We start from the raw sequence: 144,179 nt of genomic DNA, 5'->3' as shown, positions 1-144,179 counted from the left end.
TATGATTTTCTTTAATATACGATATACTCTCCTCCTTAATTTTCTATTTATTTTCCATTAAAATTCACAGGAAATATATTCCCCTTGGCAATCAGAACGAACGACGCTTGGGTATCCAAGCGGTTAAACGATGGAAAAGTTGCGCGATTTTTTATTTTCTAATGCAAAGATATTCGGGGACTTGCCACTTATCTCGGACTTATCGATGCCATATAATTAGCTCGTAATTCCAGATGGACAATAATAATAATAATAATTGTTCGGGCACTCGGTGGAAGGCTTCTAATTTCTAATGCCTTGAAATTAGCACGTCTCAGCATCGTGATGTATTATTTCGCGCGGAAGGCTTTGCTCGAACCATTGCAAGATCAACGAGGTCGTCGGTACTCAACTCGCGCTGAGAACAAAATAAGCACCGCAACTTTAAGGCATAAAGGATAAAAGGCATAGAGCCGCGACTCCGTAATTGCAAAGTGACAATTCTCGAGTACCGCGAGGACTCGCGACTCCAATCGCCGGAACCCAAACTGATGCACCAGGTATATCCGCAGGGAATTAGTGGACGCCGAGTGCTACAAACAAGCCTACGACTTCATATGCCAGGCACTGCAACCCGCGTGTCTCAACCTCGCTGGCGACGATGAGGACGCCCTGAGTCCACCTTGCCGCGGCTTCTGCAAGGAATTTTGGGCAGGATGTGGTAGCCGCCTCTCGGAGCGCCTTCGCGCCATTCTCGACTGTTCCAAATTTCCTGAATATGCTGACCTTGGCAGCTGCAAATCCAAACCGGGTAAGATCTCCCAGCTCTCCCTCTTCTTTTCTCTCTCTCTCTCTCTCTCTCTCTCTCTCTCTCTCTCTCTCTCTCTGTGTCGTGTCGGTTGTACCGAGTGCATGCATGCGTGCATAAGCCGAAGGGTGAGGGTGGGCTTGAATGTGTAGACGAGTAGTGGCACGGAAAATCCCCAAGGCAATTAAGGTATTTGGAATCTCTGAACTTTTTTCCTTTTTTCCTACGAGTGAGATATGCTAATACAGTTTTTGCTCGCTTATTTTGCCGCAATTAAGGCTTTTGCAGAGGATTTAAAATCTCTTGAGCATACAGACGCGCGCACACATGTGAACGGGGGCGCGTGCGCATGTGTGGGGACGTTAAAGTTGCTTTAAAACTCGGAATGATTATAAATCACATGCATATTTTGTAAAAACTTTTCACTTTGCTTCTCAAAGAGAATAATTAAATATTTCGTTCTGTTCTTTCTTTGACATTTTTTTTTTCGCGTTGGAAACTTATCGCGCCATGGAAAATTCCTGTCTAAAGTTTTTCCCAAGCGTTCGCTTTGCACGGTTCTTGTGTTCTCCAAAATTAATAATCTCCAAGCGCATGCGAGGGCATTCCCTTAAACTTATATCCGCGAAAAAAAGAATTGTTTGCCACAAAGGATTGTCAGTTATACAATTACTCTATCATTATAATAATAATTAAAATTTTTAAATCATAATTGAAACGAACGATTTACTATAAATTATTTTATATAGTTTCACCAGATGAATTATAAAAATTTAGTACAGATGAATATAATGAATAATGAATTTGGTGATAAATTTAACAACGCAATGAAGAAATCACTAGTGTAGGATAATAATTTAAGGATAATAATATAAATCCTGAATAAATAGACTTTCCGATCCTCTCATCTGAATCACATTAAGTTAATCAGAATTTAACAGAATTTAAATTTGCATTAACACATGTATTGCTTGATGGTTTATTTAATTTTATTAAGAGAGTTTATGATGATTATCTTCATTGCTAATAATAATTACGAAAAAGTTTTTTCATCCCCAACCAACCGAGTACGCGAAATTCTACAATAAAATCAAATGGCATTTCAAAAATGAAAATGAACATGCTTCGTGACAAAATATAAAATTAAATTGAATTTTTCAATAGTCCATGTTACTCAAGCTCGAAAAGGATGCAAAATAAACAATAGAAAAATATATAGAAGGCAAAATTTAGACTGTCGATGGTAAGCGAGTTAATGATAAATTTTATAATAATATTCATAAAATCTTAATAATAATGTACATATCCATTAGAAAGTATTTTAAAATAAACATTTGATTAATGTTGGAAGTGTCTATGCTAATATAAATGTAACTGGAACTTATTTTTTATTGAATTGTATTCGATATTATACATACATGTTGCAAGTTATATATAGTTAAGTGAAATAAGTTTTTATAAAAACTATGTAAATTAATTTGAAGATACTCGATTTGTTGTTCTTTGCTTTATTTTTTTAATAATTCATAGCAAATATTTCGCCTATTATACGTACACAGTGTTATTTATCTTGTATCATGATCATTAAATAATACCCATTTGAATTTGATATAGTAAATGTCATTTGAAACGCTAATTAATCTCAACTTTTCAAATAAATATCAATCCTTTCTTCCTCGTCATCATCGCATTCTTCTTTATTCTAATGGCATTTAAAAGGCATCCCACTGTAATTTTCATAGCACTTTTTTACGTATTAGCGAGTGGTTGTTTATTTTATTGCTTCGTCAGCAATTGCGCCCGAGTGATAATGTTCTAAAATAAATTATCATTTGTCACAAGCATACAATATTTTATACGATCGGAGGATAATTAAAATTAATAGCAAAGTCTGATTAACTGCAAGGAGAGCAATCGAGAAAGTAGTCGCTTCGGCCGAATAAGCTCGAATAAAGTCTGCAACATATGACTCGCGTATTCCGAAGCTTCGGTAGCTTTGCGGGGTTTTTTAAAAAAAAAAAAAAAAAAAAAAAAAAAAAAAAAAAAAAAAAAAAAGAAAAAAAAAAAAAAAAAAAGAACCAAAACAAAAAATTAGTCGTAGTAGACGACGCATAATAAAAACAGAGCCTCGAAAAAGATTAAGATTGGAGAGACTCTTAAAGCGCCGCAGCTGCTCGAATAAAAGTATTTGGTGGTGGATGGGTGACGGAGCAGCGACGGAGCAGCGCCGGAGCAGCGACGGAGCAGCGACGCGCCAAGCTCGCAAATTCCTTGCGGATTAGGGGATGAAAGAGGCCCCGAGCTTCGTGGTTACGTCTAATGCCGCCTGTTCGCAGGCTGCATCCGTGAGCTCCAGACGAAGGCCCTGTCGTCACGCATCTGCGACGGCGTGATCGATTGCCCGGACTTCTCGGACGAGAGGGACTGCGCTTACTGCCGCGAGGGCCACGTGCACTGCGGAATCGGCACCACATGCATACCCCGCTCGAGTCGCTGCGACGGCAAAATCGATTGTCCCAACGCCAGCGACGAGAAGGACTGCCGTGAGTATCTTTTCTCCACCATCACTTTTCGCCACTCGCTTCATCGACTCCTACGGCGATCCAATGCCCCGCCTACCTCGCGACCCTAGCACTCGCGAATCCGAGACGCGAGCTGGAAGATGCGCATCGCCCAAATCCATGCTTTCTTCTCTTTTAGAATATTATTGGCTGGAATACGATTCGCGCATTCCACGCTCTCGGCAATTGATTGATATCTGCGTTAGGCGGTTAATAGTTTGAAAACTAGTAAAGCTAAAACCGTGTAGAAATCAATATTTCTCTGCATATAAGAACATATTAATTAGCTTGGCCCGCTTGAAACACCATTTATTGTAATATCGATTCACAGATTATCCGCCAAGGAGACAAAAGAATCTTATTCCTTTCCGTCGATGATAAATCTAGTTAACGATAAAAAATCTGGCATCGAATATCGAAAATCAGTTTTCTCCCATAACACTGTGAAATCAATTTCCCAAGTTTTTCCGCTCTCCTACGCTTCTTTTCTCGCTCCACTTGGAATTATCCGTAAAATATAATAATAATCCATAGTTATTTTAATGACAACTCATGTTCCGAGGACGACTAAATTTTCCTGATATCCAAGCGCGTGCAACAATGTAGCCGTGATTACTTAGTTTTTACTCGAGGCAAAATGGCAACGTTTCATTCTGCAAACAAGAAATTTGTATCGCACCAATTATTCAAGAAAATTAATCGATATAACGATATAACATTGACTCATTATCATTCGCGTATGAAATCTTCGAAGATCCAATGCTCCGATCTCCAATCACCGATATTCAACGACATTTCGTTATACGTTTCTTGTAAATCAATTAAATTATTAGCACACGAAATTGACCGGCGCATACAACTGCCAATTAACCATATTCATCTGAAAATGCAAAATTATTATAAAGTGAAATGCATATTATAAAGCATTGGATTTCGTTCCTTTCCTCCTCCTCCTCCTCCTCCTCCTCGCCCCTTCCCCATCCATTCTCCCTTTCAAGCGATAATAAAAAATTCTAAGTTATTATTAGCCCTAAGGTATTTATTAGAGGGTGAGGACTATGTCGCAAAGTCGATATTTCGATATTGAATTTCCATTAGAATGTAGTGAGCCTTGTTGCACTGAAAATGCCGAGACAAATTAAATGGAAAAATCTTGATACGATGCGAGTGAGAAATTGACAGACAAGCGTGTTACTTTTATCCCCAAGTATAATTGCCATTACCCCTACCTAAAGTAAAAGCTACGACAGCACCAAAGCAAATCCATATGGTAATAGCTTTCTAGATGCTGGCGCATGCTGAGCATGCCAAGATCGTTGCTCGGTCCTTGTCCACCCGGGCTTAAGCAATGCCATTGTTAAAAATCAGTAAACGAGTGCTTTGGTATAAATGAGGAGCCAAGTGGCACGGAAAAGCTCGCCGGCTCGGTCTAAGCGTATTATTTGCATGTCCGCAGTTTCGCTGGCCCCGAGTCTAAAGTTCCTGAAGCTCCAGCCGTCGGATAGCGCACATCCCTCGCGCTACACCGACGAGGGCTACGTCGTGTTCAACGAGAAGGGCACCGTCGGCAAAATCTGCACGGACAACTTGAACAACACTCTCCCGGACACGGAAATGCAATCCGTCCTCCAGTCGACCGCCCAGTCGCTCTGCAGCCTCATGACCTTCGAGTGAGTTGTTCCCTAACCTCGAACTGGCTATTGTTTTTTTTTTCTTCTGCTTCCCCCCCCCCTCCCTCCATCCCTCCCGTCTTTTTGCACTCCCTCTGTTTTTACTTTTTATGCCGGTAATCGACTGCGTGTGGAGGGCGAGGGGATAAGAACGAGCCTCGTAGTCTTCTAATCGGGGTCCTTCGGTAGATAGCTTCGGCCGCGCTGTCTCGTATTCCGAGCCTTAACCTTTCTAGGCTGCCTCAGCCTTTTTCTCCGACATACGCTTTGAATTGAAATTAGACTGGAGCAAGTGTAACTCGCCGCGCTTCTTCCACGTCTCTAATTAATAACAACAACAACGATGTTAAGCCTTAGTTTTTATTTACTTTTTTATTTCTTTTTTTTTTTTTTTTAACAACGAGAAAAGCTAATGACTGTACACTTTACGCGATAGTGCTCTATTCAAATGCTCTCTGACTTTACAGCAATGGGCATTTCATTATTATGATGCAACAATCGATATCATTTGAAATTTGAAACCGAACGTGAGGGAGAGTTTGCTTGGTTTTCTTTTCTTTTTAAGGAGCCGAACATACTATAACTCCAGCTCGAAATTGCGTTCAAAGTTATCCAAAAAATGAGCCTACGGGAAGGGCAACGATAATACGTGGTCGGTTGGGATCTCGTGCAAGAAATATCGATTTTTAAGGTAAATTTCTTGACGTTTGCAACCTAATGCAAATTGTTGCGCCTTAATGATCCGAAAATGCTATTAAACTATAAATTTCCAAATCTTTTAATTTAGTTGATGTATTGTAATTATATAGGCTCGCAGTCCGTAAGTGTACTCAACTAGTCATAAAAAAAAAACTTTTCTTTAATTTATTGCACTTTACGGAGTTTGAGAATTAAATGATAAACGTTTATAGTATACTTTTGTACAAACCACTTGTTAATGCAAGTTTAATTAGGTAATGATTAGCCGCGAATGAAATTTCAGTTTAACAATTGATATCAATGCAACGGAAAAAACCAATTACACACACACGCACACACACACACACACACACATATATATATATATATACTATTTTATCGTATTATTATAATAAAATGTCATTGTAATGAGGTTTTTGAATGACTTTCGCAAAGTATATAGCTGAGCCGTGGCTAACAATCAATAGTCAATGTGTGGCATGTGAATTGATACGATTTACACGTCAACGTGAACACATTTGCTCACGAATATTCATTATTTAAAAATAATTTTTCACATTTTTAATTTAATAACAAGCAAAGGGGCAGAGTTAATTTTTCATTGAATGATTATGATGATTAACAATAAAAAAAAAAAAAAAAAAAAAATTGGGCCCACAATAAACAATAAATGGCTATTTGATAATGAATGGCAAATTGAATATAATTCAAAAATGGAAAAACTTCTCCAACAATCCTGACCAATAATGTGTTAATTATTAGATGATATAAATGAATATGCCTCGAGTAGACTTCGAAAAAACTTATAACATATATAATGCAAGCGAATTCACTCTCTTGACAAGAAGAAAGTGCAAATAATTTCAATTTTGGGTAATTGCCGGCAAATTCGCGCGCTTATTGTCTACATCGCGTGGAGCGTAAGTTAAATCTGAAAAAAAAAATGACCCTCGTAGACTACACGTATTCCAATAATCAGCCTTGCAACACAAACAAACTCAATCACCGATTTGTTAAATATATTTTGCAGAGGCGTCAAGTCGGTCGAAGTGCGAACTGACGAAGAGGATGGCGTGCCATACGTCCTCATGCAGGATCCCACTGCAGCAGAAATAACGTTCGTCAGGGCGCCCTGCCCAAGCAAACAAGTCATGTACGTCCGCTGCACCGATCTAGGTAACTCAAGCACTGACAAATTTTAAATTGCACTCATTAAATGAATAATCCTGTCCTTGATGAGACGTCACTTAATTGCGACGATTCTTGCCATATGGAAATGTCTGGCCTTGGTGCGTACGGAAGCAATTAATTTACTCGCCCTGGTCAAATGCTGGTCTCACTCGGTTCTACGGTGACGCTTTGATGACGATCCGATGTCAAAATCATGATTTCGATTAGTTTCGGACGAGTCAAACGATAAATGGGTATATCAAGTCGGATTCGCCGTTACGTCGAGAGCTTTTTCTACCGATTTAGAATTTGGCCGAAGCCAGGCATATCCACCAAGCTACTCCTAATAAACTCTGGACCAAAGATTTTTCAATTTTATGACAATGATCTCTGCTATTCTAAATCGCTTAAACTATCGATGACCTCCTCTTGACAAACTTGACAAACACATCAAGCCGAATCATCGACAGGTTACCTGCCAATGCTTAATTTAATTGCCTATTAGATTGAAGGGATTACTGGAGTTATTGGGATTATCGGGGATGGCATATCTCGTGAAATTAACGCAAAGAAAGCTTAATTTCAATACGAAATGGCAGAATTCCGCTCGAACATTAGCAGGCAATAAATTTAGTTTGTGGGTGCATTCATCGAGGATTTATCATTGCCCCGAAGCTGTTCCGCTTTGGACTTGATAAAAGCGGCTAAACTATGGGCTGTAGGTGGGCCAGCCCCGACGTCGCGCTCGCGTAATGTCACCAGCTTCCCCTTACCCATATACCCCCGACCATACAGGCATAGCATTAATAATGTACAGGGCCGTGTGGTGTCAACCGTCCCAAAACGTAAATGCCCTTTAAGAGGAGAGAATCGTCCATCCAGCTCATTCGCCTATTTACGGGTCGTTTATTCATGCCACTATCCTGTACGTTCACAGCATGCGGCATCCAGGGGATCCGTAGCAAGAGCAGCCCCGGAGCGAGTAAGAGCCTGGGTAAAATCTCCGGGCCGGGCGACTGGCCCTGGCACGTGGCCCTCCTCAAAGAGGACAACCACGTATGCGACGCGACGCTCGTTGCCTCCGCCTGGCTCCTCACCACCGCCTCCTGCTTTCAAGGGTGAGTCCAACCGCTGCTTAGTGGCACCTCGCACACCTCTCGCCCCGAGTCCTTTTAACCACCGCGTTCAATGCGCTGGAATTCCGTGGCTCATTGTCAGAGCACGAGAAGACCATTGTCCCGTAATCAACGTGCCCTTTTACACTAAAGCTTTTACACTTGGTTTTTCACAGTCTCTAGTGATTCGCCAAAATTTCCAATAAGCGGGCGTTTTAGTGCCCCGACATATAAAATATCTTTATACTCGGAAAACATTGCAAGTACGTTTTAACGCTAACGATAGACAAGTCGCGCCTTGCCAATTTGAATCGCACTGTGCATTTAATATGCGCAAGACCGTGTTTGGGTGAGCGAATTACGGCAATTCTAATATAACTAGGCTGTAAATTATTTTGAGCGACGATCACTTTGTACGACGATGTGCTCGGTTTATGCAAATGGCAAACCCCAGTCAGGTGATTATTAATTTCGGACTCGGCCATTCGACATGCTAATTTACAATATCGTGCGATTATTTCCACGTATAAATGCTTATTTCATTGGTTTAAGTAGCTGGGGCTTTGCGCTGCAATGAAAGTGCCGCGATTGGAGTTGAGTGTAAACTGTTGCAGGAGCCGCGGTATCGATTGTAAAAGCACGGCCGCCATTAGAAAGTACGTGAACAACGTGGGGAATACGAGGGTAGAGCAAGAGATTTACAAATTATTCATAATCGAAAAGCCATGCCACTCTAAAGGCATCTTTTGAGGCGGTAATTTTCAAAAGAGCCGCGAGAAATCTCGTTTTAGGAAAACTTGGTGCGGTGTTGTGTGGTGAGTCGTGGCGATTGGGGAGGAGATGGAAGGGAGACGATTTCTGTTGGTCTATAAGTGAAGGTGGTTCCTTTGAACCCTTGTTACTTGCTGGAGCAAAATATACGGGAAAATGCCGGTGAAGATACGAGGGAATAAAAAGGCTCGAAACAATTTGCTAGTTTGACGATGATGATCAAGCCATTTATCAGCTATCGCGGTCCAAATTTTTTCTGTATCAGCCCATCGAGTCGCAATGACTATAATCATCCATATTCTCAAATGACTACAGACCCTTACATTTGAGCAGATTATAAGATTGATACACGATCCTATATTACGTCTTAAAGTTTTATAAAAGGTGGGAAAAAAAAAAAAAAAAAAAAAAAATAGGGAAAAAAATGATTAATTTATTCGAGAAAATAGCTAATTTTTCTAACTATCAGCGGCACTAGTTTTTCAAATTATTCTCATTTTACACGAAATTATGTTAATATGAATGTACTTTACGCTCTCAGTTCTGATAAAGAAAGTTTGTAGATCATTTGCATATCGAAAAAGCAATTAGATATATTCATAAAATACGCAATTGAAAGCTGTACAATAATTGTTGAAACGTATATCACTCAAATGAAAATCATTATTAAAAACCATTATTGGAAGACCTTTAATCACGATTGTCGATTGAACAACGTGTCGGGAGAAGAAATGTGCAAAAAGGAAAAAAAAGAGAGAGAGAAGCACAAAATTTTACGTTAAAAATAATGGCATTTGGATAAACATTGAATCAATGACACGTGAAAGGTCAACTTTATGAAAAACAAAACAACAGCAAATATAAGAAAAATAATAATAATTATAATGGTTTTCATTACTTGTTGGCCAAAATCAGAGACTGAATGATTAAAGAATCATCATTTCGTTATCCCGTGTATTCGAAAGCAGAATTCTCGAGTTCGAGTATGATGTCCGTGACATAACTTAGCATTGTCATTATACTCTCGTAATTGATTGTCTGTCGGGTAAAATGAGTATTATTTAGAGGGTAAATAAAATAAATATCGTGCTGGCTAGGCAGTTTAAATTTAAAAAGAAAAAAAAACGCTCGAAGCCATAGTGTAATTTTCTTTAATTTTTTTGTTATTTTTTGTTATTTTTGTTTTTTGTTTTTATTTAACGTATTATGAAACTAACTGTATATGTAAGATTGATATCTTAATGTAAGATCGATGTATGAAAGCTGACGGACAAGCAATATTACGTTCGCACTCGACTGGACATAATTAATTACGAGCAAGCAAATGGATCGTTATCTCCTCTATTCCTTTCTACGGCTGATTATTAATAAAATAACATAATCTCCCTTCCAAATACTTTCCAATATTTCAATTACAATTAAACCAATCGGCGTTACATAACGTACTTATCTGCATTTAACGAGAACGGGCCCTTCTGTCTCGAGAATTAAACATTCGAATAGTCCGCCGATCCGTCGATATCACCTCTAATCGAATAAAACAGCCTGTTTATATTATAACTGATTACGCTGACAATTTACATACATTATAGTAAAAATACACGCATATAAATGCACATATAAAATATTCAAATATTGCAAGTTATGTAATTGCATAAAGTTCTTATTAAAGGTTTTCGAATGGCCTTATCGATAGGCGAGGTAGAATTTGAAAAGTTGGGAGAATATTATTGATTCCTATGAGACTAACTCTTACAAGAAATAAGTTACGAATGAAAGTCTTTAATAAATTTCTCAAATCCTTGTCCCAGTGTAAAGAACACAATCTAAGATCAAAATAAGTAAGTATGTGCCGGCTAGTGCTTATAGAACTCCTCTACAAACAGCACAAACAAACAAACTCGCGCTCACGCACGCTTGTATAACTACGTATATGTTATCGATTACGGAAGTAGCGAATTCGCAAATTGCGAGGGAGCAAGAGCCCTGAGTGTCCTTGCGTCTAGCGAGCGAGCTATTTAAGCCCTTAGTGATCGATGCTCGCGTGCCGTTTACGGGTCGTTTATCGCAAAGGATCGTTTTTGCGAAGGTTAGATGATGAGATGATTGTGAATGCGCAGGCAGCCGAAGGCCGAGTGGTCGGCGAGGCTGGGCGCCGTCAGGCTGAGCAGCAGCTCACCTTGGGAACAGGAGCGCTGGATAGTGGGGATGGTGAAGTCGCCTGTCGAGGGTAGCAGTCTCGTGCTTCTGAAGATGGACCGTCCGATCACGGCCTTCTCGGACTTTGTGCGACCGGTTTGCCTGCCGTCCGGGGGCCCCGCGAGCAACGACACCCACTGCAATACCCTTGGCTGGGCCAAAAACCGTAAGTAGAGTACCGCCGAGTGGGGAGTTGGTGCCCGAGGTCTTGATGCAACGCCCGGAGTCGTAATGGTGCGAGGAGTCGCGTCTGATGGTGAAACTAAGATTGTAATGCCGGTAGTTAAGGGGAGGAAAATCTCAGTTTGGATAGAATGTACTTGGAGGCTTGGGATGATTTTGCTCGGGAATTGAGGCATATTCGTGGAATTTTCCGTGGGTAATTTTGCCTCGAGTGTTGGTCGGTATTTGTGCGATTTTTCATTGTGCGCTTGGGCGGTCGGAAATATTTGGAATAGCGAGCCACGGATTTTTCCAAAAGCTGGGATTAAGCGTCGTAAGTAAGCGGGTAAGGAACTAATTATATTACGAAATAGATTCGAGAGAATTTTTCGCACTCGAATTCAAACTTGTGTACAAAAAGTTTTCGCGAGTTTATTTTCTTTATGTCTCGTATATTATTCGTATATTCGCACGTTGCACGACTGGTTGGGGGGCGGGAGGAGGGGGGAGGGAGTTGTTTAAATTAAGAGTAATCTTGGATTTGCATTAACTAAAAGTTTTACATGGCTTGAATTTTTCAATGTGCAAAAAAAAAATATATATATATATATATATATTATAAAGAAAACTTAATATAAAGTTATGATTAGTTTTTGAAAAATACTGCGGAAGGAATGATTTTATTAGCCTAAGAGACAAAATTGTATCGAATTTAATAAAAGAAAAAAGAAAAAATGAGTTTATTACTATTTTTCATGCTGCAATTCAGATTCAAAATTAAGATATTTTTAATTTACTGAAGTATTTTTAAATATAATTCTTTCTCCTTACAACTATATACATACTACAAAAAGTCTCTTTTACACACTCCATTTTTCTAATTTCATTAAAAAATTTCATATTAATGGATATTTCATGAACAAAAATTCTCGTTTCTTTTATTTATTTATTTTGTTATTATTTTGTCCATTATTGTGTTGATTCTTTTTTTTTTTTTTTGAAAAAAAAAAAAAAAAAAAAAAAAAAATAAATAAAGTAACGCTATAAATGAAAATCCCTTGAATTTTTCTCTACATAATTCTCATACGTAAAGTTAGTCATTTCTTTATTAATTTATTCATTTTTTTTTTATTGATAATTGCTTAAAAATAATTGAATTACTTTAAACCTGCATTTTGACTATTTCTTGTATCTTTCGTATTTCGTTGCCTTGTTGTGCCTTTCTTCTTTTATTTTTAATCTGTCAATACAATAAATTTCCATAGTTCTTTAAACATGCACTCGAGTAAAATATGTTTTTCGAGTTGAAAATATGTATCGAGTAAAATAGATTGTTTATAAAGCCAAACGCAAATGCATTAGAGGAAATTAACCGATTATTTTATTTTTTTTTCCTTTTTTTCTCTCTTTTATATATATATATATATATATATATATATATATATATATATATTTCTGAAATTTGAATACACATAAATAATATTCTACGAAGTTTCGCGTAAAGTTATATAATATTTATAACTGATATATATATATATATATAATGTACATCTTTTCTTTTTTTTTCCTATTCACAGGTGATTTATTACAAAGAGTTCAGTTAAGGTACAATGCAATGGAAAAATGTGAAAATGTTAGTATAGCTTCGGTAAACAGCGTTTGCACTGAAGCTGTTTATCCAACCGACGATTGTACAGTGAGTATCGAATTAATTATTTTCTAGTTTCAAAATCAAATAGATAATTAATTTGTGTGATTCTCTCATTTATACCTGTAATTTTTAATTACTTATCGACTTTGTAGAAATTTTGACCAATGCACAGCGCGTACAACAATATCAGCATTGCGCATAAGTAAACGTCTCGGAACTTATAATTACCGTTATTACTCCAAATAGAGAAAATCCTTTAAATAATAATACCTCGTCGAATTTTGTACGCCCGTTTATTACTAGCAGATTTTTGTAAAGCGTTGATTTTTGTCGCCGCTACTTTTTATAATTTCATGTCTTTCAAGTACCGCCGTCACTTGTTGACGAAACACACGTAAACAGTTTATATGAGAAATGGTACTACTATGTAGTTAAAGACGTATAAACTAATATTACACCGAAAGGCGTCCAATGAATTCCTAACGGCATAGAAAAACATTAAAAAACCAATCTTGTTTCTATGCAAATTCGTATGGACTGGAGCTGAGTGAATGGCATTTGCTACGCAATATAAACTGTATACAGTGTGCGCATACTGTTTTTGAACTATTTTTGCAAATCGAGCGCTTATTCAAATTCAAAAATATATGATTTGTGATGTTGGTTCCGTCCCCGTTCCCCATCCAGTATCCATTATCTATCGTATTTTTTCTTTTTTGCAAATTATCACTATGGACAATGATATTAACGGTTAGATATCGAGTATTATTATTACCACGACGAACGGTCATTCTGATAAATGAAGAAACGAAATCTAAATAGTTGCATCTTGCTCTTACACGTGTTATTTAACTTTGGTACTTTAAGAAATGAAATATTCCAATGCGGTCGTCGTGTACACGAGATTTTATCGAGACACAATACCGTCGCCAATGACTATAGCGATCGTTGCTATGCGATCGCAATTACCGCCAGACGCAATGCCTTTGAAGATGGTAGTATTGTCCGCGTAAAACTTGGTATCTCATGAATTGCATGCACTAGAGATTCGGTTGAGTGAGTTACGTCGGTTTTATTTTAAAGAGCGGAAATTTATACGGTAAAGTTCTCGTAGCTTGCAATGGCCCCAAGAAATGTTGTAAAACTTTCTTGTTTATCCAATTATAATTTAATAAGAAATAGGAAATTTATTTTTTTTTGTTTTTTTTAACTTTGCTCTATATAGTATTTATTTAAAAAAAAAAAAAAAAAAAAAAAACGAAAAAGAATAATAAAAAAAAATATCACGTTCTATATATACTTTGATTGCCAGAATTTCGATAAATTGATTAATTTTAACTATTTAATACTTAATTTATTAATGATATTGTACTACATTCATAAGCATTGATAAGTAAAAATTGTAGCAAAACTTTATTAACGAAGCATATAGTGACTTGCCTTAACAATTATTTGGATAGATTGTTAATTGTCCAACAGGCTGTAGAAATCGATAAATGGCACGAGCTTTTCGACTATACATTACGTGCGTCACAGAAAATAAAAAATTGCACAACATTATTTTATGGTCTATGATAGTAACGATTATCCTAAAATATCCATACAGAGTACCAAGATATTAAATCAAAATTAAAAAAGTAATCACAAAAATTTTCTCTATAGGTAAATAATATAAATTGGCATTATTATAATTGATATTATAATTATAAACTCAGACGAACAAAGTTTCCATTGATAATCAAAACTTGTAACAAAAAAAAAAAAAAAAAAAAAAAAAAAAAAACGAATCTCACCATCTTAAAAACTAAATTGAGTATTCTTTTGTTTGTTCCAATTCAATTAAAACATTATACGTAGCGCCGTAAATGATATAAAAGAAATAAAATCTGTAAAATGGAAACTTATCAAAATCATCTATATTAAAGATTCTCAATTTATAAATTTATAACAATTATAACTATTATACTTTCCATACTTTTACTTCTTTCCTCCTATATTATTTCAATAAAGTCTAGTTATTTTACAAATGCAATAACAACTGTTTAGCAACGTACAAAACTATATATAATTATTGCTTAAAGGTTTATTTACTGAAGAATTATTTTAGCGATAAAATGCGAATATTGAATATTTTCGACTATCGTTGCAATAAGCTTCTAAATTCTTTATGTATTTCAATTTTATGTCACGTATATAGATAAATCGTTAACGATAAACTTTACGTCCATCTTTTTATGAACTTGAAAACTACCTCTTATTCCATTTTGACGCATATAGATTTTTCATTAACAGTATTTATTTCAAAATAAGAGCATTTTATATAAATAAATGGAAATTGCGATAAATATTAAATACATTTTATTAAAGTATATCCAATGATGAATCGTAGTGAAAAAACAAAAAAAGAAGAAGAAAACTTCGATTATACTTGTAATATTCTATTAAAATAACAATGGAATCAAAGTATTGTCATTTTGTCCAGTATTATAAAATTTAAAGTACGAGTAAAAATGATTTTCTAAATAAAAAAAGATAATGGTTGTATTATTAATCATTAACTTAATTAAACGCTATTATATATATACATATATATATATATATACACACACACACACACACACACACACACACACACACACACTTTTTTATTCAACTTGAAAGAATTTCTATAAATTAAATATGTAAAGACAGGCATAATCGATAAATTTCATTAAAAGATTCACGAGCTTTTGATTAACAGCTGGAAGTTTGGAATAACATGTAATGAAAGTATTGCAAATTAATTACTCATAAAGTATCTCATTAACTTTGTACGTGATAAATGTTAGCATATCGAATTCTATTAGCCGTCTTTTAAACGTATTTAACAATTACATGTATTATTTTATAATTTCATCGTAATGTTTTTTGCAATTGGTAAAAGCAAATCAGATCTTTAAACGTTTATAAAAATCGCGTTATTAGGTCGTGTGAAAAAAACTATTTTTTGAGAAATCTTTATCTCTGAAAGCCGTGGTGCAGTATTTTTTTAATTTGCCATTATTTAGTAGGCATCGCGAATTTTACGCTAGTAATTGAAAAATACTTTTTAAATTTATTTTAAAAAATCCAAGAAAATTCAACATAAAAAAAAAACTATAATAATTTCCTACCATACAATTTAATAAAAAAATTTTTAATGTTCGTGCTATAAGACTGCGGAAGGATGCATAATAACGACAAAAGAGATAATAACAAAAAAAAAAAAAAAAAAGTTCAAGCAAAAGTGAAACGTATTTTTGAAATCGGAACGTGAAAAGCAATAGAAAAATATATATTAAAAATATTTGATAATCATTCAAAATGTGTCAACTTTACATAGAATATTCTTTAGTAAAAAGAAAACTCCAAGCTAACTTGAAATATAAATGTCTTATATTGTGTGAAACTACTTTAAGTTAATGTTAATGAATTAACTAAAGTATTACTTGTTTTAGCATATGGAAAATTTTTTAAGAATAAGGCTTTCAAGCTAAATTTATTTGTTTTGTCGATGAATTTTCTCTTTACTCGATAAGTTCTCATAATTAAAGTAGTATGGCGAGCTATTAAAGACATGAGAAAGATGTACGGCACGTTGTAGACTGGAAATTCCCAACCACAAAATTTAGTGCACAACGCTCGTCAATACACACTTACAATTGAGAGAGAAACGAACTTCTTGCCGTATAATAAAACAATTCGAAATGTGGTAATAGTTTTTATAGTATTTAATTGCATTAAGCATCACAGTTGTAAAAGAGTACGGGAAGTACGGTGAAGAGAAAGCAAAATGTAAATAAAATAAATAATGCGTAAGTTCATTGCTTAAAATATAAATATTACGTAATTAGCGGATTGATAATTTGGGAGCTTTGATTGAATTATGCTTAAGTCATTTTGTCTTGTTATGAACTTTCACTTTTTACTGACGTTCTTACGTTAACATCAAGGCTTTTCCACACTGGTGACTGGGCTCACATTTGGCTTCGAGCGAATTTTCTCGTATTAAGACTTTTGAATTAAGAAAGTTACAAAATTAGTTGATACTCTTTCTATTCTCTCGTATATCGCGAATAAGTTGCTCAGTGGGATTTCATACACAAATGGATGCAGATTCGGTAGCGTAAGTTAGAAACTTTCAAACAAAAGTCAGAGCACCGGCACAATGATTTAAAATATAAGAATGAACATTATTATTAGATTAGATTAAAGTTTGACATTATTGAACATTAGCTGTTATCTAAATTAACTTTTCAAATTAAATCTACGGCCTCTCTCTCTCTCTCTCTCTCTCTCTCTCTCTCTATGTGTGTGTGTGTGTGTGTGCGCGCGCGCGCGCTCGCCCCTGCGTATACAAAGTATATATCAAACCGTTCTCCAAATTGAATGCTTTATACGTTTTGTGGAAATCTATGTATTGTAAGGAGAAGCTACATAAACTATACAAAGACAGTGTTAAAAATGAATTTCGAAGGACTCGTCGTATAGATGGATATACGTTATATTCAGGAAATTATACGAAAGTGTATTCCATTAATGTTGTCTCTAGTCCATTCGTTTTAATTAATTCAATTGATGTTTTCCACATTATTAAGATAAAATTTCATCAACAAAATATTCAAATTTCATTGAACTGCTCTTCTCATCATACTTGTAAATTTACTTTTCCTTTAATATACCAGCAATTCATTTTTAGAAATAAAAGTGATATTTGTCAATTTCAATTCAAAACAAAACTTATTCTCCTTACCGAAGCTTATGCTTTATTCATCGATAGAAAGTTTGTATTATTCTATCGTCACACAACGAAGACACAAATATTACATAAGATATTTTTTTCAATATTCAAAGTTTGTTTTGTATAAATATATGTATTAACAACAGATGTATCGGTAATTGTAAAAAATATCATGAAATTTTAAACATGAGAAACGAATATATAGATATACATTTATTTATTTATTTATTTAAAATGAAAATAACGCGATTCAATGTAGATAATTGAAACGTTAAATTAAAATTAATATTTCTATTAATTACCATATCTGAAGCTTAACTAAAATACGCAGAGTACAAGGATAAAATGCACAGTACGATAGAAATGTAAAAAATATAATAATAAATTTTTATATAAATTCTGTGAAATTATCTGTTAGTTATAACAATATTTAAATAAATCTACATTGAATATAATGCCAATTGCTTAGTAGTTTGCTTATCACAATTCCGATAACCGAACTGATAATAAAACCTGCAAAAGCATACATTAGTAAAAATATGTGAAAGTAATTCTTTAAAACTCTTAGGCTATAAAAAAAAAAATTAAACAAAAAACAGCATGAAATTAAATTTTATTATTAAATTTAAATGCAGTATATTATTAATTACAATATTATATTGTTCTTACCTAAAAATTTATCTTGTAAAAAGATAATGAAAGTTATTATACATCGTTTATTTTATAAAATTATTAGAAAAGTACTTATTTTATATGCTATTCTTGCTACAAGTTCTATGGTTTTTATAAATCTTTTTTATTTTTGTTTTTGTTTTTGTTTAATACATTCGCAATCAAATATACACAATTGTATAAAAAAGTTTAACAATAATTGTTTTAAAAACTTTTATACTTAATTGAATATAAATCAATATCATTTTTAAATAAAGTATTCTATTTTTTATCCACGGTAAAGTTTTTTCGGAGTAAAGTTTATTCATTGTATACTTTTTCACTCTTCCGCGTGCTGTTGTATGTTGAAAAATGCTTAATGTAAATAAATATTTCGGTATTATTAAATGAAATAGTTAACTTTTTTTTGGAAGGTCAAAGATTTAAATATTAGATGTTATTAAAATTGCTGTAACTTTTTCTCATGAAAATGAAAACAAATGAATTTTCTACGACAAATTAATCATACTATTTTAATTAAATTCATAAAATATTTAAAAGTATTCTATTTATAGATCTCGCGCACATATCTAAGTTTTTTTTTTTTTTTTTTTTTTTCTTTTTTTTTTCTTTTTTTTTTTTTTTATTTTAATCAATCTTTTGTAAAGTACTATATGATGTATATATATATATATATATATATATATTTTTTTTGTCGAGAAGATATTACTTAGGTAATTTATTTATTTATTTACTATAGAATGCATCGTATTAGCCAAGTTAATTAACGGTTACTCAGTGTATGGAAACTGAATATTGAATATTAAATTTGAAGCTTTTTGAATTTAAACTAGATAATTAATAAAAAGTGATAGCAAATAAATTTAATACACCGAAGACAAAAATCAATGTTATCGATAAAACTTTGTTGTTTAGCAGAAACTATCCTCAATGTATCAAAAGCATACATAGTTTAGATATTGCTACGTCCACTGGATAGAATGAATTTAGGGCTATCAAAGTAACGAGCAACGCTAAGATAGTTGTAGTATAAATTAAAACTCCGTTAATGAACTTGAATTGGTAAGCGAAGCTCTTATATTCATATTCGTATATTATGTCGTTTGTCGTTCAATTAGCCTTTGTAAGCGGCACGACTTATCCTATCCTGTAAATCACGCGCACAAATGTTATTTGATGCTCGTTCCTTTAAAACTGCTAATAATACTGTCGATTTAGCAAGCAAAGTATGTGAAATTTTGCCAAGCTCAGGCGGAATGTTAGAAAAAGCCAGAGGCTGGTGAATGGGCCTTGGGAATGTCGGAGTGCTTTGGAAGTTGACATGTGAGCTGCTTAATGTGTTGAACGCGGCCACAAGACAACACACACACACGGAGGCTGCTGAGAAAGATGGTCCGAGTAGTTTTTGGAGTCGCGAGATGCAGCCTCGTAGCCGGTTACTCCGGTACTGCAGACGCTATTGCGAATGCGACCGTACTGATTCCCGTTTCTGTTTCAGGAGGAGGAGGTCGCGGGCAGTCCTCTGCTCTGCCTCGAGGCTGACGGTCGTAGATGGAGTCTCGCGGGTGTCGGCAACTGGCGCATCGCCTGCTCCAAATCGGGAGCCGAGCGGCCGCGGCTCTACGACCAGGTCGCCTCCAATCTCGCCTGGATCAAGTCCACCGTCGGCTAATCGACTCGCCTGTCCACACGGATAACAATCCCTTATTATAGCGACGTCTCGATGCAGCTTGTACTCGGCGATGGTCAGGGCTTCTTCCTCCCACCGACGGCCGACGTTGCTGCTCGTTCGGTATAGGGCTACGATGGGACGGAGTGGTGGACGAGCGGTTGGATGGAGTTGGACGGCGGGGGGAGGGGGGTTGTGGTTCTGCTGGCGGCTCGGGCATACGAATCTGGTTTCCGAATCTCGTCTCTTTTGCTTTTTGCACTCGAGCTGCGGCTATTCGCGACTGCCTGCCGAAACCCATTTTATTTAAGCGAGTCGTCGAGGAGCCCAACTAACCGAAATGCAGACGGACGAACCGAACGTTTCTGACTTTACGAGTTTACGAAAATGTCGCGTGACGTAGGCGAGGTTGAATTGAAATTGGACGTGCTCTAACGATGCTTGCCTCAACGTCATGCGCCAAATAAACTTTGTTTGGACGTTCTACATTTATTCATTTGAAGCAGAGGGCCTTTAATAGTACTTGTTTAGGAATTTCCTCTCTTTTCGCGTTGATGCTTCGCGCGTACCTTTATGTATATTTTATTCTTGAATTACGCTAAGCTGCTAAATCCGCAATCTAGCACGTAAGTGAAGTAAAGTAAAGAGAATCTGTATGCGGCAGCAAACTAAATATTGTCGACAGTTTTGAGAAAAGAATTTCGAAGGAGAAAGCTGCCTTACGAAGTAAACAATGCCTTTGCCAGTCACTATAATGAATCGAGACGAATTGTGATACAAGATATTTCAATAATTCATTAAAATTTGGATGTCATAGCAACGTTATAAAAAATAATTGCATCGAACATAATGACTATTTTTACTTAATTGAAAGCACGACAATTGCTTTGATTTCACATCATTTTCCAAGCTGCTCCAACTGTTAATCCCAATTTTCATTCCGGTATTATTCTCACAAAATAATCAATTCGTACTTACGAAGGCTCAACATTTTATTTTATTTATGTCCAATTCAATATACTCGTTTATCGAATATCTGATTGAAATCGGAGCTTTTAATCAGAAATTCAATTTATACAACTTTATACATATGCCTACCCACACATATGTATATATTATATTTTCCTTTTAATGCATGAAATGCATGTAAGTTAGGTTTTCTCTAATAAATAGGTCTTTTGCCTCCGTCGTTAAGTAATTTTACTGCAATGAAACGTCGTGGGCCGGTTACTTTGCATTAAAATTATTGCAATGTATTTATTTACTTTGTAAAAATGTTCGCGCCTGATATAATAAGTAAAATGATATGTATGTTTAAGCCCATTAAATTCTAATGAGTCGTTCCATGCTCCCGATAAAATTGCCTTTGAAAATGTTTTACTTTTGCAAAAGTACTCTTGGCGCAAAATGTAAACCAACTATTTATTTTTATAAAAACGTTATAATGTAACATTTTTATTTTTTAATCATATACTCATGTATATTAAAAAGATAAAACAAGCAATTGTAGCAGACAAAAATGTAGACTATACAGAGTTATAGATTGTTCTAGATTAACAATAGCTACGAGGCATTAATATTTCAATTCATTTTCAGATTATTATCAGCAAAAAGTTTTAACTGATGAAGTAATTAAAAACGTTGATAGTGTTAAAATGTATTTGAAATTTAAATTTATATACCAGTCATCAATCTACTAAGTTTATACTCCGTCTCCGTTGAAAAAAAAAAATATATGTATATATATATATATTTATATATAAATATATATATATATATAGAGAGAGAGAGAGAGAGAGAGAGAGATAGATAGATAATATAGATAAAGTGTTCTCGGAGATAATAACCATGAAAATGGCTTGTTGTTTTTATTCCTCTAAAAGTATAACAAATTTATAAAAAAAAAAAAAAAAAAAAAAAAAAAAAAAAAAAAATAAGGTATAAAAATGTATACATAATGTATACAAAATGTATACATTTTTATATGACTATTAAAAATATTATTTTCACAAAGAGTGGATTGCATTTCAGAACTTTTAAAACTAAGAAATCTAAATATTAAATGTTGAATAATAAATATTAACGAAGATGCACGTGCATATGCAATTATTACAAGTGCGTACACAATATTGCCAATACGGCAATTTACTATGTACAAGTTAATATTGTCTGCAATGATATCAAAGTGTCGACTGTTTGTACAATTATTTTATAATTGGCTAGAATTCTATTAAAATAATAATACACTAGCAGAAAATGTATGATAAATATATGATATATATATATATATGATATATATATAAGATAAGAAAATGTATGAAATATTATTTTTTATTGTAATTTATCAAGTGATATCTTATACGAAATACATTTATAAATTATTACATCATTAGTTATAATAGACGTAACTAGTGTCATGATTCGACCTAGAAAAGTGTAAAGTAAATCTTCTTGAGTTTCTCGTTAGCCAAATACATCACCCGTCCGACTAAGGAATAGTGATATTTTTTTTTATTTTTACGATTGGTTGTTATAATAAAAATAAAAATCCTGTTGGCAAAGTGTACATTATATATGAAGTGCCTTTTATTAATTTTACATCAATAACTACGTATGCAATCAATTACTTACGTATATCACACTATTCCATCATAATAGTCTCCGCTGGACACTTTACAATTGTTTTTAATAATTACTGGTATAAATTAACCAATAAACCAGTGACGTAATTATAAATATATTTATTAATTCACATGTGATAAACACTTATGATAACTTGGTAGATTTTAATGTGCTCGACAACGTACCGAACAACATGAATTTAATACTTTAAAAGTAAAATAAATAATATAAAATAAATAAAAAATTTGTTTAAATTCAAAATCGCTGTAAAGTAAACCGTTACATGGATAGATATCAGCATGTAACGTACGTCCATAGCGGAGGCAGGGACGAGCCAATTAATGCAACCCTCCATTAACTTAAACAAGTAAATGTAAACTTATGGATAAAAAGGAAAAATCTAAAATGCTAATTAAATATTTCCTTAAATGCACATTTCGCATTATATATTACTCAGATCTATTAATTAATCTGCATTTAGAAATGAAATTAAAAAAAATAAAGAAAGAAAGAAAATGGAAGGAAAAACAGCTTTCGATAAAACCGTAAACGAGGCGACCTCTTCGTTTCGCACAAATACGTGAAAAACTTTTCCGCTGTAAAGTGTGCTTTAACCAGGATAATGTACTTTTGGAAAAACCGTAGTCTAATGCGAATTTATCTTGGCACTCCACGCTCGTCTCTACGCTGGCCATTATTTTCCCCTAAGCTGAATAAGCAACAACAAAAGCCGATTGTTTAAATATTGCTGATCGATGGTGAGTAAAGCGTATAGAATTAAACGCCGAGGATTAATCAGCATGGAAAACTCGACGCGCGTAGTTTGATTATTTGGTAAGTAAAGCGTGCGCAAGTGTTGGGTTATGAGTTTCTGCAGTTTGGCAATTTCGAAATCATCTAGGATGTAAAGTAGGGACGAAACCACGTTAACAAAAATGGAAAGCGATATTTATTATCAGAGCGGCGCTCCCTCGACGCCCCTCAGCATTCGCGAGTTAAAATGCGAAGAATAAAGTTTTGCAGGGAATTTAAATTTGGCGGCTAAAATCGATGCAGCTCCGGGAGAGAGGGCACGTCGTTAAAGGGAAAGTTTGTTTTCCTAGCAACCCGCCAAGGTAGTTTCGTTAATGTCTCATCGTTACTTTAAATAAGCCACTCGTTCATTCGTGAATATTCACTGTTCGTCTCTAACGTTGAGAACTTTGTTTTTCTTAGTGGTCTTCTTTACCGCGCTTTATCGACCGGATCCTTCGAGCTTTCTTCGCTTATTCACAACTGCAACGACGGCGTTGTCCGGTGTTGTGTTATGTACTGGAGCGTGCAAGGACGATTTTAAGGACAATTCACCGTTATATATAGAAAATGATGCCTCGATAAGCAAGCGCTGTCGAGAGTCTCCGCGTTTCGTAAAGCCATAAAAAAGAGTTGGGAGCCGAGCTCACGTGGGTGGAGGGATCGACGGGCGAATAAGACGATCCCCTCGACTAGGTCATGGCGTCATCGGGAAAGCCGACTACGTGCAAGGATGCGATAAAGCGCTGGGAGGAGTGTAACGGGGGTGCGGATGCCAGCACCGCGACGGAGGTCTGCCTCGACTTCCAATGGCTGCCGATCGAGCGGATGGACAATTCTCTGTCGGTACTCGGCAGGTGCGAGCATCTGTCGCTCTCGACCAACATGATCGAGAAGATCGCAGGTGAGGCTATTGGCCGTGGTGCTGAAATTATGCATGTTGTGTTGAATTTGAACACGTAGTGGATGTTGGTAAACGAGGCCGAATAATAATTAATGCACATGTTCGATGGATCTCAGAGTTCTCGGCTTTCAACTATATCTGATATTATTTGCAATAATCCGTACTTATTTCCACGATATTGGTTATCATGGTCATTATCAACGCTTTTAGTAAATATATAATTAATATATATATATATATATATATATATATATATATATTAGCTCGTTCTGATAATTTATATCGCTACATGTAAATACGCGTACATTAGGGATAGTTCATAGCCTTACGCTGACGATAGGATGTTACGTTTAATGAATAGGGAAATAATTTTTCTTCTATTTCTCGTAAAATACCTACAAACGACGAACTGTACAATCGAGTGCACAATAATAATTCAGGTATAACTAATTTGACAGGAGATTTTTCAGTTTGAAATTTTCGTTGACTTTACGTCCGTTGAAACGTTGAACTTCCTGCCTGTAATAATGCAACGATGAATGTCATTAGCAGGAAAATGGATTTTTCACATTGCGATTTAATTGAATCTAATTGTCTAATTTTAATTGTCTAACAAAGTTAATTATCCCTCTTTAAATTTCAGACGAAGTGAAAATTTGACTAATGGCTTTACACGTGCATATTCGCTTGTAAAAGAAAAATTTTTTTTTCTTTGTTGTTTTTTTAAACATTTACATCGTGAAAAGTTGCTGAAGTATTACGGCAAAGTGATTTATTATATAAAAGTGTGTAGAATTAGACGTAGCATAATACTTTTATATTCAATCTAATTATACAAAGTTCGTTTAGTATCGCAGATTAATTTATCCATAATACGAAAATATAAATATATTTATATAAACATGAAGAATCGATTGTTTCCAGTAATATGCTATGATAATTCGTTTGAGAAATATTTACTATTTATCAGCGAGATAATTCCTTATTATGTAGATGCTCTGATAATATCATTAATCACTTTATTGAATATTGTAAACTTTTTTTTTATATTAAAAAGAGAGATAGAGATAGATAGAGATAGAGATAGAGATAGAGAGGAAAAATTCCTAATAGCTCGTTCTCAATGATTGCTTGTATATAATTTTAAATTATAAAAGCTCGAATTTGTAAATTTAATTTCCATCCGGTTTATTAGTATATTATTAATAAAAAAAAAAAATTTTTTTTTTAAAAAATAAAAAAAAATAAAAAAAAAAATAACAAAAAATTACTCAATCTAATAACGTATTCGTTTATTTTCCATAACATAATATACAACATTAGCCGAAGAAAGTGACTAAAATCATTTTACATACAGATCCGAAGGCCATTTCTGGATTCACAATTCCATCAGTATCCCATTACGTGGTGCATCAAATTTCAATGGCATATATATAATTTCATCAAAACCATGATACATATATACTTAGACATATACCACAGTATGCAAAATTACATATGATTAAGTTCAAATAAAATATACGCGAGATATATATTACACTATTTGCACAATGTAAGAAACCGATAAAAATGAATAATGCTAAGGATAAAGTTATTTCGTATTTCATATCGGGTTGCAGGCTTATTAGTCACATATTTCAACATTTGCACTGTAAATGATAATAATGTAATAATACTGGCCCGCTTTGACTAAACTAAGCAGGCATAACTTAAAATAATTACTTTTACAGCATAAGCAATAACTGTTTCATGTATAATAATAATAATAATAATAATAATAATAATAATAATAATAATAATAAAGAATAAATAAAAAAAGAAAAGAAAATATTTACTTTGATTAATAATTTACAGTTATAAATTTTAGTTTATTAATGACGTTTATCCATTTAAAGAGTCTTATCAAATTGAAGATTTATAAATAATCGAAAAAAAGGGTGCAAGGGCTGCTTTACCAACTGCCATTTTTTCAATTGAAATGCAATGAATCATCTGCTCTGACACATAATTGCCCTTAAATCGAATAATTTTATATAAATTTAGAAATCCTTTCATACATCTATTTAAAAAAAAAAAAAAAAAAAAGGGTAATCCATTAAAATATAATACCATTATATTATACTTTATTTTTAAAATCAACTTTACACATCACGTCAAACTATATATACTTAAAAAAAAAAAAAATGACAAATTTTTTTCTCTAAAATGAATTTTATGTCATTTTAATTTTATTAATCTGTTAATAGATTATTAATTTTGTACATTGTTACCCAGCAAATTAACAAATTCTACAAGAACAAACATTAATTACAATGCAATTTAATAGTAATTATGTAAAATCCATGCTTATTACGATTTATATGTGTTTTACTTCTAAAAATGAGCAAAGCAATTAATTAGATTTTTAACGGATCCGACATAAATATTAATTTTTCATCTCATTTCATTTTTCAAAAATAGTACTACGGCGAAAGGATGTTAAAGATACATTCTTTATAAGCAGCAAAAAGTAATATATCCGTGAAATGACTTTTGTCTTTTGTAATTTTATAAAAATTCTTTTATAGAAGATCCTTATACTATTTTTGCACAATGTTACCCTATCTATAGCGAATGCTGATTGTGATTATAATAAATGTATAATCATTTTATGGATTAGAAATTTTTTCATGTTTAAAACGAATACTTATTATTTATTCTCTTCCTTACTACTATAAAAAGGATCTAATGTGATATAAAGTGAAAAAGAAAAATTATAGAATTGGACGAAAATTAATTCCCATTGAGTCGACGTTAGTAACCCGGAAATCCATTGAAATTATCGATCCAAGAATAAGACTATCTTGGCTTATATTTTACATCAAATCTATCCAAACTACTCACCTCATAGCTCACTACAATGACGTTTAATTTAACTATTATCTTCTCTCTTTGCTCTATTACATATTTCTTACTATCTCCAATCTTTCTATCAATACGATTTTATATGTTGCTTTTTATATTTTATATGCTTATTTTTATATACCCATCTATCAATAATTTCCGTGATTAAATAATCTTCGCAATATTAAGCGAACTGCAAAATTCTTTTAGCTCGTGTTAATGTAATTTCTATATTCTCAACTGTCTTCGTCTCATTTAACTTCGTTAATATTTCTTTAAATTTCTTTATTCGATGCTATCACTCTCAATATGCTCTATTATTTCTACTTTTTAACACTTCCCCCTTCCCATTTTTTTCTCCTATTGTTCTTTCAAGGACTCAATCGACCATTAATCGTACTTTTATTTCACAAATTATTTTACAATAAACGAAACACCTCTAAACGGAAAAATATGAAAATTTACAATCTTAATGATTCTTATGTCTAAATTGCACTATATTATTACCTTGATGCTTTATCAAATTATCTTCAATTTGGAAAATTTAAATTGAAAAATTTATACTTTCACTGCTTTGTTTTTTGTTTTCTTTGTTTTGTTTTGTTTTTTTTTTTTTTTTTTTTTTTTGTTTTTTTTTTGTTTTTTTTTTTATCTTTTTTAATAAAATCTGTCCATATTCTATAACGTTTCTTTCCTATTTTCTATCAAATCCAGGCCAACAATAAAAATATATATACCAATACAGCCATTTATTAATTTTTTCCTTAAATTTTTCTATAGATCTAAGGAAAAATCAATTATAATTAAAATAAGAAATGAAATAAATCGGTTAGCGAGATAGCGTCTCCTTGGTTAAAATTTGTAAAGAAATTAATCAGATTATAATCATCGTCCATTCATAATTTTCACGAATTTTAATAAGGGTATATTTACGTTAATGTACCATATTAATAATAAAAGATAATTAAATTAATTCTAAAGAGATTTAATACAGTGCAAAAGCATATCTACATTTATTTATACATTAATCAATTATTTATTAATGACAGTACGTGATGCATTTAATATAGATAATGAAGTGCAATGTAAATATTCAGCGTCCGTGTTAAACTTTTGTTATTTTCATTTTCATATGTCAAAGCTAATGGGAATTGAATTTTATTATTCAAAACTAGCTTTACGTAATGGTACATTATCGACATTTATATTAATTTAATACACACTTCTCTTCGACATAATACCGATCATATTGTTTGAAAAAATTTTTACATTCAGTTATTGGAAAACAATATCATATCATTTAAAAATAAATATTATTGATAAAATATTCCATGTAACCTTTTAACTTGCACATAACGATTTAAAGTTCAACCCGCGAGTGTCTATTAATTGAATAGATTTTGTGTACTATTTTTCATAATGTAACCTATTTAAAATTTATAATTAATCAATTTTAACTTAATTACAATTAAAACATGTAACACTTAAAATAGCTATTTTATCATATTCAAACATATATGAGAAAGATATTAAAAAAAATTATTGCAGCTCTATGATTAACATTCAACTAAAGTAACGTCATTATTTTCAATTGTCGTATTGACAAATGCACAATAAAAAGTACGATAAAGATATTGTGACTTTTTTCCTAAAGTATAGCTCTACTTTATCATAAAAGATACTTTTCATTATTGAACAATTGATCACAAGTATACTATATTAGCATTGATTTATTGTATCTTTTATTTATTATTGCAAAAATTATAATTTACTACACTTGATATATATATATATATATATTGAGAACGCTATAAAAGTATAAATAAATTTAATAAATGGGAGACATTTACATTAGATTAAGACTAAGGTTTCAATAAAAACCCTTTAGTGCATTGTATTTACTTACAGCTACTACCTTAATCGTACAATCGATGTTTATTCTAAAATATGCTTTTCTAATGAATAACCCATATTAACTAATCCACAGATTTATGAGTTTATTTACAGAAGAAAAATGATTTATTTATTAATAATAATTCGGGAATTTTCCACGCGTTAGAATTTCAGGGAACCCCCCAAGTATTAGAATCTCTGGGATAACCCCAACGGTCGTTGGACATCTGGAAAAAGTCGTTACATCCGAAAAAAGTGCACAATTGCATCCATTGCTTCTAGTGCCACAATCGTCTTCGTTGTTATCAGTACTAACTAGGCTGTCGTCTGGATATTTAAGGCAACCACGCTACGTGAAAAGGGCTCTCCCAGTGAGGAGGCCAAGGAAGAAGGGGGCTCTTACTTACTGGGGACACCATTGTGAAGAAGCTCAATCTGAGTCAGGCTACCGAAGATGGATGACGCGTCAATTCTCCTCTGCTGCATTTGAAAAATATCTTCTTCGTATAAAGAAAACGCCAGACTACGCAAAACATTCTCACTAATAAGGCGTATGCATGATTCGTTGATGATCCTTGTAAAATCAGCAACAACAATACATCACCATCAACAAGGAGCACCTCGTGTTGATAAACTATTCACCACAGGATCACTTCGAAGCAACTGCATCATTGTCATTCAATAAACCCAATCAGTAGTGTAATTGTAAATGAAGCATAATAAAACATATTTAAAAGTAGTATGCACGCACACTGTATTAATCTAAAACTCATTCACGTAAGTCCTTCCAAAGCATTCGCTAGGGCGGGCGGCAAATTATTATAAAGCTATCAAACATTTGGTGTCTTCGAGCATCTCACCATCATACATTTTCATCTCTGCGTACTACGCAACACGTGGCACTTCACCATCAAAAGGAGCATTCGGAGATTTCCGACCTCCTACCCCTCCTTGTATCAACCCACCACTAAAACACAGTAAAAAGAGGTATGCGGAGTTTTACAACCTCCCAGCGCTCTGCAGCGCAAACCAACAACAACATGGCAACCAAGGAAGGCATGGATGAAAAAGATATTAAGAAATCTAGAAAATCCATACTAGGTAGTGCCTCGTCATCACACTTACCCTTTTAGCTCGTTTTCCAGGCAAAAACTCAGTGGGACCGTATCTCATTAATGAAGTACCTGACTGAGGAGGAATGTGTTGTCATCAAAATGCGACATTTTACCAGATGAAATTTTAGATGCATTGTCATACGTCGAGGAACTGCACAAGGACTTCATCAAAGAATACACGTACTTGGAAATGACCTGGCCAGCTACGTATGGTAATCAAGACTTCCTTGTGAAGAATGTCTATGAAGAGGAATTCACACAACACTCGACCACGCGAGAAACTATCAACAACCGCCGTTAAGCCACCAAGATCAAGAGAAAAGACTCGCTAACCAAGGCACAAACAGTAAGGATCCCACTCCCAATCACACCTCCTCCCAAGATTCCAGTAAACCAAGAGGAGTGATATGAGTTTCGCAATCTCTTCAAGGAATTGGTCATAGACAACAATGACATTAGCAATGTTGAAAAGCTGTTTTACCTCCGCACCTCGGTACGGTTAATTTCTGAATTCCCACTGACAAGCGACTCCTTTGCTCCCGCTTGGGAACTACTACTAACAAACCGTCACGACAACAAACAGCAATTAGTTCAATCATATCTCATTAAGCTTTGCTCCCCTTCAACCCCAATTAAAGAGGACAGAGCTGCGTTAGAGAAACTCGTCGACAGCTCGGATGAAGCGACAAAACAGCTATTAGCACTGGGAATCGCAGAAGATTTATGGAATCATATCACAATACATCGGGTCTCTCAACACCTCGACCGCAAGACCAGAGAATTATCGTAATTGTCAATTGGCAATTTCACCTCAACTAATGGCCAATGAAAAGACCATCCTAGATCAGCAGTACATCAGTGAACAAGCGTCATTCAACCCAATCATCGGAATCATCCGCATCACATTCGTGCAAATGCTGCACTAAAAAAACATTCTAACGTGCCGAAAATTCAAGGAAATGTCGGCAGTAGAGAAACAGAATTTGACAATAGAACGCAGACTCTGTCTCAACTGCCTGACACATCACCATGTCAGCTCGTGCAAAACTCGTACAAAATGCAAGAGATGCTCTAAAGGATGAGTTCCATAGCTGCACAGCATCCACAGGATCAGTACCAAGCAACTGCATCGTTGTGATTGAACATAGTATACACACATCCAGCACATCAATAATATTATTGTAAATAAACCATATATAACGAAGTATGCACGCACACTGTATTAATCTAAAACTCATTCACGTAAGTCCTTCCAAAGCATTAGCTAGGGCGGGCAGCAAATTATTATAAAACTAGCAAACATTTTACAATTAAATTATATGTATAATACAAGATTCTAATTTAAAAATAAAATTTCACTCTCATTGTTCTTTAATTTTTGTATCATTTGACAACTTTTATATGCATTAGGAATTTACTTAAACGTGCGTATTCGTATGGGCAATTGTGTGGAGTATAATTTTTACTTTAAAGCAGTGATCGTTCAAATTCGATTTGCCGTCAAGATAAATCTTTTTACAATTATACGAGACAATTTGATGCCAATGATGACTATAAAACATATACATTATTTTAAATTTAGTTTGAATTACTATTAGTCGTTGAAAGATGATATCTAATTTAAAACTACAAGATAATTTCCGCCTTTTCCTTTGAATAAAAAAATATATTTACTGCTTGTAAGTTGAAAATTCTATAATAAGGACTAAAGCACTTTGATTAAAGCGAAGATTTCAATTCAAGTGCTCTGAAAATAACTCTATCGAAACTATAGTAAAAATCATTTCATTCTCAAAATTTAATTAAAATAAGTACTCAATGGTAATAATTACTCGCAATACCTCGTTTGGTTTGCCTTTCTCATTTCGAGATTCTAGTTAATCAAGTAAAAAATTGCGCTCAAAATGACATCCATTTTTTTTTCTTTTTAAAAGAAAGGTTAAACTTTTAATTTCACTAATGTAATATATTATTCAATTCATTCGTACTTACAATAATCAAGTTCGTCGGAAGAGAATATAACATTAGCTTTAAATTTATACATTTTATAATGTAGATGTTTGAGAGAAAAGATTTTCAGGTCAACTAGAAATTAAGATTTGTGAAATTGTAAAATATAAATTTCACATTTATAGCAATAATGATCGATTGAAAAATGCTAGATTTATTAAACATAAAAAATATATGTATATTGTTTCTTAAATGACTCGGCGACACAAAGTTGCCAAATCTTTATTTTTCCTTTTATACTTTTTCGCTTCGATCGGACTCAAAATAATGCCGAAAATAAACGTTCACTTGTACTTTCAAGGAAAAGTTGAGCAAAAGGAATCGGAGGATAAAAAAATGCAGCTTCATTTATCAAAGGTAATGGAAGAAGATACTTGAGAAGGTAGAATTTTTCTAAAAATGTAGAAAATTTCTTAGTTGAAACGGTAGTTGGGTAAAGAAAGAGCTTGTTTTGAAGTTCAACATTTTCCTAATTCGGAAAATCCCTTCGTTCGGTCCGCACTTACAAGAAATCCTAACGAACGAAAGTCGACGTCGGTAAAGAGACGAAAGTTCGTAAGACAATTTATTCAGATGTCGTTCGTAGGAACTCCTCGTAGGAAAAGTGAAAAAAAAAAAACAAGCGACTTGCTCATAAATTCCCTGGTAAACGTCAAGCCCCGACAATGTCAACCCATCAGCATCCCCTAAGCGCCCTTAAAACACTCGGTGAAAAATATCTAGTGCACACGAGAATGTCGCTTTTCTAGCAAAGGTAGGCGTGAACGCATCTCAAAACTCTAGCACGTCTTCCCGCAGGAGTCGGCAGTCTCAAGTGCCTACGAATCCTCTCCCTCGGTCGGAACCAAATCAAGAGCTTCGCCGGACTAGAGATCCTCGGCGACACCCTCGAGGAGCTTTGGATCTCCTACAACGCCATCGAGAAGATGAAGGGTGTCACCGCCCTGCGCAACCTCCGCGTCTTGTACATGTCCAACAACCTCGTGCGGGAGTGGAACGAGTTCACGAGGCTCCAGGAGCTGCCGAACCTCCAGGACCTCGTGTTTTCTGGGAACCCCATTACCGAGACACTCGAGGTACTGTACTTGAATTTATCATGACCTCGGCGCACTCGCAGAAAACTCGGGAATTGATTGTCGTAGCTTTGATGCGCTTCCGTCGATCCGCGTCCAACTAATATTTGCCTGCCGTGCCCATATATCACGGCAAATGCATCGCGAAATTATTATCATAAATTTGTTCGAAGGAGGAAAAATACGACGTCCCGTACGCTCGTTCGTTTGCTTCGTCCTTATATAATGCGCGAATTCAAGATGTAAATTGCATGAAATTGATTCTCCTTACTCAAGCAATACTAAGCTGCTTTATACACGATTTTTCCAATTTTATCCTTGAATTATAAAATATTTGTTTGAATAAGTTATTGTGATTTAGATTTTGGCTCGTGAGGGTAGTTTTTACTCTTAAAGAATTGAAACGAGAACACTCGACCAAAGTCATTTGGCTTTATAGCAATGATTTATTGATCTGAAAGATAATAATGAAGATAGCGGAAAAACCAGTTCCACGACAAGATAATAATAAATGAATTTTTGTTGCTCCTTATTCATTTATTTTATTTACATAAAAGCTTAGAATATATATATATATATATATATATTTGGAAAAGAATTCATAAAGCGAAGGAAAAATTCTTATTTCATTTTTGCGATCTCTACTTGAGAATGAAATTAATTATTAATTCAGAGTCATGGGAAATGTAACTCCGCATCGAATCAAATGAAACATAAAGTGCATAAATATTGTCATTATAGTTTATCCTCCCCCCCCCTACCCCCAACCCCCATCACCCCAACCGCCAACCCCACCCCAACCCCTTTTTTTGTTTTATCATAGTAAAAATGAAAATACTTAATTCGCTTGGAAATAATATTCACTTTTGGCCTGACGTACCGTAAGTACTTTATTATCATGCGGACTTTAATGGCAAATCGTACAAAATACCCCCCGTCTAGCTTTCACGATGACAAAGGAGTTATTATAAGATTTAATGTACTCATTCTCACGTTTAGTGACACAATAGAAGCGAATTAATGCGAACGAACTCATAGGGAGATGGAGTATCGCGACTAGGACGTTTGCAATTCAAAGTACACGTGAGGGAGAGAAAATAGATTACCATGGCGACGTCGCCCGCGCCGTTATCTACAATTTTCCAATCGAATGTATATCACAAAGGATATTGAAAGTCACTAACGCAGTCCTTTAAGGCCCGGCAATATACTTGCCCTTGCCCTATAATGACATGATAAAACGTCCCGAAATGATAATAGAAGCGATGAAATTTCGATAATCGGGGGTTGGGTTGGGTTGGGAGCACCTCGTAAAAGCCGATGGAGCCTGAAATTTTCACGCCCATTATTTAAATTTCTCATCGCATTAGCTGGAGCAGTGGCGTGTGGAGGTGACCAGACGATTGCCAAACTTAGCGAAGCTCGACGGGGAGCCCCTGGTTCATACGATCGCCGAAGAAGTCGTCCAGGCGCCGAAAAACGAGACACCGTCGTAAGTGGAACTGCGAGGATCGCCAGAGACTTTATCGCCGAGCTTCCACTGCCAATTGGCGTTCGTTGTTCTTAGCCAAGTGACATTTTGCCGACAAGACAAGAGGATGCAAATCCTAGTAGGATTTATCGCCGATGATAACTCGAGTCCTAAGCAACATTCTTTACAAGCATTCCTTTCTTTACGACATAAATTAATAAAATCTTTATGATTATACCGATCGATTATCCTTTGTTATTATAAGTTATCATATATTTTTTATTGTTTCAAAATAATTTATAAGAGTGTTAACGGTTATTATAGAAATGAAAATTAGTTTATTATGTATGTGTATATTATTCATAAGAAGCTGTTAAATGTACTCGCTATGTTGATCAATTATTGGGAAAAAGAAGGTAAATTATAATTAATTCTCGTTATATTAGCAAATCTTTTACATGCACAAAAATTTTTGTATCATTCTATGAAAAATCAATGAATTTAGCATTTTTTTATAAGAAATATTAGTATACCAAATGCAATATTATGTCACTTAGTAAAATATTATAAAAAAACAACTCAATATTAAAATAAAAACTATATATACACATATTATTTTTATCATATAGTTTTGTGTGATGTATATGATTTTTTGATAAATGCCTGAAATATTCTACAAATTCATTTGAATCTATTTCAAAGAATAACCTGAATATGATAAAACCTTATTAAAATGCATGTTTTGTAAACAATTTAATAAATTATAAGTCAATTTTCACCATTGGTTGTACTTTTTACCTAAACAGTTTATGTAGATTCCTGAAACCAAATAAAGCAATGCGAGAAAAACTTTTATTTGTATTTACACGAAAATAATAAAATATGTAAATGAAAAAATGCTCTGCTCGCTTGTTTTTATATACTAAATACAATATTATTTATTTACCGAACATTTATTAGCATTTAAACGAAATATTATGAGCGACTCTTAATGTCGATAGAATATTACTTTTTTCCATTCTTAAAGAACATAAATAAAACTTTTGTTTTTCAGTACATGGATTTAATTAAATATATCATACATAAGGTAATGAATAATTAAAATAAAAATAAAAACAAAAAAACAAAAAAAAAACTAAATATATATTGAGCGAAATTACGTATCTTTATTTAGAGAATTCAGTAGAATTATTTTATATAGGAATAGAAAAAACAAAAAAATTATATATTACTAATATTATTATATGAATTTAAATTATTCTATAGTTTAGTTAATTAGACCATTAATTTACCATACTTATATCTTTACTAATATTAATCGAAATTATACATATCGTTAAGATTTAATTTATTAGAAATTAACAATTTATTCACATAGTTACATCAATCAATGAAAATATGAAATATGTAAAATTCAGCAAATACTTTCATTTCAAATAATACTTATCAGAACAGACATTAAAGAAGAAAAATATTGAAATTTATTAATAGCGATTTAATACTAATTGTAGTATTATTATCAAAATAGAATGTTATTTGAAATTATTGCAATTATTTTGTATAGTCATTAATCTAATTGCTTCCAGTACAAATAGTGCTAAATGTTAAAAATTTGCATTTTATATTATTTTACTGTATTTACTGAAATTTATATTAACTGGAATTTAATTAATCTTTTGTATTTATATAAATAAGTAATGGTTATATAGGCAAAACGGCTTCACTGTTTAATTAACTATCGATAAAAAAAATTCATAGTATACTAATATTAATATTCTATAATATATGTTATTATATTTTGTAAATAACAGATATTTTTAGTACAAAAATAATTGAATGCCCTTGATATTATAATGCCTTTTTTCTTCAAATGACTTACAAAATAGAAAAAAATAAAAACTAATTCTTTGCCTTGACTCTTATTCATTATATTTCTATATTATTCATGTTGATTAAAAAGCCATTTAATTATCATTAGGCAATTAATTATGCTTTCATTAAATATCAAAAAGCATAGAATTAACGTACATGAAAATTTTCATGATTTTAATTATATTGAATGATTTTAAAATATGTCAAAAAAAAAGTATTTCACTAACCTCTGAATAAAATCGTAACATAATCGTGGTTAAAAGGACTAACAACAAAGCATGAAAATATTTATTAAAATTTATTAATGCATAGTGAATTAATTGTCAATCCCGTCTTCGCCATCTTCCCTTTTTGTCGCTTATTTTCAACTTCATAATTATTCCACGAAAAAAAAAATGATAAGGATGATGGAAGTATCGAGTACCGGGTGGCTTCATCCGCATGGCTTAAAGAAATTTTGCAATGCGACTAATAACTTATCTCATAACTCTTATCTGTGATATGTAATTACGACGCAAATAAGAAGAGTACAATTTTACGGAATTGTATTTCAACGTCAAAATCCTTCACTACTACGTAATGATTCGAGTCAAACAGGGTGAAATAACGGGGCACTTGTGCTCGTCGAGTACTATGTCAACGACAGATATCGAGTTGAAATGTTCTTTCGATAATGCTTATTGTACTTTATTATCATCACAACATCTTCGTGCTTTTTAAAACAAGTGAGCAAATTTTATGTATTTTATTATTTCATATATATATATATATATATATATATATATATATATATGTACACGAATTATATACAATTAATAATTTAGGAATTAGAAACGTTGACAACGTCGATAAGATACATACAACTTTAATGTATCGAAGCAAAGCAAATATTTAAATGCAATCAAATTTTTATTTATACAAGAGTGTATAATTTCTTCTTTTTTTTTTTTTGCTTTTTTATTTTTTTTATGATTAGATATTAAAATTTGTATTTTAAATAATCATTAATCTAATAAAAATCATACTATGCTAAACTTGTAATTCTTGATAAACGTTCGATATCATCTTATTTTTGAAAAATTTATAATCGCCATCTTACTTACTTATAAATAAATAATAATGTAATCCACTTTCGCTCATCAGTTTCTTTTCCCATACATTTTTTAGCATTCCTTCTAATAATAACCATTATATACTCCATTGCTATATGATGTTAATCCATCGGAAAATACAAAATTTACACAAATATTTTCTAGAAAAAACAATTTAATATCACAACCGAGGCTAAATAGACGCGTATCCTTAAAAATTAGAGCAAATCACCGTTATAATAATACATAGATTATACAGATCATTACAAAATAGAAATGATGATATAGCTCTTGATTTTTATTTTTTATCTGACTGTTCTAATAGAATTACAATTCTAATTTTACTGGTTTATGAAAAATATTTTCGTTACTTCAACATTTATCGAAATTTTGAATTTCTTCAAATTTAAATATCAAAATGTTTAAGTGCCCAATAAGCATTTCATTATGTGAACCGATAAAGCAACGAAAAAATTTACTAAAAAAAAATCTTGCGATTAAATATTTAACGACGATATAAACACATACTTAAATATTTTTTGATACATAAACATATTTACAGTTAATTTATGAAAAAATCGATAAATTATTGAAACATAATAGATTGGTGTTTGCTCTCGATTAGTTATCTTCAATTGTTAATATTAATCAAATTAAAGGACTTTAGAAAATCTTAAAATGTAGAATATTTTCTAAATAACATTGATATATTGAATAATTATAAATCCTTTGAAATATATATATATATATATATATATATTGCTTTTTTTTTTTTTTTTTTAATTTCTTTACCAAACTAAATACATTACATTGTTTCGATGAAATTATTTTCTTTCGGATACACATAAACACTCATTTTACACTGAATTTCAGATTGACAATTTTTTTATTCCCAACTCTCTTACTCGTGAAAAATCTATATAAAAACAAAGCTTTCAAGGAGTAGTTTAATGGATCTGACAGGCTTTTTGCCTTCTTCAAGATTTTTTGCAACACTGGCGTGCACCATTATATTATTCTAATAATTCGATGAAATTCTCCATATATTTTCAGTTCTTCTATATTTTCTCGGTATATTTAGTTCAAATACAATAAGTATAACTTTATTATTATTCTATTATTAACTGGACAATAAAGTTATTCCTTACATTTCATGTGTTTTATAATTCAGCGAATGATGTGAATTATTTATTACGTTGGATAATAAATATTTAATGGGCATTGGGTGGTAATTAAAAGCCTATTAAGCAATTAGATTCGCGTAAACTTTTAATGAGAACAATATGTTCAGTTGAATAGAAAATAGATCGAACTATTGCGTCATTTAACATTTTTTACGTTCTCAACGGTCAATATCTCTTATCGGTAATCATATTAAATTTAAAGTTTCTATTTTAGCAAGAAACATTTTAAATCGAGCATAAATAATTGCAAATATTTTTATTTGAATTAATCGTTCTTATATAAGCTTTTATTTTTAATATATCCTTTCTAATTGATTAATAGTATGTCATTATATGTGTTAAGAGTGCAAATTCACTGTTAATTCCATGGATGTTTAATTTTCATAAAAATTATAAAAGTACAGAACATTATGATTCATTATACTTTTAACGAAAATCACATTAACATAATAAGCGTTTTTTGTTTTATATTATTATAAGATATTTTTGTATATATTTTAAATTAAATAATATCGTTAAGTCTACGTCAATTGCAACAATATTCTGTTATTTTATATTTGAAAAAACTTTATAGAAAAAATAAAAAAATTTATATTAATACTAATAATTTATGTGAGTTTCAATGTTTCCGTTCATCAAAAATTAAATACTTATTAATTTTTACATATAAAATTATGTGTTTTTTAATTAAATGTTCCAGATATATACTATATAAGTATTTTCAGAAGTTATTGCCGAAATATATACATATATATATATATATATATATATATATATATATATATATACATATTTTTTTTTAATTATAATCCATATACCATCATTATTATGCCAATAGTTATAATTCTATAAATAAATAAATACCCAAATATCTTTAAGGGACTGCAAATTTCTTATGAAAAAATCAATATTATATATTATTATAATTAATATTAAAAATAATGCATATTCATTGTCCAAATTTAGACCGATCACGAAAGTAATTACAAATTAAATATTATTTGATGAATATGTGTACCACGTAACGAATATATTATACCCAATAATAGTCAATAATCAGCGATTAATATATAAAACGTTATTAATAAATTTATTAACAAATTTAAATCTATAAGCAAAACTATTTATGAACGATTAAAATATTGAAATTACGTATACAAAAATATGCAATTAAACATTATTACCCATTAATAACTAATCTAGCTATCAATTGAAAATAAAATTCTGATATTCCAATACTTGGATATGCTTGCAAATTGCATATAAGTATATAATATAATAATCAATAGTGACATTACAGCCAATTTATTAAAATGCTTACAAAAAAAAAAAAAAAAAAAAAAAAAATTAAAAAAAAAAAAAAAAAAAAAAAAAAAAAATTCAAATGAAATCAACGAAATCCCAGGGGCTCTACTTACACATATCGAGCAAAGCGAAAAATAAAGTATCGCGTTCAACATTAACCATAATTAAAGAGATAATATCGACGCGATAATAAGACGAACATAATTTAAATTTAAAAAAATGCCAAAAGTTATATAAATAAAGCGGTAAATCGACCGCGAGTGACGAGTAATCCCTTCACTATGGGATAAGTCGTCGTCCCGAACGTTGTCGCATTCCTACTCCAGAAGTCAGTGATTGTATGTAGCAATTTACCAAAGCACTTGCTTCCACTGACACGATTGGGATATCTCACTTGTTACACTTGCACCGTGTTTTACTTATAATTTCTACTTACGTTTAAACCACGGCATTGTCGCTTTTAATCTCATCTATATTACGAGGTCTCACTGCTCACTGCTTTACTTACAAGGTAAGACAGTTTTTTCTATTACTCTGAATTTTAAAAATGACAGCGTAACTGCGATCCCTTCGAGCTACTCCATTATTTCTAATTTAAAAACTTTTCTTGTTAATACAGTACTATATATAGAGGAGAAAAAGTATTTAATTGTTAGTATTGTTTTAAGAAAGAAAACAAAACGAAACTTATTAATCGCTACATGACTTTTGAAATTTGTTGACTATTGGAAATGAATTTATCAACGAAAACTTAATAAATAATAATATTCTTTTTATAAATTGCGAAGCACGCGTATTTACATTTTTATTAATTTATATGAACGTATAACAAACAATGTTATGAGCTTGTATATAAATAGTTTTTCTAAATTTACACAGCTTATTATAATTTTCCCTAATAAATTTAGATGATTGTTGTATTGTTTAGATGATTGTACTTAAAAATACGCCTGATAAATATTAAGATAAAAACAATTTATATAATAAAAGAAAATGATTGCCCGTAGTTCGATTAAATTTAATAGAGATTGGAATAAAAAAAAAAAAAAATCAGCAAAATATATCTTGGAACATTTTCTTTCTTAATTTTTAAACATATTACTACTCCTCGTATATTCCTACAATGATACCTAACGTATACCACTTGGTTTTTTATATTGTTTTTTGTGGAAAATTGCTTTGCTGAAAAATTAAAGCAATTCTACTTAACTGCAGTTAAAGTAAAATATATGTAATATAAAAAAAAAAAAAAGAAAAAGAAAAATTACGACTGACCAATTGTTTCAACTTTCAATGATAATATCTATTATAGCATAATTTACTTAATGTATACTTGTAAAAATAAAATTCAGACGATGCAATAATTGATGGTGGTTTGGCTCTCTATTATTTTCCAACAATTTTTTCGGATTAATATTGACGTTTTTTTTTCTTACTAAATATATAACATTGTAATGAAAGAATGAAAGAATCGTTTCATTAAATGTACTGTAAAAAAATATTATTATCATTATTTAGACTTTATTACATTTCATTGTGATAACGAACATTTATTATATAATTGATTTAAATAATTTAAGTGAGTAAATAATATTTAAATTTTTCTTATAATAAAATAAACAAAAATATTTTACTATTTTTATTTCTTCTTTTAAATATTAAATACCCGCTGGCTTTCATCTTTTCAATATTATTTACAGTTAATATTTATTTATTTAAAAGTTCTAAATTCCTTAAGCGATTTCACATAATAAAGCGCGATTCAATCCTATTGATTTAAACTTTTTAAATTTGCACTGCAAAATAGTCATTAGACATAAAACAATTTGTCGTTTTTTATCATTGACTATACACATGGCTTTATTATTTCATCGAGTATATAAGAAATGTTAATTATTTAAAATTAATAATAATGTTTGATAATTACTTGTTAAAGATACACTCTTTTAGACCGTAAAATAATTATTTAATTTACGCAACGGTCATTAAATTATCTAAATATCCCTTAATTCAGCTAATTAGTTACTATATAAAGTATTTATTTATTAATACACATATCACACACAATTCAATATACAATATACTTTATTGCTACATTAAACAATGGAAAATTGAAATAATTAATAAATTAAAAAATTGTTTTCATATGCAAGATATCAAATTATCTATAAATGCTAAATAAAACTTCGCGAATTAACTTATATATGAGTCAATCTTTCCGATATCATGTTATTATTTACTTGATCTTTAATACTCGATCAATGGCATATACTTTGTATATGTACGTTATGTCAAAACTTATGATGTCAAATCTCGGATTGTTTGTCTGATTGTTTATAAGACATTCCCTCGATGTAGAGTAAATTCATATAGTACTGTTGTATTTTTATAGTCCAAGTCGAAACTCACAGCATGTCAATATCATCAACGGAAATGTCATAAGAAAAATTTTTTTCTTGTACCTACAACTACATATATATAAACCATTCTGTATCGATATAATACTTACTCGTAAATTATAAATTCTTAAAAATACCAATTAGTTTGAAAACTTTATATTGGTTTTCTCTATAGTTATCGAGATATTGAGTCACATAGATTTTTATATTGTATCGGATAATTAAATTTCAATTCATATAAATTCATTTCCAATAATGATGTTATCGGTAAGGATTATTATCTTATAATTATCTAAGATCAAAGAAACGTACTATATCTATCAAAATACCCGGCGGTGATCGGCTCTTAAAATCGACGAGTATCATAGCACAATGATTGAAAAGACATGAGATTAATAGAAAAGATAATAACTTAAGCTACATATCATTATCGGATAATTGAATTACGCCTTAAATGCATGTCTGGCAATGTCAATTAATTGACACGAGTACCAGGGGAAAAAGAAGGCATTGGCAGAGTAGTAAGAGTTGTTCGTTCGTGTAATCGTCCAACCACAATTGAATCACATCGTGGCGTATCTGTCAAGTACTAATTACTCCCATCGAGAGTGTACTTCCGATGCAACCGTTGGTGCTCTAGCAATCGACAACCAGAGACTGACTTTTCAGTTGGCGCAACAGACCGTAAATAATCAATAAATCCACGAATATTGCCTGTCCAGAAGCTCGGCACTCAACCATACGAGCATTAATTTGTTTAACGACAATTCCAATGCCGACGGGAGGTTTAACTTTATTCTTTACTCCGACTCATTGTGATCTACAATATTAACGGGCACTTTACCGCCCAAGGATCCCACGTTTTTTGCCAATTCAAATCAAAAACTGACGATTCGAAAGCTTGTGGGGAGCAAGTGACGGGTAGAACTTTGACCTCGAGTGCTGAAGAAGCCAGACGTAATTCACCGAGTACGTGGGATAGATGCGACAAGTGCTGCGAGGGGGGAAAAGACGGTTACTCTGATATCGACCAAAGGTAATAGTATTCGTTTCAATGACACCACAATCTTGCGGTGATTTGCGTAAAGAAATCATTTCGAGTATTGTATTTTATTGTGGCAGTTTGTATATTCAGAATATCGTAATCTCCGATTTCGAATGTAATAAAAAATAAGAAAAAAATATATATATAATGAGAGAGAGAGAGAGAGAGAGAGAGAGAGAGAGAGAGAGAGAGAGAGAAACTGACCCCTGGTTATTGACTATAGTATTAGATTTAAAATATCAAAGAAGTTTAATTACAGAAAGTCGGCTGATAAAAGAGTGATATGTTTATTTTCTAGATATGCTCAATTAATAAATACAATTTATTTTGACAAATGAAATATACTTTCAATATTTAAAGTGCCTTTAAATTAAAATTACAATATAAATGCTATTGTTCGAAATATATGACGTTGTGTTTAGTGTTTTTATTCATATTTATGCAATTTAGTCATAATCACCATTTTATGAATTCATTTCAACAATTCATCGCCATTATCAGTCTATAAAAAAAAATATTGATTTAAATAATCGACTAAGAGACTTAATTGTAAATACAAAATCAAGTATTTACGTATAAATATGCATTTTTTTATTTTACTTATGAAACTGCCAACAGTAAATTTTTATAATTTAACTCTTACATAACACTATATACTTTTATAGATATTGGTCACTTATATAACTGATAAAGGTCTTTCTGATATGTTAGCATTGATACGTTAACATTAATACGTTAACCTCTTATTGATTAGCTAAAAATGAATATTATTTGTTGTATTGTAATAGTCTGAGAATTGTAAGTTTGAAAAGAAAAAGTCTTTAACATCAAATTTTAATATATTCCATAATATATTTTGAGAAATAAAATAATAATTAAGTAAAACGTTTGATTAATAAAGTTTGTCCATCTATTTCGTCTATTCATTATACGTAATTAAATTAATATTATTCTAAATACTTTTATTTATCTAATTTTCAAATATCTTATTTTATGTCTTTTAATTGCCATTATACGAAAGGATAAATAAGGAAATTTATTTACTATTTACGCGAATGTATTCTTACTGTGATATAAATTCGTTGAAAGTCAATGATCTAAAATGTAATTAAATTAAAAACTATTTAGATAAACTCTTGTATTCAGCTACAAAAGAATCATTATCAAATATTATAAAAATGGTAGGAAAAGAAATCAGACGAGAAGAAAGGAAAAAATTCTGTTCCGAAAGGCCAGTCATTTGAAAGTGTAGTAATATATACATGTGTGTGTGTGTGTGTGTGTGTGTGTGTGTGTGTGTGTGTGTCCAGTAAATCTCTTAATTTACTTTTCAATGGCTATTGTTAAAATTTTTTTATTAATATTATTAATATTACTAGTGCTGATAAAATTCACTTATATTTCTGTAATTGTCGACATATTTAACGTTTAATATTAATAATTTGTTTACTTAACTATCCCACCTATTACGATTATTGTAATCATAACAATTTTAATACGAATTCTTATTATCTATAACAAATATTACGCAAATATAGATTAGATTCTATTTTGATGAACGTTCGCCAACTCATCCAAATTTAACTTCAACTCTCTATCTCTCACTCTCTTTCTTTCTCGCTCGCTCGCTCGCTGGCTCTTTCTCTCTCTCTCTCTCTCTCTCTCTCTCTCGCTTTCGTTTGCGTGCTCTTAAAAAATTGTAGGTCGCATTTGTTAGAAAAGTAAGAAGAGTTGCCTAGGGCTCCGTAAAGTCTTTAAATCCGCCTTAACTTTTCGTCCTGAGATACCTCGTATAATCATAGAAAAACGCAAAAACGAAGAGAAAAGCGAGCTATCCTGATGAAGACTCTCAGGTGTATTTATAAGCCGCGCAAACACAAAAGTTGGCGACCCCCATTAGGTGTGTGTGTGTGTGTGTGTGTGTGCGTGCGTGCGTGTGCGCGTGTGCAGCTAAGCCTTACGCATTTCTTCGTCGGCATTTGTTCTCGGCCTAACATCGTAACGCGCGTGATTAATCGTCTTGTGGCGCTTAGGTGTGAATGAAAGTTAATAGGCAGTTCCTCCTGATGCTTGTTCGATATGACCAATCTTGTACTATTACTTTCATTGTGACATTTATTTTTCGTGAAAATTGAATTATCGATAGAGAAAGCTAAAGAGTGTATTTTGATGTATTCCTCAAAGAGTCAAGGGCATTGATGATAAGTGCAGCTTCACGTCATTGATGAAGAGCCTTCGTTATACTGCCGTATGTACACCACCGAGTACTTTCTTTTTTGTATTATGATCGTATCCGTTGTAGAATAAATTATTGACTTGTTGTAGATATATGTTTTTGTGTGGGACAGCTGCTACTCCTTTCGTTTCGTTAATTGTTTACATTATTAGTTGGAAAATATGAGTATTTCTTTATTAAAATTAAATTTATGCTGGTGATGCTTGGCTGGGCAAATTCAGAAGCATTAATAGCTGAATATTTAACAAATAAAAGTAACCTTCATTGTACAATCAAAAGGAACATTTTCATTTCCTGCATTTATCTATTGCTTAACTTACCCATTAATTTTTCCTATTATTTATTTTCAATAAAGTAGATCTAGTAATCCCTGGTACACAAATAAAATAAAACTTTCTTTTTAATAAAATCGTCTTATTATCCCGTAAGTTTGAAAGAATAATTAATTAAGTACGTTTAAATGTATTATAACGTTTGTAGGTTAGTGGAAAGATTAGGAGAACTTAAAATTTTATAATAATTATTCTTATCGTTTCTCCAATTTCGAATAATAATCGAAAATTCCACAAAATTTGTATCTTTATAATCCAAGTATAATATAAATAAAAAATCATTTTATTAGTTAATATATACATGTATATATATATATATATATATATATATATATATATATTTATTTATTTATTTATTTCCTTCCCAAAAAATTAATTTAGAAACATTTCAAAATATTTTCCTCATAAAAGACATTCTTACAAGATTCTTACTACATGTTGACTAATTAATATTTAATGAATCGTAAACATTCGTCATTTTAAATAGCAAATAAATAAACAAATATATGTAATAATAAAGAATAAATAAAAATATAAAATACCATGAATTTATAACAATGTAATTTCTGTAGTCACGTGTACTAAACAATTTTATATGAAATTTTGTATACAAAAATTTAAATCATCTTTTTTAAATGTATCCAGATATTAATAATAATAATATAAATGTAGTGTAATTTTGTTATAAATAATAAAGATTTGAAATTAATATTGATCTGTACAAATAATTACTTACGTATCGTATTGCTTTAATGTGTAAATTAATATGAAAACAGATATTCATTAAACAGTAGCTAGGCTATTAATCTTAAAAGAAAACATATCAAAGCTCCAACAACAATGCCGTTATTATTGATTCTAAAAACAAATATAAATAGATTTAATAATTGATCGTTACATAAATGATAAGTTGTTCAAACACAACGTATAATCTTAGAGAGGAACGATAAATAAACAGTGATTGACTAATTTATCTTCGGAGATATTTTATGATGAATCAATTTTATGAGCTCCACATTCCAATTTAAGCAAATGTTTAGAATAAATTCTGATATAGAGTAATGCAAATATTTGAATAAAAGGAGTAAAAGTAAACGAGTGAAAAATAGTGTAACTGTCGGATGGAGGGTACACAAATGTTAGTAAAAGTGATTGACATATAGAATGCATTTATTTACCAACACGTGCAAGGAGAAAATTATCGTATTACAATCGTATTGATCGAACGCGAGTGATTTAGTAATAAGATCGGCAATAATATTTTACTTTCATTGTTACAACTGAAAAATATCCATGCATTTACGCAAATGTGGATTACTGCAATGCCTTGCAATAATGACGCAATTTAATAAAATTCATGTTATACGTAAGCATTTCTCTCTCTCTCTCTCTCTCTCTCTCTCTCTCTCTCTCTCTCTCTCTGTGTGTGTGTGTGTTTGTGTACGTGTGTTCGCGCATATACTACAAATATGTTAAAATGTTAGTATACAAGATTGGTTAGTAGATATCAGTATAAAAAAACAATGTTTTTTGCCAATAAGCAACAATAGGGAATTACTTTCCAAGTGAAAAAAAAAGTTTTTCGAATTACTAGCGTTTTGTATAATGCTATTAGCAGAGTTAAAATTTATTGCGTATATAATGTACGGGAAGCTGGTTTTAAAATTTTTACACGCTTAAAATTGATGTTGCTTTTTGGAAATTGCAGAAAAACGTGACAATGCAATATTTATAAGTTGATATAAGCCGATAATGCATTTAATTAACGAGCGCCAATTACATTACAACGAAATCATTATTGGGTTAGCAAAAATAAATGAAGATTACTAAATTTAAATAGTAAAAGATTATTTAAAATTTAACACTTTTTTTTCGTTGCGGATGCACTTGGTAAAGTGTACGCAATTATGGTAAAAAAATAAAATGGGTCGTGAAGATTTATGAAACGTATCAAATTTTCAAGAATGGTAAATCTGTTACTTTCTTATTATTTGAGTGGTAATATGAATAATTGGATTTTAAATAACATTGTGTATTTAAATTCGCAATGTAATTGTAAGTAAAATCTTATTTGCATATTTTCATAATGAAAAAAAATTCTCCATTGATAAAAATTTCAAATGCGACAAACTTATTAAATAAAAAATGGTATATAATTGCAAGTACGCCTTTACTATTATAAATAAATTTATCCGTAGTTGCCGCGGCGAGAAAATCTCGATAAGAAAATTGGAAAACTTATTCGAATATAGACGTAATGGCAGATAATTGGAGAGCCACTTGTTGCAATTTTTTTCCTAGCATTTCTCCCCTAACATTTGCATCTGTAATTCTGTTCTAGGTTACCGACGAGATTACTTTTCAGTGTCTTAGAAAAACATAAAAATCGAATGACAATGACAATGTTGAACGGCGAAAGTTCGGATTTAGCATTCATCGAATTGAAGACCGACAATCCGTACGATCTATTTAAAATTTGGTACAAAGAAGCCTGCACATTCTCCACGGGCATGCCGAATGCATTTTGTTTAGCAACAATGTCAAAGTACACAGTATATATATATATATATATATATATATATTATGGCAGATAAGAGATGGAGATTGAGATTAAATTATGGCGAATGAGTCTGTAAATTTCTTGTTATTTGTTCTTGGTTTGGAAGTATGGCAGTGGAATTAAATAATATTTCCTTGAAGATTAAATGCTTGAAGATTTATTGAATAATTATCGCGCTAAATTATTTTTGAAATTAAAAGTACGTGTAAATTTATAATCAATTAAGGCATTATAAGAACAAGGAACTTGAAATTTAATAGTCTCGCCTTAAAATGTTCAGATTTTTTAAGAATTTTGTAACCAATTTTTTTTTGTTTGTTTTTTTTTGTTTTTTTTTTTTTGTTTTTGTTTATATTTTAGGGATATGAAAGTTAGCGCGAGACATTTGATATTAAGGAAACTTGAAGCTGATGGTTTTGTCATTTTTACTGATAATCGTAGCAGAAAATCGAAAGAATTGGTAAGTAATGGACGATTGATTGTCAACTAAAAATTAAGAGCGATATTTAGAAATGAAATAGAATCATCAATCTCTTGATGTACTATAGCTGAATAATGGTTAGTTTCGCGGGTTTAATTTATTACGTATTTACACTAATAAGTAATCGTCATTCCCATATTAAACAAAGAAAAAACAAAAAACAAAAAATTTAAAAAAAAGTATAAGATATAAGAGAAAAAGACAAAATGGGAGAATGAAAGAAAGCAAACTGTTGACTAAGATTAATCAGTTACTATTGAATAAGTGTCGTAAATCATAAATCGAGCGATTTTTATGGTAATATTCGTATGATTGTTTTATTTTATTTAATGGTCCCCCCCCCCTCCCCGCTTGCCGCCCTCTCCCCGGACAAACGCGAGAATGAGCACGAATTGGTAGTAAATTTAAAATAATGCAATTAATTCTGTATTTGGAGAACAAACAAGTAAAGAAAACGGCTGATATCAACATATTATTTGTGATATCAACATATTATCTGATATCAACATATTATTTGTGTTTACAAAGACAGAAGTACCAGAAGCGGCAATGTGCTTTTTGTGGTCCTACATTGATGACAAAAATCAACATATTTCTCGACAAGTGAGTAATATTTTTTTCTTTTCTCTTTTTAAACGGGACTGCAATATTTAATCTTCTTTAGCCTAAGTAACAACTTCATCGAGCAGATAATTATAAATTATTTGCTGTATAATTTTTACTTTAAAATTTGCAAAGCCAAGTTTTTACGTAATTTTCATGATTTTCATCGTCTTAATTTTATATTTAATAAATGATGTCGCGTCTAATTTGCAAAAACTCATGGGTTTCAGCAATTTTAAAATGTCAGCCAAATATTTATATTATACTTAGTTGCGGAAAGCGCGTAAAATATTCATGGGAGGAGCAGTTCAAGTGGTGGTTTTTTTTTTTTTTTTTTTTTTTTTTTTTTTTTTTTCATTACACTAAATCGTTCGCAATTATAAGACGCACATTATAAGACTCGATACAGGCGCATTAAGAAAGTAAAAGGCCACGACGTAAGCCAAGAAAAATCCACTTTGGGAAATTGTCGGCATGAGTCTTTAAGTTGTAAAAAGCTCATGAAGCTCCTTACGATTGTAGGATATTAATCAATATCATTGAAACTCAAAAGAGTCGACCGAGAGTAATAAAATATAATAACGCGATTTGCGATAAGGTCAGAATAGAGGGAGAGATGGTTGTATTGGAGAAGGAGAGCTACGAGGATCTGTACGAGAAGGACAAACTTTTCTGTAAAATCCGGTCTTATATCTGCCAGCAAGATCAGGAGGTGAACTGGAATGACCTGAAAGCACGACACGATCAATTACTGAACGAGGTTCGGATAAATAAGAAAAGCTTGCCGATGCCAGACCATTTGTGAGTGTATTTTTGTCTTTCACGTGTATGGATAAGATTTATCTCGGCGGAAAAGGGGAGAATGGTTTTGCCAGGTATTGCAATTCATTTCCGTTTTACAAACGAATTTTAGCTCCTGGCCGTCTAATCGCAGTTGATAAACATCTTTAATTTTACAAGTAAGCCGTGTGCCCTTGTAAGTCATTGCCATTAAAACAGATGAGCTTCGTTCCCAATATCGGTAATTAGTATGTCCGGCCCGTAAAATCACAAGTTTTAATACCCTAATTAAAGCGAAGGAGCGAATTAGAATTGGAATTACCATTGCCCTTTCAATTCAGAGTCTGCTCGAGTGACTCCCTAGTCCAGCTCAAGGGCATGAGCTTTCGAAGGAAGGCTATAAAGACACTTTATCATCGAGTACGTTGCTCGAGGCCCTAAGTTCGGCACCCAAGAGCAGAAAATGACGGCATTTAAATAACAAATTGCCCGCCTCCGACACTCGGCTCGTGTCCCGATGACGCAACCATAGACTCGTGCATTAATCAGACGGTCTATCGTCAACGAAAGCAGATCGACCGGGATTTAAAATTCAATGCACTCGGAGTCGGATCCTTTACGAGAATTATGCACGAGGTGCTCGCGCCATCTCCACCATTGTATGGCTCTCCTTTCTCTCTCTATCTCTCTCTCTCTCTCTCTCTCTCTCTCTCTCTCTCTCACATCCATTGTGCAAGCGCCCCTACAAACAATGCTTGTGTCCTTCTTATCGGCCATTGATATGTACAAAAGTGCAAGTTACTCGTGACTTAGGGATCCGTGAATAATGCGGACGATCGCGGATGATCGGCCTTTTGCAGGGGATTCTGAAGGACCATAAAAGCCCGGATAAAAGAGGCGTCTGTGCGTACGGATGTGATATTTCTATGCCTAAAGAATCCCCACGGATTGGATTGTTCGTGCGCGTTATTGTTTCGTCATTCATCTGGACCACATTAATAGAGAAGGCGGATTAATTTTATAACGCACCCTTGCTGAATCCTTTACTACTGCTTGATTTTTATGGTCCATGTGTCCGCGCGCACACACGCATACACACACACACACACACACACACACAAACACACACACACACACACACACACACATATATATATATATATATATATATATTATGTATATAATATACATAAAAGAGCTGTTAATAAAATTAAATTGAAAATTCCTTTCGACACTATTATCAGTTCGAACTTTCCATACTTGTGAAATATCAAACGATCTTTATTTCCAGTCCTTCAATTAAACTTTTTAACCAATCTAGGATGATCTTGGAGCCTCGTATATATTCGCCGCTGTCGGAGGATAAGACATAATTACCACCATAAAATGTCTCTATCTTATTTTAAACTTTTTATGTTTTCTCTATGGATGAATATGTTCATTGATCGAATTCAATTATCAATTAATTAGTGTTTATATGAATCGCAACCTGGCCTGAAAAGACAGCAATTGCAAAAATAAAGTGCACTTTATTTACAATCACGGTCTATTATAATTAATAAATAATTAAAAATAAAGAGAGGAGAAACGGAAAAGTATAAATAAATCAAAGCCTTAAAAGGGAATGAAGTGTAATTTTTCAACGACGGCAATAACGCTTATAAAAATTTCTTTAACTTATTGCGCGCACGTGCAAATGTCATGTAAAATCCTCTATTTTTATTTAGTCGCAATTTCAAATGGACAGTTGCTAATGTTCGTTTATAAAAAATCTCTTCTGCTAAAACAGTCGTTGATACGACTGTTGTTGATGCATCTATTATGTCATTTTTATGTATCGTAATACGGTAACGAACGCTTAATAAAAGAAATTTTGTTTTGTTGCAGCATTGGCTATAAAATGATGCCAACGTCAATTGAGTATTACTATGCAAGAGACAACTTGATCGGAGACAGAATTCTGTTTGAAAAGTCAAGTACGTCAAGCTCATGGAAGCATAAAAGAATCGCTGCCTAAAGTCATCATTACATACTGAGTTACTGAGTTATACAAAACTAAGCCATTTTTCAATTTCAATTACTGGCTACTATGAATTATCTCATTTTTTTTGTTTTTTTTTTGTTTTTTGTTTTTGTTTTTTTTTTTTTTTTTGGTTTTGGTTTTTTTATTTATCCGCTGTACATTTTGTACTCTTTATGTCGAATATCAACAACTTCTATTGTATACAACTTTACACAATAAAATAGTTTTCTTCTCCAGATAAAATATAACTTATTTCATTATTAATATTGATTTTGCAAACAACGATAATTATTTAATGTTTTAATACGAAAATATTTCCGATATTTTCTTTCAAAAGCTCGAACATTCTCGTTTCATATATATTATTATTCATTAATATTAAATAGGATCATCTGTAACACTTTTATTAAACGAGATTAAATGAAATATTTAATATAATTTTTTCGCATAGCTACGATCGAATATTATGCATATATCTTTTTAATAAACCGTATAATGTAAATATATTAATTTAATATTTTTAGCATCACTCGTTGAATAATAAAATTATACACAATGTCGATAATATTAATAAGCATAAGGAGAACAAATGTCTAGATAACAATTTAATGCTCCCGAGAAAGATAGTCTATTTTCTTATTATTGTAATATCCATGCGCGTGGCTTTGTTTATTATTGAGAATTGAAATTCTCGAATTTTCTTCTCGACCTATGTTTTTATATCGAAAGTGGCACATTCCAGTTATTTATCTCGTTCTTTACCTAATACTCCACGTTTATTTGCACGATATCTCATTAATTAACAAAATATATAGTGAACAAAAAGCTTTCGTAATAATTTAACTTATATATATATATATATATGTATATATATGTATATATATGTATATATAGAATATCACGATTACTTTCTTTGCTTCAATTTCAAACAATTTCATAAGCGTATCGATTGACAATTAGATAAGCTCTCTTCTCATACCCATATTGTCGATGGACTACAACATAAATCGTTATTCTATAAATCATTGACCATTAAAAGAAATTATTAGATTAATGAAGCTCTCTGTATTAATTTTTCAAAGTAATTTACTATTATAGACACGGGGCTTTATCTAATGACGCATTAACGGACTTCGCGGCAAAGTGAATTTAGCGTTTTCATAAATGAAAGTTTGATAGTGACAATTGATCGTTATTCGATCGCAAGACTTGCCAGTACGAAGTAGATAGTACATTAGTAGATAGTAGATAGAAACTTCGATGACTAATATTGCCTCGACAATTGTCTCGAATTTATAAATCAAGCGGTCTATTATTAAAGGTAAGCGTGAAATCACCTGCCTCTAATTCGGGATATAATTATTATTCTCCAATTAGCAAAAGTGCAGATTCATTTATTCATTCATTCACGCAGACGGCATTAGCTACCTACGTTTAGCCAGATACTTCTTATGTTGATTCCACGTTTCTCCTTATTTTTTCTATACGGCTTAAGAGGCGACGAGTTAAATGACAAAATATATCATTAATTTGGCCAATTGATTGACGGGGATATTATGTTTTATCATTGCTCGAGGACAAAGTATTCGGCATCGAACGCATTTACATTTGCTTCTAATTTTAAGTGCGAAAAACTTTCATGTGCATCAATAATGCTTAGTACTTGAATCATTAATCTTACTCGGTGTTTCGCTTTCTTCGCGTCATATTTCTCAAGATTATTCGATTTATGTTATAATTTCAATTAAAAATTCAAAGGATATGATATTAAAGCTCAATTAAGTGTCATTTGCACTTGCTGCAAAATATGCTATTATTATACACTAATCAAGAAGAGATTTTGTAAGCTTTATTGGGGAAATATTTTACAGCTTCACCAGCCTCGCCAAATCTAATTATTATGAGCTACTTGTACTAAAAAAAATTTTGAAAATTATTTATGCTACGTTACCACTTTTATTCGATTTTTCATAATATGAAAAAATTCTAAGCATCGTCTACAATTTAGCAAGCAATTGCTTTACAAAAAAAAAAAAAAAAAAAAAAAAAAAAAAAAAATAAAATTTTATTTAGATAAACATCTTCTACGACTCAGATTTATTTATTTATTAATTCATATTTATGGTGATTTAAAACAAGCCTGAGATTTTTTAACAAAACTTCAATAAAATATTTATACACAAAGTTAATATCGTATCACAATAGAAGAATTTTCCTTTTGATTTAATCACCGAGTTTGAACTTTCATTCCTTGCACGGCCAATACCATTAATATTTATACGCACTGACTGTGCTAATTAAATATTTTTCTTTGCTTATGTTTTTCAACGGAAATATTGCTTTGTAATTATTCAAAATTTATTTATACGCACTCGGAAATTGTAAAAATTTCTTACCTGAAAAATCTTATCTTATTTTATATTGACTAATAAGTCTCGATAAATATTATACATAATGTTTTTCAAATGTAATAAATATAATTATTTTCAATAAAAGTATTATTTAAAATTTAATTAAAAATTTCTTTCGTCGTCTATTGTATATATAAAGTCAAATGTTCAAACTATTTGAGGCAATGTCATGCTTACGTTATTTTCCTTCACTTATCATTGCTATGTTATTTATAAATTTAAATTTTAAATTAGTTTAACATTTAATTGACAGCTAATAATTAAATTTTCATATTAGTATTCTTGTTATTACGAGTATTTTTTTAATTAGAAATATTTCACAAGAATTTATGTTAAATTAGGAAAACTGAATAATAGTTTCAATATTAGATAGTAATTGATAATGAATATTTAATTAACCATGCATATTGTATCTCAATTTACTCCACGTATACTTCGTCTATTTAGAATGATAGAATATATTATTTGACACATTTCTAATCGATATTTCATGTTATTAGATTAATAAAGTAAAACATATATTTTGGAAATTGTGGATGAAAATAGAACGATAAAAATTCTAAAAATTAAGCACGTGTAATATTAAAAATTTTCTTTTTTAATATTGTTCCAATAATAATTAGATGGAATTACATAAATTTTATTAAGTGATTTAACAAGCGCGTAATAATAGTTGAATTGCAGAGATTGTTTGTTTCACATAAATGTATTCTCGTATCATATATAAATTAGTGGGCAATGATGTTAATATTATATTAATTGTCAATGATGTAGTAACTATTGGTACTTTCGTGAAATTAAAATAAAATTTTATTTAAAAAATTTTTTTTTATAATTCATATCTTCTTATTATATGTTATTTAATAATGTGTTATAAAAATTGATTCTATACTAGTTAAATAAAATTGGTGTTCTTAACAATTCAAATATAAAGATATAAAGAAAAATAATATTTCAATAATATAAGAACACCTAAGTAAAATCTAATAACAATAATAAGTATTAATAATACCTTATCGATAAACTAAGATAATACGACAACATAGTTAAATAAAAATATTTACAGAAAGAATATAATAAATGACATTTTTTTGCATTATAATATTTTAATTAATAATCTTTTCTACATTGGACATTAAAAGATTTACTAAGTTTATGTATTATTTTGTTTGTTTTTTTTTTGTTTTTTTTTTTTTTTTAATGAAATTGTCATTAATTTTATATTAAATTATAGTAATATCCTGCATATACGTTCTTTTATTAAAAGTAATCTCATGTATAGGTATTCTATTTTTTTTTTTTTTTCGTGAAAATTCCACAAGAAAGTTGCAAAAAAAGGTATAGAAATTTCTGCAATTTTTCTTTAAGATTCGATGAAATCTTCTCCTTTCTTTCTTTTGCAAAAAATTTTTCAAAATATCTACGTGTATCGACATATCTTCTCTACGTAAAAAGAATATTTATTGAAAAAAATAACCAAAGAATATTAAAATAAAAGTATTACATAGTTTGACTTTAAATGATTTAGTATTGTTATAATAATAATTATTATTATTATTATTTTTTTTTTTTTTTTTGCAAATAGAACCAAATTGCTTTTATTCGATTAATACTAATATATCATAGTCCGTTCTTATGTTTTTATCTTATACAATTCCCATTACTTCCATTAAAAATGTAAAAATTAAAATTATATAAATATTTAGGAGGTGTAGATACAGATTATATATATATATATATATATATATATATATACTACAATTTTACTACTCCGTTCGATAACACATGCCAAAGTATTCATTCTGATACAAATTTTTTTCAGCAGAATAAAGTTCTACAACAAGAATAAGTTATCTTAATAAATCTAGTCGGTAGAATTTAGTATATCCAATACTAGCGCCTGAGTCGATAATTTTGTATAATTAATGGAAAAATTTTTTAAATCCATTATGACGAAATTGTAAAAGCATGGAAAACGAATAAAAAAGTATTATTTCTTTTAATAAATCGTGAATAATATACCTAACCGTTAAATACTTGAAAGCTTTCGTAATAATAAATAATAAAATTTTTCTCCACTTTTTGGAAATGCATATTTTAACATTATTTATAGCTTTTTATTTTGCGAATAAGCATCCCAGGAAGGGATACCGACCTTATGAAACTTATTTCGAGTTCCTTCATATGCATTGTGATATTCAAAGTTTGTTTTATTAAAATATTAAGCATGCATTTTTATAATATTCGGCAGAATGCTTATATCGATAATTATAAGGAGATGATTATTAAAGATAGAAATGTATTGTGTAAAATATCAAAAAATGAGAAAAATTATTGAAAATGAGAATAAATGACTTAAGAGAAAGAAACTCGCTTTATTCCAATTCATTGATCGAAGTGAAATTTTTTCCCTTATAAAGTATCTGAGCAGGAAATCTTATTCAATATTTATTTATTTAAGTATGCGCGCGTGTATATAAAATTTTTTTTTAACGAATTCTTAAAGTTGAACGAATGCCGTAAGATATTCTCAACAAAATTTGAGAAAATATCAATTTTAACTTCACGAGCAATTGTCATTTATATTAAAATAATATACAGTTCTGACAAATATTCATTTGGCAAAGTCGATCGATAATCGTAGCCGATGATGCGGTGGCCCGCATTGATAAAAATGAGCTTTTTATTGAGCCATCTAATGTTAGAAAATTTGACAATTACCAATTTTGAAGATGTAGAGATAAATCATTACTATCCACTTATCTGCGTTGAAATATAAAATAAAATATTTCATTCTCTACTCCCACGGTGAATATTAAATCACTTCACTCTCAAAATTTCAATGCATTGGTAGTTTGACGATGAAACAAATGCAAATAATGGAATATAAAAATTCATGTTTAATTATTAAACGATCCTCTGTATGATTATCGTTATCATTATTATTATTATCGTTATTAAATCAAACAACATACACAATCGAGCTCATGAATTTTTCAAACTTTTTCATAACTATCGACTTAACTCGAATCGTTACATCAATTTCTAGCCATGTTGATCGAAATCGGGGGGGAAAAAAAAAAAAAAAAAAAAAAAAAATGAGAAACAAATGTCTAAAAAACCAATAGAACGTAACAGAACATCGTAATAAGCTTAAGAATGAGCAACGCGAATGTGTCGTAACTCCTAGAGCCAAACTTGTAAAATGTCCGACAATTATAAAGCTCATTTGTTGAAGCACGGGCTTGGCGGCGATCCGCTTGAAACAGCCGTCGCTCTGCATTGTCGAGCTCATCGTTAAAAAAAATTCTCCTTCTTACATAATAACGTACTCGTACATTGGCGATTATCCGTAATTACGGCGATGCAACACCTGGGCAGAAAGTACCGGTGATACTTACGCTCCAGGGGCTTTCAATTGAACCAAAGCCCATACTGCATGTGAAATGCCTAACAGATTAAACGATCGAGCATAATAATTCCTCGAATGCACGGGTTATTACAAATCCAAGACGAAAAGCGCCTCGGTCTGCCATTAATTCGCTCGGCTGCAATATCGCCAACGCGCCGCTGCGTATTTCCCGAAGCAGCAACGCTGGCACGAAAGTTTAAAGTCCATCGTCGAAAAATTATCATCAGTCTGCGCCGCCACTATATAGACACTCCCGATGCCAAATCCAGCCAGACATCGCACACAGGCGCAGTCGCGCGGCCGGCGCACTCACACACGTGAGCTCGGTGTCGAGCTAGTGGCGCGGCTTTAAAGAGAGTCGTCGTCGTCGTCGTCGTCGTCGTCGTCGTCGTCGTCGTCTTGGTCATCGTCTTGGTCATCGTCTTGGCAATCTTATTTTCTATTCATCATAATAGCCGTCCTCTTCGTCGTCTTCGTCGTCTTCGTCGTCTTCGTCGTCTTCGTCGTCTTCGTCATCGTCTCGTCTGGGATGTGAAAAAAAAAATAATAAACACGCGTAACCCTGCGGCTCAGGTCAGACGCAGCGCTCCTCGCTACGTGCGCGCGTGTGCGTGTGCGCGCGCTCGAATAAATGTGCGTCTGATGAGCGAACGCCAACTCGCGGCGAGTGTCGACCGACGCAAGAAGTTCGCGGACGCCGTCGCGAAAAAGGGATCGCGCGTCTGTGTGCGTGACGTCTGTGGCGCGCGCGCGTACGTGGTGAGAGAGAGAGAGAGAGAGAGAAAGCGAGTAATAGAGGGGGAGAGTGAGAGTGAGAGTGAGTGCGAGACAGCGTGTGGGGTAGAGCAAGGAGAGATACGGAGTCTGCGAGAGGGAAGCAGCACACAGACAGGCAGTGGCGATTAAAACTCCGCTGGGATGGCGGATCTGAAAACGTCTTAACGGTCGTTCTTTCACGTCCCCTCTGAATAATCGTGGGAAGCTCGCGATTTTAATCGATCCGCCCCCCCCCCTCACCCCACCCTCACTCCCACCAAGCCCCTGTCGAAACGATTGTAAAAGGGACGTTTAGATCGAGCCTTGGCAAGAGAGTGAAAAGGGGAAAGTTTAAGCAGTTTTGACGCGGATCGCCAGAGAAAACAAGGTTTGTTACAAAATTTTACGTCTTTTTCCGCTCACAGTAGCATTAGACCTCTTGGCGGAGCTTATCGATTTGAGAACGTAGTAGCTTACTGCTCTTTTATAACCATAGGATTATATATTTGAAGCTTTTTCACATTCGAACGATGAAGTATCACTTTTTTATAAAGGTTTTTGTAGGAAATTAGTTAATAGCTTGAGGGTGCAGGTATATTTTCGTACAAGCATCTGATACAATACTGCTTAGCCTTAACACGATCTCAATTTTAATGTCAAATCTCTATTATATATGACTTTTCTACTCGATAATTACTTAAATCATTGACATTGATCATTTAATTCGTAATTTTTATTTTTACTTTTTGAATCTGTAATTGAATTTAGGTTAGGGTAGAATAAGCCTCGGTCTTTACCCCTCTGCTTTACCAATTCAACTTTTCTATTTTTGTTTTATATTTTCTTAACTTTTTTTTCTATTTATTTTTAGTTTTTTAATTTTTAATACTCATAAACTGATTTTGTTGCTCTTCTTCTTCATTTTTAGATGTAAAACAACTTAACTGCCTAATTCAGCGATGGAAAATATTTTGCTTCCTAAATTAAGGCTTTTAAAATACTATAAACGTTAATTTTCTAATTATTTTAATATCACTTGTACGTGCATTTGCGAAATCTAATTTTGCAGACACGTTCGACCAAAAGTGTCACGATAACTATTAAACGATCATAATTTACTTTGCAACTTCCTTTTAATCACTCAGGCAGAAGCAACGGAAAATACTTATGCTGCAGCTTGACGATCTTGCTAAAAAAAATGGCCTTCGGCTAAGAAATATTACAAGTGATTTAGCCTGAATTCAAGTGGCCGATGAAGGCACAATGAAAGCCATTGTATTGAACGTACTAGTCACTGTCGTCTGTGGTGCAGCCTTAACCCTGGTTAAAGCTGATAAAATATGTGCAGTTAGTAAAAGGGATGCCAAAAGTTTGTCAGAAAAAGATTCAGCCGATGATATAGAAGATGCTTTCAATACCAATAATCATACTCAGGTATAAGCTTTGCTCATAAAAATATAATTACTCAAAGAAATTGAAAGCTTGATAAGTTTATATTTTAAGTTGAGACAATGATTTTTAATAGCATGAATATAAATAAAAATATTACATATAGCTTTAAATTACCAGGACTTGAATAGAATTCGCTTATTTATTAGTTTCATCTTAACAACATCATTCAATTATTTTCATTAATTGTAACCGTTTCGAAATTGTTCATAAGCACGTACGTTAAAAATTATTTGTATATAATTTTATAATTTCATAAGTGATTTCTATTCATATATAACCTTGTATTTATTCTCTGTAATATTGATGAATATATATTTCAGATTGAAAATGATATCAAGTATGAAAAATGCAATCAGTATTGTTATGCATTGTGGCGAGAAGAGAATACATCTAATGGAACGAAAATAAATATTTTTCTTCAAGGTATATTAAATTAATGCAAACCAATGCAAAATTAATAATTCGTCCGTGTTTTAATTATTAATACAATTGTATTGTATTTAGAAAAAAACAGTGTTGCGTATAGAGAGTGAAAAATTATAATAATGAAAAAGAATTTGATCGATGTTAAAAAAACAATTGCTTAATATGAGTTTATATTTATGTAGGATGCTGGAAGCAAGAAGGACAAGAATGTGAAAACACAGAATGTATAGCGAACCGGTGGAATAAAGCTCTAAGCAATGCAAAGTTCTGCTGCTGCAGAGAAGATTATTGCAATGTTAATGTTACAGATCCTTTCGAAAATAAATTACTCTTAACCAGTCCAGCAAGTAAGAATAATTTAAGTGTGATTGTTGCAGGTATTTTTTATTTCATTTGTTTTCTTTTGCAAGGGGAAATTTTTAATTTTATGCATCGAGCACACGCGGTTTAATTACAAATAAATAAATTCATTTAATATTTTCTTATTTAATATTTTCTTATTTAAAAAAAAACAACAGTAAAGTATGTTAATAATTTTTAATCAAGTGGTAACAAACGATTTTCCTTTTCTTACATTTTAATTCCAAATTTACATAGTTTTTGATAGTTAGTATTTTTTTAAAATTAAGATTTCTCCATTTTATCTTATTTCTCTTAGTTTTAACGTTTATTTTGACTTGAAGTACATTTGATTGTTTGTATTTTTAGCTACAGAATATTTAGAGCAGGTGGACTCGGAGCATTTCATGCTTATAACAGTGACTACCTTAGCTTGCATTTTACTAGTCACTTTTACAATTATCATTTTAATATACCGAGTATATAGAAACAACATTTTAATACGATTGGGAAAGCCACTGTCATACAATGACAATTATAACGATAGCAGTGGCTTACGTACCGGTACTTACACAGTCGACCATTTGAAACTTTCGACGATAGTCGGTAAGTACAATCAACTTAAAAGCACATCGTTTGTATCAACTTTTATAAAATGCATAAATAGGACTTGATGATTTATCAAAAAAGGCTCTTAAAGTCGATTAAATTAACAATGAATTTCTTACAATTATTTAAATAAATAAAAAAAAAAAATGATTAAATGAAATGTTTATTAGGTTATGACTTGTAGTATCTAATTGAATCAAATTTTTAATGTAAGAACAATAAAAAAAAAAATACCATTCAATTGATCTTTATTTAATGATAACGTTACATAGTAATTTATTAAATTATTCATATAATTGCTATTAGACAATTTTTGGAAAATACCATACATACTTAGATAGTACTAAAAAATTTTTTAATTAAATCGACGTGTATATGCATTTCACCTCTAATATACTTATATTTACATATTTGTTTATTGTGAGATAATAATTTAAATGAGAAATAGGTCAAGGGAGATATGGATCGGTATGGCAGGGTAGTATGGGAGATCAAGAAGTTGGAGTAAAGATTTTTCCTGGACATTATCAAAGCTACTTTCTAAATGAGCGAGATTCATATTGTTTACCATTTATGGAACACCCATCACTGTTACATTATTACGGTAATGTTTTATATACATAAATTATCTATATAAATTTAATCACAATAATTATACACAATAATCGAATTTATAATTACGTATCTTTTTTTTTGTTACTTAGGTTCGGATGAAAGAATAAGTATGGATGGTAATATTGAATACCTTTTGGTATTTTCGTTTGCATCTGGAGGAACTTTAACGGAATTTTTACGCTACCATACCTTTGATTGGATGACATTTTGTAAAATGGGACTGTCAATAGTCAAAGGGCTCGCATATTTGCATACAGATATACGAAGAGGAGGTTGGTAATCTTATAAAAAATTTTATAATATTAAAACAGTATAATGATTTTTTTTTTTTTTTTTTTTTTTTTTTTTTTTTTAATAGCCTTCCAATTAATTCCTTCAATAATTATTACGCTTTGTTTCAGACAAATTCAAGCCATGCATAGCACATAGAGATATGAATTCAAGGAACATATTGATCAAAGCCGATGGCAGCTGTTGTATATGTGATCTTGGACTCGCGGTTCAAATATCTGGATCTAAATACTTTTCTAATGGAGAAGAACAGCATGCCGAGACAAAATCGATTAATGATGTTAGTTTAGACATATTCATTTTAACTCATGAATTTTTCTAATATTCAAGTTAAATCGATCGATAAGGCATTGATTGAAAATACAATAAATATTAAATTTATTAATTTTAATGCTCGTGGTGCAATGATGTATTATTACATTTCATCGAATAACAAATTTCTTAAAATTTATACTTATTAACTTACGCGCATAGATAAGAAAGACTCATAACGAATGAACATACAGTGCAATTTGCTATATAATATGTACTTTTCAGGTTGGAACACTGCAATATATGGCACCCGAAGTACTCGAAGGTGCTGTGAATCTCCGCGACTGCGAAAGTTCTCTCAAACAAATCGACGTCTATGCGATGGGCTTGATTCTCTGGGAGTTAGTATCTCGTTGCACCGACGTTTATGTTCCTGGCACTGAAATTCCACCTTACAGGCAACCATTTGAAAAAGAAATCGGTATGGAAATTATGTTGACAATATTATTGAGGCAACTGGTTGTAGATAAATCACGTGGATATTTACGCATCCTCTATTTTGTCAATAATATTTTATCTTACATGTGTTAAGTAAAAAGTTTTAGTTAGTAAAGTACAGTACAGTACAGTACAGTACAGTACAGTTATTAATTATTTCATAATTATTTCATAACTCGTAAAAAATAGACTGCAAATTTCTGTTACATAAACAATGTTTGATTGAAATATATTTTAAATAATTTTCTATCATGCATATATACTTTTAAAGCTAAACAATACGATTTAACTTCAATCAAGGTTAATCTTTTAACAATTTTATGCAGGTCTTCATCCAACATTTGAACAGATGCAAGTGTTAGTGTCTCGAAATAAGGCGCGACCACTTTTAGAAGGGAACTTGATTGACAAGCCTGGGGTGCGCTTAATTAGAGAAACTATGGAAGACTGTTGGGACTCCGATGCGGAAGCCAGACTCACTGCCCTCTGTATTGAAGAACGACTAATGGAACTTCAGTCCCATCGAAGTAAGCGGTTAATTATTCATAATTCATCGTCCTTTTGTATTCCCGAATAAGCTTAGAGGTTTAATCTCTAAAGAATTTTTTTCTTTCTTTCAATTAATAAAGCACTTTTTTAATGCCGCATAAAACTTCATTTTATATTAATGTCGGTTGAAATACGAACGATAAATATCATTTTTACATTTGGCGAAATTTATCTCGTCTCTATTCATCAATCTTAATCTTCGATTATCCTATTGGTCTTTAACAAAATGACAATAGCTTTAGAAACAAAGTTTTCACTTTTAATACTCGTATCGCACAATTGACGTGTGATCAATTTTATTATACAAAAGATCGAAGGTTGTATTTTGTTTTTAAAGTAGACGATCGGTTGAAAATGCAATTATCACGTATGTAGTGAATTCGTAAAAGAATTTTTCTCATACATCTCATAATCGAATGAACCGCTTATTTCGAAATAATTCGAATAAAAAAAAAATCGAGGACGTAAATCATACATCGTACACTTTTAGTTACAATGTATTTCACGGACGGGAGTCCCATGGTGAATTCCCACTGCGGACTTGTGCCTTCGACAACAAACAGCCTTTACAGCGACGCTCCTCATCATGACGGCGCTCATGTCGTGCAGATGAACACTCACGATGGCAATGAAGTTACTGTAGACAATTTAGTGATATTGTCCCCGAGTGAGAGCTGCGTGCAGGAACACAGCGGTGAGTACATTGATGTACGATTGCTAATATCATTGGCGGCTCATTTCGATTTGTTAATTAGGTTGGTGTCTTGGTAAGCGACTTGTGCATTCGAATTTTATAATGCTCATTTTCGATCCATTTCATCATGAAATCCGCAACAAAATTTGTTAACTTTCACGATCACTGGAACCAAATTACTTACTATAGACGAAGCGATCCCTCATTTTTTTTTTCATGTCTGTTTTTGAAATATATAAAATGCATTAAAGAATTAATTCACACCATCATAGAAATTTGACTACCATTCAGATTTAATTACTTATTATAAAAGATGCAATGAGAAATACAATAAATTAATGCTAATATATATATATATATATATATTCATTATTGTTTATTCTAAACAACATTTTAAATAATAAACTCTTTAGAAGACAAGAATTATACAAAAATTATTAAACAAAAAAAACTAAAAAAAGCTTAAATGTTGTCAATACTATGATTTCAAATTAAATGTTCGTCCAATTGTTTCTTTTGCAATCTTTCTTATCGATCGGCTATCGATATATATATATTTACGTTTCCTATAAAATACAGCCACGCATTTCATTTAACAGTTTTATGTTAAATTCGACACAATACGAAAATACAATTGTAAAATTCAGAAGCAAACAAGTAAACAACAGCCAGTCTGGATATTTGTATTTAATTTCTTGATACTGAAAGATGAACCATGAAAATAGAAAATATACACTTTAATTGGGAGATAAATAGACAATTGCTTAAATATAAGTTTACTGACAGCTAATACGTCATCCCCTACCCCCACCTGACCACTCCATCGATTAGTTCTGCATTTAAACATCCATTTCAGACACTTTATATATATATATATAAGGTCTAAACGCATAACATTATAATACGCGTTTAGCCAAGAACTCAAATGAGACAGCAACGAGTTGCAATCTGGGCGTGCAACAGCTGCAGCCATATCAAGGCCGCAACCCATGCATGGAGCGCAACCTGATGATGCAGTCGGATTCTTGCGAGGAACTGGGCTGCCACGGGAATATCCTCGTCAATAAATCCTCCAAGCACGCGGCCAATGATTCCATTCAATACGCAAAGCTTCCGAGCAGCGAGACTCAGAGCTTAATGCCCCACGATTACCTTAGTCAGCAACAGCAGCAGCAGCAACACCAACATCAACAGCTACACCACGTAACGAGCTCGCAGCAGTTGTCACTTAGACCCGTGACACCGATCCCCTATGTTCAGGTAAAGCTTGCTCGAGTTATTACTTTCATCCTTTAGATATTCACTATTGAGCAATGAATTAATATTGAGTACGAATACAAAATATTAAGGAAATGACCGTTTCAATTCTATAACGAGTCTTATAACGTCTTAGAAATATTTACAGATTTACATTTGAATTTTAATCTAATAATTCTGAATTCTCATGATTATGATGCCGATAAAGTTTAACTAGTATCTAAAATACGTCTACAGATTTAGTTTCTCTCTCGCACGCGCGCGCGCGCACACACACACACACACACACACACACATCAACACACACCAACGCACACATGCAGAGAGATCGGGTAAGAGATTAGTGTACGTGGTTGTACGACGCGTAGCTTAAGTCCCAATAAGTAGTAAACATCCTAATCTCTGTATATATTATTAACGACTTGTTTATCACATATTTGTAAAATATAGCAATTTATTTCAATTCGATATTTTTCACTCGAAACGTTTCTTGTCCCACTTTCTACTTCATTCTATTTGTTAACACTCGAAGAAAACCTGTTTATATTATCGACTTGCTAATCGTTTTTGACAAAACTACGCGCATGTACTGTCAAAGTTCATTGACACATCCTTTTTTTAAATGGAATTTAATCAAAGTTTTGTCAAATTGTAATAAATGAAAGCTATTTATTTATCATATACTATCTATTTTCATGTAATTTTTTTCTATTTTTATTATATTATTGTTTTATTTGGTGACGAAGATTTCGGCTTGGACAAACCCTTGATTGTTATTCCAATATAATTAATTTTAAAATAGGCAAAGATATTTAATTTCAAATTAGTAATTTACCTTCAAATTTTGCTATATATCTATTTTACGTTTAAGATTGTTTTTCAAAAACTTACAAACCCTTGAGCGCATCTCTCAAAATCTTTTACAAGTATTGTTACTCCTGAAATAAATCTACTTTATTGATACATTATACAATTCTATGCATAATATTATTATTTTTATTAAAATAATTAAGATTAATTTAAAAAATTTTAACGGATTTTTTAACTCTCTTGTTTCTCGTATTCATTATGTTTTAATCGTAATGTATTATTACAAAGAATTTGAGAAGAAAGGTATTATAGTAGGTCTTTGCCATTTCGATTTTTTAACTTCTCTCTTGATCTCCGTTCCCCTTTCTCTCTCTCTCTCTCTCTCTCTCACTCACTATATATCTATCTATCTATCTATCTATCTATCTATCTATCTATCTATCTATATATATATATATATATATATATATATATATATATATATATATATATATATATATATAAATGCACTTTCCGTCGCTTCTCATACTGTCTTTCTCCTTAAAATAATTAGATATAGTTTCTATCATGTATATTTACACGTAACCATTACTTGACCTGACAGAACGTCATCTCGGAATGCAGTGGTGGCAGTACTTCGTACAACAAACTAAAGCAGACCAACATCCAAGAGTCGTGCTATTCGGCCTTACCCAACAAGTCTCAGGACATATCGCGTAAGCGTCGTTTCTCTGGCTGGGCGAATCTCAAACGGGTCCTTGCAAGCAAGAAGATGCTGTACCAGCATCACCATCCGTCGTACAGCAAATGCCAAATCGATCGTGAGGACTCAAAATCAAATCTGCTGGCGAACAAGAACGGCAATTATCATCAACCAAAGATTGTTGAAACGAACACAAGCGTTTTGCAGGCGGGCAGGTACATGAACAGCGTCGTAACGAGCGGCAAGCCGGAGAAAAACAGCGAGAAGAGGAGCGGGACCGAGGTCTCCCATAAGCAGCAGCAGCAACAGCAGCAACAGCAGCAACAGCAACAGCAACAGCAACAGCAACAACAACAACAACAGCAGCAGCAACAGCTCTCTTCGAGGCCTTCGACCCTACCCTTGATGAACCTCCGAAAGAAGAGCGAGACAAACCTGAGCCGACAGGAGAGCCTTGATAAATTCAACGATCTCTTCAACACTGGTTCCAACGTCAACGTCGCCCTCAAGGATTCTCACACGCGAATAAAGACGTCCAATGAGCTGCCACCGTCCGTGAGGAGGGCTGGTGGAAGGAGCAACCAAAGCGCGGCCGCGAGGTTCTCCCTGTACGACGACAGGATGATGTGCAACGTACTCAACGAAGCCAGCGGAGACAAAAGAACCGGCGAGAGTGGCGCGATGTCATCCAATTCGGTACCTTTTGGCATGGATTTTGCCGACGAGCAGCTCACCATCCAGTCCAAGTTCGATACGAAAGACGTGACTTGCTTCTAATCAAAAGTGGAACGGGGACGGACGAGGCCCGGCTGTAAATTATTGAGTGTGAGATTTTATGGGTTGACACGTGAAGAAACGATTACGTTGATATAACGTATAGGTTAGCATTTTTCTTAGAGTTAGAGCGTTCTTCCCTTTTTCTTTCTTAATGTCCGCCTAAATTTGCTTTTATTGTCTTAAATTATAAAGTCTTTGGAATCGGGAGGCCCATATCTGTGGAGTAATTGTGAAATAATTGTCGACTCCTGTGAGGTAGTAAAGTATGTTTCATAGGGAAAATGATGGCGGATGAAAAATTGACTTACTATATGTAAACGCTTAAATAATTTTTATTTATTAGTTAATTAGTCTAAGCTGAAATGTTGACGTCTATAGAGTGGTAAGCTTGTCAACTGTGCGTGAATTTTGTAAGCGAAATTTTCGAAATTTCGCTGAACTTCATGCTTGCTGCAATAATAGAAACAATGAATACGTTTGGAGAAAATTTAAAATACTCGATTTTACGATGATCTCATTTCAAATATCTTGGTCTTTTTTTTAAATAGAAGACCTTTATTTAAAATTGTGCGATAAATCGTATCAGCTACGGACAAATATGATTTATTAATATTATAACGATGGCAATAACGTGGCACGTTACTGAATCATACTTTTTAAAGTATATTTTATTATTAAAATAAAAAGAACTTTTTCAAACATTATTTAAAATCTTAAGATATAAGTGTGGCTTTTTTTTTTTTTTTTTAATCTCGCATTACAAAATGCGCATACTACATGTAAAAAGCACTAAACTGCGATTTGATAAAATGTTAAATTTGTTTATATGACACATATTATTCGATGGGGGTTTTCTAGATTTAAATGAAACTTGTTGATAAATAAATTTAATAACAAAAAAAATCGCATAAATATCGCCACTGTACTAATGCATTTATTATTATTTTTTAATAATAGTGAAATAATTTTAAATTATACTTTTAAATCTTAATTCGTTTAAAGAACTTGTGCTTATAAAAAATATTGTTAAAAATTTCATTCATTTGTTATTTACCGAGTTATTACATTATAAGAGATAGTTTTATTTAATTAAACTAATTCTTATATATATATAATAGATAAATCAAGATTTCTTTAAGGTATGTGCCTTCAAAAGTAATAATAATAGATATATATTATGATTCTTGCGAACATAATTTCTGTACAGAATGTTACTTTTTGACGGCCGAATTGAAATATAAATCAAAATTAGTTAATACTTTGACTGATTGATCAATAATGCCAAATATCTGCTTTTATACTAATGTGTGACAAGTATCTCTAATTCAATTATCTTTTACCATTTTCGTAGCGTCGATATTATAATAATAATAATAATAATAATAATAATAATAATAATAATAATAATAATAATAATAATAATATTATATATATATATATATATATATATATATATATATATATATATATATATAAACAAATGCTTACAATTTGAAAATTCAATGTTGTTTGTAAGAAAAAGGGAACTGTAAGTTTAATAATCTTGCCCATACATTTTATTTAAATAATATTATATTCCATCGCACCGTATCACATAATTTCTCATAATTTCTCACATCAATAATTTTCACTGCTAGAGAATAAAACGATTGCTGACCAGAAGCACGAATCCGTAGACAGCAATTGTACAGAGATTTTGTATAGGTTTATATATATAAATATATTACATTTTATACTTAATGGCGGATGAGAAGCAAATATATTCGTTCGTAAAATCGATATTATGAGAATGAGAAAAATATTGTACAATAAAAGATTATGTATGATCCACATTACGACGATACACCTGTGATTTTTCGATATTATAGGTTTTTTTTTTGTTTTTTTTTTCAAGAGAACAGGATATGTTTTATCACTTTTAATAAGATATTTTTACATATATAATATATTTTATTCTTTGAATAAGATTTTGAAAGGGTATTAGCATTTAAATGTTTGTTTATTTTTTTATATTGCATACTAATTTATTAAAAGGAAACTCTAAGTCTAATGTAATTGTCATTTTGTATACATACTTTGGCAACAATTTTAAGTAAACCTTGAGATATTTTATACGTAATATTATCAAATATATACAAATATATAAATCATTTGATTATCTCATTACAAGAAATACTAGATAGAAAGTGGAAGTTTCATTATAAAAAAATTCAACGTTATACAATTGTGTTTAATGCACCGTTTTTGTTTTGTTGTTGTTGTTTTTTTTTTTTTTTTTTTGAGGCCAAAGATTCTCGATTAATTACTAGTCTCTATGTTTATTACGTAGCTGTAAGAGTCTAAAGACAATACTAAATTCACCATAGGCCTTTTAAAATTTAATGAAATTATTTATAATAATTTTATTGAAGTTAAGTCTAACGTTTCACGATCGACTTACTCTTGGCACATGATAATATATCTAAAATCTTACTAGTTCTCAAACAAAAATCAAAGACAAAAATGATTTTAGATATTGGTCAATCAATTGGTCAATCACGTCTGTTCTAAACATTTCCTTCTTTCTTTTTCTTTTCATCTTAAAAACATATAATGTTCTTATTTGTAAGTTTTGTATACATATATATTATACTCGTTAAGATCCGTATGATTAAAATACGTTTATTGTTTACTTTGGCTTTAAAAGACGCTAAACGATACTCATTGCTATTTACAATATAAATTGTATGCTAATTTTAAATAATTAATCTATTACTTTTTTTTCTCAATATCATTAATGTATATTCTTGAGTGAATATTTTCATAATCCGAACTGCTTAAAGTAAAAAAATTTATCTAAAATTAATTTTTTATAATTTTATAAAACTCCCTGACACAACAGATTAATAAACATTTATTCAACAAATGTATAAATTGTTATGGCAAAATGAAACGTGTAATCGATTTGAAGTATCTGCGAAATTCTAGTACATTCTTATCCAAGAAATTACCTACAATTTTTAGAGTAGAATGTGAAATAGAGCAGAACGTGAAATCAATTAGTAAAATATACTTTTGTCTTCAATTATTAAAATTGTCTTTTAACAGTCAATTTCAATTCAAATTCAAAACTGTCATTTTAATAGCATTGTTTTCTTCACTTTTTTTGGACATCTTTCCTATTGAGTCATTAATTTTTTCCCTTTTTCTCTTTCTTTCCTCGCCCCTACAGTAATCGATAATTTGAAATTGAGTAATTTGAAATATATATGATATTGATCGGATAATTTTTGGTCTAAATTTTTTATCGAATCGCTACATACATTTTAAGATATGCCTGTATAAATAAATATCCTGTTCAACTTATATATTGTTTAAAATTAAATATAAAAACAATGCAAATGAAATTCGAATGCTAATACCCTTTCGAGCATTAAACTTTATATAAAGTTTTACTTAAAGTATTTTCTATGTTGATGAAGAAATATGTTATGTGATTTGAAATTAATATTTGAATTGTTGAAATTTTAATAATAATAATAAAAAACAAAAAACAAAAAATAAAAACTTTTCACCTACATGGACGGAAAGTAGTGGCACTAACTTATATATTAATTTGACCACACATGTATTACGTTATAATACATAAATACCATTGTTTTAAAAAATAGCTTTTAAAATCTAAGCCACTTTTTAATTAATTAGTATTTGTTTCCAGTGGCTATATTCAAACAAAATTATAAAATTTTGAAGATTCTTTCTAGCTGGCCAATCCAAATGATTCACAGTATAGACAATATTTTGAATAAAAATTTTAAAGTTTATATTAAATGTAAGAAAATGCCATTGTAAAAGTTTAATTAAACTTTAGTGTACTTAATATACTAAGATTAAACAGAGTATGAAAATATGTAAAAAAAAAAAAAAAAAAAAAACTTCGACTTCACATTAATACAAAATATGGATTTTTTAATATCCAAAAGAAAATGTTCAAAATCGCAATAATCTAGTATTGAAAGTGATTTTTTACGTTTTTTGACTTTTAAACTATTAAGCAAATAAGAGTCATGTACAATGCTTTACATAACTGAAAATCTTATACGTATAATAGCTCTATTTTGCATATGGAAAATTACAATTGTCGTACATTTACCGACTACCGTCGCTATCATGAAAACTATAAAATAAGTTTGCGAAGTATTGTAAATTTCTTTTATAACACTTGCAATTACAAATCACAGATGTTGAGGCTTATTAGAGATTCGTAGTGAGATTAACGTTGAATTGGTTATTTTTAATTTTCTATTTACATTAATTTTTATAAAAAGTGGCGTCTTATGTATTGTGCGTTGGTGATTTTATTGTAAAGTTTAGTGAGTAAGAGAAACAAATAAAATAAAATAAGATAAAAATAATGAAAGTGCAATGACACGCTGATGAAATTATGTACTCTGAAGGCGCGCGATCGCAATTCCGTTAGAAGGCAACGACTTTTATGTCATCGGTTTATTACTATTATTATTATTATTACTATTATTACTACTACTACTACTACTACTACTACTACTACTACTACTACTACTACTACTACTACTACTACTACTACTACTACTACTACTACTACTACTACTACTACTACTACTACTACTACTACTACTACTACTACTACTACTACTACTACTACTACTACTACTACTACTACTACTACTACTGCTACTACCACTACTATTACTACTACTACTACTACTATTATTATTATTATTATTATTATTATTATTATTAAATCATTAATATTATATTATATTATTACGAATTCATAGTGACTGTTTGAAACATTTTAGGATCTCTTTTTCCAAAGAAGCGAAGCTTCGTATGAATTGTAGGCAATGTTTTATTTTTTTTTTTTTTACTTTACGTTTTTTTTCTTTTGCCTTTTTTATAAATTGTTTATGGAGATGAAGAAATAATTTTAAACAAAAAGTGGCTAAGAAAGAAGCGAGTAGTTGTGATCAGTTATTCTATCTAGGTTCCGCAGATATATGATCAGCGAATCACATTGTGCCCGATACTTTCCTAAGTGAACAACTACATTCCAAATGTGTAATATTTTGTATTTGTTTTTTCTTTTCTTATTTTTTTTTTTTTTTTTTATTTGGAATAATTTATATTCTAAGGAGACGTGTTTTCTACGCTTGTTCGTGTAAGTAAATTCTGTCAAACGAAGATTTATATAATTATATATATACTGATAAAGGTATTAATTCAATGTATGTTTCAATGTATGTAAACTACGTGTTTTTTTTTTTTTTTTTTTTTTTTTTTTAAATAAAATACGATTCCATCACCGCATATACCTTGTTCTTCATTTATTGAATTCAATTTTGTTTTCTTATTTTTGTAATAAACATAATTATGAATAATTAAGGTTACAGCGAGATGCGCTTTTACTTTAATATAGAGCATTTTGTAAAAATAAATGAGACTAAAGCCGAATACGAGAGATTGATCGAGCCTAGGAGTTTATCTGTTTCTTTATAATGAAATTTTTATATTTTATATTATTTCTTGTAATTATACGACTCATTGTCATCTATCGTATTTTTTTCTCTACTTTTTTTGTTTCCTCTCGCTACCTACCACTCCGCCCACTTATAATCTACTGTTTCTTATGTCTCAACGCATTTAATATTGGAAATCTCATTTTAACGATTTTGCTGACTACTTTGATAATGATGCCTTGGGCATTTGGACAATCGACCCTATAAATTCCTATAAGTTCAGGTTGGCCAAGTGCAATGAGATTAAGACAGGCCGTGCCGTTTATAAGCCGACGTTGACAAGCTAATAACGACGTTCGTTCGTATTCGTACTCACAAACACGATGACAAGCAACGCTTAACGCTTGTCCCTAATACCTACCCCGCGTGCCGCTGCTACCGACGTTGCCGTCGCCGACTTAACCGGGAACAACGCCCTGAAGTTGCGAGAGGCGATCAGAGGGCAACGGTCGGCAAATCTCGGCCGCGCCTCTGTTGGCTCTCGGCGGCCGGAATCACGGGGCAAGACGAGTCGCGTGGCCGTTGTCATCCATCTTGCCCCGGGAGTCGCACCGACGTCGAACCTCCCGCCACGATACGAGAACCAATTCGCGCACAGCCGAGCAGTGCGCCGAATCGAGCGCATCGGCTACAATTTGCCACCAGTCTGACTTTCGAAGTTGGTGACGTTTCGTCGTAGTCGTCGTCGTCGTCGTCGTCGTCGTCGTCGTCGTCGTCGTCGTCGTCGTCGTCGTCGTCGTCGTCGTCGTCGTCGTCGTCGTCGTCGTCGTCGTCGTCGTCGTCGTCGTCGTCGTCGTCGTCGTCGTCGTCGTCGTCGTCGTCGTCGTCGTCGTCGTCGTCGTCGTCGTCGTCGTCGTCGTCGTCGTCGTCGTCGTCGTCGTCGTCGTCGTCGTCGTCGTCGTCGTCGTCGTCGTCGTCGTCGTCGTCGTCGTCGTCGTCGTCGTCGTCGTCGTCGTCGTCGTCGTCGTCGTCGTCGTCGTCGTCGTCGTCGTCGTCGTCGTCGTCGTCGTCGTCGTCGTCGTCGTCGTCGTCGTCGTCGTCGTCGTCGTCGTCGTCGTCGTCGTCGTCGTCGTCGTCGTCGTCGTCGTCGTCGTCGTCGTCGTCGTCGTCGTCGTCGTCGTCGTCGTCGTCGTCGTCGTCGTCGTCGTCGTCGTCGTCGTCGTCGTCGTCGTCGTCGTCGTCGTCGTCGTCGTCGTCGTCGTCGTCGTCGTCGTCATCGTCGTCGTCGCTTTTACCGCTATTACTGCTGGTGCTGCCGCAGCTTCAATACTGCTGGCGTGGAGGGGAAGGAGCTGTTGGCGAAGGTACCGGAGACTCCTTTCATTTTTTTCAATGTTCCTCGCTCAGTTGTTTTTTCGCCAGTGACGCGCTCGCATCGGTTCGAATTGTCCAGCTGTGGGGATCGCTCTCCGCCGAGGGTCGAGTGCGACCCCCCCACTCCCACGAATTCAACGGTGATCGTGCTCCTGTATCCGTCAGTGGCCCCCTAGAAGAGCCTCGGAGGCTGGGTAGGTGACCAGCATAGCGGAACGGTGAGTAGCACCGGTAAGGCGAGGCGAGAGGAGAGACGCTGCATCGCGCGACTCTTGTCGGTCCAGCTCGGGCGGTGCCCCCCACCCCCTTCCCCCTCCTACCCACCTCCCTCCCTCACCCTACCACTCTCCATACAGGTTCGCACGTGCGCATAGACAGACACCGCATGTTTACGAATTTCGTTGTCGCTTAATCTCAGTCGACAGGCGATTTGTTGTTGTTGTCACTGGCACGCGGTGCTCAACTCGGCTCGTCGAGATGTCTCTTCGACATTCCACAACATCCCGTTCCTATTATCGCTCCTGTATACGTATGTGCAATGGCTCTTTTCACCGGGGCGAACAGTGGCGGCCGCAGCGGGGGTTGGGAGGTTGACTCGAATTACCAATCGGTTGATTGGCTTAAGTGTCTCGTAGATAATATTGTGAAAGCGTAGGATGAGTCGGTCGAGCCCGACCGGCCGCGGCACGTCAATCGTGGCACTCAATTTCTCTATTATACTATACTTTTGACTTTACAGGCCATAGAGTATGCATGCGAGTAGGAGATTCGCGGAGTCTGTCGCTGAGCAGAAATACTCATTGCCGCCTTGAGAAAATTGAAATTGAGCATATCGTACGGAGTGTGTGGTTGTCGAAAGGTAAAATTGTTGTTCGTTTATCTCGCTTATTTTGTTCATTGGGGAAAGTAATCTTGAGTCAACCAACACCTTTTTATCGACGAATCATGCTCAAAGTTCCGAATGGGAGGAGAAATATCGCGAGCGATAGGCTCTCATCGGATATTATTCTCGTAAATAGCGTCGGTGATGTCGTCGTCGTTGTCGTGTTGGTGGTGGTGGCAATGGCGATGGTGTGTCATTATTTATTAATTAATCGATCGAAGGGATTCGAAGCCCTAAATAGCAATTATCGGATAATGGCGTAAATAGAGCGCCGATACAATGCCATCGCCAATATTGCAAAATGCGTGCGAAAGTAAGTAAATAAGTGTGACGATTACATCGGTATCGTCCTTGGCATTGAGATAACGGCCGAGGTAAATACGTCGCCGTCATCGTTATATTTCCATTGTCGACAGATCCGCGATTCTTAAATTCATCCGAAAATGCTATTCGTTATAATTGCGAGGGAGGAGGAGGAGAAGGAGGAGGAGATGAGAGGAGGTAGTTTGTATCGTTGGTACTTTCTAGGCCAGCAGCTCCGAGGTAATAAATCGATGATGCGTGCGACTTTGCATGCGAATGTCGCGAGAAAAGTGGCGAACGGTGCATCGAGACAATTCGACATTAAAATCAAGATTGAAAAATTGAAACGCTCGCCCTGACGTGATTGCAAAATCTATTGGAGCCTCCGTAAAATCAGGCGGCATTGTAAAATAATCAAAATACGCTTTTATAAATAAACGTGTCTCGGGCATAGTGGACTTAAGGCGTGCATTGTTAAGTGCTTGGAAAATATCGGGTAGATAAGTATAAGAGGCCCGTAATAATAAAAAAGCTCTCGCCTCGTATGTAGCCAGTTGTAAAGTATTTGTCACCTCGGTTATGTCACTCGTTTTAAATCCTCGCCCTCTTAAACGTGGCTAATGCTCGAAAAAATTCAATCTTGCGGGGCTTCGGGTTACGAGGAACCAAAGTGCAGTGTACCCTTAGGCATTGGCAAACACGTGCAAAGTCTAAACTAATAAAGTTCACGATTCCGAGATAAGGCGGCGCGGGCGCACGGCTCGAATTTCGCGCGAGTTGCGAAATGTTGATGTGCGGTCCGTGCGAAAGCGATTTTTTGAAATCGTTAGCGCGGCTTATCATTTTCTAAGGCACTGACATCAGGACTTACTACCTTGCCGATCATTAATTATCGATTCTTCGTAAAACTGTATATTAAAATAAGCAACGGCGGCGGCTACGGTTACGGTTACGGCTACGGCTACGGCTACGGCGACGGCAGCAGCAGCAGCAGCAGCAGCAGCAGCAGCAGCAGCAGCAGCAGCAGCAATATCACAATATTTCCGAAAGAAAATAATTTCCTTGCACAAACGGTTACGTATACGTCTGTTGCGTGGTTATGCAACGCGTGCCTGCAATAAATGCATAATATGCTCTCCTCGTCGTAAATTGTTTCAACCGACAGACTTTTGACAGATGCATTTTAGCGAAATAAAGCAGCTGTTAAGTAATATATGCCGAATAAGCTTATTAATGGAGCAATTGTTACCTTATAGCTTAGTTTATTAAATATTCTAACGTAACATTGGCATCGAAGAATATTATTTAATCTTATGATTAAATAGCCTATATGAACGAACAAAATTTTCACGATTCTTTTGACTTTTAAATACGCATATTTTTAATCGGGCTTGTGTCTCACCTTTTTCAATTCAAATGTGCCCGGAAGTTCATTTGTAATATTAATGTCACAATCGTCGAATATTAAATTGGACGAGGCTCAAAAAAAGGCATCGAAATACTTTTATAAGATATTATTATTTTTATCTCGACGATTATATATCGTAATAAATAGGAGACTTGTAACTCACTAAAGGTAGCTCTTGTATCGCTTATGACCGCTTTACCAAACTAAGATTGGCCATAAAAATAATTTTCAATTATTAATTGTTAAATTATACTTGCACGTTTAAATATAAGCGTGATTATAATGAAATATATTGTAAATTGTGTTAAAAAAAAAAAAAAAAAAAAAAAAAAAAAAAAAAATAGAAATATTTATTATTGATATTGATGTAAAAAGAAAAAATTAAAAAAAAAACAACAACAAATAAACAAACACCGAGAAGAAGTTAGAGATTATTTTTCAAAAGTTTCACACGTTGTGCGTGGTTCATGATCTTTTTTCATTTTATCGTAACTGTGAAATCAAAATAGGTTTTCTTAACTCTCTAAATAAAACGTAACGGGACTATTAAAGATTTGAAAACATTCGTCAAGGATTGTTTGATAAGAAAAAAGTTAAAGTTACGAACGATAAGCTCGAAGCTTTCTCCACTCGAATAATACAATATACATATTTTATGATATTTTTTATGCATTGGGAAACGGCTGTTTCTAATTTAAGTTTTAAGAAAGCAGTTTTGGCTTGATTCCGAAACTGCAAGTGCCACATTCATACCTCAACGGCTAAACTCATACTTTTTATGTATTCAGGTATTTAAAAGTAATATTAATCGTATGCGGTCGATTGTCACACGTCACCTACCTACTGTACAATGCCATACCTATTGTATTATTCATAAAACATTAAACATATATTTCGTCAATAATAAAAAGATTTCGTTCGATGATGCATACTTTATAACAAATATTGAAAATACACGAGTTGAATAAATGAATACAATTTCGAGTACTCGGATTAGTTGAAAATTAATTTTGTTAATTAATAATTAACTGTAACTTTATATGCTTCTTGTAAGTACTTATAATGCAACTTATCGGAATGCTGAAGGTCTTTGTAGCGGAATTTATATTGAAAATATATTCAAGCACATTCTTATTCCGTTGACGAATTTAATAAGAAATTCCATGATGCCTTTCTTTTTTAACAATAATAATAATAATAATAATAATAATAATAACAATAACAATGATAACAATAACAATGATAACAATAATAATAATAATGGTAATAATGATAATAATAATAATAACAACAACAACAACAACAACAACAACAACAACAACAATAATAGCAATAATAACGATAATAATGAAATCCCATTATATTACAAAATTAGTTCAACTTATTGTATTAACTAATGGTACATGTTTTTAAAATATCGCCCAGTTTTAAGAAAATTAAAAATAAGAAATTTCACAAAAATGCTGTAACACCGCCTGCTCTATACGATTATATATCATTTACATAATATATAGACAGCACATGACAAATGTACTTTATGAATTTTCATATATGTAAAATAAATAGGGAGTTTGGCGAATTGAAAAATAAAACGACCACGGGCTACGTAAACAATGTAGCTCGAAAGTATAATGAAGAGGCCATTGGTTTTTGGAATTTTGAGGTCGAGTTCGAGCGCTAAATACACAATCGCCAGTTACTTTTTCGCCCAACAATGTAGATGTTGCACCGAGTAAGAGAATCTGGGACTAAAACAGCCTACTACCCACACAGTTCATTCGCATTCGAACGTCAATTAAATAAATGTTAAACGTATTTGACTTGCTTATACTTTTACCTCGTTAACATATAAATCATCGACCGGTAAAGCATTGTCGAGCTTATGGGCAGTGCTCTAATTGAGGTCCCACATTTGTCGGGGAGGCGAAGAGAATTGGAAAGCCGAAAGCGTCGTTATTGTTAAGTGAGCTACCGATAAAGCGATTTTCACATTTTCACCTAATTTGCCTTTTTTGCCATTAAAATGCTAAGAAGAAGAAGAACGTACGAGGCAATTGTGGCATCATAATTTTTTTTTATCATTCATCTTGTACAACTATTTTTTATTTCGAACGGATATTTCGGTTATGCGGCTAATTTGAAATTAGAACGAATGGGTGGTATTTGCTGGGGGGGTATCGAGCACAGAAAATTTTCCACGCACTCTCGAATAAAAAGAATCGATTCACTAATCACCGAAAATAACCTCGACCTTTGTGTTCGACTTTTGTTTACAGATCCGAGGCTCCCTCGATCCCGTCAGAATACTCGAAAAACTAGCGCAGCACGTTTAGTAGGATATTTTGAATCGTTGCTTACCATAAACATTGCCCTGCAGTTCAAATAATTCATGCCAACATGGACAACTGGGATAACTGGTCGTCGATCATACGTTCCTGTGTATTAACATCCAAGACGCCGCTCACGCCCTACGAGATAAATCGTAAGTCATTGATAAACTCGACGGTAATATTTTGTTTTTAGCGCGTAACTGTCCCCGTGTTTTCTCTCATCTTAAGGTATTTATTATTTAATCAGTCAAAGGATTGAGAAGAACGCTTGATCACACTTGAAATAATTCAGACTCATACCTTCCTACCCTCATCTATAGGTATTTACCTCGCATTAACGAAGATACGAATGTATGTATTTAACGTATCTTACAATTCATTAACTTTAATTAAAAAAAAATTTTGTTCTTCGCGCGTATGGCTACGTACATGAAATATCGTAACATACCATTTGTCATAGATAAATTTTAAATAAATTTTAGATAAATTTTACATTAAAAATACAATAAAATTAAAAAAAAAAAAACAACTTATAATACAATTATATTACTAATACTTTTAGGTGACATATATACACTAGAGGGTAGAAATGTACCTTACCTCAAATTCAATTGTCGCTCTCTTGAAGAGATGCTGCAAAAGATCTCGGGTCTCGAGATAACCACGGTGCATGGGAGAATCTTGATCCAATCCGTTCCCAGCGAGGAAACCGCACATATCGCGAAAATGGTTAAGCTTCAGAGGTGGTCGAAAAAAAAATCACGAATCGTACGTATGAAATGTAATTGAAACTTGTATCGTGTGGTTGATGAAAAAAAATTTTTTTTTTTTTTTTTTTTTAATTCTAATTTATATATTTATTAGCTTGTACATTTAATTTTATTTAATATGCTTAAGACATTTCATATATTTATTTATGATTATAATAATTAACATACTTATTGACATATTGATTAATATATTAGCTGTTGCGTTTAATTTAATTTAATAAAGAAATATTTTTTATATATTTAAGTCGATTTGTAAATTGATACTATAGACGTACTTTTTTTTTTTTGCTTCGTTTACAACTGAGCGATTGAAATGTATTGCGTCAAACGAAATAGCGTATGGAATTTATAATCAAAATATGTTTTCGTTTTTCAGTTTCCGGCCACCTTTAATAAACACAATTCTCATGGCATACGTAACATGCCAAATAACAGGTGAACAATTTATAAATTTAACAAACATTTGTATCTTAAAATTTTGGAAGAAGGGAATTTTTTTTTTTCCAACTAATTCGGTAGTGCAATTTTAAAATAACAGTAATCGAACGGACATATAGACTCATCATAATATATCATTATAATGATAGGCTTAACTTAATAGACTTGACGCCAGTCAGTTTCAGTTAATTGAGTTCGTTTACTTTTTCTAATTAACGCATTAAATGGAATGCGATTGATATTGATATTGATATTCATATAAATTGTTGTTGATTAAACCTAACTTTAAAGGAAAATTATGTCTTACAACGTCGATGATTTTATCTCATTAGATCCAATTCATGGCATTATCAAAGAAGGTCATCGGCCACCTCTAATTCGGCATCGCATGGGACCTCGAAGAAGTCAACAATTCCCCAATCACTACCCAAACGAATGTCCTCGAGGTCACGATTCACTTCACCGACGCAACGTTTTAGTCAAGAAACGTCACCTACCCAACACAACAACACCCATTCGCGGCGCTCAAGTTCACCGTCCCAACGTGTCGTCAACTCGCATCCACAACCTTCCAATTCACCGTCAAGACACTCGAGTCTACCTTCGCAGCACACCACTCCTTCTCCACGATGCCCCAGTCCACCTTCGCAAAGTCCCAGTTCACCACCTCCGAATTTGTCGCCGAAGAATGCAAACTTGGTATCGTTACACGGGAAATCAAGCCTTTTGGGACCTGGACCGGCTTCCCCCAAGAATGCCAAATCATCGTCATCCATATCCCAAAGACTGAATATGTCCTTGACGCCACAGATCGCGCGCGCATCACCGAATTCGGTAAATTATATCGCGACGTTCGTTAGTCGCAATTTTATAAGTTTTCTTTATTCTTTTATTATTCATTTAAATTTAATGTGCTTTAAAAATTAAGTTATTAACATTTTTATTTATATATCGCGATAATTTTATTATTTATCGTGCCATTAACGAGTATGTTAAGTGAAATAATTAATTGGATGGCGTTGTTTAGTTTTTTAATTTTTTTTTTTTTTTTTTTTTTTTTTTTTTTTTTTTTTTTTTTTTTTTTTTTTTTTTTTTTGATAATGATACTTTGATCCGAACATTATTTCAAGTAGTTTATTCTTCGATATTCTATTATCTAATCTCAAATTTCAATCTTCATCGAGCATTTTGTTTTTTTTTTTTGTTTTTCGTTTTTGTTGTTGTTGTTGTTGTTGTTTTTTGTTTCTGTATTCCTTATCCCGGTAATTATTATTCGCATAGTTTTTAACCCACAAAAAAACAAAACCCGAAAAATGCTGCAAAAAATTAATTGTTAAATTGAAATTCTAAAATTGGGTGTGATATAAAACGATTTTTCGGCGATATTCCGCCGCTATACAAAGACAAATTATTTTTCAAATTAATCTAATAATAGGCATTGATTTGTTACAGCCAAGTGATTCACGTCTCCTGTTAAATAGTTATACAGAATCTAAGAAACTGCCTTTGCCAATATATAAAGACTTACCGACTAAAAATAAGTTTATATATTCGTCAGTTACCGTAAGTGCCATTCGCAATACTTTAACATTATTCATAAACAAATGAAAAGAAATGAAAATCAATAAGAAAAATGTAATTCATAGTTGTCTCCTTAAAGTTGAAGCACTCAATTTGCATTATACATTTACAATCGTAATATTCAACGAGAATAATAAACAATAGGCAATTTTAACGCTACTTGCAGGTAAATTCAAAAAAATACAGCTCTTATCCGAAAGAGGCCAAAACAAAAGAAGAAGCTGAAAAGCTCGCAGCGAAAGCAGCTTTAGATGATTTACTCGGTCAAGGTACGAAGCCAGCATCAATAACGATCGACAATAAACTGATCGAGACGAGGATATTGAAGATCGTTAATGATTATCCTAATGGCTTATTCGAATCGAGCGTTGTCGAGTGTTACACGAGAAAATATAGCGAAAGATTGCCGGATTATTGGCTACAATTGGTCGAACAGTTCGTCACACTCGAAGTCGGGGCGAACAACTTAACTATTTTAACTCCCCAAAATAAATCACAGGCTCCCGTGGCCTTGAAAACTGTTATCGAGCCCAAAATACTGAGGTTACATAACATGGAAGAATTTTGGCTTCACATCTACGTCGTATACAATATCATGGAGATCTGGGGAGTCATCATCGACGAAAATCACAGCGTAAGCATTATATAATATTTCATCAAAGTAGAAAACCTACCGACAAAATACAGTGGACACTTACCATTTAAAACTGAAACGATAAAATAGGACAAAATCGACGAACTGGCTAAGGAAATGAAGAAGTATTACGATACGCAAGCAATTGACACACCGGAAGCCATACCCGGCAAACACTACGCGGTCTTCGATTCCGAGTGGCACCGCGTGCGTTGCATCAGGGTCGACGAACGTAGCCAAATGGCCTGCGTCTTCTTCGTTGATCGCGGAGACGAGGACTTGTTCCCAGCCAGGCGACTTCGAGCTCTTTGTCCGAAATTCTGCCAGCTCCCGGAACAGGCGGTGCGGCTCTCGCTGGCCGGCCTCGAGATCTTCCGCGATTGCGACGAGGCGCAGACCATCCTCGAGGATCTGCTCGTAGACAAGGACGTGTACGTGAGGTGCGTCAATCACGACCAGCAGTGCACGAATGCTCTATCAGCGCAGCTTTATCTCGAGAGGGACGACAACGAGATCGACGCTAACGAGCTTCTTCAAAACGAGATCATCAAGAATATCGTCGATCCGACTATTCACATGAAATCCGTGAGCTTTTATAAGGATCATTCTTACTCAGTGCCTAACACTTTCCCCAAACATGCACTATCTGCAATAAAATGTTTTACAATATTAATGAATAACTCGATACGTACAACTTTTTTTATTATTTATTGTTAAACTTAGATGATTTATTCTCTCATTGACAATTCATTAAATGCAGGAGAGAGTTTTAGAAGAAAATATGCTTATGCACGTAATAGCAAAGCAAAATCTGTTCAACAACAGACTTTTCACAATTTACTTATCACAATTGTTTCTCTATAAACGCTGAGATACACGTGAGTTTTTGTTCACTGTTGCAGAAAGTCTAGGAAAAACAATCCTTTCCCCTTCGTCCTAATCAAAATACTCAACGCGATTCTCCTCCTCATTACTTCTCTCTCTCTCTCTTTCTCTCTCTCTCTCTCTCTCTCTCTCTCTCTCTTTATCGATCTGTCATCACTCCCCTAGCCTCGATGTTTACACATATCTTTCTATATGCGAAATGGTAGCTTTCAATGTACAAAAATTAATAAATTTAAGAAAATTTTTTTAGCTTTTATACGAATTATAGTATCAAAAATATTATTACATTTATTTAAAAAATAATTTAGACAATTTACAAAATCATCAAGTATATTATTCATTATTTAAATTTATCAGTTATATTTATTACCTATTCAAATGTACAAAAGAATAAACAAAAAATTTCTGTCCATATAAACTTAGTCGATTCATTAACGATTACTTTTTTTTTTTTTTTAAATTAAATTTTAATTTGACCATATCTAAAACCGTTTGTTTAATTATAATTTTGCGGATAAGATATTAAAGAACATACATGAAAGCACAAAATAATAACGAACGTTATTGATCATCTGATTAAATGAAATTTAATTTTCCTATACGTTAACTATAAAGCAAAAATTTTATATAATTTTGTTAAAATTGTTATTATGTAAATTCATTTACCGAAAAAATATTAATAAAATTTATATGTCATATTATGGACTTTAGAGATATTATATTGCGATTGTAATAGTAATAAAAAAATCTGCCAGTTTAACGTCAGTATATTTACAGAATTACATAAGGTATAATAATTTTTATAATTATAAATACTGTATTATAGTTATATGGGAGTAAAACTATTTCTAAATGCTTAAAATTTTTAGAAATATTAATAATTTAATCAATGAAATTTGCCTATCGGTAAAGTTATATACTTTTTTTTTTTTTTTTTAGGACAAAATTGCTCAAGACGTTTTTATTTCATCAATTAACGAAAAAGCAGTCTTCATACAGTTAAAGTCAGAAGGATTAACATATCTCAAGATGCTAATGAACGAATTAACCAAAGAATATTTAAATAATCCTTCTTTTAAAGCAAAACCAATTTTGCAATTTGATAAAACGAAACTTTATTTGGTCAAAAGTACCGAGGACAATAATTGGTACAGAGTGAAAATTACGAAAATTGAAAATGATATTAAAATACAAGTATTTTGTATCGACGAGGGAAATACGTTGGCTGTTAAAAAAACAAGTTTAATTCTATTGGAAGATATATCGGATTTATTAGCCGTATATCCGAATCAGGTAAATAAATATTAAACTTATAATTCAAATATATAATAATCAAGTGAACAAACATTATAAAATTCATAAAATTACTAAAATTGCCTTAAATTCTAAGATTTATTTTAACATTTTATTTTAACGTCGCACACAAATACAATAATATAATTAATATCGAATTTAGATAGAACTAATAGAATTCAAATTTAATACTAAATATAACATTATTGTTTTTTGTTTTACTTTCCAATTGTTCAATCTACAATTAATAATTCCAATTGCTCAAAGATACTACGAATATGCATATTAATAAAATTAACTTTAAATTTCTATCCCATCGATTTTCCTTATCGACCTTTAATATTAATATTAATTTGTTAAGCTTATTTAGCTGTACAAAATTATGAATTTTGTCTCACATTCTGATAAATCACCGAATTAATTGTACATTTTTTGCATTTTTTAGGCTGTGCAAGTACGTCTTCATAAAATTTCACCAATAATGTTTAATACGAAGATGGTAAATCATTTGCGCGATTTAGCGCCAAAAACGGACATTTTTTACATGAAAGTTATCAATAGCGTCGATAACATTCCGATAGTCGAATTTTACAAGAGGACAGAAAAAAATTATTTAGCTTCACTCAACGACACATTGACACTCGAGCCTGAAATAATGTAAGCTCTGTGGATAAAAATTTCTATAAGATTTTTTTTTTTCTTACGCACACATACATAATCACAATCGAATAATATGAAATTAATTTTCTCAAACGAATTTTACCACAATAATTATTCATTATTTTTCCTTAACGTTTGCAGCTCAAAGGACGATAATAATAATGCAAAACCAAATGCCAGAAATGATAGATCGGTAATGGATTCGCGTTCTGAATTTCCACTGAAAGCGCCACACATTCCTGCGATTAATTCATACTTCGATGTCTATATTGTAATGGCAGCTCATCCAGGTAATTTTATAGTACAGCCACTTCAAAGCATACGTGAACTGAAGGTAAGCTTTCCCTTTAAATATATTTATTTTCATTTTAATGCCTATTACTAATGTTTATTGTTAATTTTTAATGATATTAATTGTTTATATTTGCCAGAAATTGATGTCAGATTTGTCGGATGTTTGCGAATCATACACTGGTTCCCCTATTACGCCGGGTAGCGTAAAAGTTGGAAGCATGTACGCAGTGAAATATGACGATGGAAAATGGTATCGGTAAGCTAGTAAACTAAATTTTATGTTAAAATGTTGATTAAGTAAAAGAAATTTCTCATGGATTACGTATTGTAAAAACAATATCTAATTGTATCTTGGAAATATTTCAATACGTAAGAAAATTTAAATATTAACAAATTATTATATTACGCATACGACATTATATTTCATGCTTTTAGTGGTTACGTATCACAAATTATCGCCAAAAATATTTGCGCGATACATTTTTGTGATTACGGCGATTACAGAACTGTATTTCTGGAAAACTTACAACCACTGCAAAATCAGTTTTATGATTTACCATATCAAGCTATTAGAGCTAAATTATTCGGTAAGTATTACATTAATATTATTTATGACCTACTCGCTATCTGTAATAATGAGCTTAATCATTATTTTAGGTGTAGAGCCGAAATTAAAGGGCGATTGGACAGTTACAGATTCGTTGCGCTTCAATGACTTAGTTGTGGCGAAAACCTTTGTTTCTGTCGTTCAGTCTTGCGATATACAAAATATAAAAACTAGTGAAATAATTTTAGGATTAGAATTAATAGACACAAGTACAGCCGACGACATATATATTAGCAATATACTTGTTGATGAAAATATAGGAGTCAAAGTTGAGAAACTTAAAGCCTGAAAAGCGAAATGACAATAGTATTAATAAATAAGTTATATTGATATAAAATTTTTCTATTTTTTCAATGGAAAAAGTATAGCAAATGCCTGGTTTGGATATATAATCTACTTAGATGTAAATTATAAATATCCTCTAACGGGCTGTAAAATATATTTTTCTATTTAAGAATTCAACAATAATTCTATTCAATAAAAATTTTTTTCATTTTTATTACTTATATATAATTCTTAGCCATTTGATATACGTAATAAGAATGTTTAAAATACTTGAGAAAGATGACCGTTATTAGAAAGTTCTTAGATATGAATAATAAGATAAAAACGTTGTTATTTAATAACTTATGTAAATATTTAATTAGTTAGGATTGAAATTCAATAATATGCAAAATATGCAATCTATGCATCTTAACAAACATCATTCGTCATAAAGTGAAATTAATATAATTAAATTAATAGTTAATATAAACTTTGTAATTTGTGAAAAGTTCGTGTTTACAATAATTCTGACATTTTGCATATTATTTAATATATTAAATTATATAAACAAAAACAAAAACAAAAACAAAAACAAAACAAAAAAAAACAAAAACAAAAAAATAAAAAGAGAAATAATGAAAATCTTTAAAAAAAATGTATTAATAAAATAGCATGAATTATTTTTCAACCAAAAATTAAGGAAAAAAGTAACATTGATAGTCTATCAATACATCAAGTATTTATATTATATTATATGCTTTTGTTATGTAATTGCATAAAAAAATATTTTTACTTTAATACTATTAGTAAAAAATTTAGTAGTTAAAAATAATATTCTACATCTGTACTTTTAATTTATTAACGTAATGACTATGCTTTAAAAACAATATTTCTAACATCAAATGCTCTAATATAAATTTTTATTTGAATATTATGAAAAATTGAATATACACACACACACACTATATAATTGTACATGTGTCATTATTGATACAAAAATTTTTTATCAATTTCAATTTTGTTTATGAAAATGAAAACGTTGCTTATATATTTTTTTATTTGTTAAATATAGACTGCGATAAATGTCATCGGAATTAAATGAAAGTTGGGACAATCAAATAGCACTTTCACAATTGTTATTTAAAAAAATTTGTTGTATATTTATAATATCAAACTTATTATTTTATTTTCACTTATTTATTTTGGCAACGAGTTCAGTATAATATATAATTGAATATTTAGTGTCATTAAAAACGACTGAGATTAATGCTGTTATAGTGTTAAACATACGATATTGATTTTATTTAACAATAAAATTATTTTTATTTATTTTTTTCTTTTAATATTTATTCTGTAATATATATTTGCTTCAAATTATGCAACTCTTCGATGAATTAATTATTTATTCAATATATTTAATTAAATAAGTGATATATACTTGGTTCTTGGCAATAGATTGTAAGATAAATCGTAAAGGATAAAAAAATAAAATAAATATTAAAAGGAATATAAAAAATTGTTACTAATTTAGGATTAAATAAAAATTTTAAAGATAATATTCGAAGGCGGAAATTTAAAAAAGAAAAAACATCGCTGCAGATATGTAATAAGCTGAATATAAAGGCTGAATAGTCTTTTTTTTGTATTATCGGTATTTTTCTGAATTCCAATGATTATTGATATTTCTCTAAGGACCAATTGTTATTATTAAGTAAACTAATTACGTTTTATATTAATGCGTATGCGATGAGAATCTATGAAATTGTATACATACATATGTACAAGTATATACAATTAATATAACCAGTCGTTTAGTAAAACAGAAAACTGAAAAAAAAGTGACTCTCTTTAGATGCTACTGGGTATCGGTAAGTCTTGCTTTCATAATTAATGCTAAGCTGATCTAAGATACAGGTACTATAGACACTCTTTTCTAAGTAATTTTTTTTTCTTTTTTCTTTCATATTATAAGCGCTGTATCGTACGAAATCCAACTCCCAAACTGAATTACATATGCAACAAACAAAATAATATTTTCTGTGTAACGATTAATCTATATCTATAGATTATAGTATGATCAATTAAGCGTTTTCAATATAATTTTAAATTCATGTGTTTGCGTTAATAAAATTAATAAGACAATGAGGCTTATATAATGTGTGAAAATAAAAGAGAATGAAGTGCAACTAATACAATTTAGAATACTACAAAATTATAAAATTAAATTATAAATTACTATTATTATTTGGTTAAATATTGCATTCAATATTATTATATCACATACACTGTGTGAAATTTAACATTTCAAAGCGATTTATCTACTTTCATTATAAAAATTCAGAATTCGTTATAATTATTATATAATAAATAATAGTAAAATTCTAATATTTGTATGACGAATATATCTAGTAGAAGTATGTATTTGCAAATATAAGTGCAAGATAACAATATTTATGATTTTTTTCTTATTATTAGCTTGAAAGTACCGTTCAATATAACGTTAATAAAACTCATGTTCTTAATCAATATATATATATATATATTACAAATTATGTTTTAAGATTTTAGTAGCCAAACAATCGTAAATTCGAATCGGACATCGTTAATGTATAATTGACTTGTGACCAATAAAATGAAAGATGATTGTAAAAAGCATTTAAAATTTATTCTTTAACTTAATCGTATAAAACTGCCGTAAAAAAATTAATATCAAAATATACATGTTATATCAACTTGTTATTTAAGGATATATTGACTCTTGTTAATTACAAAAATACTGATCCATTTATGTCCAAATATTTTAAGAAGAACGTCGATTAAAGTAAATTACTAAGAACGGAGACTAAAGTTATTATAAGACAATTGTAGAGCATTGATAACTTAAGGATCTTGAAATACTTGTTTAAGTAATATTTACCGTTAATAAATTATTCGTACAATTAAAGATTTTTCAAATAATAAAAATATAAATAAATAATCTAATGTTTTTGATAATAGTATTAGAAAAAATATTTGTTCGATTATTAGCTTTTTAACTATTAAATTAATAGAATAAATAATAGAAGATATAATAGAATTAAATTATTGTTAATTTTGTCATATAATATTGTTGCTTAAATATACTTTATACGTGCACGCTTTAGCCCGATGTTATTGAATATATTTGCTTCTTCAAGTAATAATAAAACTACTTAATTTCTTAAAAATAGAATATTTATAAAATGTGCGAAAGGCGTACTCCTTCTTCTTTATAACTTTATTTACCTCCTGTTTATTGCTAATATAAAAAAAATGTTAGATACATATTAAACATAACGCAATCTAATAGTAAAACATAAATTTTTTATTGTTAAATTGGTAACACAAATCGTATGCCATTGTGCTACAAACATTCTAGGAGAAATTTTACAAATTTTTGTACGTTAAAGATTATTTTCACGAATTCTTACATATTAAACTTGTTTATTAGATTATATGATTGATTTACTGATGTTAACGTTATTTATACCTACATTCGTACGAAAAATTGCAATTATAAGTCTGAATGTCCGTATGAGTTAAGATTGAACGAAACATTTATCAAGTTTTTAAAAAAATGCTGAAACACATAGAATTATAGAAGTAAATGTTTATATGGGATATATTATAACGTGGCATATATATATATATACATATATATATATATATATATATATATATATATATATATATATATATTATCGATACAATAACATTTAAGAATTATATTTTTAATAGATATTTTTTATATTAAAAAATAACCATTAGACGTAGGATATTTCATAATACTGTTAAGTGGATCTGTTGAAGTCTATCGGACAAAATTAATTAAGCCAAATTATTTTAATATTATGGAAAAACTGCAGTAGATTATGAGTATAATTTGAAAAACAACATATTACATTTAATTACTTTGATAATTACCTGATATACTTTTTATCACAAAGTGGATAGCAGCAACAATAATTATCACATAAAAATACTGCACATGTTTATTTTATATCAAACTACTTGTTACACAATAATGAAAATAATCGCGAACATTATTATGGAATATAATACATGAAAATTATAGCTATGATGATAATTATTATAATTATATTGACATAAGGTTTAATAAATTACATGAAAAAGGCCACTTACATAATCGATACAATCAACAAATTCAATTAAAATGGGAATATATATATATATATATGAATGGAGGTAATCAATGTTATGAAAACTAGTAGCGTTAAAATAATGATACCACATGAATGCATTTTAAATCATAAAATTATTAGTTCTAGTCATTGAATAGATTTTCTCACAATTAACTGATATGTAAAAAAAAATCCAAAAAATCGGAAAAATATTAATAGAACAAAATACATTATTTCGTATTTATTAGAATATATTATTTCCATTAGCAATAAAATAAAAAACAATTGAATAAAATAGCTTGCTAACATTTTTTTTTATTTTTTTTTTTTATCAAAGACCATATGATTCGTTAATATAAATGTGAAATTTCACGAATATATTACAGGAAAAACAACGTAATTTAGATAATCACTTTAAAAAAAAAAATAATAATAATAAATAAAAAAAAACGATGATTTTGTTGGTACGAGATTTATAGTTGGATTGAGTAAGGAAAAATCCTATAATAATTTCCTCCTTCGTCATTTCTTTTTTACGTTTCTAACTCTAATATTATTTACTCTATTATTCATCAATATATAATATATTTCCAATCTCAACGACAACAAAAATTCTGCACTCATAAATAGTAATGCATAGCCTATTCGACAATTAAAGAATATATCGAAACGTGTAATTTAGTATTTAGAGAATAATTTTCTTAAAGCATTTGATTTAAGTACATAAGGTTTTTATTCGTATTAAAACGCACAGATAATAATAATTATAAAAGGGTTGGGAGGACAAAAGCCGAGGCTCTTCGTGCCGCAGTCTTTACATGGAAGTAAGGTAGAGTCATCAATCTTATAATTTCATTTTGTTTTCATAATAAAGAGAGACATGTATTCAATTGTTATATTATTATTTATGGAACCTTATATAGACGGGAGATGACTACTCAATATTCATATAAATACAGGCCACTGATTATTGAACGTTATAGTATATTTTAATAAAATCTAACGAATAATTCACAGATACAATATACTTGCTTTATTTATATTAATTAATGTTTTTAAAAAATACCTTTTTTTTTTTTTTTTTTTTTTTTTTTTTATATTTATTACAATAAAATATTAACAGCTACTCATTTTTCTAAAAAAATTTTAAATAATTAAATTAGCATTATTGAATTGATATGATCAACATTGAACGAAATAAAAAAATAATATAACAGTATGAAATTTCATGTTGAACCAATTATATTACGGGCTGAGAATTAATATTTTTTTATTTTCTTTTTTTTTTAATTTTTTTATTTTATTTTTTTTTTATTTAAAGCGTTAATTACCTTATACTTAATAGTACAAAAATTATGTAAATTCGATCAAGTTAATGTCCTGTGGATTTAGTACTTATCCTTAAATGACTTATTCATACTATTTCTTAAATATCAATGAATAAAAATTGTGCGATAATATATAATGTGGTTTATTTAATAAAACTCAAATATTCAATCCTAATGGCTGGATTTAAGTAAAGCCGTAGTGTATTCTCATTATAGATCATTGAAAAATTAAGCACATATTATGTAAACAAAGATTATTCCGATTATGAATATTACATGAAGAGATTAAATTATGTTTATAAATGAAATTTGCATATAAGTAAAGAATTATTCGCTTGTGTACAAAATAAACTGATTATACTTTTATTTATCTACGTATATCGTTCTTTAGTACCATATTCAATAATATGCAAAAATTATTGCTAGTATATAAAGATTTTATTTGAAGATAAAATTTTTAATTACGAAAATAATAAATACTTGTATAGCTATTATCGCCTGTTTCCGAATTACATATTATTGAAATATATATATATATATATATATACATGTTATTTAATCAAATATTTTTAATGGAACGTTTGTAAGGTTCATTGAAATAAAACTGTGTACAACCATAATTGAATGATCGGATTATAGAGAAAAATGTATTTTCACGAACCATAGATAATTAAAATTATTTCATGCCTATTTTTAAATAGATTCAGAAAGTTATTCGTCAAAACATTCTTGAAAATTCCATTGAGCAACTTGCTCGACCACTTTAAAAACGTTCGCAATGGAAAAATGCATAAATCAGTAGCTGCTTTTGTAATTGTTGTGATATAAAATCATACGACTCCATTGGCAAAAAATATTTATTTTCTCGAATTGAATTGATTTTGTATTAACACAATTAGAATATACTCCACAATTATGTGGATTCCGTATTGTGCAAATAAAATTTATTGCTATTGGTTAATGAGAAAACAATGATCATTGAAATATCTATATAACCGTTGATAGATAATTTGAAGCTTTGAAAGTTAAGCTTTCCTTAAGCTTTTTGACCTTTCAATTTTACATTATTTACCAAGTTTATAAAGTATCTTCATAAAGTATATGAATTTATTTAAAACTTGTGATGAAATATTTCGTAAGTTTTATAATACGCGCAAATTTATGGAATGCATCCCGATGAATAAATACGAAAGCACATTCTTTCACAGTGAAGTCTGTTTTATAAAGATTACAATGCACAAACATTGTACCTTATACACATATAAAACATAAACCTTGCAATGTGTGAGTTTCAGCTTTGGATGCATTATATGATCTCGTAATAATTGCTGACTCTCTCCAAGATTTGCAAAACTGTTTTTTACATTCTGTTCACGTACGAATAGCAAGTATTTGAGAACTTTCTGTCCTTATATTCGTGGAGTTAATGCAATTGCAGCTATCGCAAAAGGAAAAGAAGACGATGATTGCAAGGCTGCAAAGATATGTGAGTGGTGAATCATTACAGAATGCAAATTTAGATCACAATAATGCGAACGATTTTAGTTGCTGATGATACGTAATATAAGCAATCAGGTCGTATTGTCATTGAGCTTTCTAAATTGTTCATGTTCATAGTTTTGCTAAGACTTTATCATCAAGATCTTATAATCAAGTTCAAATGCATTAACTAGTCTATTGGAATATACGTTGCTTGAAAACTCGATAGTTTAGGCGTAAGAACTAAATTTCTGCCAGTATGTGTAAGACGACGGTATTTTGATAAATAAAAAAAGTTAAATGTAAAAGCTAGATAAGCTAGTATTTTACATAATATAAATACCATGAGATATATATGTTAAGATACACAACCTAATCTTTTTAAACATTTTTATTTTCATGATATAATATAAATTAATAATACAAATAAAGATTATGTAGAAGGCATATTGACAATATTTCACATATTATATTTATAATTTTATTTTATTCAATGTAAATAAGAAATATGTAATTTATCATTACTTTATTTTACTATAATAATCCAATGATTACCATAAATTAATTAAAATTAATTAGAAGATACAAATTTTACTTTACCACTCAGTGTAGATAATACAACGATTTATAATGTATTTTTTACATATATTTTAGGCAAGAGGATGAGTATTTTATTAAAAAAATAATTTCCTTTTAAAAAATTTCAATGATTGTGTTGTTTGAATTTATTAAATTACAGTGGACTCGATTACAGTGAAATTTAAACATAAATATTTATTTGTAATAATAATTAAAATTTCAGTTTCTTTACCTTATTTTGAAGATATTATTTCCTCGCCTTGGAAGTTTCTTATAATATATTTTTTTTTTTATAACGAAAAACTTGAATTACATAAAGCAGTTCATGTGTAAAATAATGAAAGAAAAAAAAACACATTTCCCATATTAGTGTAAATATAGTAGTATTTTTCTATCAATTCTATCGGATTAAAAAAGATAATTTTGTTAAAAAAAAAAAAAAAAAAAAAAAAAAAAAAAGAAAAAAAAAAAAAAAGAAAATTTCAATAATAGTAAAATATTAAATTATTAATAAATTATTAGAAGATAAAACTTAAATGTTTATTTAAAAAATAAAGCTGTTTTATAAATAATGAATTGAGTAAGATAATAATTGCGACTGATCATTGGCATCACTAATTATGCTTTTATCAATATATATATATATATATATATATATATATATATATATATATATATATATATACATACATACATACTTTTAATAATAAAGTTACTTTTATCATTTTCACGTATGAAAGATAATTTTTAAAATAAAAAAAAATTTTTTAAATAATTAATTTTAATCATTAAATTGAAAAATATAAAATATAACGTAAAGTTGTTAAGCTTCAAATGAATTCGTAAATTTTAGAAAAGCAGTTTGAAATCTGGAACTCGATAAAGATTATCGTTTATTTAACTGAATATAACTAAATTAGTTTCGATTTAATTAGATTATACATTTACGTAATGTTATGTAGTTTTGAATTGTACTGTGATATAGTTAAGTATAATAATAATCGAGCAAGTTCAAATCTTATTTTATGAAGGCAAAAATAGAATTTCTATCTATAATGTAGGCCAAATTTTAAAAATGTAATGTATATGATAATCCAATATTTTTATCCCGTAAATAATAATCACTGGTGAAAGGAAATTTACGTTCTATCCCTGCTAAATAAGAAATGAAAAAAGTATATCTAAACGACTCCAATTTCACAGCTTTGAATACTATTTATCGTAGCTCCATAAATTCTATCAAATACAAGATAAATACAAAATAAAACAAAAGTATTACAATATATTGTAATTTTATTTGTATTACCTTAGCAAAAATAGCAAATTTGTTGTCTGAAATAAATGTGCTGTAGCTATAAATTTCAACATTATTATATAATTAATTACCTTTGAAGTACGTAAGAATAATTAATTTTTCTAGAATTATTTTTTGTTTTTTGTTTTTTGTTTGTTTTTGTTTTGTTTTATTAACGAGTGTCTAGTGATTTATAAATGATTGCTGACTTTCGTAGCGAGTCGAACGATTATTTGCGCAAATTCATAATGTAGAAGATAACTAGATTTAATTCCTCTCCTTCCATCCATATTAAAAAAATCTTACAATAAACAGAATCGAATACTAGGAATATTATTGACATACATAGCGTAATACTTTCTTACTATTTACCATAATTTTTCCATGCTTATCTTGAATGCTGTTTTTCTAATAAAATTAATGATCGTGGTTTTTAACAAAAATTTTCATTATTTGAAAATATCGTCTATTTAATACATGTGTATTTTAAAAGTTGTGTCCAATTTGTTTAATTACCACTCGCAAATTGGATTCGCGAGCCCTTAGAGAGAATTTACTATATGACCCACTTTGCTTTGCTTGTATCCGATCCAAACGATGTAATACACATTGTTGATGTAATTTATTTAACATTAAGCAAACGTTCGCTGCTTTAACTCTTACTTTTGATATTTTTTCGGTTTTTTTTTTTTTTTTTTTTTTTTTTTTTTTTTTTTTTTTTTTTTTTTTAACAAAATTATCTTTTTTAATCCGATAGAATTGATAGAAAAATACTACTATAATAATCACATCGTTAATCAATTTTATGTAATTTTTAGTTAGTTTTGTTAAATGTTATTATGCTATAGGTTTGGAAGTGTAAATCACAGGTACTAAAAGATACTAAAAGATTATTTTATATTTTTCAAAATTGTCAAGTTTATCGATCGAATTGTTAATTGTTTTTTAATCAATACTCGACAAACAGGATTTTTCTCTTGCGAATTAATGAAACACACATCTGGAGTAATAGGCTTACGATGATAAGTATAACACTGATTCGTTTTCACAAATACAAAACCATAATTCGTAAGTTTTAATTATATCGCGGATTGATAGGTTCTATGAAATTTCAAAACGAGCCTTCTCGCTTAATCGAAATAAATAATCATATTGAAGCAAGTTTTAAAGGCAGAATTTATGAAGGTTCTAAATGTCTATTAGTCATGGGAAAAAGTTATAAAAAAATCATCCCGATTGATGTGGATGTCGAGGTCGATTTCATTGATATTCGCAACTTCTCGCAACTTTTCGCAACTTTTCGCAACTTTCCAGTTTCTAGGTTGAAAGACGAAGGGGAAATTTTTCATCTGAATCAAGTACTCGCAAAGACCTTTGGCTAATAATTTCTGTAAATGTATAATAAACAAATGAGATTGATAGTGGAAAAGGAGTTCGTTGGGATTATATTTGTAGGTAGAATAAAATTATATTCTATATATGTTGGATCGAATGATTTTGTCAGATAATTTCAGTGAGCGCAAATTGGTACTCTCTGAAAGTATAAAAATTTCACGGTCGAAATCTCATATTGAGTTTAATCGTGTATACAACATTGGATCGTATTTCTCAGATTGTCGCCGAGTTCATTGTATGAAAAAACTTTATCACCTATTGCCTATTTATTATTGAGTAAGTATAGATATAAAATACAATTGCATTTTACTTATGGATTGTGCAGGATATTCCAAGCGAAGATTATTATTTGTTAGGAAACTGCTTCATAGCAGTGGGCCAACAGACTCGACAAGTTGCAAAGTTTGCAATTAAGCTGAAAATTTTATTCTACTCAACTCTCTGCCTCTTTGGCTCTCACGGCTTTATAAAATCGCTGAAAAAAATTATGGAAAAAAATAAAGGTTGGAGGCTGCGATAGAAAGCCAAATGAATAACGTTCCCTGGAAATCGACTGCTTTTCCGAAGGGGCGCGATAGTCGTGGAAGGACCTCGGCTCCTTCGCTATTTCGGCCACAATAACCGCTGGACTCGCAACTCGAGCTCCGCACTCATCCTCGTCACGGCGACCAAGTGCGCAGCTGCAATTGCAGGAGTGGCTTGAGAGTCACATGGACGTAGGATGCAAGCGCAGGCGCAGGTCTCAAACTATTTACAATAGCGGCGATGGCAGCGGCGGCGGCGGTGGTGGTGGTAGCGGCGGTGGTGGCGGCGGTGGTGGTGGAGGCGGCGGCGATCAGGAGAGGAGGCGCGCGCGCGCCAACTTCCAAGTTTGCCGCCACTGTGCGCCCGGGCGCGTGTCCTAACGCGAGTGGCTTCCTGGACGTGGCGAGTGTGCGCGGCTACGTGTTGCCCTGCGGTGTCCGATGCTTCGTGACTGATTGCGGGATATGTGCTGTTGTCGCGAGATGCTCGGCCCGAGCAGCAGTGGTAATTCAGACACTCGATTTAATTAATTCACTGGCACTTTGTTTAGCGACCTTTGACCCTTTCGGCAGCCCAACAATCGACACTCGAGTCACTTGAAATTATTTTCAATCGCTCGGTCCTCACACACATTCTCGAACTTCCCGACCTTCGTACCGTACTCTTTCGTTAATCATCAGCCTTCTCCTCCCCCTCCTCTTGCTCCTCCTCCATCATCATCATCATCATCATCATCATCATCATCATCATCATCTTCTTCTTCTTCTTCTTCTTCTTCTTCTTCTTCTTCTTCTTCTTCTTCTTCTTCTTCTTCTTCTTCTTCTTCTTCTTCTTCTTCTTCTTCTTCTTCTTCTTCTTCTTCTTCTTCTTCTTCTTCTTCTTCTTCTTCTTCTTCTTCTTCTTCTTCTTCTTCTTCTTCTTCTTCTTCTTCTTCTTCTTCTTCTTCTTCTTCTTCTTCTTCTTCTTCTTCTTCTTCTTCTTCTTCTTCTTCTTCTTCTTCTTCTTCTTCTTCTTCTTCTTCTTCTTCTTCTTCTTCTTCTTCTTCTTCTTCTTCTTCTTCTTCTTCTTCTTCTTCTTCTTCTTCTTCTTCTTCTTCTTCTTCTTCTTCTTCTTCTTCTTCTTCTTCTTCTTCTTCTTCTTCTTCTTCTTCTTCTTCTTCTTCTTCTTCTTCTTCTTCTTCTTCTTCTTCTTCTTCTTCTTCTTCTTCTTCTTCTTCTTCTTCTTCTTCTTCTTCTTCTTCTTCTTCTTCTTCTTCTTCTTCTTCTTCTTCTTCTTCTTCTTCTTCTTCTTCTTCTTCTTCTTCTTCTTCTTCTTCTTCTTCTTCTTCTTCTTCTTCTTCTTCTTCTTCTTCTTCTTCTTCTTCTTCTTCTTCTTCTTCTTCTTCTTCTTCTTCTTCTTCTTCTTCTTCTTCTTCTTCTTCTTCTTCTTCTTCTTCTTCTTCTTCTTCTTCTTCTTCTTCTTCTTCTTCTTCTTCTTCTTCTTCTTCTTCTTCTTCTTCTTCTTCTTCTTCTTCTTTCTCTTTCATTTTCAAGTTTATAAGAATCGTGCGATTCTCGATCGCGCCTTCCGCCTAATGTCATCCGACTGATTTATGTTGGATAACAAGACGTCTCATTATTATGCTTAGGAGACTCTTTATGTACATTTTTCATTCACGTTTTTTCAAAGCCACGCACAATCTGGCAAACTTATCAAATCGCGTTATACCTGTTCGTTTCAAATTATCCTATCGACGATAGTTGAATCGCATATTTTTCCAGGTGCTCGAGACTTTTTCCAGGTGCTCGAGACCTTAAAAAAAAAAAAAAAAAAAAAAAAAAGAAAGAAAAGAAAAAACCGAAAAAGAGAAAGAGAAGAAAAAAAGAACAGATACAATTGATAAAATTGCCTTGCCAACACAGAAAAATTACGATTACTTTCAAATTCACGGTCTTTACATCGTCGTCTCACATTTATTTCGCAAAGAAATTTCAATGAATTTTCAAACTACTTATAAGCCTTTGAAATGCCAATAATATTTTCGACTTTACGCATATTATTATAATGCATATCGTAAATACATAAGTACGTAGGTACAGGCATGCGTGTGCTGGAAATTTACTTGAAAAATTAACTCTTAGTACGTCGCGCCTTCTTATACGTACACATATAAATTATAATGTTTATTTATACGGTCTCCGTTCGTGACTGAAATGAATTTTCGATAAATAATCCCACCGTCAGCTCTCACTTTTCCATTTTTTATTTATAAATTACGTCGAAATAAATAATTGCCGACATGCCAAACAATTCTGGAAATAAGTCTTATAATCCTTTGCGAAGCAAATGTTATTAATAATACAGTCTATATTCATTTCAAATTCCCTTCAGCACCATCCAAGCTCCATAAAAATACTTACGATATAATACTTTATGTAAATGACAAACAATAATACAAAACAATAACGCAAAGAAGTAACTCGTAGCATGGATCATGGCATTTTTATGTTTTCGTCCAATGCTGTCTGTTTCAACATTTATGGAATTATTTCATATGCGGGTAATTACATCTTCTCAGGTATTCAATAATAACGTTAATCGAGTTAAGAATTCAAGATATTCTTTCACCTTAAAAGTGTTTAATTGTTATACGTTAAATTTGTAGGGTAACGCAACGTAATAATATTAACGAATCGCCCTACTATTGTGTATAATAGAAAAGTAAAAAAATAATCTCATTGATCTTTACTTTTCTATTATACATATTTTACACATTATAAATTGTCTTGATAATAGCAAATGACATTGTTGCTTGAAAGTCATTTGCATGCTTTCCTTCCATCCTTCTTTCCTCCATTATTATTATTATTATTATTATTATTATTATTATTATTATTATTATTATTATTCATATTTAAATTTCGAACGAGGGACGACTATAGTGTCAGTGATATTGTCAACAAAGATGAAATCGTCGATTTGTCATTGCGTTTTTGCTAAAACATGCTGTCGATTATAACGCCCTCGCGCATTAAATTGTCAATGCACGCTGCGTAAATTTAATCGTTTCCACATCGCGCGACTCGATTAGAAAGCTATCAAGAGTCATGTTTTAGTAAACACCAAACCTTATGTCCGTTTGCAATGACATGTTTGCTCGTGTTTCTTAAATCTTTTTTTTTTTCTTTTTTTTCTTTTTTTTTTTTTACGCGCGGAGCTTCATTGGGGATATCGTTCGCGTGCGTAAAAATCTCAATAGCATTAACTTCCTAGCGATAAAATTTATAAAATTCTCGACCATCATCGAGCTGCCAAATATATTTATTTGACTTCTATTTATCAGATTTCTAGCCAATTGATATTTCAATGCCACCGACTTTTGGAAATGCTTATTTTTTCGTTGATTTTGCTCGATATTTTCGAGGACGTATTTCTGTGGGATGCTCAAGGTTCGTGGTTACGAATGTACGCATAAACTTTCAGTCATTTTTAAACATTTGAAAGATGATAGTTACGTTGAAAGGAATTTAAACAAAAAAAAAAAAAAAATCGCTAAGTGGGGATTTTCGTAGTTGGCTTTATCTTTGGCCTTTTTCCGACTGAAATGTGTAAGTACTGTTAATTAACGAAGCATTTCAAACTGAGAGTATAATATCTATCTATGTTGGCTTATATATATATATATATATATATATATATATATATATATATATATAAAATTATATAATTATCGACCGATAGATATTTTAATTTCCATTAGTTTGTTAAACTTTCTTCGATTAATTTTGATACATTTTATCGAAATGTTCACTCATTAAATTAACTTGTCTTATGACAATGTAACGAATAATAATCGTATTTATCTGAAAAATTAAATATATATTTCATTTATTTTTTGGTAAATTATTTGACTTTCTAATGCAACTTTTATCTTATCTTTTAATAGGGGTTACGCGAGGCATATAACTATGAGCTTGGATTTTCAATGTGTTTGAAATGACTTGAACAAGCATAAATAAACACGTTTCACGGAGTATTATCCAAACACATCTATCATTTAATAAAACTCAATGTTTAGAATATTGAATTTAGTGGGGAGTATCATGGATAGACAATAGACGTTGGTCAAAATTTGAAAAGTTATTTGAAAAACGTAAGGCTATAAATTCCAATGCGCTAACGAGAATTGAGAGCAAAGTTATGCTAATTTTAAAATAAATTTTTCGTCAATAGAACGAACAATTTGATAAAAGTATTCTAGTCTTTAAATCTATATTGTGGTTATAAATAAAAATAAAATAGAGCAACGTTGAATGATCTTTTTCGTTCTGTTATAAAAAAAAAAAAAAAATAAAAAATAAGCGTAATTTTCATTTTTACGCTTGTAGAAAAATTAGAATTTCAATGGGTAAAATCATTTAGAAATTTGTCGATTTGTCATCTTATTATATTAATCATCTACTTTAAAATTAAACCGTCATAACAAGTCAATCAATCATTATTATTCATTTTTTAAACTCATGCTTAGACTAAATCTCAATTTAGCTTGAACATACTTGTAATGTATTTATTTCATTGTCATAGGATATGTTCTTAGTGATTAGTTTCGTTTGATGCGCATTACAGACGTGTTATTTCGATAAAAATGACGAATCATGAAAAAATGCCTTTACAACGCAACGTGCCTATGCTTCAAGTAGACGGTCGCCTCAAAATTATTGAGTAAATTCTCGGTAATTTCAATACCAAAAGGTCTGGCATCGTTAAAAAGACGATAAACAAACATGTTTATTTTTTGTATGGATTGCCTATTGGCGTGTAAAATTTCATCAGAATTTTTTTAATACTACTTGATAATTTAGATATTGTATTGTATATAAAAAGGTAATTGGTAAATAACGGATAGCTCGTCGCATAATAATGTCGTTTGTTACTCCTTCCGTCGCAAATTATATAAAAAATTTCATTTTTCGTGCTCGAGTCGGAATACAAATTATCGTAATCGGCATTAATGTTGCGGCTCGAGTGCCCAAATAGCACAATAAAGTTTTCTCAATCAGCTGAGAATGTATGAAAGAAAAAAAAAAAGAAAAAAAAAAGAAAAAAAGAAAAGAAAAAAAAAAGAAAAAAAAAGAAAAAAAAGAAAAAAAAAAGAAAAAAAAAAGAAAAAAAAAAGAAAAAAAAAAGAAAAAAAAAAGAAAAAAAAAAGAAAAAAAGAAAAGAAAAAAACAAGTAAATCGCTAAAATATACGCCACGATGCTCGTGGGAAGGGGGTAGTGGCATTGCATCCTATAAAAGCGCTACATGTCTGCCCCCTCCCCTCCCCCCTCCCCCATCCCCCTTCCCCATTCCCTCGTCCCAAACCGGGGGCCGTTAAAAATAGCCCTTTTCAGCAACAGGCCCCAACAAAGAATAACGGGAACGGGGGGGGGGAGGGTAGGGTGGAAATGTTTTGTGGACGCTAGGCGCGAGCTCCTGCTGTTGGACGACGGCTCGAGGAGCCACGGGTCATCGTCGGGGAGCTACGCCGACGAGTGAGTTGGAAAAGTGAGGGCCAGCCAGGCAGGAAGAAGCAAAAATAGCGGCAATCGCTGGGGAGTGACGCCACGGGCGCACGCGTAATTAGCGCCCGAGACATGTGAGCGGGACGTCTTCGAGGATAATGATTACGGAGCAGACCTGGAGCATGATGTTGGATAGCGATGCTGCCGGCGTTAACGAGTAAGTCCCGCACGATGCCGCTTCCCCAAATAATTTTCTCCACGCCCTTGCGTTATCGAGGCTCCGCGAATCGCTACGGTCCGTGTGGTATGAGACGGGTGGTATGAGGGGGCTGATGGTGGTTGGGGTGGGGGCGAACGAGGCAAAAGGCCCAGATTTTTATCTCCCTGTCTATCATCGGGAAGTTAGTGGACTGTCTGCCGACTACTCGCGTTCCCAACACTTTCAATCGTGAAATCGATTATATAGGTTTTGAAGCGAGTATATTTGTCTACGTCCGCGATCATCTCATATCAAAGATGAAAGATTTTAGATACGTGGGAGTTGATTGAAGAGAAGCCAAGAGACTCCTGGTCGTATAACTGGCGTTTTCGTGAATCACTTTTGGCATTAGTGATGAAAATATGACATTATTATTATTAATTGCTCGACTACGCGAGTATAAATATTTATATTGCGAGACTTTTGTCCGTAGAAAAAGCATGATTTACTTTATGCACATGCATTAATTACTATTATTGTCATTGTAATCTCATTTATGAATTTAGAATTTATTAATCATCGCTCTATTGTTCGATAGAGCGACGTGACATTTTATTCAACTGCGCTGTATAAAGGAAGAAAGTGTAATGTTCGTGAAAGACAATGTCGTCTCAGATACCAAATTCCATAACAGAAAATAATTTTCCTCTTTAAGACATTGATGCTAATAAGATTTCACAAAATATCTTCATTCAAATATCTTACAATTACAATTATCGCAATCTTAATAATAATAATAATAATAATGCAAATCTACGTTATTGGGCTCGCGCGCTCGCCTGTGTGTTTATATAAGAAATTTCAGTTACTCAAATATTATGGCCGACAGATCTTAGATTATAATATTGGCAATTAGGTAAGATTCGAGATAGCAAAATTCGATTAACAAAATGAGTAAAACATTAAAATTCATACCACTATTAAGTGAAAGATATAAAAGTGTTCGCAACAAAAATTTAGCCTTTTATGTGCTTTATGTATTCTATATATCAAAAAGGTGGAATTTATTCAGCGCAACATCTGATTAAATTCTATAAGCATCTGTGTACGTATGTACACATACCGTTAAGGTTATTGACGACGTGAATTTTAAGTAACAGTTCCATTAACTTTCTCCGCCCTTAATTCGATTTCTCATTATTTTCTCTTACATTCTGATGGATTCTTTCGTTCATGATAATTGAATGCCATTAAGGCATTGTCGCCGACAATGATAACATCCACACGGATATTATAATACAATGAAAATTAATGATTATTTTGGATATTTCACTTAAAAGTAGTGCAAAAATTAATTAATTTCTTCATTGTAATATTTATATTTTTAATCGAATCTCCATTTACTGAAAATTACTGCGTACATTTTAAGTTACAATTTTTATTTTTAACGAAAGATATAAAATACGCATGATTTATAAGATCTAGAATACTCGATTATTAATCTCTCCTGATTTGATAATCATTATTCCTATATAATTGAATTTATAATAAATATTATTGAGTAAACGATATAGCAAATATTGCTTGAGATTGTCAACGATAAATTTAATACCAATAACGTAATGATAAATCATATGATAAATACAAATGTTCAACAAAATGTACAAATAATCGAAATAAAATTTTTTCTCTCGCACAATTTTTATGCAACTATTTTGTCGCTTTTGTAAAAATTATTATTTTTAATATCGTAAAAATTGTAGGTTTTACATACAATTTCTCCTCATTGCATACATTTTGTTGTTTTATGAAAATATCGCGATAAAGGCATTTTAATTATTCAATTTGTATCGCTATTCTGCTATTCTTTTCTTCGCTTTAATTTTACAATATAATTGATAAGAATTAATTAATTGATAATTGCCAATAATAATTCTTCTACGATGATATAATATAAGAAATTTGTAAAATATTTTGTAAGACATTAAATTTATATAAGACCGTATTATACGGAAGAAGAAAAAAACAGAATAAAAACTAATTTATATATTATTTGTAAATTACAATTATATTTTATAAATTTTATAAATTAACACGGAAAAAATAAAACTACAAAACCTATATACCAATAATATCACCAATTTAACTACCGCATTATGTCACGAGAAACTAAATAACTTACATTGATAAATATTTTGGGTTATAGTGTGATGATGAAAATTATTATTTTACAATTATAAACTAAATAAAACTTATTACATTAATTGTTGCATGAATGGACAACCATAGGTACTTCGATCTCAGAATGTCAAAGATTGTTCCATTTATATTTTTAAGTTTTGTACCTTAAATATAATTATAACTTACGTTGATGGTATAAATAGTTGAAAAGTTATATTCGAAAGTCTGTCATACGGAAATTGACGTAATTGACGATTTTGAAATATTAGTTGGATTTTGTACAATGCCTCTAGATAGCGCGGGCCCAAGTCCAACGACATTAAGACAAAAAATTTAACGAAAAGTATTTTGTTATTTATTCCAAGTCATTAATAAATTGCTTGGCAAATCATCGATTTTCCAAGTCGTCTTAATTTATAGGAAGATTTATTTTTAACTGTTATGAAAACATAAGATCACTTATACATGGCCCAAATCTGGATTACGAAATTCTAATTACATGCCCGTAGTAATGAAAATACTTAGAAAAAATGTCAGTTAATGTACCGCTCGATTCGACAAACATTGTTATTAATTACGTTGCATATCCCATTCACTGGGGCTCTCAACTCAGTTTAAATAAAACTGTCTATAGTTTGCACTGTCATGTCCCCATTAGCACTCGTAAAGTCGTGTCCCGCGTAACGAAATTTTTGAAAGAAAAAAGAAAAATGTCGGACGGAGCTAAATCGGGCGAATAAGCTGAGTGGGGAAGAAGAGTTCAGACACGATGATGAACTAAGATGTCTACTCGCCCAGCAGCCCCGTGTCCCGCGATGCAGGAACAAATTTTAAAATCTAACCTCGACGCCTCCGAGGCCTCGTTGCAGCTTTACGCTTTGTAATATAATGCTAGTAATTTTGTAGAAGTATGAAATTTATTGGTCGGAAAATTCGTATTTTCCTTCATTATACGCGCCACGTGCCCCACCTGCTAATTAATAATTTTCTTTATTAAAACCTATTCAAATTTATGTAAATTAATCCCGGTTATATTATTTTTCACCTTATTTTTCACCGTATTGAGTCATGCAGTTTCTATTATGTTATAATTTACTTGAATCGTGTTTTGTTTCTTCTTTTTTTCTTCTTCTTTTTTTTTCTTTTTTCTTTCTTTTTTCTTTTTTCTTTCTTTTTTCTTTCTTTTTTTCTTTTGTTCTTTTTTTTCCCCGCGTCATTAGCAAAATCAGACACGATAAATCTACGTGAATTATTAACGAATTAGATGGCATGTTTACTGTTACTTACTAAACATATTCTTGGGACTATAAAAAAATCATTCACAATCTACTCATGTTATGCGTATTTTCGGAATGAAAAACTAGATTTGGAATAAGTCGAAAATCAGCTGATTCCACAATCACAAATCATAGATTGACTCCACGTAAGATTAGCCTCGATGACAAATATTCCCTATCCGAAGCACAAGTACAATTGTATTTTATAGTGAATTATGGACGCTGGATCTAATTAACGCTGCCTTCACTTTCATAGCCGTCATACTGTTATTATTCATGTAATTGCCAATAATTTAATTATATTGCGTATTTTTACTATTAATTTAATTATATATAAATATAATAATAATTGCAATTATTCAATAATTGCCAAGCATCTGCATGTGGAATATAAAGGAATTTTATCTTAAAATCAAATGCATGATTTTTTTTTTTGTCTGCAAAAATAATCGATAATGATAGGAAGTTATTGAACCGAAACTTCGGTATACAAATATTTATATCGAATATTTTCTTTTAAATTGAAAGATTTCCCGCCATTTGTTATATTCTATATTAAAAAGAAGGAAACAAAGAAAAAAAGAAAAAAAAGTTATTTCAATTTAATGAAATTTAAATTTTTAAAATTCCTAAAATCACTAATATGAACGAATTAGATCGGATTTGATTAGATCATTAGTGATGATATAACAATTGTTGTGTCATAAATTTAAAATAATTAAAAAATTTTTTAAAAAAAAAGAAAAGCAGAAGGCCATTTAAATAATTCTTGAAATTTTTTTATTCGATAAGTTAAAAATTTGTTTTGACAATATTTGCCGCATCTCAGGATAACAGGTAATTCGACAATTCAAAGCGAGCAAGATTTTTTTTCCTTTTCGCTTATTGTCGCTTGAGATAAAGAACATGAACTTTTTTCTCCCCTTTGTTTTTTCCTCTATCAAGCCAAATATAAATTATATTTAAAACGCAATTGTCATTTGGCTATATAGAAAGTAAGTAGCAGGATAAATTTATGCTACATTAAGCGAGCTCTTTAAATTAATTGTATTGGTTTATTTGATATATTTACTAATAATTCAATACAATTATGTTAAAAAAATTGAAAATTTCATATTCAATTACGCAATTTGATTATGCGTATGTCATCATCAATTGTTTGATGTGTACTTAGTATTGAAAATTTACGTGAACAGGCCTTTTATTAATGTATTATTTATATTATAAAATCTAATCAACCATATATTTATCATGTCTTACATAAAGTTTAAATATTTTGGCAACTTAATGATCAATCATATAAATTTACATTTATATTTCATTAATATGCTTGGAAAATGCATGAAAAACTATAGGACCTTGGAAAATTCATGAACGTATGAAAGCCAAGAAAACATTATAATATTAGATGTCCAGGCGCTCATCTTCATATATAATTAACTCAACGCCGACTTTGGAAATAGATTTATGGGGCTTCGTGTATACAAGATACCGTTATTAAAATTAAGTGATCCGTATTAACTCTTTTGGTCGTTTAGTCGCTTTTCGTTAAAATCACATGTTTGCAAAATCAACCAGCGAACGTCATCTTGACATTTCAAATTTTCCGACTATGTTCCTAAGATATAAATAACTTCATGTAAAAAGGAATGTTAAGAAAATACGATTTCTTGTATAAAGCTAATATTATTTTATGTTCAACTTCTGCTTTACTATAAAAAAAGATGCAAATATAGGAAAATGAAATATTTAATTATCGAAGCGTCTCATTATACGCCAGAATCAATTAGCTGTAAAATTTGTAATTAAATAAAATCTTAAGAAGGGCGTTTTTTAAAAAATTTAAATTATCATCGCTAAATACAATGGAATACAACGAGCTTTGCCGATATTAGAAAATAATATTGTTTTGAATTGTATTGTAAAGAAAATATGAAAATCTATGATTACGTAATGAGCATTGTTCTTAAACGTTTTAAATTACATAAGTAGCGTGTGAAATAAAAATTTTTATTTGCATATCTTGTTGAGCGCAATGTGATAAATATAGTTTTTCGCACAATACTGTGAAAATATTAACATAAAACTTACGTGATAAGTTTAAGTTGAAAAAAAAAAAATTGTGTTTATATATTTGTTGAATTTTAGTTAATGTGTTAAGAAAAATTTACTTAATGCAACATTTTCATATGAGAAATCAATATTTTGCTTACTTAATTAGCAATAATGCTACATTCGTAAGTCATAAACAGGAAATTCGACACTTAGTATTCAACGATAAAACTAGTAATTCACAATTTATTGATGGACGTGTATTATTATTATTATATATTACATATATGCCATTTCTCAATACTTAGGCATTTACCGCCGATTCATTACGTTTGAATCTTTGGCTAAAAATATCTTTTTTTTTAACTATAATTTTATTGTCTTTCTTGTTTTTTTTTTGTTTTGTTTTTTTTTTTGTTTTGTTTTTGTTTTTGCTTTTAATTTTGTTTTGTTTCACTAAATAAATGCTTTACTTAGTAATTTTATAATAGAGATAATAGAGAAAATTAAAAATTTCTTCTTTAACTTTTTAATAAAAATTCCATTTTTAAGATTTTTTTAAGATTAAACATGTCCTATTGCTAATAGAACATCAATAATTCTGAAATAAGTCGAATCCTTTAAGCAAAATATTTTACCATTTTGCTTATTCGGTATATAATTAGGTACATTATGACAAAAGTTACAATGGCAATAATAGAAAATAGATGCGTGATAAAACATGTGTGATGGAATAAATTTTTTGTTTAGAATTATCTTAAATTATTTTTATAAATATCATTTGGATATGAGATTGATTTATCGAATAGATCATTGAGCATTGGTTATTGTCATTCATTATAATGTAAATAAGTGCTCATTGGATAATATAACGATTGGTGTACTTCATTACCACCTCCAATATTATAATTATAACGATTTCATTCATTTTTATCATTTGAAAATTATCGTTGTAATTTAAATTAAAAATGGACGAGAAAAAAATCTTCCCTTATTTATTAGCCTAATTTGTCATCCCGTAAGCTTTCTTGTATTAATTAAAATGAAATAAAAATAGGAGAAAAATATTGCCATAATACGTAGTGTAGAATTAATGACAATCAATTTTCATAAATAAGAAAGAGAAATGTATTTTTATCCGAAAGTATATTATCTTTAATGTTTCAACTAAAATTACTTTATCGCTTAACATACTAACGCTTAGAGTAAATATGATCTGAAAAAAACTCACTACATCCTACATCCATTAAAAATATAATATTTTAAATTATTATTATTTTGGATCATTATTAATGAAAGAGTACTTTTTTTTAAAAGTAACAAATATGTTTATTCTTGTTCAGTAGCCGTTCTCATAATAATTATAACCTCCTTTCGCGACGACATTATACTTGCTATTTATGTCTGATTAACCAACGGTACATTTACAGCATCACTAGCTTACATTGCATATTTCAACATACTCGCAACAATAAGATTAACAAAATAAGATTAACGAAATCTGCACTTGTTTCGGAGCAAATTTCTTAAGGATCCCTTGCCCATTATATTTAATAATTTTATTTATCCGATTTTCCAGCAATGCTTCATAAATTTTTATTATTTTGTTACCGGTAATAACTGTTTTAATAATAGCAGACTAACACTCGATGAAACGTACAGATATTTTTGGCGTGTCGTTAAGGAAGATATGCGAAATTTTATATAGCGCTATCAAACTTCATAACTCGTCATTAAAATATCCACGTAAATAAATGTAATAAAATAAGAAAAATAGAAAGTGGAAATCAGATTGGACTATAAATCAAATACTTGTTATATTTAATTCAGCGTAGATTGGGGAGACTCAATCGGTAATACTGTATGTGAAAAATAATTCATACCCTCGCTCTTGGCTACTCGAGCTAGAGAAAGAATCGAACAATTTTTTTCCATCATTAAACATCCGATGATCCGAGTAATTCAAATTCATTCAATGGCAGATTGACGAGAATTAATACGCTTTCCTAAAGCTCGATGCTGCCCGATCGTCAAATTAATTTACTTTATGACATTAATCTCCACCACCACCACCACCCTCCCCCACCCCTCCCCACTCCCATCCCCACCCGCGAAATACGACAAGGCAGTAGGATAAAGAAGATCCAATACTCGCCATATCAGGTACGTCTGCGTTTCAATATTTGCCGAATGTCATCACGAGTTACGGCAGTGCGGCTCTCAATATATATTCGCCTGGATCTCGCGATTAATTGTTCGGACGTTGAGTCGGCGTAGGGAGCCTCGCAGCGAGCCTCGAGTGCCTTATCCCCTTGACTTCAACTAAAGCTCGGCTAACCATTCTCGTTTAATTCAAAAGTCGAGTCGTCTTTCAGGCTGAGCATCTCACCCCGTAAGCAGCTATGGATAAAGGCGGTGAAGAAGCTGACGTCGGAGCGTCTGGGCCGCGAGAGCCTCGCCGCCTGGGAGGAGGGCAAGTCGAGCATGCAGACCGAGGAGGAGGACCAGGAGATGGATGACAGGACGAAGAAGTCCTCGGACGCATCGGCCGACACGGAGGTTGGTTTTTCCGGTACCGAGAGAACTGCCACCGATACCGAGGGTACGTACGCACAAGCGTATTACATCACGATATATTCCACTCTGCATCGTTAGCTCGCCCCCCTCCCCTTTCACTACTATCATACGCCCGGAAAACTGGGATAATGGAGAAGCCCGTGCTAGAGTCTATGAGGAGTTGGGGGAGGCGGGGCGGCTTTATAATTTTTGTCAACAGAGGAGTCGTTTACACTCGAAATTAGGACATGAAGGAAATATAAGGAATCGCCAATGGTGTATTCGCTAAGTCGATTGCTTAATGATCGGATATTTTGAGATGTGACGGAAATAAACAGAGATATTTACCGAGGCTGGCAAAGGTTACAAAGACAAGCGGTACTACGGATTTCTTGTAAATTCCTAATGTCTTTATTTGAATCTCAACAAATTATGATAAATAAAACGAAATATTTATGTGCTAATTGAGTATTCGATGATAGGTTGATTGTTAATCGACTTGACTTCCATAAGAAATACTGGATATTTGAGCTCCAATATTTCTTGAATGGAGATAATGAAATAGTACGAGACTAATCAGAATCCTTTTCACCTTTAGAATTTCGTTGCTACAAGTAAGTACTTGAAAAATAAAAATATACATACGAGGTAACCGGAAAATTAAAAAAACCACTAAAACGACTGATTTTTATTGCGCTTTCATATAAATCGCAGCTACTTTAATTATCATTGCATCACTAGAGACGCCAATTAATGGTATTATTATTTATTGTTACTATTGGCATTGGCTAGAGTAAGAATTACCGATCAGTATAGAATCATATCGAATTATAACCGATCATATAGAACGTGATAAGCCATATTGATAGAATTATTTAATTGAATATTGATAAATAAATACATTCCATGTTTGACTCGAGACACTTGATAATATCAATGATAATAAGCATACTATATTAAAATAATAAGCATATTATTTTAAAATGGAACACATTTGGATTCAAAACAAAACGAAAAAAAAACGAAAAAAAAAAAAAACATACATGATTTATGAATATGCACGAACTAACTACAAAAGCGTCAAGAAAATAAAACTGCACTTGGATATGGAATATTGAAGGAAAAAAAGCAAAGAAATATGTAAAAATTTTAAATAACGAATCCACATAAAATAAATAAAATGGCATAATGTGGTTCGGCAGCAACAAGTATAACAATAATAAAGGTATGCGGCAAGCACATGATGAGCTAAAAACGCGAATTTAAAAGCCTTAATCACGCAGATTAAAAATATATACAAACACTCGATCAAAGCAAAATCTTCAATTTTGTCATAATTTTATAAGAATGATAGAAAGCCTATTTGCTAAACATTTAGCAAAGATATTTTCAAAAATTACTAAGAATTCGTGAATCGTAAATCAAAATTGAACGCACTATCAAGCATATAGTTTGGATTCATAAATAAACTGGCTTTCTAGAAGCACTATTTTACCGTGGATTAAAAAGTTTTAAATTAACCTGCATAGATTGATTAATAGCTTAACAATTGATAGTAAACAACACGATAAAGGAGCATAATTTTCTCAAATTCATTTTCTTACAAAAGCTTTATAAAGAAGAGAAATTTGTCTGTAATTAAAAGTACCGAGGAATGGTCAGAACAACTACAATATATTAAGCAATTTAATTCAAGCAAAAGTATATGGAAAACAAAAAAAGAATCTCTTGCTTATTTCATTGTGCGTGCACCGGTATAAGAAAATAATCGTTTAAGTCTCATGATTTTTCTCAACTTTTGACATTATATTATGTCCTGCCTATTCTTTTTTACAAAATATTATTGAAAAGTATTTAAATAATTCCATTGCTTCGTTCAATGCATTATTGTTCGAGTATTTGGCATAAAAAAAAAAAAAAAAAAAAGAAAAAGAAAAAGAAAAAGAAAAAATAAAACTACTAATAATATAAATGTATAGGCATTTATTTTGATAATACTACGCCCATTTACGTATTTAATAAATTTAAATACAAAACAGTATTAAGTAATAATATTGGCGTAGAATTGAAGTAGAATTTATCAAAATCCTTCGAAATCCAGATTTGATGAAAGCAAGGCGATGCATTAATTCACCTTTGCCATTCAATTTCATTTCCTATTCGATTTTCCAATTCGCTATTAAATTCGTAAAAATTATATAGTGAAAATACTGATAAATGATATAATGATCAAATGCTCATGCAAATTTAAATGAAACTTAAAATAGTAAATTGTAGAGTCTATGTCATTTTCAATGTCGAAGTTTAACTAAAAATAAAGGAATCAACGTTAGATTTTATAAAAATATCCAACTATGATGCATAAATTACAAGAATATCAAAAATGATAGATGATTTTAAATATATCAAATTAATAATCATAAATTCTGTCAAAATATGAATGTTAAAAGCCTGCAAAACAATTAATAGACAAAATACTTTTAAGTACAGTGATGGTTGAAGTTATCTTAAACAACTTCGTAAGCATGTTCGGGTAAGCAAATAACATTACTTTAACTAAATGTTTGTTTAATGTTATTTCATATATTAAATTTAAAACAAAATTTATTTGACACGTGTATATATCTCATGTAAATGTGACAAACTTAGAGGCACTAAAATCAATTACATAATACAACTATTTACCATTGAAATAAATTTATTTGAATTTAAATTCAAAGTAAAAATAGACGGGCTTTTAATATATATATATATATATATTGTTATAGTATTTGTTATTAATGTATAAATTACTACAACAATTTAAATTACTTTAAATTGACCAATGTAAAAATATCGGATCTACAAGGGATATTGTAGGACAACATTTCATTTATAGGTGTGTGTGTGTGTGTGTGTGTGTGTGTGTGTGTGTGTGTAGTAATTTTCGATTAATTTACTTTTTTCCTGAATATTAGCAATCAAATAAGATTTATAAGTGACTAATTGGACGTTTTGTTTAGCACAATATTTATTGCGAATAAAACGGCATCAGCGAGTCTTTGAATTTGTAATTTATGGTACTTTAAATAATCGTGCGGAGGTCATCTATGAAAATATGGCCCATAATTTTTATGTCCACATCAAAATAAACTTGATTTGACAATTTGACATAGATGCATATCGTTAAATATATTACTATTATTACAACCACTACAGCTATTGTTGTTGTTGTTGTTGTTGATGTTGTTGTTATTATTATTTTACTTTAATTTTTTAATCAATTGTTAAGGCGCGTTCAATGATTATTTATCAAAATAATTGATTATGTCGACATACAATTTATTATTGCTGATAAATTATTGTTTCAAGATATTTGAAATATCATACGTTCCGGAAAATTAAATTTTATAATATCGAATTACATTTTTAAAGCTTGCGAAATTAGTAGCATAAAATTGAACGGAAGCATTTATTATGTGGTAAAGTTAATACAATTTGTTAAATGTTAAACTTATTTTATAAACAGAATACAGAGTATAATTCGTGAATCCTTCTTTATAAGCTATTAATCGTCGTATAAGCGTACACAGGACTAAGCGAATAATATTTGTATTGAGACGTTGTATACGTTCATCCATGCATCGATGTTTATGCGTATCGTTAATATTATTAGTCAATTAGTGAATTAACACCCATTAAATATAAATTTTATAAAAGAAATTGTGTGCTGGGCTTGCACGAGTATTGTAAATAGAATTGTCGGAATTAAATATGAAAATATATGTCTCTGCTACTATACACAGAACAGGAGCAGTAGGAATCGTGAGGATATCGCATATCTGATTATTAATATTTGACGATTAGAGTTTATTCGTAAAACTTTTATTAGTCGTGGTAAACACGTTGAGCATAAGTGTGCCAAAAACGATTATTCACATTGCATTAAGGCTTACTAACAACGCACACTGTAATTATATTGCAGACTATTTAATTGTGAATGAAGATAAAGATATTTTATTAATTATAATTATGGTGCAATAAAATCACTTTTATGTAAATTAAGTCAAAAGAAAAGAAATCTTTGTATCATTCGTATTTTTTTGTTATATATATTGTTTGCAACTCAAAGTCTGCATTAATCCTTTGTAATTTGATTTTGAAAAATTTAAATAATTCGTTTAATAAACATTGTACAAAGGATTTCGTAGACTCTTAATAAAAATGTTCTAAAAATCTATCAATTAAAAAATACTTTCAATTTTAATTCAAACATTCTACAAAGGATTTCGCGTACTCTTAATAAAAAATTTATAAAAATTTATCAATTAAAAAGACTTTCAATTTTAATTCAACTGCGCTTTCATTTTAACGATTTCTGTTTCATCAGTGCCATTACATTTCAATTAAATTGACAATAATTTGTTTATATATTTCATTGATTAAAATAATCATCAAAATATAGCTAAAATGTAATATAAATTTTGTAAAATATCATTCCAAGACAGTTGTATATAAATCGAAAAATCCGTACGATTTTTTACTTTTTTAATATATAGCCTATTTGGTGAAAAAAAAAAATTATAAACGCATTATCGCAAGATGTTGAAATTTTATTTTAAAATCTATTGAAGCGCTAATAATAATTGCCACTTTTTATTATATTCGATACAATCGTATATATATATATATATATATATTTTTTTTTGTTGAGATTTTCCGTCACCAATGAAAAGTTATAACTCACAAAGACAAAAATATATATCTTAAATAATATCACGGCCTGGTATTGTAAATAATGGAGAGAGAAAAAATCGGAAAAATGGAAAAACGTTCTTAGAATATAACTAACATAAAAAAGTTTACGTACTATTTTATTTATTTCAGTCGCCATTTTACATTGAACTCAATTATTATTATTATTTTTTTTTTTTAATTTAAAAGACACTCTTTATTATTTCAATTCCCTTTACATTTTTCTAATCGATATGTTTGCACGTAATTCCCTGTAGGAGCATTACGAGATTCATAAAATATTTTTTAGTTATTTAAAGCGCATAATAATTAGTAATTTTAACAATTGCTTTAATAATATTGTAAAACGTTAATTGAAACGTATTTGGAGATTATGTTTTTATGCTCTGAAAATTATTTCTCTTCTAGACTGGAGAAATAAGGTGAAAGATCTTTTCTTTCTTCTTTTCGTCAGGACAGACAAATTACGTTTATCTCATTAACTATTTACCTATTAAATGCCCCCCATTTGAATGCCAAATAATAACAGCTGGCGGTCTAATGCTGGTTGCATTTATCTTTTGCATTATCAACGCGTTTATAAATTTTGGTTGAACATTTAAAACCATTGAATAACAAAGTATTACGTAATAAAAGTTCAAGGACATTTATGCGATATCTTATTATTGGAATAATTGCTCGTCTCCGTATTATGATGGATGGCGAATAAAAAAAAAAAAAAAAAAAAAAATCACCTGACCATCTCATGAATTCAATAAAAATCCTTTCGTTATTTAATAATCGATATTAATAAAATACTTGTCAAAAGATGGTAAATTTTTGTATTTTTAAATATGTATTGGTCTTGTATTTTTGTAGATGTTTTTAAGAACGGCATTCTCTACAAAGGCATATTTTGTCCATCGTTAACCAACAGCTTCCATAGTAAGCAGCTGGAAAATTCGTATCTACAATATTCAAATCGACAGAGACAAAAGTCACTGATAATGCTGAATATTATTGACCTTGGGCTGAAGGTATGGCATAAGAAAAATTCGCAAATTGGTAAGCGTTGCTTGTAGAAACTAAATAGCAGTTTACTATTATTTCAAACGTTATGGGTGCACATCTAATGTGAGTGAATATGGGTTTATAAAATAATTACGTCAAAATTCATAATGTAAGGACTCTATTCATTAAAGAGAAAATTTAGTTTGTGAACTGTAAACAAGAAAATCGAAGTTAATTAGATATTAATCAACTGTGGTTTTTTTTTTTTTTTTTTTTTTTTTTTACTGGCGTGAGCAATAATATTTTATTTATCGGCAATATCGGCTTAATTACTTTGTCAATATTAGCACCATAAGTTAATCGATGTGGACTTTAATAATTAATTTTAAAATGCTCGATTGACTTTGATTACAATCACAGCGATTCACTGTCGCCATCGCGTGAGCAAAGGATTCGTTTTAATTGCTTAATTTCGTAGGGAAACCGCGCATTTTTAATTACCGTGGGCATTAATTTTTGTTTTTGTTTTGTTTTTTTTTTCTTTTGTTGTTCTTGTTTTGTCTTTTGCTGTTTTATTTATATATTTTTCTTTTTAAAATTATTTAAGAAAGTACCGAATGATGAAAGCTCGATTGCTCGAGTTGTTTCAGCATTTTATTATATGCCGAAGATAAAAGGAGCGCAATTGCTACAATCTAAATCGATTAAAATGTTCTTTAACTGCTTTGAGAATCAATGCTTAATAATAATAATGTACCGCGTATTATTTTTTTTTTACGATTCACTATATAAGAACGCTGGAGCAATTTGATCGACTCGATAATAATTAAATTAATGTTAATCATAGAGGAAAGCGTTTATTAAGAAAATCAAATATAAAAGCACCAGCTCGGGGCACGAAAGCCTAAAGTTTCTGTCGACAATATCAACAGACGCAATGATCGCAATGACTTTGCTCATGACTTTTAACGCACTTTACAAAATTAATGTGGACTCATAGTTAGGACGAGCGGCGAGAAAAGAAATGCGCTCTTTAAATAGTACGATGTGCCGCGCGTAGGCAATGAACAATATTCCAAAATGTCTGTCCCCTGTTTTGGCGTCGTACCGTCGACTTTTTGAATTGGCATAGCCCATCGAAGTCAGCGGACAGTTGCCTCGCGACCAAAAGTTCCTTAATCAAGCAACGAGTGACAAATGGCCGCCATTTCACCAGATCTGCCTGATGTCCATATGGCTGTGGAGGCGGAACGAGAAGAGCAAAGGCCTCGTGGAGTCCTTGGCCTGGTCGACCTGCTGCGTGCTATCGAACCTCTCCGTTTGCGCCCTCGGCTGGTGGCGGTGCTTCTCTAACAACTACCTCTACTGGGCCTCCATAATCACCTGGCTCCTCATCAATTCCCAGGGTATGCAAAGACTCGGGCGGCTCCTTGACTAAGCGACGGCTCGTTCGTATCGACCGATTGCCTTGCGATTGGCCCAACTTCATTCAGACCTTAGGCAGCCCTTTCGCAAAGCAAAAGGTTTATTACGTGCTCCCTCTTCGTTTAAACTCCACTGGTTTTATGAGAGAGATCGAGCTACGCGACGAGGTGTCTTGAATCTCGAATCACGGCAATATAACGGCTTATTTCGTTATTTGCTGCCTTAAACTAACTTGCTTACTCACGTCACGGCTCGTACGGACTCTCCGCTAATATTATTATTTTTAGTATTATTATTATTATTATTATTATTATTATTATTATTATTATTATTATTATTATTATTATCGGAAATTGCTTTTATTGAGATTCGCGTATGAAATGAGGAGAATGATTATTTCAAGATTAAAGATCTGACAAGTGGTTGTTCTACTCATCGCCATCGGCTCTTTCAGCATCGACGCGATACACTTATCCGATTGTATTGGGGATTATTTATTATTAAACTGTTTAGAGACACAATAGAGGTGAGCTCACGCTACCATGTCAAAGCACGATGATTTTCCCATTCACGGGTGACTGATGGCGCGTCTCGTATTCAGACGGGATATTGGCGATCGGGTGGGTTGGCGGTTGGCGTGGGGGGGGGGGGGGGGGTGGGGGGGGGGGGGGGGGGGGGGGGGAGGAATTAATTAATCGATATCTTAAAATAAAAGTGTTGATGAAATATCGATGACAAACGGCTAGAGTATATTTTCCTAGGTATAGCGTATGGAGCAGTGGTATTGAGATTTGATGGAAAAATAATATGCACGCACCGATAAATCTTCCAATGTATATGAGATTTGCGAATAAAAGTTCATTTCAGCCGATCCCTTCGGCACCGCGACTCTCCGATTAATTGAATCGATCTTCATTCGAGCGCTTCGCTTTTGTATTTTGCTTGTTTTGCGAATCGATCACAGATCTCCGAAAATGCCAAGCGCTAATATGGGAATGGAGCAGGTTAATCGTTACAAAAATAACGTGAATTATTCATAATTTAAAGTTGAAAGTCTGCGATTTGTCTATTAGTTCATTCGATTTATCTCGTATAAAATTTAAATTAAAACATATTACTTTAAATTGGCAAGATTAAAATTATTAAAAATGAAGAATGACATTAACATATTATGGCTTTGACAATTTTAATAACGAGCTCGTTGTCATCTGATCGAAATCATTATGATCAATACCAACAATTTTTATCTACTCTCGTGAGCAATAAATTTTTACGAGCTTGCAAAGTAACGGACAAATCATTCATCCATTGGAATTCACAAAGATGATTGCATTATGCACTTCGTATCTAGTGAAATCGTCACATCGAGAGATTTTGCAAAAGTTTGCAAATAATTTTAAATAAAATTGAACTTTAAAGTGAGAAAAATGATATCCTTGATTAGACGATGGAGTCACATTGACGAAACTGGACATATCTTAATTTTAAAAGTTTTCCACTGTTAATTGTAATGATTGTAGAATGATGTAGAGTAGCATTCAAAAAGACATTTATTTTGAACTCTAGTAAATACAAAAACAAAATAAACAAAAAACAAAAAACAACAATAACAAACAAACAAAAAAAAAACTAGAAAATAATTAGTTTTTTTTTTTTCAACGAAATCTTCATTGGATTGTTCGTATTTGCATTTGTTCGGAGCATTTGTATTTTCCCCTCATGAATGACATTTGAGCAGCATCCATTAACAAAGCCGCCGGAACTTCATGGGAACTAGAAGCGCATTTAGGATTGTTGATACCGATTGAACGACAGCCGAGAATAAACGTAACGAAAGCAGCGGAAGAACGTCAATTTTATCAAACCCTCTCAACCCTCGCGTCTAATGGTCGAATTTGTAAAATGTCTCACCGGTAATGAACTTTCAATTCACACAAACTATCATTAATATCGGCACGAGTGAAATCACTGCCATACGACTGAATTAGATTATTAAATACTCTCAACCGATCGATCTTTGTGGTCCGATAGTCTACGGATGCTCAAAGCTTCTGATATTGCGTTACCCACTCGATGCTAACGATTAACAATCGCCGATAAGCCCGAGACAATTAATGGCCAACAATGGCATTTTATGAAGACCTTGGATATTACGAGCTGGGAACTTTGAAAGTAAAAGATACATTGAAAGTGATGGATAATAATAGGGGACTGAGGGTGTTCGGGGAATCAATGTCGAATCGTAATAATGGATTAGGGGAGGGAATTTTTAAAGCCCACGCATTAGCCCATATATCATATAATTGAAAACTTTAAATACTAATTTGCAAAATGCGAGCTTCGTTATATTGGCCATTATCTTCATTCCATAAAAGTTTCAATTTCCGTAAGTAAAGTAAGTGATAATGCGCTTTTCATTGGTGGCAATCCACGAGGCATAAATTAACGGTATACATTTACCATATTCGTCCACGAAGGTAGTAATTACAAGCGAATAATAACAATAATAACAATAGTAACAAATAATAATAATAATAATAATAATAATAACAACAACAAATAACGATAACGATAACGATAACGATAACGATGACGATAACAACAATAATCATAAAGTCGCATAAGATACTGCATAAAGCATCGGGCGTCATAAAAAGAAAAGCCAGCGTATCTGAAATCAAGTTTTCAAAGTCTTGTGCGTCAATTCGATAGAATAAAATTTCAATTTTTAATCCTCGTGTACGAACGCGCGCGAGCACTGTTCTTTGTCGCTCCCTCTATTAGACAGAACGAGGCGATGCTGCCCTCAAAACCAGCAAAGAAAAAAAATTCCTAAACCAAAACGTGGTTGACGGGAAGAACGCGGGGGAGGTAGCGCGTTGATAGGACGGTCGTGCAAAAATGTGACCCCAAGCCCCCCGATCGAAGCCCCCCTGCCCAATCCATTAAAACACTGATAAATTGTCTTCGGCATTTGAGCGCACAACTTCCTGCCCCCAGGTTTCATAGTGGCGGGACTTAACTTTCTCACGCAACAACGTCTCATGTGGTACATCCTCTTCGTGGTCTACGCCCCGTACGCGATGCTGCCTCTACCCCTCAGGTGGTGCGTCCTGGCGGGATTCGGCACCGCTTTCACCCACCTGCTAATAGCCGTGGTCACTCTCCTCAACGACGCGCATCACCACGAGGTCAGTTGCCAAGTTCCTTAACGCGCTCTTATTATTAGATCAACGACGGGGATCCGTCGTCTCTCATCAACGACCACTCCATTCCCGCCTTTAAGGACAGATTCATTAGCCCGAGACGCTTCAAGAAAGTCATTGGTCGTCGTCATCGTCGTCGTCATCATCATCGTCGTCGTCATCGTCGTCGTCATCGTCATCGTCGTCGTCATCGTCGTCGTCATCATCATCATCATCATCATCATCATCATAATCATCCTCGTCATCGTCAAGCGTCACCGATGTTTATTTTAAAATGGACAATTTTTTGTATCAGCGTACCGTGTCTCTTGATGCGCACGTTGCGTATAAATAGACGGATTATAAATACTCGCGTAACTCGCGGCTTCGTTTATTCCTTATTTATCCTAGAAGGCGCTTGCTAAGCCATTCCCGTCGACTCGTTCGACCCATCGCCTAGGACTCGACCATTTTAATTTACCACTGGCATTTTATCATATCACTCGCTTGAAGCGCGTTTGTGCATTTATCGAAGAAAGTGGAAGCGGACTCGATACGTCCATCTTTCAAGCAAATACAGAGATCCTTCGCGACTCTCCTTATCTAATCGGGCGCTTTCGTTACGGAGAGAGTAAAGTCCTGGAGGGACGGGAAGACGAGCACTTTCTTGCCTTGATGATGACAGCGATGGTCGACGTGTACTTTATATGCTCGCTGCGTGCTCGAGCGCGTAGATGTCGTACATGTCCGTCATCACCTCCTTGCACCTCCTTGCACCTCCTTGCACACAGGCGCGCGCGCACACACACCCGTCTATCCATCCATCCAACCATCATATATCTAGTCTTAGCCAAGTTCGTAATGATAATTCCAGGACACGTCGTGCATCGCACGGATGGTCGCGACGAACTTAATCTTGTATTTTGCCGTGAATCTCGCTGGCATGTACACCAAGTATCTGACGGACCGGGGACAACGTCAGGCCTTCCTCGAGACACATCGTTCCATGGAGACGAGGCAGAGGACGCAGAACGAAAACAACCGACAGGAGAAACTTTTGCTGTCCGGTAAGTTTCCTTGGCGTATACCTTTAGCGTCCAGGCTTGTACGACTCTGGTTATAATAACTTGGGGTAGCGCTTTTAGCGGCGCAATTTATAAAAATTAATGCTGCGATGAAAGTGCGGTGGGAGCGAACGATCATGATAAACATGACGGTTTATTTTCATTAGATTTTATTACTTTTATTGAAGACTGTTGCTCCGCTAATAAATAAAAAGTGATTGGTGAGTCATAAAGAGCATACTGATAAAATCGATATGACATCGGTGGAGAATCAGCCGATCGAAGGTACGAATTTTACTTTTCTAAATGCGCCTTTAGGTTACGCAAGCGGAACAGCGGGTGGACGGGAGGGGGGAGGGGGGATTGCCGTCACTAGGTCCTTAAAAGATTGCGTGTATTTATGACTATAGGATAACAATTTGAAAAGCAGGATATAGATTAATATCGGCACGACTATTCTTATCGTGAATATAACGGCAAGACAACAGTAATGAATTTATTGTCTTTTTTTTTATTTACATTCGTCCATGTGCGAGGCAACGTCAATCGATGTCCGAGTATATAATAAGTTAGCGGCGTAACAACAATAATGAAAAATGTGCCATAGCGAACAATGTAGAAAGAGAATTTCAACCAGAAGAATAAAAGTAGGGATAAATAAAAATTGCCTCGGCTCGGCTGATTCTTAACCGTTAATTTGACATAATTGAATCCCAATACAAAGTAAAGATTTCTAAAAATAAAATTTAAAGCCATTGAGTTATTTTCTTTTTACTTCAATATTCTCGTAACATTGTTCAACACAGTGGAATATTTTTGTTGCCGCAGTTTCGTTCGTTTATAATAACGATCCTGTTTTGTGTGCGCGTGTGTTTGTGTGCGCGCACGCGCGCTCTCGCACACAAAGATCTGTGTCCATGAGTACGAGAATGTACACGAGCAACTTTTACTCAAAGCTGTTAATTAATATTGTTAGCAAAGAAATAGTATTTATACCGGCATTTTAAATAGTTCTTAAATTACAAAATAATTATAGCGATGGAATAAAACTTTAATTTTCCATTATCGTCTTACACTAATTGCGTTCAATTAACAACCTTATGAAAAATACAAAAATAAATTAATTTCTTTTAAAATAAAAGCCATATATTTTGCAATAAAAGCGTAATTCAATTCTGACATCATACAAACGCGCGCGTGCGTGTGGCCACACACACACACACACACACACACACACACTCGCGCGCGCGCGCATGCGTATGTGCATATGTATAAATAAACAGTCAATATTTATAAATTCAATGTGTCTGCAATTATACCATTTGTACTCGGTATTTGTCTATTTATACATGCGCGTGGATAGACACAACACGTAGTTAAAATAGAGAGGACTATTTTTTCAAAAATTTTTTCAACTTTTAATGGAGCCGCGCCAGCCACTACACGTACGCACATGAAGTTTCATAGAAGTAATTCATTTTAAATAACTCGATAAATATGAAAGAGTAATAATCGGGAGCAGATTCGAAAATCCCCCGAGGGCGAACAATTGGAATATGATTTTCCACCGAGTCAATATTTTTATGAGTCTCGTACTTAGTTGAAACTCCGTCTACTTATTTAATTCAAACTCGAATCGAATCATTATGTCAATGTTTTTTATTTGCTCTAATAGCGAGCTGCGCCTTTATCGGATATCCATAAGATATAGCTGTGAATTGCAGCGCAGAAAAAGCTTAACGAGGACATTCGATGTAACAAAAGGCCTTCCTCGATGATTGTATGAGAGAGAGAGAGAGAGAGAGAGAGAGAGAGAGAGAGAGAGGTGAAAAATAAAGTGCCTACTAGATGACAATAAAAAATCTATATAGCGAGATTGAGAAAGTAAAGGGATAATAAATCGAATAAATAGTAAAACAATGGAGGCGTGTGGGTGAGGAAGTACGTGAGCGCGATACACGTATGTGGTACATTAAGTAGCGGGCGGGGGTGGCAGTGTCGTGGGGTGGGTAAGGACCGCATATAGAGAAGGTAGCGGCGATGACCGTAGGGTTTATTGGTCCGTGCAAGCTGCTCGCTCGTGTGTCAAGAGGGTCACTAGGCATTCTCAGTCGATTGCTCGCCCGAGAGTGCCAGAGAGGGAGAGCGAGCGAGCGAACGAACGAGCGAAAGAGCGGGAGCGCGAGGCCCGCGGACAGGTGGTGGTACAAGCTGTTAAGCGGGGCGGGTGGAAGGGGCAGGTGTTTGATACGGCCGAACGTAGCTTTTTTGAAAAAAGGCCTTCCCTCATGGCTGTCGCGGTGATCGATCCCCGATACGAGACTCGAAAATAGAAGCGACGTGCGTGAAGAGTCGAGATTGTCGTGTTGTCGCTGCTGGCGTATATCGAAAAATTACTCGTTGACGCGGGGACAGTTTTAAGGTAAAAAGTAATATACGCCCCCGCAGGCGGAACTCGATGTACCGCGTAAGCGACGCTCACTAACCATACGGACGACTATGTAATCAATGTCGTGTTTATCGTGTCAAACGAAAAGGTCATTTGCCCAGAAGTATAAAAGACTCTGAATATGTTATTTAATCGAGATTGTTCCTTTCTTCTCTCGCCCCACCAAAAATCATCAAATCCCTCTCCCCTCCCCCCCCCCATCCCATCCCATCACATCTCATACCATTCGCCTACACCACAACAGTATTGCCGGACTTCGTGGCCAAAGAAATGATCAGGGACATAGCGCGAGAAACGGCCCGTGGAGGGACCATTTCCTTTACGCCCAACCAATTTCACAGGATCTATATTCACCGCTACGAGAACGTCAGCATACTTTTTGCGGATATAAAAGGATTCACAGGTAGTGTATTTGACGTATGGACGGGACGTTGTTTGGGATGGAATTGAATTTACCGTTTTAACGACTTTCGGCCGTTCATAAGCCCGATTTTATTCGACGAGAAATGTTCGACGATAATTAAAAACTGTTAAGAGTAGATGAGACAAAATCTAATTACGATTGAACGATATTTACTAATGCGAGTAAAAAGACTTACTTGGCGGTTTCGTAATTTATTAATACGTAATTTTGGCCGTTCTTTACTATTACTGAGATTTATCACTTAGTTTTTAATGACATTAAAAGCCATGCCGACGCATCTAAATCTCAATTGAAAGACAATGAATCGAAACTTATGCGATCTTTTTATAATATTCACTGGTATTGCTCTTATACGAGAACGGAAAACAAAGATGAAGGAAAAGGAAAAAGAAGGAAAAGGAAAAATAAAGACGAAATTTGCAGATTCCTTTTGGATATTTTCAGTTTAATGCCGTAATTTATTTATAATGAACGTTATAACGTCATTACGTGAGAATGAAAAATCAAAATAGAAATACTTTTAAGAATGTGCAGCTTTATAAGCTCTATTTCACAAAAGTATTTTATCATATTTACAGTAATAGAGATGATAAATAAGAACTTCCAAAGTAAATGTCATTTGTTCTTGTTTGCGTTGCCTTAACGTTTCGAAAATATCGAAATGAAAAGTCTCAGGGATTAATCTTTATTAATTATATACACAGTTAATAGACAATTTACCGATGTCTAACATTTATGAATGCGTTGCCAATCGTAGCATATTGTCTATCTCTCTCAAAACCATAAAATCAATTCAACGTTAACGCAAATTATTCTTTAATCGCTTATGTAATGTACGGAAAGATGTGCGTTGTTAAAAAATCATATTGAAATATCAGTTCTCGCGTTAACAAATCGATCGACTAGTATTATTCATAAATATTTTATACACCTGCCAACATATATCATCTTGCCTCCCCCCCCCACCCGTCACCATCACATCCAACAACAACAGCTATGGCAGCCCCACAATTGTAACGAGCACAAACATGTCTTTACTTAGTCATCGATAAACGTCAAATTACACACTCATTTTCTGCTTCATCCGATACTCACTTTCCCAGCCATAAAGCTTTCGCATTTAGACGAAGACAGCGCAACACTTATAATCACGCATACAATATTACATATTTCTGTCACTATAAATCCGAGGTAGAAGAAACATAAGGACACTCAGGCGCGACGTTCGACGAGCTTCCATTCAAATAAACTTCATCATCCTCGCTACCTCATTTGCTCGAACAAACGTCCTCATGAGGCTGTAAGCAGCATCTACACTGACGCTCATCTAATAAACAAATTAACATATTTAATAAATTGTTCATCGAATGTCGTCGGCGTAATAATAAAAAAATCCTACACATCTAGCCAAGAGGGATGGGCCTACGTTTTCCCAGAGCATCTACTCTTTTCACGCGTACGCCGTCGTTCTCAAAGTACGATAAGTGGTGAAAAAGGGGAATTGGGGGGGGGGGGCGGAGATTAGAGAGAGCGTAGAGCATCGACCGAACAACGTCCCCGGGTCCGATAGCACATCCCGGTGGAGCCGATATTTTAAAAGAGCTGCCGGACTGCCGCAGCTTTGGCGAGTCAATGCAGCGCCCAGGAGCTGGTCAAGGTACTCAACGACCTCTTCGCCCGCTTCGACAAGCTCTCCGCCGAGAACCACTGCCTCCGCATAAAACTCCTAGGCGACTGCTATTACTGTATCTGCGGTCTGCCGGTCGCGAGGCCCGATCACGCCCACTGCTGCGTCGAGATGGGCCTCCACATGATAAAGGCCATCCGGGACGTGCGCTACACTACCAAGGTCGATCTCAACATGCGCATCGGTATACACAGCGGCTCGGTCCTCTGCGGCGTCCTCGGGCTGAGGAAGTGGCAGTTCGACGTCTGGTCGTACGACGTGACCCTGGCCAACCACCTCGAGAGCGGCGGCATACCCGGGTAGGCTCTGCTTTAGGATAAGCCGCGGGAGCGCGGGTTTGAGGGACTTGGATGAATTCGCAGGCGAGTCCACATATCGGCCAACACCCTCGAGTGCCTGAACGACGCGTACGAGGTGGAGCCCGGTCGGGGCATCGAGCGCGACAACTACCTGAAGGACCGTGAGGTCGTCACCTACCTCATCAAGCAGGTCGAGCCCCTGCGCTCGAGGCGCCGCTATTCCTCGCGACCCAAGATCTGGCCCGAGGGCGAGACGCCGGAGGTCGCAGCCAGTCGCACGAGGAAGAGCTTCAAGATGGGCAACACAACCCTGGCGACGATCAACTCGGGGATCATCGCGCACTCAGCCGGGGGCAATCCGACGGCCAACGCCGAGGACGACATCGGTCTCGACTGGACACCTGAGATTCCCTTCGAAAACGTGAGTCTTATCGATCATTTAGGTGGATGTGTTGGAGGACTTTGGTGGATGTGGTGGCTCCGTTAATCGAGAACAGCTCTCTTCCTCCCCTTCCCCCTAACGAGTAATTATCCCAATCAAGTTTTCGTACGCCTCATTTATTCCTTATTATAGTAAAAGCAATTTTTAAATATTATTCGACGACTCGGCGTTAAAAGAATTTTCTCCACTCGGCCAATCACGAGGCCACATTCGTAACAATACACGCGACCTTCTCGCACCGACGTTTTCCAATATAAATGTTATTACTAAATGTTAACGTCTCACTCATTCGTTAAAAGTGCAAATATTGCGGGAACTAAATCGCCAGTCAGTTTCCATAATCTCACGAATGCGGCATTAAAGACTCACCGAAGTGGTTGGATGGATCATCGTATCCTCCTCTCATCCTAGCCATTCGTAACTCGTCCCCTACTAATTATTATCCTTTAACCGTTCAATAATGTCGCATTTGATTCATCCTTGGCGTATCATTTATTTTAATCTCGAGGATCGGGAGTTGAAAGGAGAGCTTGTAGAATTTCACCTCAAAAGCATAAATATATCCGGATTAAATTATTAAGGATAAACACTTTGCAGCTATCATTATCCTTCTTATTATATGTGAAAACAAAATTTTAAAAAATGATTTGAAAATATTCACACATTTTCATTAAAACGCTATTTATATCTTGTTTTTTATGATTTAAAAGTGTCACGGTATCTCGCATTTTAAATTGCCTCATCATTGTCCGAAAATAAAAATTTTATTTTTATATTTATTACAGCTTTATAATCAATAATAATGCTGATTACGATGATACTATATATTACTACTACTACTACTACTACTACTACTACTACTACTACTAATAATAATAATAATAATAACAATAATAATAATAATAATAACAATAATAATAATAATAATAACAATAATAATAATAATAATAACAATAATAATAATAATAATAACAATAATAATAATAATAATAACAATAATAATAATAATAATAACAATAATAATAATAATAATAACAATAATAATAATAATAATAACAATAATAATAATAATAATAACAATAATAATAATAATAATAACAATAATAATAATAATAATAACAATAATAATAATAATAATAACAATAATAATAATAATAATAACAATAATAATAATAATAATAACAATAATAATAATAATAATAACAATAATAATAATAATAATAACAATAATAATAATAATAATAACAATAATAATAATAATAATAACAATAATAATAATAATAATAACAATAATAATAATAATAATAACAATAATAATAATAATAATAACAATAATAATAATAATAATAACAATAATAATAATAATAATAACAATAATAATAATAATAATAACAATAATAATAATAATAATAACAATAATAATAATAATAATAACAATAATAATAATAATAATAACAATAATAATAATAATAATAACAATAATAATAATAATAATAACAATAATAATAATAATAATAACAATAATAATAATAATAATAACAATAATAATAATAATAATAACAATAATAATAATAATAATAACAATAATAATAATAATAATAACAATAATAATAATAATAATACTACTACTACTACTACTACTACTAATAATAATAATAATAATAACAATAATAATAATAATAATAACAATAATAATAATAATAATGATAATGATAATAATGATAATAACAACAACAGCAGCAGCAGCAACAACAATAATAATAATAATTAAAAGAAGAATAAATAATCAAAGTTAAAGATGAGTAACAACAAAACGAGCTTGCACTCTTACAAAAACTATTAATCTTTGAATGTGCGTTATTTGATATGATCAAGAGGAAAAGTAGAATTGGTGATTAATGTAATTAGACTTGCAAAAGTCTATAATAATATTACTATTTATGATTGTATCGATGCTTGAAAATCATAATCCTCTACGTGCAAAAGTATGGTTTAATTATTTTTCCTAAAAATATCTTTCTTCCAATATGATTGTTTGGTTTAATTATAATTGTATGGAATTAAGAAATATACTTTATTAGTTTTAATTAAACTTGCCATTATATGATTTTAATTATAGCAAATTATATAGTCAATTTTCACTTTTCACGAGTGAACATTAACCAGTTATTTTGAGAATTGAAAAGATTTATAATATCATAAAATATATTGCGCAATACACGCGTATTATAATGTCATGAAACATAATTTAATAAAAGAATATTGTATTGAATGCTAATTATTCGTACTATTTTATGTTTTTCATTTTTTTCCTTGCATTTATTTATAAAATCAATGATTTATTTATGTTTTTTTTTTTAATCTTTCAATTACCTAATTTATTTGTATGCCGTGACTTAACACCCAAACACGTATTTGATTATATAAAAGATTTACTTTTTCAATTATCATTATTTGCTACATTCCAATTAATAAATAAATCATGCGCTGCAAGCACATTTATTAATTTTGCTAAATATCAATGTTGAATACCTTCGAATGATTTGTTTAATATATAATTTTTTTTATGCACGATATGCGTATACATGCAGTTTACTACACATATTTATCTATCTATTGATCATGTTCTCCCCACCCTCTTGCTCGCACCCTATCTGTCTATCTGTCTGTCTGTCTGTCTGTCTGTCTGTCTGTCTCTCTCTCTCTCTCTCTCTCTCTCTCTCTCTCTCTCTCTCTTTCTGACACTCTCTTTCTCTTTGTATATATATATATATATATATATATATAAATTACGTAAGAATTCCGTAATTGCGTAGAGGTATGAGTTTCTGTATAGCAATTATGAATATGCGCGCGTGCATTTCGATATTAATATATCTCTTTTTCCAAATATATTTATTTTACGATATAATATTTTAAAAATTACTTTGATACAAAATCCTTCATTCTTTCATTAAACTCTTTAAAAGTTTGTTAAGACCATAAAACGTCGAAAAGTAATGGTAGTTAGACGAAATGCTGATACGGTGTTTTTGTATCTTTAATTCGAAATCGTCGTGTTGATGATTGTTCGCATGAGGCTTAGATTTGCAAATGTCAATAACTTTAAAGATTATGTAAAATGTGTATAAATCGATGCCATTTATTTCCATGTATTTGATTTTGTCGATGAATTGATATTTAAAGAAACGAATGGAGGATATCAACAAGATCAACCATATCAGCTGTAAAACGAATTATTTTTGTCTTGGGTAAACTGAATTTTCGTGCATTGAATTAAAACTTGAAAAGAGGCGTGAAACTTTGTAAAAAGTTGAGAAAGTGAAAAGCCGTATAAATATTAATAGTATGTACGGTTGGCCGATGTTTTGCAAGGGTGAAAGCCATCTTAATGTAGCGGATAAATCGAGGCGTTTCAACTGGGCAATAAGCCAAACTTATTGTTGTGCAAATTCACCGTAACGAGACAGATTATAAATTTTATTTTCATGTATAAGTCGAGAAACGGCCGTTAATGTAAAGTTTCAAGATTTTATTTCTATCTTGATAGAGAACTGCAGAAAATAGCAAAAGTGCGATATTTTAAGATGCTTCTTCATCAGTAATTCCTGAAAAATGCTTTCATCCATTCTCACTCTCACTCTCTCTCCCTCTCTCTTTAATAGAAAACAAAAAAATAATTCAAATAATAATAACTTAGAAATTAAGTCTACGTGACGATATTATTTTGCTATTAGAGTAGACTAGATTTAATTTTAAATGACTGGAGTGTAAGCAAAACTGCGCGATAGAGCTTATTCCGAGTATGTTGCGAATGCAAAAAGTAAGAGTACGTTTGCTTTTAGTTAAACAGTGCGACTTCGGTGACGAATTTAGAGTCCGATTACCTCGAGGATGACGCGGTTTCGACCAAGAGCGAGCAAGTGACACGTGGATCAGGAAATGAGAAGTCAAGCAAGGGGTTGGGAGGCATCGAGTCTGCGAGTAACAAACGCATGAGGCTCGCGAATATTAATCCTTGGACTTTGCGTTATAACGACGAGAGCCTCGAGTCTAAGGTATTTAGACACGATTCTTTCATTCGCTTCATTCGCTTCATTCGCTTCATTCGCTTCATTCGCTTCATTCGACTCGATAATTATGGCTTTTTTATTGTCAATTGACGCTTGCCGGCCTTGTCATTATTGTTTATGCTTATTGCTATGCAATATTTATTTCTACTTTGTCATCGATTGTAGGCAATGCAATTGATGTCCAGTAAACTTAAATCTCATGCAAAAATACAAAAATTATACCAAACTAAGTATTATTTTTTATATTGTTTCCAAGAATAATTGTTGCATTGTTGCTTTGTAAGCTCGATTGTCATAAAGAGCAATTGCAGAAAAAGTACATCTATAAATTAAAGATATAAAATATAATAAATTATAATTATGCGGGCGCGTGGATACAAATATTATACAATTTTGTTTTTTTGGTTTTTGTTTTTTCAATTTTTAATTTTTAAACGATAGATATCGTTAAGGACGATATCAATACATTATTTATTAATCATGCATTTAAGTTCGTTTAGAAAAATTTGTCAGAAACAAAGTCTCTCACATATATACAACAAAAGCTTTAAATTTAATGTCTTCATTTTTTTCTTTTTTTTTTTTAGTTTCGGCAACTTCGCGAAGACATGTTCAAATCGAACATGATTTGCTGTTTTGTCATTTGGCTTTTCATCGCAGTCTGTCAGGCAATTATTTTACCCGAGTAAGTAATGAAATCTACTAATCGTTATTAATCAACATTAATCAAAGCATTAATTATATAAATAGATTAGCCAATCTTCGAAGGTGAAAAAAAAATTAAAGAATTATTATTGAAAAAAGAAAGCAAAACAAAACAAAACAAAACAACAACAATATAACTTATAATGTTCAGGATGTTCTTTCTCGATTTTATGGAAATATATAGGCAGATACACGATCGAATGTTCAATTTGAATTTTATTTGCGATTCCCATTGGTTTTACTATGCTTTCCTCAGTGGCGGCGAAGTGACGAGATGACGATTATTGAATTTCGATCATTAAATTATAAAGAAAATATATCCTTAACGAGGAAAGTGACATAAAGTATTGTGCTCGTTCGTTTATGCATTTGAATTTGAAAAATGATTGAGAATAATTTTATCCAAATGCCTATACGTTTAACATAGCCGCGACATTCAGAATAATCTTAACGACCAAGAAACTTTTCAATCAATTAACTATTAATTATTGCAAGCTCAATTTTGTATTCTTAGACTATATTATTTTATTAGCCGACCATTCATTGACAATGATCGAACGTACGACATTGCATTGATCATTGATGAATTTTTGCAGTTGCATTGTACTACTAGTATCGCTAGCATTAACGACATTATTATTGATCGCTTCGTCAATCCTCGTAATGGCCGACGAATTCAAGAGTTTACCAACATTTCTACAACATTCATCCTCAATACTCGTACACAATAAACAGCATCGGACACTTTTTATCTGCGGAGTAATCAGCCTCATGGCGTTAACATCTGTAATTGGGGCTATTGCTTGTCCAGTGGTAAGACTGCAATTTCGATAATGACTGCTGATATGAAAATGCATATATATTAGAAATAAAAATTTTTTTTTAACATACTGTGTGTGTGTGTGTGTGTGTGTGTGTGTGTGTTTATTTATTTATTTATCTATTTATTCATTGAGTTTAAATATTAATTTAGGGCAAAGAAAACGCGAGTGCACGAAGTCTTAATTTAATAGATCGTCAACAGATTTTTACAAGATGAAAATAAAAAGAAATGTTTGAAATAATAAGAAAAATAATAAATAGACACATACAATTTCTTACTAATAAACTATTTGTTACGCAGCGAACTATTTTTTTTTCTTTATACGCTCACAATTATATGATTATAATTTCCTTGTTAATTATAAGTTATACACACACACACACATACACACACACACACATACACACACACACACACACACACACATATATATATATAAGCAACTTAAAAATTATTTTATCATCTATGTATATTTCAACATTAAGTTCAACATTAAGCTCGAATATCATTTGTGTTGCAAATGTGATATTTCAATAGCTTTAATATCAAAGATATCCAAAGTTTATAATCACCTAACTTTCATTTATTATAAAAACATAATTTTCTTAGATTTCGTTATTTATTTATTTATTTATTTTTTTTTTTTTTTATTTTTTTATCTTCTTTTTTTTTAAATTAAAGTAGAAGCCTTTACGAATAAGACATGTACATTATAATATACTACTTCGGCATAATTTGTCTCAATTTTCACAAGCAACCTTGATATTAGATATGAAACCCTGCAATAACATTATACCATTAGCCGTGAGCCTACCAAAACATAAATAAAACACCGCACATGTTTGATATTTTTTATAAAAGCAAAATAATGGAAACCGGTTCATCTTATTGTTTGTTTGCATAGATAAAAGCTGATCTACTGACTTTTGAGAAGGCAGCTAATCAGCCAGCCTTGACTTTGCCATCGTCGAGAAGTCAGAATCCTAATAGAGCAGGTCTCGACAAGCTCATCTTGAGTTTCCTTGAGGCGGCGCTGCGCGATGACGTGACCAATGACGATGAGAAATTAGCGGGGAACAAACAGAACGATACCGCTAAAATGTCCGAGTCGCCGGAGAGGACGAGGACACGCAGAGAATTTTTTAGGTGTTTTATTTTGTTGATTGTGTACAATTTATTGGATTGAGAGCGCGAGATCAATGTCAATTAGAAGATAAATCAGATTTTTGAATATTCGTACTTTTACGATGAACGTTAGGGGTTTCAGGGGTCGGATTAAATTTCCGTGATGAACACGTTAGATAAGGTCGAAGCTCGCAGGGAGGTGCAGGTGATTAAAAAAAATAAAGTGAGATAATTAGAATATTTCGGTTTATTAATTTCTATTATTATTATTATACATATTATTATTTGAGAATTTTTAGGAATATGTGGTCAATTATTTCATTTTCTAACGTAATATTTATCGAAATGATATAGTGATCAATTAATTTCATATATATATATATATATATATATCGATAACGATAACAGAATTTTCAAAATATAAATTTGTTGGTAATTTAAATTTATTTTAAGAACAATTTCCGCTACACTGTATTATTAGGGAATATTAAATACCATTATTATCAACAACAATGAGGCTTTTTAAATGAAAATTCGTTCTCCGGTGAACATCGCGTGTGAAGCGTTAAAATAGATAGGATCGTTTAGTTTGATATAAAATTAATTTTTATTTTACTAACAAAACCAAAAAAAAAAACAAATAAAAAAAAAAAAAAAAGAATCAAAGGTAGGAGAGAGAAATTTTTATTTAAAAATTACAAATTTTACTAACCACTCAGTTTGTAATTTTACGTCATTTTTTTCTTTTATTGGCTTTTAATTTTTGTTTTGTAATAATTTCAAATTGAAAAGAAACTTAGTGATTTAATAGTTTGATTGCAAAATACCGAGGTCATTACGATAGGCAATGAGTTTTCGTTAAATGTTTGCAAATTGCAAATAATTATTCACATTCTGAATGTATTATCTAGAAAATTTCAGACGAATTAAAGCCGTCTAAACAAAATGTTACAAATTATTTTATATATCAATATTTACGTGTTGAACGATATTAAATACTTTAAGAAAATAGAGTTTTTAATTACAATATAAATTCTATAAAGGAGCGAGTTTAAATCGCCAATAATTAAGAAAGTCCTTTAAATGCATTGCAGATTTTAAAATACAATTCCGAAACATTATTATTATCATATATAAATCCTTGGAGCGGAATAATTATTTTTTAAAATTTATAGTAAATAATTATTGTCTGATAAATTGATGAATTAAAATACCATAATGTTAATTAGCAAAACGTTATCAAGTAGCAATATTAATTAATACGTAAAAGTGAATGCAACCGTAGTTTGTTAACAAATAAATTGCATTTTGTGTTTGGTACTAATGAACGTTATATATATATATATATATATATATATATATATATATATGTATATATATATATATATATGTGGTCAGCGTAAAATGTTTAAAACATCTAATAGTATTGAAGTGGTTTTGAAACGAGGATTTTAAGCCAAAAATATCGTATGATCGTATCAAAATATGTAAAAATAAAAAATTATAAAACCATTTTCTTTTAATTGAATATGAATTAATTGTGTAGCTGTATTTATTTAAAAAATTCCTATTAATGTTATTAATAATGGTGCCGTTAAAAATCGAAGAGCTTTCGAAAAGTATGGCAAGAAAATAAATTTAGTGACAGGTAACAGCGTATTATCTTTAAAATATTGAGTTAAAATCAAATATTTATAATTACTTTTATTATTACGTGCATCCCCCTATAAGTTAGAAAGTTCGATTTTCTTCATAAAATCGAAAGTACCTAACTATAAATTGTTATTTAATTGTTGATACTGCCATTGCTGAGTGGTATTAATTAGTAGGTATGTAATAAAAAATAAAAAATAAAAAAAAAACAAAGAAAAAAAAACAAAAAACAAAAAACAAAAACAAACAAAAAAGAAAACACACACACACACACAAACACACACACACACACACACACACACACACAGACACACATGAATAAACGAATAATTCGAATAATTCGAACGAAGCAACATCTTTGCAGAATTTACGGTCTTGAGAATCAATATGGCGAAGAGCCGCGTATTCGGCACCATCGAAAATATCCTCGGAAGCGGCATCAGCGTCATTCGGAGACACCAAACTCGATAGCCTCGCGGAAGATTCTATCTGCGGAAGGGCCGGAGGAAGACGAGAGGAACGTCACTACGACGAGTCCGCATTTGGAGAGGAAGAGCTTGGAAGAAGTGCAATGTCTCCGACCGGAGTACATCGTATTCACCTGGATCCTCTGTCTAATAGCACTTGCCTCGGCACTGAAGCTTTACTATTTAGTAAAAACGGCCTTGGCAACGATAATAGTCCTGGTCTATGCGGTCCTCATCCTCGTCGTGTCGAAGGATCGATTCTCCAATTGGATCGAAGAGGACCAAGATGCGTTAGTAAATCAGGCTTAAAAATTTCATTTGGTGAAAATTCTTCCTCCGGACTTCTCTTTGCTCCGTCTTTGTCGCGGAATTCTTCTTATGCTCTGGGGTCTAATGGGGCTCGAAGTTGAATAATTATAAACATTGATTTACTTCTTCCGAGCAGCTTGTTCTCAAGTACGAGGGTAAAATGCTCTGCTCCGCAAGAGAACTTTACGAACTTCTTGTTACAAAAAATAAAAAATTAAAAAATAAAAAAAATTCTGAAGATTGCATGCTACATAGTTTTAATTAAAATGTTCCTTATTGTATCTTTTCTTCTTCTTCTTCTGTTTTTATTTTTTCTTTTTTTTTCTTTTTCGTAGATTAACTTTTATTATGGATTATTATCAAGTAATCCATCTTACCTCGCAGCATTATATAATTTTTATAACGATTGAATTTGTCATTAAAAAAAATGTTTGTATTTTATTTGAGAGCCACAAGAAAGATTATATAGTATTTGATTACTTTTTCTTTTTCTTTTTTTTTCCGACTAATTACTAAGTAATCGTCAAAATGATTGTAACGATACGCGAGCAATTAACATTATTAATGTGATAAGAATTTTCTAATACGTCACTTCGGCTATTTAATTAAAAAAAAAAACATAATAAAATAACTTGATAATAATCTACGTAATTGTACGTCTATTCAGAATTAATATACAAAATTATATAAAAAAAAAAGCTTATTTCCTACCTTGCAAAGGATTTAATTAACTTTACTTAATCACACGATATACATATATATATATATATATAAATAAATAATTATTTTTTAGAATGTCAATACCACTCTCGGCCCAAATGTTAATTTTCTTGGTGATTTTCCTCGTGATGGTGACGTATCATGGTCGACTTGTCGAAGTCACATCAAGATTAGATTTTCTATGGAAGCAACAAGCTGAACGCGAGCTTTCAGATATGATCGAGTCCAGGCATAATAATATGCAATTACTGAAAAATATTCTCCCAGATCACGTGGCGCATCATTTTCTGACTCAAGATAAACCGTCCGAAGTAATTTTAGATTTTCATTATTTATTGACGCTTTGATATGTTAAAATAATACATAAGCATTGATCGTTAGTGCCGTATTTGTATAATTAACCGCTACATTTTCCGTAAAATAATAATGACTCGTTCTTTTCTCTCACTCTCTCTCTCTCTCTCTCTCTCTCTCTCTCTCTCTCTCTCTCTCTCTCTCTCTCTCTCTCTCTCTTTTAATACATTTTTTTACAATCCTCGTCCAATTTTTATCTAAAGGAAAGAAGAAAAGAGAGAGAGAGAGAGAGAGAGAGAGAGAGATAGAGAGAGAGAGAGAGAGAGAGAAAAATATACACACTTCCAAATGTTATTTTACAATTTTTATTAAGTTTCTATTCGGCATGTAATCTACTATTATATCGTAATTATTACGCTTATTATACATCTTTATAGTAAGATGCTAATTATTTTATAAAATTATAATTATCTAGGAATTGTACTCGCAGTCGAGGGATAAAGTGGGAGTTATGTTCGCTAGTGTACCAAATTTCACGGAATTTTACTCCGAGGACGTGAATAAAGGGATGGAGTGCATTCGTCTTTTAAACGAAATTATCGGTGCGTAATTATCATAATTTATATACTTATGCGTTATAAACTCTCAACATAACAATAACAATAAGTCTTGAATTATTATAGCGGATTTCGATGAATTATTGGATGAAAGACGATTTCATTGTATTGAAAAAATCAAAACGGTCGGTGCAACTTATATGGCTGCTTCTGGCTTAAATCCCTCACACAAAGTAAGCATAATATAAGTATGCTTAAACAGTTTTCTTTTTTTAATATTCATCCTTACTCATACATCCGTTGTGAATATCGAAGTAACAAAAACAATAACAAAAACAAAAAAAAAAACGAAAAGAAAAATGAAGAAGAAGAAAAAAAGAAATAATGGACATTGTAACGATTGTAGATAAAAAATGCTGACGACATGGAGCACGTATGTCGCCTCGTGGATTACGCAGTCGCGATGAGGCAGCGCCTCGAGGATGTCAATGTCCATTCGTTTAATAATTTTGACCTGAGGGTAGGCATTAGCTGCGGGCCTCTCGTGGGTGGTGTGATTGGCGCCAGGAAGCCGGTCTTCGATATCTGGGGCAACACGGTAAATGAGGCGTCACGCATGGATTCTACCGGCGTAATGGGAAAGATTCAGGTTCCTTCGGAAATCGCCAAGGTATGTCACATGCACGATTAATAATTATAAAATAGGGAGAAATTACCGGTAATGCAACTGACAAAATAACTCGTATAATGAAAATTTATCGATCTTTATGGGCATGGATTTTTTATTCGAAATAATTTCCGGACATTGCAATGGCTCTATGATTAATTGAAACTGCATTGTTTATATTTAACATCGAATGCCGAATTGAATTTAATAAACCTATTATAGAATTATATATTAGGCAATTGTAATATAATGTCGTTAGATAAAATATTATGGCACATTCATGCAGGTTTTTTTATTGCCTTTTTTTTTTTTTTTTTTTTTTTTCATCTTTTTTACTTTTTATCGACATCGAGAACGCGAATTAGGATAATTATTTAAGGTTGAGCTCGTTTGGTTTGGTTTTATTGTCAAAGTAAACCACTTTTACCATAAACCACATAGCGTACACTCTTTATCCATTAAGCATATTCAGGCATTATAGAATTTTTAGAAATATTATACACGAATACGAGAAATGATGTTTCTCATAACATTTTCATTCTAATTTATTTTAAGATGGGATATAAAAATTATCATTGTTGCATGAATATGACATTTGCGTCGTAAGCCACCGGCTGTTTCTGTAAATTCTACGTCAAACTTATTTCCTATTCGAGTTCTATTCATTTGCAACTGGAACACGAAACATTATACACTCTCATTCCATAATTTCTTTATGCGCATCAACGATGAGGCTGAAAAACTGTATTATACAATTAATATTCGATTAGAAATATAATGTGATTCGTTAAAAAAAAAAAAAAAAAAAAAAAAAAAAAAAAAAAAAATGGGTCATAGAAGCTTTAGATTGTATATACATGAAAAGAAAAAAAAAAGCGTTAATGAATAGGATGGAAAAAGTCTCTATGGCTATGTATTAAAAACATCTGTACTTTAAAGAATCTATGAAATTTCAATTAAAATTTTTATTTAAAATTAAATTTAAATTATTTCGATACTAAATACAATAATAATAGTACGTCTCAACGGATTTTACAGGTTTGATATAAAATATTAGCTTTATTCCTTCCCCGTCAAGTATATTATAAATTGCCTTGAATAACAAAAATTCTTATTTTAACATACGTAATAGCGAATTAACAAATTCATGTAGTTTTTATAGGAATTTTTAACAATACTTTCCCTAAAAATAATCTTTTAGTTTTATAATACGCAACGAAAATTGCGATATGAAATAGAAATAATATCAATTTAAGAAATTCTTTGATTTTACGATCTCAATTATTGAGCCCAAAATATCTATTTAATCGATACTAAATTTGTATGTCTTGTTGCTCTTAAAAATTCATCTTAAATATTATTTAATACATTACCGTTAAAAATTACAAAACCATTAATTTTGCCCACATCCGAAAAGCCAAAAAAATTTTTAATTATCCCTCGAGACAATGGCCTATTTTTCAAATTTTCTTTTCATAATTTTAATCAATATCCTTTTGTATATATTTAATTTTTCAAATATAAAAAACTGTGATTATTAGAAGCATTATTTGAACGAATTATTAAATTAATAATTCAATTCTACAAAATATAGAAAAAATTCCTCGGATATTAAGCTTATAAATATTTCTATTTAAATATTTAGATAATATTTATTAAGAATTCATCGTTTAATCTCGACATTGATTGGACTAAAAAAAATTGAAGTCTACATATCATGTGAAATAACGAAATTTTCAGTTATTATGTAAAGCATTGATCACGAGAGTAAACAAAAAAAGTCATCATACCTCATAAATTTTCACAGCACAAAAACATTAATAAAAATATAAAATGTTCATAATGTTTATTGTACCACCGGTTCGTTCGGCTTAAAGTATTATCGAAAAAAAAAAATAAATAAATAAAATAACGACTTAATCGGTCATTTAAACGAATAAAAGATATTATTATCTATGCAATTGCATAATGGAAGCTTCAGGATATATAAACTTTATTATTTAATTCGTAGGTAAATTAATCGCATAAAAGGCCGTAAATAATTTTCTCTTTTCGTTATAGAATTTTAAAACTTTTGATGGATATGCTTCATTTACTTGTCAATATTTTCAAAATCTTTCCTTTGGACTTTTCGTCCGATCGACGAGTATTAAAGTCTGAAAAAACTTTTCAACATCGTTCAATTTCTTCAGCTACTTTATTACAAAATCATTGTTAATAAATTGACGCGAGTTTGAATATTTATGCGCGCGCGCGCGCACACACACACACACACACACACACACACACACATAAGAATATTCCCGCACAAATTAATTAATTTATTTATTTATTATGATGGGAAGCTTCGCGGTAAATTTTACAATTCATAACGTATAATTTATTTCAGACATTTTGATAAAGTGCCGAGAATTTTCTATGTTGCATAGGCGAACGTTAACATTGTTCCATAAAATTCAACAAAAAATCAGAATAAAATGTCTGTAAAAGCCATTGAGCATTGAGTAAAAAATTCTTACATAATTTACCCAAGTAGAAAATTTGACGCCTTAATTATTAACATTTTCGACTATTTTCAAATTAAAAGATATCGGTATCTGGCACTCCTAGACAACGAATCGATCATCCTCTCTCCAAGGGATGATTGCGACAGCTAAAATAATCGCAATCCTTAAACGTTCATCCACAATAATTATTTAACTCCCACCGCCCCGTCGCGCACTAAGCTAAAAAATAAAAAAATAAAAAAAAAAAAGAAAGAAAGAAACAAAAAAGAGTCGCTGCGATGCTCAGAAAGGGCCCATTATTTCTTCATTGCTCTCGTGTAAAAATACCAAATCCAAGTAACGATCGAAGTCTTTAACTTCGAAAGTCGAGCATCAAGGCTTATCGCCGTAATCTATCCAAAAGCATTCAGCGATGCGCAAAGCATTTGTCGACTAAGATTTATGTGCATTGGCATTAGCGTCATTCATCTAGTAAAACGAGGCTCTCTTAAAGCTTCCGTTAGCCTCGTAATGCAGACACCCGGGTAGACGAGGCGAGCCTCGACTGCCGTCGATTAATAAAGCGTCCTTGAGAAATTCAATTATTTCTCGATGTTGCAGTTCCTGGAGTCGAGGGGCTACAAGACGCAGAAGCGCGGTCTGATCGAGGTGAAGGGTAAGGGCACGATGGAGACATACTTCGTACTTGGCAAGGGGACACTACACACCGAGGGCACCTCCAGAGACCGGAGCGGCTGTCGGAGCCTCGCCGCCGTCGTTTACGGCGTCGTCCAGGCCAGGCGCAAGCAGATGCACGACTGCAGTTCCTAAGTGCAATGTTTCTTTCTGTCGAGGGCTCGGTGGGACGTGTATTGGCGATGGGGTGGGGCGAGGAGGGGAGGATAGGATAGGAGAGGCCGGGCCTTTACTCGTTGTTTTTGCAAGCACGGGCACTGTAATCTCAAAGCTTTATGAAACAGTAAGGTGGTTTTCTTCGTTTTAGCACTCGCGCCTACATATACGTGGAGATGATCCCTTGGTGCAGCAGTGCCAGAGGAGATTATCCACGCCAATTGCCGTTATATATATATATTATGTCGATCGTAGAGCGTTATCATTCTCATCAATACGGCCGTGAAAGAAAATGCACGGTATTCTCTTGGAAATGTCGAGATAGCTTATATTGTTCGCTCATTCTCGTCAGATTCTTGTTAAATGCTTGTTACGTAATAAAGAGCCAGGCTTTTCCGCTGTTCTTCGCAATGCAAGCGATAAGATTAGAGCTCCGCGATGTAATAACACTCGATTATAAAGTGACTTTAAAGTCTTAATAAGCCGGTATTGGCGAGATATTTACTGCACTGTGTGCTTGAATTTATTGTGGCGTATAATAAAGTTTTAGTCGATAGCACTAACAATGGGGAAAATGCATGGGCACAGTATTGTAAATATTTCGTTCTGCACTTAGTATTTTCAAGATA

General features: G+C 31.9%; 6 protein-coding genes across 7 annotated transcripts in view; all 6 read left to right on the top strand.

The window, feature by feature from the left end:
- The window catches only part of LOC105367913 (atrial natriuretic peptide-converting enzyme), a 74,760-nt gene extending 54,688 nt beyond the window's left edge, over positions 1–20,072 (top strand). For both annotated transcript variants that reach the window (XM_011506768.1, XM_011506769.1), the window contains exons 6-13: positions 552–790; positions 3,124–3,330; positions 4,805–5,018; positions 6,748–6,893; positions 7,825–8,005; positions 10,894–11,138; positions 12,712–12,830; positions 19,715–20,072. In XM_011506768.1, coding sequence (XP_011505070.1) covers positions 552–790; positions 3,124–3,330; positions 4,805–5,018; positions 6,748–6,893; positions 7,825–8,005; positions 10,894–11,138; positions 12,712–12,830; positions 19,715–19,888 — 1,525 coding nt within the window. In that variant the 3' untranslated portion in view covers positions 19,889–20,072. The remainder of the gene's footprint in view (positions 1–551; positions 791–3,123; positions 3,331–4,804; positions 5,019–6,747; positions 6,894–7,824; positions 8,006–10,893; positions 11,139–12,711; positions 12,831–19,714) is intronic.
- A 3,912-nt stretch (positions 20,073–23,984) lies between these two features.
- Positions 23,985–34,761, top strand: LOC105367912 (dynein light chain 1, axonemal). The gene is made up of 3 exons (XM_011506766.1): positions 23,985–24,203; positions 32,903–33,180; positions 34,548–34,761. Exons 1-3 carry the CDS (start codon positions 23,999–24,001, stop codon positions 34,671–34,673), a joined length of 609 nt encoding a protein of 202 aa, XP_011505068.1. The 5' UTR covers positions 23,985–23,998; the 3' UTR covers positions 34,674–34,761.
- Positions 34,762–48,457: 13,696 nt separating this feature from the next.
- Positions 48,458–52,650, top strand: LOC105367911 (pyridoxine-5'-phosphate oxidase). Its single transcript, XM_011506765.1, has 5 exons — positions 48,458–48,657; positions 49,033–49,132; positions 49,682–49,756; positions 50,355–50,557; positions 52,424–52,650. The coding sequence occupies exons 1-5, from the start codon at positions 48,503–48,505 to the stop codon at positions 52,551–52,553; spliced, it is 663 nt and encodes a 220-aa protein (XP_011505067.1). The 5' UTR covers positions 48,458–48,502; the 3' UTR covers positions 52,554–52,650.
- A 6,822-nt stretch (positions 52,651–59,472) lies between these two features.
- wit (kinase protein wishful thinking) lies at positions 59,473–69,054 on the top strand. Its single transcript, XM_011506764.1, has 14 exons — positions 59,473–59,526; positions 60,284–60,572; positions 60,911–61,013; positions 61,199–61,393; positions 61,725–61,961; positions 62,413–62,568; positions 62,669–62,851; positions 62,981–63,150; positions 63,408–63,603; positions 63,947–64,147; positions 64,660–64,863; positions 65,777–66,123; positions 67,535–67,915; positions 67,979–69,054. The coding sequence occupies exons 2-14, from the start codon at positions 60,402–60,404 to the stop codon at positions 68,408–68,410; spliced, it is 2,976 nt and encodes a 991-aa protein (XP_011505066.1). The 5' UTR covers positions 59,473–59,526; positions 60,284–60,401; the 3' UTR covers positions 68,411–69,054.
- A 6,344-nt stretch (positions 69,055–75,398) lies between these two features.
- tapas (tudor domain-containing protein 7 tapas) lies at positions 75,399–87,804 on the top strand. The gene is made up of 14 exons (XM_011507396.1): positions 75,399–75,479; positions 80,132–80,337; positions 80,748–80,957; positions 81,726–81,922; positions 82,003–82,227; positions 82,846–82,956; positions 83,141–83,608; positions 83,699–84,193; positions 85,433–85,786; positions 86,232–86,443; positions 86,588–86,780; positions 86,878–86,996; positions 87,176–87,327; positions 87,398–87,804. The coding sequence occupies exons 2-14, from the start codon at positions 80,253–80,255 to the stop codon at positions 87,634–87,636; spliced, it is 3,060 nt and encodes a 1,019-aa protein (XP_011505698.1). The 5' UTR covers positions 75,399–75,479; positions 80,132–80,252; the 3' UTR covers positions 87,637–87,804.
- A 10,912-nt stretch (positions 87,805–98,716) lies between these two features.
- On the top strand, positions 98,717–143,557 carry Adcy8 (adenylyl cyclase 78C). The gene is made up of 21 exons (XM_011506763.1): positions 98,717–98,875; positions 103,817–104,072; positions 111,940–112,170; positions 115,992–115,996; positions 117,713–117,870; positions 119,061–119,250; positions 122,270–122,460; positions 123,329–123,521; positions 126,212–126,370; positions 128,011–128,377; positions 128,441–128,798; positions 132,665–132,877; positions 133,480–133,577; positions 134,194–134,410; positions 135,325–135,566; positions 137,563–137,955; positions 138,768–139,005; positions 139,464–139,590; positions 139,672–139,778; positions 139,952–140,215; positions 143,320–143,557. Exons 2-21 carry the CDS (start codon positions 104,014–104,016, stop codon positions 143,527–143,529), a joined length of 4,020 nt encoding a protein of 1,339 aa, XP_011505065.1. The 5' UTR covers positions 98,717–98,875; positions 103,817–104,013; the 3' UTR covers positions 143,530–143,557.
- The last annotated feature ends 622 nt before the right edge of the window (positions 143,558–144,179 follow it).

The sequence above is a fragment of the Ceratosolen solmsi genome, unplaced genomic scaffold (genome assembly GCF_000503995.2).
Source record: "Ceratosolen solmsi marchali unplaced genomic scaffold, CerSol_1.0 scaffold6, whole genome shotgun sequence".
NCBI classification, from domain to species: domain Eukaryota; kingdom Metazoa; phylum Arthropoda; class Insecta; order Hymenoptera; family Agaonidae; genus Ceratosolen; species Ceratosolen solmsi.
Note: the sequence above shows the minus strand (reverse complement) of the source record. Positions and strands in the feature narration are given on the sequence as shown.

Bases quoted from the DNA above. Each gene is read 5' to 3' on its own strand.
- LOC105367912 (XM_011506766.1), top strand. From the start codon at position 23,999: ATGGCGTCATCGGGAAAGCCGACTACGTGCAAGGATGCGATAAAGCGC. The intron at 24,204-32,902 runs GTGAGGCTATTG...GTCTTCCCGCAG, and splicing joins CATGATCGAGAAGATCGCAG to GAGTCGGCAGTCTCAAGTGC. The intron at 33,181-34,547 runs GTACTGTACTTG...TCATCGCATTAG, and splicing joins CCATTACCGAGACACTCGAG to CTGGAGCAGTGGCGTGTGGA.
- LOC105367911 (XM_011506765.1), top strand. From the start codon at position 48,503: ATGACAATGACAATGTTGAACGGCGAAAGTTCGGATTTAGCATTCATC. The intron at 49,757-50,354 runs GTGAGTAATATT...ATTTGCGATAAG, and splicing joins ATCAACATATTTCTCGACAA to GTCAGAATAGAGGGAGAGAT. The intron at 50,558-52,423 runs GTGAGTGTATTT...GTTTTGTTGCAG, and splicing joins TTGCCGATGCCAGACCATTT to CATTGGCTATAAAATGATGC.
- wit (XM_011506764.1), top strand. From the start codon at position 60,402: ATGAAAGCCATTGTATTGAACGTACTAGTCACTGTCGTCTGTGGTGCA. The intron at 61,394-61,724 runs GTATTTTTTATT...TTGTATTTTTAG, and splicing joins TTTAAGTGTGATTGTTGCAG to CTACAGAATATTTAGAGCAG. The intron at 63,151-63,407 runs GTTAGTTTAGAC...TGTACTTTTCAG, and splicing joins AGACAAAATCGATTAATGAT to GTTGGAACACTGCAATATAT.
- tapas (XM_011507396.1), top strand. From the start codon at position 80,253: ATGGACAACTGGGATAACTGGTCGTCGATCATACGTTCCTGTGTATTA. The intron at 83,609-83,698 runs GTAAGCATTATA...ACGATAAAATAG, and splicing joins TCATCGACGAAAATCACAGC to GACAAAATCGACGAACTGGC. The intron at 86,997-87,175 runs GTAAGCTAGTAA...TCATGCTTTTAG, and splicing joins GACGATGGAAAATGGTATCG to TGGTTACGTATCACAAATTA.
- Adcy8 (XM_011506763.1), top strand. From the start codon at position 104,014: ATGATTACGGAGCAGACCTGGAGCATGATGTTGGATAGCGATGCTGCC. The intron at 117,871-119,060 runs GTATGGCATAAG...CCATTTCACCAG, and splicing joins TTATTGACCTTGGGCTGAAG to ATCTGCCTGATGTCCATATG. The intron at 134,411-135,324 runs GTAAGACTGCAA...TTGTTTGCATAG, and splicing joins GGGCTATTGCTTGTCCAGTG to ATAAAAGCTGATCTACTGAC.